The sequence below is a fragment of the Stenella coeruleoalba genome (genome assembly GCF_951394435.1).
Source record: "Stenella coeruleoalba genome assembly, chromosome: 12".
In the NCBI taxonomy this organism is placed as follows: domain Eukaryota; kingdom Metazoa; phylum Chordata; class Mammalia; order Artiodactyla; family Delphinidae; genus Stenella; species Stenella coeruleoalba.
Window position 1 is genome coordinate 29,821,177 of NC_137158.1, and position 129,296 is coordinate 29,950,472.

At 37.6% G+C, this 129,296-nt stretch overlaps 1 long non-coding RNA gene and 1 pseudogene across 2 annotated transcripts; one reads left to right on the top strand and one right to left on the bottom strand.

Annotated features, from left to right (window-relative positions):
• Positions 1-11,934: 11,934 nt before the first annotated feature.
• Positions 11,935-102,764, top strand: LOC307195375. Its single transcript, XR_013830820.1, has 4 exons — positions 11,935-12,201; positions 27,515-27,755; positions 64,628-64,772; positions 102,644-102,764. It is a non-coding gene; the product is annotated as an uncharacterized lncRNA (long non-coding RNA).
• Positions 64,652-66,948, bottom strand: LOC307195374 (COMM domain-containing protein 6-like; annotated as a pseudogene). The gene has a single exon. The product of its transcript is annotated as a COMM domain-containing protein 6-like (transcript).
• Positions 102,765-129,296: the final 26,532 nt, after the last annotated feature.

Below are 129,296 nucleotides of genomic sequence, written 5' to 3' on the forward strand. Positions count from 1 at the left end.
GCAGTTGGCTTGCTGAGCCAGCAGTTTGCAGGTTCAGGGTTGGAGCAAGAAAAATAACTGCCCTGGGTCTGACCACGCAGTGAGGCTCCAGCAGCTTCAGCAGCCGATTTGAGGACCTTGTTTCAGTGGCTTTGTTTGTGAGAAAAGACTAATTAGTGAGGATAGAGACAGGGGTTTGATGTGAAGGTTGGTCAAGCCTGCAGACATTTTTCTTGAAATGGAAAACTTTTCATGTTGAAGAGTAAGTTTCAACATTCTTTATTTCTTGGGATAGAAAAACAGATCATTATCCCATCAACACCAACACGTTCAGTAGAAATATGAAGATTCATTTTTGCATTTGTAAAGATGTATGAGAGGGTGTGATGTTTATCCTTTAAAGTACCTGCCTTTGACGACAAGGTCTGTGCCTTTCGTGAAATTTGATGAGAGCCCAGGCATTGGCATGGACAGGTAGCTCCTATAAATATTTGAGTGATTCCCCTGGTCCTTGAATTTTTGCCACCAGATGAAAAGGAAATATTGATGCCTAGCGTTCTCCCCAGAAGTCCCTGAAAGGCAATGGCTCCACCAGAGAAGTCTGTCTGGCTCTAACACAGAGCTTCATGTCTCTATTTTTCAGCACCGAAAGCAGAATGAGAAAATACTGAAGGGAGGACAGGATCATCATTCCACATTGTCAATTCACGAGCTACAGATAGGGCATGTGAAGCACAGTGTCACAATCGCCTGAAATTCCAACCCCTGACTCCACAAATCAGCCAAGATGCTTGTGCCTGGTGTTACAGCCCTGCTGTAACAGGGAAGCATCTACTCATGTATTTTTGTTTAGATGGAATGGTAGACAAATCCAGTTAGCCATATGTGCTTAGTTTTTTCTTTTCCGATTTCAGTGTCTAGGAGGATTAAGCAAACACTATCTACAAGTGGCTAATAATCATCCCAAGAATATTCTTCTTAAATATGCTCAAAATAACACAATATGCCATATTTTTTGCATGTGTTCTTAAATTTAAATAATTAACATAAAGAATCCTACTCTTCAGTGATTCTGCAATATGCTTTTGCATTCAATATTCAATTTTGAGATCTGCCCATGTTGATACTTAGCCCGCTGAAAGTGGGGAGGCCTGATTCTACTAAAAGATAATTGGGTGTCATAATTCCAAACCAGGAAAGTCATCTACACAACGGTAACCAGACACCCAAATTCCAAGGCAAAGTTCAAAGTGAGGTGTGCCATTGAAACCTACCCCAGCCACCGCGTATTATCACCAGCTGATCACCAGCACTCTGAGACTTTGTTTTCCTAATATGGGACAGAGATGATTTGAAATTTTTCAGCTTTAAAAGACTTACCTTCTTCTTTCAAACACGTCCATCAAAGTTTAGATGCTGTGTTGGATTGGGCTCCGCCTTGCCCTAAAAATGACTTCCACTCAGCACTCAAGCTTTGGTCTTTGAGTTTTTATTTCTAGCTCTAGATTACTCTACATGCTGTATGATATCCCTTTGTATGAATCTTCCAAAATTTATTTCTCTATTCACATAGTGATGAATATTTGGAGTTGTTTTCATTTATTTTCTAATTACTATACAAATAATGCTACACTGAAAACTGTTGTTCGTGTTTTTCTGTATATAATACCACAAGGATGTGATGACAAAATCAGTCCCAACTATCAAAAGAAGTTCATGTCAGTTATTCAGTTAAATACTCAGCTGACATTAATGTTTTACTGTCAAATAAGCACCCCAACACCCTCAGAGATCTTAAATATCACAGTCCCACAATATTTGCTCTAAATAAATTTTCTGAGTTGCCTTGTTTACAAGTCTATATGGTTGATCTCTTTTCAAGCCATGTATGTTCAGTTTTCTCTTTCAAAATTTGTTTCTTGCGAGTATACACGTTCCCTATCAGGTGTATCACCAAGAAATTCCTGAATCCATGTGTATGTATATAGGGAATAGGGGAGTATAAGTCTTGAATTCACTGAGTCATTTTTTTAAAATCCTCTAATTTTGGTGTTTAAGGAAATGAGGATGGTCATCACCAACCCAAGCTACTAAGCCTCCTTCCTGCATTGCAATTCTTTAAGATAGCAAAGTTGTTTGTTTTTTTTTAATAGAATTCTTTGGCCTTTTTAAATTATAGAATATGCCTGAAAATGGAATTTTCGATACTAGCATATGGACATATTCAAATTTAGTAACTATTACCAAAATACTCAAAGTTTTGGTCTCCTTTATTCTCTTATCATCAGTGAATGAGAGTGATGTCTTTTAAATTGGCTGACGATCTTTTGAATAGTCCATTTTGATGTCGTTTAATTTATCCTTTTTTTCTTTGTGATTTGTATTTTATTGTGAACTTATTTTTTATTATTAAGATATTTTCTTCTAATAAATGTAAAGTAAAATGGATATGATATATATATTAGAGAAAGAGCCGGAGACAGACGATAGATGAATAAATAACTTCATCTAAAAAGGCCAAAAAATTGCATTGTTTTATGAAAATGTCCCAATATGCCCTCACATGCACTGAATATCATTGATATCTTTTAATTTTTGTTCAATTTGATAGACCAAAAAAGGTACCTTAATGTTTCAAATTACATTTACATTTATGAATAAAATAATTGAAATTCTTTCTACATTATTGACTATTCTGAGTTTTTTTTCTGTGTGAATTCTGCTTATGTTTATTTTCATTGAGACACCAGTGTTATTTTTATTTTGTAATATCCTTTAGAGCAAGGGGCTTGAATCCTTTTTCTTTAAATAATTTCTAAAAATATTTGTTTAAAATGATTTGGGAAATCAGATATCTTGTATTTCTAAAGTAGATATTTTCACATTTACTTTTCTTGTTGATTTCTTCCATTGCTTTTATTAGTTTTATTTATTTTAGGATCTCAGATTCACAGAGATGGTTTCTTTTGCCTCAGTTTAAGTCAAGTTGTTATCTCCATGTACTGCACTGTACTTTTAAACATTTTTTATTTTATTTATTTATCTCCACTCCCATCCCCCTTGGGTCCCAATCCTGCCCACTTCAAAATTATATGGGATCTTCTGTGTACATATATTTTTAATTTACAGAAATGAAAGTGGTCTCTAAAGCTCATTATGATATTTATTCTATAAAATCTCTTATCATTCAAGAGCTGATTTCATACCTCTTAGGTTTGTTCTTGATCTAAAAAGAATGTACCTAAGTTTTTTTTTTCTACTGAGTGAGCAATGACTTAGTGAGTCAAGAACATTCTTTCTATTACAAATTTTATGAGAAAGTTTGTTACTACTAGTTGTTTAATTTTATCAAATGATTTTTCTGTAGCCATAAAATGATTGTGTGTAATTTTACTTTTAGTCTATCTACATGAAGAACACTGATAGAATTTCTGATGTTTACTCACTAAATGGACCATAATAACTTGTTTTAAAAATATTTTTGTGTTCAGGATTTTTATATCTACATAAATTACATTAACCTCTAGCTTTATATTTTGAACTACCCTATCTGTTGTAGAATCAAGATCACACTAATCTCATAAAATCAGTTTTGTATCAACTTGTTTTAGATAAGGTTATCCATTCTTTGAAATTTTAGTGGAACTCACCCATAAAACTATTTAGACATTGCACTTTTTGCAGGGAGGAGTAAAGGGAAGATTTTCATTACTATTTTAGTCTATTTATTTAGTGATTATTAGAATATTTAACTGTTCTCTTTTTTTTTTTTTTTTTGCGGTATGTGGGCCTCTCACTGCTGCGGCCTCTCCCGTTGTGGAGCACAGGCTCCGGACGCGCCGGCTCAGCGGCCATGGCTCACGGGCCCAGCCGCTCCGCGGCATGTGGGATCTTCCCGGACCGGGGCACGAACCCGTGTCCCCTGCATCGGCAGGTGGACTCTCAACCACTGCGCCACCAGGGAAGCCCTGTTTTATTTCTTAATGTTACCAATTTTGGAATTTTGTTTAATAAAGGTACCCGTTTCATCTAGGTGTTAGCAGTTTATTGACTAAGTTGGGCCTGGTAAGGTGTAAGGAGAAAGAAACGATCTTTTCCTTACCATTGCCTTTTTACACTCTGCTGAATAGCTTGTCACTCTTCTAGATAAAGTCTTGTATTTTTCTTGTCACAATTAACATACTAACATACTAACAGTTACATTCAAATCTAATCACATCTTTTCATTCCATTTGAAACTTAACTCCTTGTTCAACTCAGGTCTGAGTTTCTTCTCTTTCTTCTGCAGAGCCTTTTTCTTCTTTTTCCTCCAGTAATCACTATGCTGTCTCTAACCCCATCAGAGGTGAAGGGAAGAAGAGAGAAGAACAGAGGTAAAGGCAAAAAGATCTCTCTTGACCAGTACCATTGTAATCTGTTCTTGATGACCTTTGAGTGTGGCCAGTGACTGATGTCGACTATTTTGTGGAGCATTTATTTAGGGGGTTCATTCAGGATCTGTTTCCGAGGAGCCACCACTTACAGGTCCCTCATATTGGACATCCTGTCTCTGGGCAGCAAGTTATGACTCTTTCCTCAGCTATTGGCTTCTGGTATGCACCCCACACAAACTCCATCCGTGGGGCTCTCCCACCCCTTCAGGTTTCCTCTTGGAATTAGGGACCATAGAGGAAGCTCATATTCACCACAGCGCCCCCTCAAGCTCTATAAAGACTGTTATATAATGTTGGCTCTGATACACTGGTTTGTTCTTAACACAGTCATCTTTAAAATACTTTTTCAGGATTTCCCTGGTGGTGCAGTGGTTAAGAATCCACCTGCCAATGTGGGGGATGCGGGTTTGATCCCTGGTCCTGGAAGATCCCACATGCTGCGGAGCAACTAAGCCTGTCTGCCGCAACTACTGAGCCCGTGTTGCAACTACTGAGCCAGTGTGCTGCAACAACTGAAACCCATGCTCCTAGAACCTGTGCTCCACAACAAGAGAAGCCACCGCAATGAGAAGCCCACATAGCCCCTGCTTGCCACAACTAGAGAAAGCCTACGTGCAGCAATGAAGACCCAACGCAGCCAATACATATATAATATTTTTCAAGGACAAAGTGAAATACTAGTTCAATGTCCCCGAAATCCAAAGAGACATGCAAATCAAATTCCCCAGGCTGTCTTAAAGAACTCATCATTTGTTTGGGAATGGAGAGAAATATAATCTCACTCCATCAGTTCTCCATCTAAAGAAACCCTTTTTCTCCAGTTCTCTAATTTTGCAGCACTCTTAATTCCCCATGTAGTCTGGACCTGAGAATGAGCTAAACAATGGAAGAAAAAGTGGTTTAACAAGTTCTTACCATGTCCTACACTGAAATACAACAACTATTGCTCTTCTTAGGGTCACTGCTGAAACTCTAAGGGGAGAAGGTAAGTACAATGAGACAGCTTCGTGATTCATAGCTTTGCTAATTTGTGTTTCTTAGTAAGGTCCTTTTTATCTTAGTATCTCTCGTGATTATTTCCTTTTCATTCGTTCTATAGTTTATCTGGATCTTCTCTTTTTTCAGATTAGTCTTACCAAAGATTTTTTTCTCATTATTTTTAATATTTTTTTACATCTTTATTGGAGTATAATTGCTTTACAATGGTGTGTTAATTTCTGCTTTACAACAAAGTGAATCAGTTATACATATACATATGTTCCCACATCTCTTCCCTCTTGCATCTCCCTCCCTCTCACCCTCCCTATCCCACCCCTCCAGGCGGTCACAAAGCACCGAGCTGATCTCCTTGTGCTATGCAGATGCTTCCCACTAGCTATCTACCTTACGTTTGGTAGTGTATATATGTCCATGCCTCTCTCTCGCTTTGTCACAGCTTACCCTTACCCCTCCGCATATCCTCAAGTCCATTCTCTAGTAGGTCTGTGTCTTTATTCCTGTCTTACCACTAGGTTCTTCATGACATTTTTTTTTTCTTAAATTCCATGTATATGTGTTAGCATACGGTATTTGTCTTTCTCTTTCTGACTTACTTCACTCTGTATGACAGACTCTAGGTCTATCCACCTCATTACAAATAGCTCAATTTCATCTCTTTTTATGGCTGAGTAATATTCCATTGTGTATATGTGTCACATCTTCTTTATCCATTCATCCGAAGATGGACACTTAGGTTGTTTCCATCTCCAGGCTATTGTAAATAGAGCTGCAATGAACATTTTGGTACATGACTCTTTGAATTATGGTTTTCTCAGGGTGTATGCCCAGTAGTGGGATTGCTGGGTCATATGGTAGTTCTATTTGTAGCTTTTTAAGGAACCTCCATACTGTTCTCCACAGTGGTTGTATCAATTTACATCCCCACCAGCAGTGCAAGAGGGCTCCCTTTTCTCCACACCATCTCCAGCATTTATTGTTTCTAGATTTTTTGATGATGGCCATTCTGACTGGTGTGAGATGATATCTCATTGTAGTTTTGATTTGCATTTCTCTAATGATTAATGATGTTGAGAATTCTTCAATGTGTTTGTTGGCAGTCTGTATACCTTCTGTGGAGAAATGTCTATTTAGGTCTTCTGCCCATTTTTGGATTGGGTTGTTCGGTTTTTTGTTATTGAGCTACATGAGCTACTTATAAATTTTGGAGATTAATCCTTTGTCAGTTGCTTCATTTGCAAATATTTTCTGCCATTCTGAGGGTTGTCTTTTGGTCTTGTTTATGGTTTCCTTTGCTGTGCAAAAGCTTTGAAGTTTCATTAGGTCCCATTTGTTTACTTTTGTTTTTATGTCCATTTCTCTAGGAGGTGGGTCAAAAAGGATCGTGCTGTGATTTATGTCATAGAGTATTCTGCCTATGTTTTCCTCTAAGAGTTTGATAGTGTCTGGTCTTACATTTAGGTCTTTAATCCATTTTGAGCTTATTTTTGTGTATGGTGTTAGGGAGTGATCTAATTTCATACTTTTACATGTACCTGTCCAGTTTTCCCAGCACCATTTATTGAAGAGGCTGTCCTTTCTCCACTGTACATTCCTGCCTCCTTTATCAAAGATAAGGTGACCATATGTGCGTGGGTTTATCTCTGGGCTTTCTATCCTGTTCCATTGATCTATCTTTCTGTTTTTGTGCCAGTACCATACTGTCTTGATTACTGTAGCTTTGTAGTATAGTCCAAAGTCAGGGAGCCTCATTCCTCTAGCTCCGTTTTTCTTCTCAAGATTGCTTTGGCTATTAGGGGTCTTTTGTGTTTCCATACAAATTGTGAAATGTTTTGTTCTAGTTCTGTGAAAAATGCCAGTGGTAGTTTGATAGGGATTGCATTGAATCTGTAGATTGGTTTGGGTCGTAGAGTCATTTTCACAATGTTGATTCTTCCAATCCAAGAACATGGTATATCTCTCCATCTATTTGTACCATCTTTAATTTCTTTCATCAGTGTCTTATAATTTTCTGCATACAGGTCTTTTGTCTCCTTAGGTAGGTTTATTCCTAGCTATTTTATTCTTTTTGTTGCAATGGTAAATGGGAGTGTTTTCTTGATTTCACTTTCAGATTTTTCACCATTAGTGTATAGGAATGCCAGAGATTTCTGTGCATTAATTTTGTATCCTGCTCCTTTACCAAATTCATTGATTAGCTCTAGTAGTTTTCTGGTAGCATCTTTAGGATTCTCTATGTATAGGATCATGTCATCTGCAAACAGTGACAGCTTTACTTCTTCTTTTCCGATTTGGATTCCTTTTATTTCCTTTTCTTCTCTGATTGCTGTGGCTAAAACTTCCAAAACTATGTTGAATAAGAGTGGTGAGAGTGGGCAACCTTGTCTTGTTCCTGATCTTAGTGGAAATACTTTCAGTTTTTCACCATTGAGGACAATGTTGGCTGTGGGTTTGTCATATATGGCCTTTATTATGCTGAGGAAAGTTCCCTCTATGCCTACTTTCTGCAGGGTTTTTATCATAAATGGGTGTTGAATTTTGTCGAAAGCTTTCTCTGCATCTATTGAGATGATCATATGGTTTTTTCTCCTTCAACTTGTTAATATGGTGTATCACGTTGATTGATTTGCGTATATTGAAGAATCCTTGCATTCCTGGAATAAACCCCACTTGACCATGGTGTATGATCCGTTTAATGTGCTGTTGGATTCTGTTTGCTAGTATTTTGTTGAGGACTTTTGCATCTATGTTCATCAGTGATATTGGCCTGTAGTTTTCTTTCTTTGTGACATCTTTGGTTTTGGTATCAGGGTGATGGTGACCTTGTAGAATGAGTTTGGGAGTGTTCCTCCCTCTGCTATATTTTGGAAGAGTTTGAGAAGGATAGGTGTTAGCTCTTCTCTAAATGTTTGACAGAATTCGCCTGTGAAGCCATCTGGTCCTGGGCTTTTGTTTGTTGGAAGATTTTTAATCACAGTTTCAATTTCTGTGCTTGTGATTGGTCTGTTCATATTTTCTATTTCTTCCTGATTCAGACGTGGCAGGTTGTGCATTTCTAAGAATTTGTCCATTTCTTCCAGGTTGTCCATTTTATTGGCATAGAGTTGCTTGTAGTAATCTCTCATGATCTTTTGTATTTCTGCAGTGTCAGTTGTTACTTCTCCTTTTTCATTTCTAATTCTATTGATTTGAGTCTTCTCCCTTTTTTTCTTGATGAGTCTGGCTAATGGTTTATCAATTTTGTTTATCTTCTCAAAGAAACAACTTTTAGTTTTATTGATCTTTGCTATTATTTCCTTCATTTCTTTTTCATTTATTTCTGATCTGATTTCTATGATTTCTTTCCTTCTGCTAATTTTGGGGGTTTTTTGTTCTTCTTTCTCTAATTGCTTTAGGTGCAAGGTTAGGTTGTTTATTCGAGATGTTTCCTGTTTCATAAGGTAGGATTGTATTGCTATAAACTTCCCTCTTAGAACTGCTTTTGCTGCATCCCATAGATTTTGGGTCGTCGTGTCTCCATTGTCATTTGTTTCTAGGTATTTTTGGATTTCCTCTTTGATTTCTTCAGTGATCACTTCGTTATTAAGTAGTGTATTGTTTAGCCTCCATGTATTTGTATTTTTTACAGATCTTTTCCTGTAATTGATATCTAGTCTCATAGCGTTGTGGTCGGAAAAGATACTTGATACAATTTCAATTTTCTTAAATTTACCAAGGCTTGATTTGTGACCCAAGATATGATCTATCCTGGAGAATGTTCCATGAGCACTTGAGAAAAATGTGTATTCTGTTGTTTTTGGATGGAATGTCCAATAAATATCAATTTGGTCCATCTTGTTTAATGTATCAGTTAAAGCTTGTGTTTCCTTATTTATTTTCATTTTGGATGATCTGTCCATTGGTGAAAGTGGGGTGTTAAAGTCCCCTATTATGAATGTGTTACAGTCGATTTCCCCTTTTATGGCTGTTAGTATTTGCCTTATGCATTGAGGTGCTCCTATGTTGGGTGCATAAATATTTACAATAGTTATATCTTCTTCTTGGATCATTCCCTTGATCATTGTGTAGTGTCCTTCTTTGTCTCTTCTAATATTCTCTATTTTAAAGTCTATTTTGTCTGATATGAGAATTGCTACTGCAGCTTTCTTTTGGTTGCCATTTGCATGAAATATCTTTTTCCATCCCCTTACTTTCAGTCTGTATGTGTCTCTAGGTCTGAAGTGGGTCTCTTGTAGACAGCAAACATATGGGTCTTTTTTTTGTATCCATTCAGCTAATCTGTGTATTTTAGTGGGAGCATTTAGTCAATTTATATTTAAGGTAATTATCGATATGTATGTTCCTATTCCCATTTTCATAATTTTTTTGGGTTCGTTATTGTAGGTCTTTTTCTTCTCCTTTGTTTCTTTCCTAGAGAAGTTCCTTTAGCAGGTGTTGTAAAGATGGTTTGGTGGTGCTGAACTCTCTCGCTTTTGCTTGTCTGTAAAGCTTTTAATTTCTTCATCAAATCTGAATGAGATCCTTGCTGGGTAGAGTAATCTTGGTTGCAGGTTTTTCTCCTTCATCACTTTAAATATGTCCTGCCACTCCCTTCTGGCTTGCAGAGTTTCTGCTGAAAGTTCAGCTGTTAACCTTATGGGGATTCCCTTGTGTGTTATTTGTTGTTTTTCCCTTGCTGCTTTTAATATGTTTTCTTTGTATTTAATTTTTGACAGTTTGATTAATGTGTCTTGGTGTATTTCTCCTTGCATTTATCCTGTATGGGACTCTCTGTGCTTCCTGGACTTGATTAACTATTTCCTTTCCCATATTAGGGAAGTTTTCAACTATAATCTCTTCAAATATTTTCTCAGTCCCTTTCTTTTTCTCTTCTTCTTCTGGAACCCCTATAATTCGAATGTTGGTGCATTTGATGTTGTCCCAGAGGTCTCTGAGACTGTCCTCAGTTCTTTTCATTCTTTTTTCTTTATTCTGCTCTGCAGTAGTTAGTTCCACTATTTTATCTTCCAGGTCACTTATCCGTTCTTCTGCCTCAGTTATTCTGCTATTGATCCCATCTAGAGTATTTTTCATTTCATTTATTGTGTTGTTCATCACTGTTTGCTTCATCTTTAGTTCTTCTGGGTCCTTGTTAAATGTTTCTTGCATTTTGTCTATTCTATTTCCAAGATTTTGGATCATCTTTACTATTATTACTCTGAATTCTTTCTCAGGTAGACTGCCTATTTCCTCTTCATTTGTTAGGTCTGGTGGGTTTTTATCTTGCTCCTTTATCTGCGGTGTGTTTTTCTGTCTTCTCATTTTGCTTATCTTACTGTGTTTAGGGTCTCCTTTTTGCAGGCTGCAGGTTCGTAGTTCCCATTGTTTTTGGCGTCTGTCCCCAGTGGCTAAGGTTGTTTCAGTGGGTTGTGTAGGCTTCCTGGTGGAGGGGACTAGTGCCTGTGTTCTGGTGGATGAGGCTGGATCTTGTCTTTCTGGTGGGCAGGTCCACGTCTGGTGGTGTGTTTTGGGGTGTCTGTGGACTTATTATGATTTTAGGCAGCCTCTCTGCTAATGGGTGGGGTTGTGTTCCTGTCTTGCTAGTTGTTTGGCATAGGATGTCCAGCACTGTAGCTTGCTGTTCGTTGAGTGAAGCTGGGTGCTGGTGTTGAGTTGGAGATCCCTGGGAGATTTTCGCCATTTGATATTATGTGGAGCTGGGAGGTCTCTTGTGGACCAGTGTCCTGAAGTTGGCTCTCCCTCCTCAGAGGCACAGCACTGACTCCTGGCTGCAGCACCAAGAGCCTTTCATCCACATGGCTCAGAATAAAAGGGAGAAAAAGTAGAGAGAAAGAATTAGTAGAAGTAGAAAGAGAGAAAGAAAGAAAGAAAGGAGGGAGGGAGCAAGGAAGGAAGGAGGGAAGGAAGGAAAAAAAGAAAGGAGATAAAGTAAAATAAAATAAAGTAAGATAAAATATAATAAAGTTATTAAAATAAAAAAATAATTATTAAGAGAAAAAAATTAAAAAAACAAAAATAAAACAGACGGATAGAACCCTAGGACAAATGGTGGAAGCAAAGCTATACAGACAAAATCTGACCCAGAAGCATACACATACACACGCACAAAAAGAGGAAAAGGGGAAAAAATCATAAATCTTGCTCTCAGAGTTCACCTCCCTAATTTGGGATGATTCGTGTCTATCACGTATTCCACAGATGCAGGTACATCAAGTTGATTGTGGAGCTTTAATCCGCTGCTTCTGAGGCTGCTGGGAGAGATTTCCCTTTACCTTCTTTGTTCTCATAGCTCCCAGGGGCTCAGCGTTGGATTTGGCCCTGCCTCTGCGTGTAGGTCGCTGGAGGGCGTCTGTTCTCCGCTCAGACAGGACGGGGTTAAAGGAGCCGCTGATTCGGAGGCTTTGGCTCACTCAGGCCGGGGGTGGGGGGGGGAGGGGCACTGCGTGCGGGGCGGGCCTGCGGCGTCAGAGGCCGGCGTGCGGCGTCAGAGGCCTGCGTGCGGCGTCAGAGGCCGGCGTGACGTTGCAGCAGCCTGAGGCGCGCCGTGTTCTCCTGGGGAAGTTGTCCCTGGATCCCGGGACCCTGGCAGTGGCGGGCTGCACAGGCTCCCCAGAAGGGGAGTGTGGATAGTGACCTGTGCTCGCACACAGGCTTCTTGGTGGCGGCAGCAGCAGCCTTAGCGTCTCCTGGCCGTCTCTGGGACCGCGCTTTTAGCCGCGGCTCGCGCCCGTCTCTGGAGCTCCTTTAAGCAGCGCTCTTAATCCCCTCTCCTCGCGCACCAGGAAACAAAGAGGTAAGAAAAAGTCTCTTGCCTCTTCGGTAGGTCCAGACTTTTCCCCGGACTCCCTCCCGGCTAGCCGTGGCGCACTAACCCCCTGCAGGCTGTGTTCAAACCGCCAACCCCAGTCCTCTCCCTGCGCTCTGACCGAAACCCGAGCCTCAGCTCGCAGCCCCGCCCGCCCCGGCGGCGGAGCAGACAAGCCTCTCGGGCTGGTGAGTGCCGGTCGGCCCTGAGTCTCTGTGCGGGAATCTCCCCGCTTTGCCCCCCGCACCCCTGTGGCTGCGCTCTCCTCCGCGGCCCTGAAGCTTTCCCCCTCCACCACCCGCAGTCTCTGCCCGCGAAGGGGCTTCCTAGTGTGTGGAAAGCTTTCCTCCTTCACCGCTCCCTCCCACAGGTGCCGGCCCGTCCCTATTCTTTTGTCTCTGTTTATTCTTTTTTCCGGAGCCTGTGCTCCACAACGGGAGAGGCCACAACAGTGAGAGGCCGGCGTACCGCAAAAAAAACACACAAAAAAACAATATTTACTTTAGGTTCCAAAATCCAAAGGATTTTCATAAGGCTTTTCTTTTTTTATGGATTTCTAACTTTCTGAATTATGAACAAAGAACATAGTCTAATGTAATGCTGCTTCCTTAGAATGTATTGGGGCTTCTTTTGCAGCCTTGTACGTGGAGCCTCCCAAGAATGAATTAAAAGAATCTTTGTTTTCTATTGGGTGTACATTTTTACATAAAGCTAATATGTTCTTATTGTGTTGCCCAAATCTACTATAAGGGTTTTTGTCTGTGAGATCTGTCCATTTAAACCACAATTTTTGATGTGCCTATTTCTCCCCATTCTGACCATTGTTGCTGTTTATGTTTTTGGGCCGCACTGATATTCTGCAAATTATGCATATCACTGTATTACTGTATCTTCTTGAGCTAAGCTTTCTTTTACTTCTTTATTCCTATTGCACATTCACCTTACTTGGTGAGTTCACAATCCTTACTTGGTGTATTATTAAGATAAATATATCACATTTCATTCAGACTTCTTTCTTCTCCTCCTTCATATCTTTGTTCAAATGTTACCTTTTCAACAAGGCCTTTCCAGGCCGCTGTCTTAATAACTTGCAATCCCCTGCCTCCCTAGCCCTCTTCCTGCTTAACTTTTCCTATAGCATTTTTCACGTCCAAAATACTGTAGGATTCAATTACTTATTTTGTTTATTTTCCGGCTTCCCCAAGTTAACAAGTCAAAAATATGCTGAGCAGGTATTTTGTCTGTTTTGTTCCCTCCCTGCTCTATCACTGCACCTGTAAGAGGAGCTGACATTTAGAAGGCATGCTATAAATGTTTGTTGAATGAATGAACAAATAAGCAGTTCTATATCCTTTTGTTTTAAATGGATGTCTTGTAGATAATGGTGTCAGTTAATTGCATGTTTGCTTGAAGCTCCTTCTGTATTCTGCTCTATGGAGAAGGGGCTGGGAGTCTGCAAATGACATTTCCCAGGATCTCTTGCCAACTGGCTTCTTGTCAAGTTCTGCTAATGGGAGTCCTGATAGGAATTTGTAAGGTGGAGGAGGGGAGAGCTGCCTCTCATCCTGCTTCCTGTTTCTGGCAGAGTGTTAAGTGGTGAGAGCAGCAGAAGCAGTGACAGACCAATAGTGGTGACAGCACAGCAACACCTGACAGCATTGGTGGTAGCCACAGTGTAAGCCATGGTTCCAACCCTGCCAAAGGGGCAGCTCTTTGGTGGATCCTGAACAGGATGTGACAACATCTCCAGCGGTTCATCAGCAGGTGTAAACTCTTGGGCTCCAGCTTAGAAGTGTCAGCAAACTTCTGATCTTTGGGTATCACCCTTTCTTCTTTTTTGCTTCTGCTAATCATCTTCTGCATTTTGCTCGTCCAACAGCTGTATAACCAATTCCCTGTATTAAATCCCCTCTAAATACTTAGGATTCTTTTTTTCTTTTGGTGATCTGGACTAATATAACAATACACTGCTAAATCTTACTTCAGATCCAATTTGTGGGCCTCCATCTTTAGATTTTTGAGTTGAACTCACATTTTTCGAAATTATTCTTATAATGGGATTTTCTTCTGTGTAATGCTTAATGTTCTATATCACCATGTTTTTTGTTTTTTTCTTTTATTTCTGTCCTTTATATTAGAAAGGTTGAATTTTTTTAAGCTGGTTGAAAGTTATATTTCATGGTTTCAAAAATATATGTATTTTGTAATGTAATATCTTGAAAATCAGGAAGGGTCTGAAGTCTATAGTGTTTGACGATCAATCACTGTTGGCCAGGCAGTAGTCGTGACATAGCTGTCATTCCTTGAGCCTGCAGGAATGTCAAAAGTGCCAGCATCATAACCTATAGATTGGGTACCAGCAGTTTGGAAGAAAATCCTAGAGAAAATAGTGGAGAAAAGAATATAGTTAACTCCTAGGAACCAAATGACGTGGGAAAAGATGTTGATGTGGGTGATGAACTGGACATACTTAGCAACATTCCTCAGGAGAAGTCTAAAGTAGGCCTGTCCTACCTGCAATACATAGTAGTTTTACTTCTATAAATTCTTTTTAAAATATCGCATCACCACCCTTCATAGCACAGAGGATTATTTTGTGCAGAAAAACACAATCATTAATGACTAAAAAGTCATTTAGAAGAGCTGAACTTGGTGTGAAGAAGTTTGGGGAATATGTTTACTGGTTTTATTTTGTTTTTTCTTTTTGTAGTTTTATGAGAATGATATATCTAAAAGAACCCTTTCAATATAAATAAAAATTCTAACCAAGAAAGCATTGTGTCTTGATGGGCAGCCCCTTTTCATAGTTGGCAGTATTTTTTCAGCATTTTTCCTTTCATAGCGGTAAATTAAAAAATGGTGTGTTGGGCTTCCCTGGTGGCGCAGTGGTTGGGAGTCCGCCTGCCGATGCAGGGGGCGCGGGATCGTGCCCCGGTTCGGGGGGATCCGACGTGCCGCGGAGCGGCTGGGCTCTTGAGCCATGGCCGCTGGCCTGCGCATCCGGAGCCTGTGCTCCGCGGCGGGAGGGGCCACAGCAGTGAGAGGCCCACGTACCGCAAAAAAAAAAAAAAAAAAAATGGTGTGTTTTACAATAGACTGTGTCTTGAATTTTATGTAAAACAGCAGACGTACTATTTTCGTCCCTATGGGATTATTTCTAACTAAGGCCCAAATTTGCATTTAACTATGAGTTTCTACATTTACTAATATTTATGTATTTTCCTTAAACTATTCTCCTCCCCCACTGATGTCCAACGTCCCTTACATCCCAAGTCATATTACAGTCACCTGGAATTTTAATTCTGGATTGCCATGGGGGCTGTTTATTGTTACTTATTAAGGCAATAATAACACTTGTAAGCTCTTACCCCATAGTGTCTCTTCCTCCAATATTTATTCTTCTTTTTCCTGGGGGTCTTTCTGCAAGAGTAATTTCAAAGGTACTCTGTGTGGTAAATTTTCTGAGGTTCATTTACCTAAGACTCAGAAAATAAAGATATTTCTGTTTCATAGCTAAATATTATTTATTTGAAAAATATCGACATTCAAAGTTCTTCATACTTTTCTTCATTCTTTTCTCGCATTTAATTCTTCAATCCATCTGGAAATAACTTTTCCTCATACATCAATTAAATAAAGGTGTCCCTTCAGCAATGGTTTATAATTCTTCCATTAGTATATACTTAATTCAGAGATACATCAATGCATATTCCATTACATTTTCTGCACATTAAGTATTTTGTCAGTACTACACTGTTAACTGCCAGAGTTTTAATGGAGTGACATATTAGGTGGAGTGGCATATCAAGATGTCAACTACCAGTCCTGGGCCACCTTGCCTTCCCTTACAACCATCCCCATCTTTATTTGTGGAGGATAGGTCCCAAGCTACAGGTAACTAAACTCTATAATATCCTGCAAGATGTAAGACTAAAACAATGAAGAAAATCAGAGAACTGGTTTGTGTCTTCCCCCAACTAACAGAAATGAGTCTATCAATAAAACTGAAAGAAAAAGAGGCAAATTTTAGGGGGTGGGGATGATAGCTGTGTATAGAGAAGGTGACTTGTGCCTCCACCCTGATTATCCCCATCCCTAGAAGAATTTCCCTTGCTGTTTGGGTCTGAAGCATAATGAGCCCTTCTCAGAAAAATAAGGTCAAATGAGCAAGTACCAGTAGGTATGTAACACACACACACACACACACACTCACACACAAACACACACTCACACATCTACAACACAGTATTCCTACAGAGGTACAACTAAGAGAGGGAGAGAATGCTTAAAGATCTCCACAAAAGTACAAGGATACATGTATTTTCTTATGGAAATAGGACTTGAGCCAGCTTGGAAGGTAGAGGGAAGGGGCAGGGGAAGAAAGGAGCTGGCTTTGCCAGCTTTAAGAGCAGCTTGGCAGAGAATAAAACCTGCATCAGTAGGACTTTTGGAGTCATACTCCATGGACTGCTTCTCTAGAATCCCCCATGGCAAGCAGTAGGGCAGGTGCCCAGCTGGGTCCCCAAGTGGGCCATTTGTCAAAGTCAGCTATGGGGTACACCTGCACCACAGACCAGTCAGGGAGGACACGAGCAGCTGGAGCCTACAGAATTTTGTGGCCTAGCTCGGGACACTTGATAATAAAGACTCTGACTCTGACTTTAAAATTATTTGACCAAGTTTACTACAATGAAATTAACCAGGTTGCTTACTGTGTTGCATGAGGCAGGCTCAAGAATAGAGTTGATAATGAGTCATTAGAAAAGTGGAGTTTCCCCTTGTGTACATTTGACTAATGGCTGTTCAATTAATTATTATGTTCTGATAGAGGCAATAGTCATTATTTTTACTTTTCAACATTTCTGAAAAATATGTTTGTCATGCAAATTAAATGCATATAAAAATGCATACCATTTAACCCAACCATTTAATTCCATGTCTGTGAACCTATTTGAAGAGACTATGTGCAAATACGCTTATTGAAGCATGATTTTTTTAGTTTGGTTACAAATGAATTTTTATTTGAAGTAAGTGTAATAAGAGAAACATTTGACAATGAATTTGACTCTTTCACCACTCTAGACATCCCCAATACTTTGTCTAATAGTGATTTTCTTTGACCCTCTTATTGCTAGGAGATTTGTTATTATATCAACTAACAAATGTTTGGGTGTTTTTTAAATTTGATTTTTTTACTTTAAAATTTTATGTTTACTCTTAATTTTTAATTTAAAATTTTATAACCATTTAGTTACAAAAAAATCTATCTTGAATAATTACTGCCATTTTTGATGTTCTAAATTCACTTTGTAGCCTAATATGTGCTAATATGTCTAGCCCTAATTTTCTGTGCTAAAGATTTCATGGAAATTGTAAAATATATTTTGCTTCTCTTTTGGATTAAAAAGTTTTACATGTATACCAATACTTCATTTTTATTAATGTTATGTTAATAATATAACATATATAACATAATAATATGTTATTCTAAATTTCTATATTTTTCTACTTTGGCTGATAAAGGCAAAGGTAGTTATCCTAGATCATATGTGTTTCAATTTCTTTTTCTAAGCTTTAGTCTTCGAATTATATATTTTGATATTTTATTAAGCAATACCAAAAAGAACCATGAATATTATATTTTTATTTAAATATAAATAACAGGTTTTAGCCCATTTAATTAATTTTGTCTTTAATTCTCAATTTGTCTGAAATTAAAATTTGACTGGAGCTTACTTTATTTCATTTGAGAAATGCTGCCCATCCATTTATTTTCAATAATTCTCATTCCTGTAGTTTTAGGTGTATGTCATATGTAATTTTGTTCATTACAGACAAAATGACAGTCTTCATCTTCAATAAAATGCTTTATCTAATTGTATTTATTAACACAACTAGCACGCTTTGTGTTAATGTTTTCTCTTTTGGAAGTAGTTTTTAATTTTTCTATTTCTGTGAATTTCCACATTTTTATGACTCTTCATGTTTTTCTTCTATTATTTGTAAGAAACTTCCACAAAGTTAATAATTTGAATTTAATTGTCTTACTGTTTACCATAAGTTCTTAAAACACGAGCTTTTATATTTCATTTCTCTAGTTGCCATCATCAATCATAAAACAGTGATTTAACCATGTAAGAATATTATTTTCAACTATTATATTGCATAGCTTAGATTTGACCCATGGCTCAAATGCCCCTGCTCTGAGCTTCATCATTTTTTTTTTTTTTTTTTTGCGGTACGCGGGCCTCTCACTGCTGTGGCCTCTCGCGTTGCGGAGCACAGGCTCCAGACGTGCAGGCTTAGCGGCCGTGGCTCACGGGCCCAGCCACTCCGCAGCATGTGGGATCTCCCGGACCGGGGCACGAACCCGCGTCCCCTGCATTGGCAGGTGGACTCTCAACCGCTGCGCCACCAGGGAAGCCCAAGCTTCATCATTTTTTAAAAAAAATATTGACTTGTACTTCATTTTAAAAACAGTATTTATGATAATAATTTCGATTTACCTAAAATGGCTGATGTTGATATTTACAACCTGATATTTAATTATTACTCCATTTTTAACTTGGATTCATCTTCTACTTGACTAAAACATGGCTTCAGATAAAAATTTTCAAGGGTATATGTACAATAGTTTTTGGTGACCTCTATGTAACTAATAATATCATTCTGGTAAACAGCAACTTATCTAGTGCAAAATTATTGACTCATGAATATATTCTCTTCAAACCTATAAAAATTGGTATTTACAAAAAGGAGCTAGACTTCTGAGTAGAGGACCAGCCCCTGTCACAGATGCAGGTGTCAGTGCCCACTCTTAGCATTGCTCCCTGTGGTAGGCAGAATGATGGGGCCCCAAAATATCCTAATACCAGGAACCTATGAATCTGTTACCTTATATGGCAAGAGAGACTTTGCAGATGTGATTCAATGAAGGCTCTTGAGAGGCAGAGATCATCCTGGATTATCCAATGGGCCCAACACTATCACCAGGATGTTTATAAGTGAAAGAGGGAGGGAGACAAGGACAGGAGAGTCAGAGAAGGAGATGCAATGACAGAAACAGAGGTTAGAGTGATGCAGGGCCATGAACCAAGGAATGAATGTGTGTGGCCTCTAGATGCAGGGAAAGGCAGGAAATGAATTTCTCTCTAGAGTCTCCAGAGATAATGCAGTCCCCACAATCCATTTTAGAACTCTTTCCTTCAGAACTATAAGATAATAAACCCGTATTGTTTTAAGCTGATAACTTCGTGGAAGTTTGTTACAGCAGCAATAGGAAACAAATACACTTCATACTGACGACTTTACCATGGCATACCATATAAAAGCTGTAACAGGCTGAGGCTACTTGTTTGAAATGGAAAGAGTTCCTCCCTCCCGCATAAGGGCTCTCACTCCTCGCCAGTGTGGGATTTAGCCCCCATTCCATCACTTTTTAATGCTTAAATGCTATTCTCACAGGGCTGCCCCAATTCCATTAGAGTCCTTAGAATCCCCAGAGTGCTTTTTCATTTCCAATTAGTCAGTCCTATTTGTCCCTGCTTTACAGAATGGCATTAACCCGTTGAAGCTTGCAGATACTACAACCAAACACCGTAAGTTTAGTTTGCTTACACACTGGCCACTGTAGATAAGCAGGCATCCGTGTAACATCCAGGCCATACAAACAACCCTCGGCTCGTCACCAAGCCTGGCCCACTCCTCCAGTCCTATCTGGAGCAACGTTGCTAAGGTCAAGACCCTGCTCTGGTTTCAGATCAGCAGCTGCCTGTCTTGGATGCTGTCATTCTTCATAAGTTTCAAGGGAGAATGGTTCTCTGTGTGGATGCCCTCCACTGCATGACCATGGTCAGCTAAAGTACTGTTTTGGGCTCGCAAAGGTATAACACTTCAGCTTTGCTCATGTTTTATCCTTCTTTGGTATAAGAGGGCTAGATAAGGACTAAGTTTGTTATCAGAGGCATGCCTACTTCAGAACCACTGGCCATGTGCAGAGACCAGCCCACTGGTCCCATCCTTTTTCTACCATCTAGTGATGTGAATATCAAGGGCTTCTTTGTTCTTCCCTGTTTCCAAGTCTTGGTCAAGTGTGCTCTGCCCATTTAACAGATTTCAGTAACTTCGAATCTCAGGAGAGTTTAAGGTTTCTGTCCTTTGCCTCTCAGGAGCAATCCAAGCTCCTTATGCAAAGTTACCAAATTCCTTCCCTGCAAATATCAACATCTATATATCAAATTTTAAAAGAATAATTAAAATTAAATTGGGTTCACTGGCTACCCTGTCACATACACATACATTGTCAGGATCATCTTCAAAGGTGCTTCCTTGACCATTCAAGTCTCCCAAAGATTTTGTTGTAAATAATCTTCACGGTGTTTGCTGGCCCCTCTTCTCTCACTAAGATACAGCGCAGGCTGTATAGGGCCAGGCCAGAGAACAGGGCTCTAAGACAGATTCACAGGGCTTGCCTCCTGTTTCCCTCCATCCCTGTTTTAAATACTCTCTCTATTGAATGGCTCTCTGTCCTCCTCTCTCTGCTTCTTGTTTTTTGCATCTCCCCTAGCATTCAGTCAAAAGTCCATCTGGCCAAATTCTTGATTATCACTTCTTCGAGTTTTCCTTCATAAAATTTCTTTGCTTTAAATGTTTAATAAACAGTAGATAATTTATTATAAAACATTGTATATAGAGTATATGACAAATACTTAGAAAATTGTTTATAAGTAATGGTTCTAATGTAATTTAATATTTTTACTATATGCTCATCTGTATTCCCTTAAGTTTCTAAAATGCATACATATTATTTATAATAAAAAGTCAATTTTTACAAAAGTGCTTAAATGCTCAAACTTCTCTGTCCAGTTAATCGGCATTGACTCAGCCATTTACTTGTTACAAAATATTTATTGAGCACTTACTACATGCTGGGTACTTTGCTAAGCACTGAATTACAACAATGAACATGCAAGAGAAGTCAACTGAGCCAGAATGTCCTATGCATTTTAGGCTTAAGTGAAGCCCACAATAGCAACAGAAGCAACATGATTTAATCAGGAAGCATAATTGTTTATAAAACCAGTGTTTAACATCACATGAGGGATAAGTGATCAAACTTTTCTCTGTAGGGATCTTACAGATAAAGTTGGGCAAGATTAAGATTAATAATTGTTAAAAATTATTTAATGTTCTTAAATGGACTATTCTTTACATGTTTTCTTTGGAATTACCTGTCCATTATTTAATGTTTATGTTCAAGAATTTTAGAACAAACACTTATGTTTATCAAAAATAGTATGTGCTAAAATATTTATATCGGGCAAGCCATAACCATGGCATGTATCTACTCTTCAGAACACTCACTGTGGCTATGATGGAGGTTCCACATTATACCTCTTTATGACCTTTTATGTCCATAGCAGTCAAAACACCTGTGAGGAAGTTAAAATCTTCATGAGTGATGAGGTCACAAATCAAAATAATGTCCCAATTGAAAATGGAAACAAATTTAATTCATAATGCTCAAAAACTAGGTAGGAGATAGATGTGAGGAGGAACTTTGAATGAATCAAATTAAGTATGGAATGTTCAGACTGTTTAAAATAACTGATAGGTGGAGGAGCAATACATTATTGATAATTAGTTAATAATTATTGTTAATTGGATAAAAATTCTTAAAGCTCCTCTTGTTTTACAGTGGGACTTGATGTTGAGTTCTGATACTTCATCTTACAAAAGTTAAAATTGCAATTAAATATGAGATTTAAATTTTCTTTCAACACTGCAAATGGAATCTAAGTTTTATTTGGTTATAAAGGTTTATTGACCAACTGGAATTTTAGAAAGTATTTTTCCACTTGGAAAATGACACAACATATTTTCAAATTTATATTATGCAAGGCAAACCACCATCTTCCATGTTTTGAAGCAGGTAGAGACATAGCAAAGGAAATGTAGAAAGAATGTGAACAACAGATATTATGGTGTATGCCTTATAGGGTGCTTCTAGGACTATTGCTACTACACAGTATTTTTTAAATGCCAGTTAGGTGCTAATTGTAGGCTATGTCATTTAACTCAAAATGTTATGAGATAGGTACCACTTTATTCCCATTCAGATATGAAGAGAGTAAGGCAGAGAGATATTAAGTAGCTTGCTCAGGGTCAGCCAGCTAGTGAATGATGGAGCCCAGAATTTCAGCCCAAACAGTTTGAACCTAGGCTTTTTAGCTGCTACTTGGTACCACTTCTTTCCAAGGACTTATACTCTTCAATGGCCCTGTGGTTTTAGGTCATGACAAGCCACAGGCTGATGTGATGCCACTGAGACTAACTGATCCTTGAGCCCTCTGACTTTAACCCTCCTGGCACTGGCACCAACAGGTGCAGCTTTTAGCTTATCTGAGCACCTAAAGTAATTGTTCGAGATTTTGGCTGTTTGCTGGGAGAATCATTGAAAGGGCAGAACCTTGCCTTGCTTGTTAAAGCACTTTACACATGTGCAAAGACTTGGTGGAAAAAAGGACTCAGTTGGAAAAAGGACAGTTTCTGAGTTTACATGGCATTACATAGACCAGAACAATTTCTGATTTTTTTAAATTCAACATTTAAAAACTGAATTGAGTCAATAATTTTACTTTGCTAAACAAAACACAAATTTATTTGGGGCAATTAATATGAAATTACAGATTACCTCAAATGTTCATCCTCTGCTTAAATGAATACCGTCCACATTTGCCAAGTTTTTTTTCTTATGTAAACTCATTTTTTTCTAAATATAAGCATTAGTGATTTAACTAACTCTTAAAAAGCACGTCTTTTTCCAGATTATAGAGTCTTATTGTTGTATTAAATGTCTCAGCTTGTAAGCTTTGACCACACAATAAACATAGCACCACATGATATTAAAATTTAATTAGCCAATTCCATATTCATAATTCACAGTCATCATAGGCAACATCTTACACATTCTGAAACTTTTTAGTTTATAGGGAATTTTTTTAAATGCCCAGTACCTTTTGCAAAACTCAGTTGAACATTTCCCTGCAGTTTTGCATTATTCATTGATAAAGATGAACCACCTCAAGAGAATTGAAAGATAACATATCCTTTATTTTACCTTTAATCTTTCATCAAAAGAATCTACATATTACTTTCATAGCACTAAATTTTATATATGATAAGGTCTATTAAAGAAACATGCACTAAATATTCCAATTTCAGAAAGAAGGGCCAAAAAAGCTGTGTCTCTGGTTCATTGAATGAAGTGTCAGGCATCTCATGCAGCACAGTGAGCAAATTATTATTTCTGAATTGTACATCAACCCAAATCTCCTAAAAGCTCTTTCTTATACCAGCTGCTAAATGATTAATAGTGTTGCATTGATAATTTTCACAAAAGACACTGCTGAATAAGAGAACAGTGTGTCCAAGAAAATGAGTTTGAGGTTCAGGGAAACAAAACACTTTTTCATAGTTTTAAAAGAAACATAGTATTGAGTTATACAGACTATCAGTTTCTCCCAGTAAATAAGCATGTGCCAACCCCAACTTTCTTCACTAGGACATGGCTTAGGAAGTTTATTTTCAGTACTCGGCATATATATTAATATTACATATTAATATAAATTAATATAAAATTATATTATATATTGTATTTTTTTTTCAATATTTTATATGCTGAGTATTGAAAAATAGATATTTGTATACACACACATACATATGTGATCTTGACTATGTATGTTAGACTGATGGTTTTAATACAGATATCGTTAATAAAAATATTTTCTTTTGAAACTTTACTAGTGATTTGCTTTATGGCTTTTAATGTGCCAACTTTCCATCTCTCCTACTCTTAGCAAGACTGTCTGTTTGTGGTCGGAAACCATGGACTTTTAAGGCATAAAAAACTGGACATGAAACAGAGCTTCACCACTTAGTTGGGTGATCCTAAGGAATTTACTTACCTCCTTTTTATTTATTTATTTTTTTAATTAATTTTTATTAGAGTATAGTTGCTTTACAATGTTGTGTTCGTTTCTGCTGTACAGCAAAATGAATCAGCTACACATACACATACATACCCTCTTATTTGGATTTCCTTCCCATTTAGGTCACCACAGAGCATTGAGTAGAGTTCCCTGTGCTATACAGTAGGTTCTCATTAGTTATCTATTTCATACATAGTATCAGTCATGTATATATGTCAATCACAATCTCCCAATTCATGCCGCCCCCCTTCCCCCTTCGTATCGATACTAAAATATGGAACACTTTCACGAATTTGCATGTCATTCTTGCGCAGGGGCCATGCTAATCTTCTATGTATTGGTCCAATTTTAGTATATGTGCTGCTGAAGTGAGTACTACTTACCTCCTTTTTAAACTGTGAATGGTCAGCTTCCTAAACTGAGAAATGACAAAAATTATACCAACCTCATTAGATTGAAAGAGGATGAAATCAAGTCTGCAGGTTTTGCAGTCAGTGATGTAAAATGAAATCACATTTTCTGTAATTCTCCAATTCTAATGGCTCTCTAGCCAACATCTTCTCTAAGAAATTTGCACTTTCAAAAATTTCTTTGGCTCAGATAATACAGAGAATCTCATGTTGTATGTACATTTGCCATTGTAATCCACAACAAACATATTAGCAAATCAAACCTGTTAGAAAATATTTGCATAACATATATCTGATAAAGGACTTTTATCCAAAATATACAAAGGATGTTTAAATCTCAACACTAAGAAAACAAACACAATTTCTCAAATGTGCTAAAGATCTGAAGACACCTCACTGAAGAAGATATACCAGTCACTTGCCCTTGGGCACTAAGAAACCACTACACACCTATTAGAATAACTAATATCCCCATAACTGACAGTAACAGTTGCTGGCAGATGCCTATAAAATCTGATAGTATGCTAGTTCTAAGAAAGAAACAACAACAGATAAGTAATTCAGTATAAGGCAGGTAAGGTGTTCAATCCCAGCCAAATGCAAGAAAGAGTGGCAAAACAAAGTTTGGGAATGGGAAGAATAAGTAGAAAGCTTGCCCCCGCCAGGTATGACAGTGTACACAGGAAGACGGGGATCAGCACTGTGGAAGCCATCAGAAGCTGGAATAGCCTCAGAGGAAATAACTTTCTGATCGTCAGATTTCAAACCCATGAAACGTTTAGAGGAAGGATGGAAAGGAGCTTGGCGTGTATCGAGCACTTACTTGTTAATTTGCAAAATCATACTATGAGGAAGGTTATGTTTCCATTTGAAACAGATCAGAAATGGCACTGGTAATAATTAGACAATCTAGAATTTGAGCCAAGCTGCCAATGACTTTATGACTATCAAGCCAAAAACACTGATGATCACACTGACATTCGATGAAATTCTTCTGGTATCCAAGTATGATGGGGTAAGTGTCCTAAGAGCTATTACTAAAATTCTTCCTAATAAGGGGTGTGCCTTTGTTTAAAAACGGAACTTAAGGAACCATTTAGGGAGAAGGTGGGACCTGAGGTTCAGCTGAAATGAGGCTGTACATGAGAGAGCTAAAGTGGGTCTGGGGTAAGGAGTAGTCAAGAAGAAGGCAGGGAAATTGGAAAAGTGGAAAAGAATGATGGAGGAAAAGAGAGGGTGAAGTCATGTGACAGGCGGATGGTGCCTCGTTACTGAAATAGCCAAGAGACTTTTAAAACCAGGAATATCTTACTTTGATTTTGTAATTGTTTGTATTGCTGCCATGTTCCTTCATCTTTTCAAACCTTTGCCAAATCCATCTACTCAAATGCCTTTGTGTGAGTGGTTTGTTTGGCAAAATTTAAGAAAAGGTATTGAGTTTCACATTTAGATCAACATGGTATGAACCAGGGGCCACACAACAAAAATGGAAAAACAACCTTTAAAAAGAACAAAGGCAGCAACCAGAACTAGAGAGCAGAAAGAAAGCATATGCCCTCTAGGAAGTCACAAAAATGTTCATAAAGACATTGTGATCTTCAAGAGTGGAAGGTGGATTTTGAGGATTAGAGAGATGCTGACAACCAAGTAGCCCAAGTGATTTGGAGAAATCATTTATGAGTGAACATCCTTAAGGAGGACTTTAAATACCAGATTTATTCCTTAGTAGTAAATCAGAACATTACTATTTTTGAATCACAATTCTTTCTCCTCCACCCAGCAAACTGTCATGTTGAGTTTCTTTATCAGTGTCTGTATGTTGATATCACTCCTAAGCAAGTTTAGGAATTGCCTACAGAATAAGCCAATGAAACATGTTCCTCGTGTAGTCTATATCTCAAATTAAACAGTGAAGTGTTGTTATATATAGAGATGTTGCTATAGAAATGTATAGTTGAAAATGTGCTTCCTGACAGTAATGAAATTGTCTGCTTTTTATTTAAATGTGTTCTGATATGAAAGTAATAATGCACCTTTCAAATAATTCCTTTAAACCTTTCATCAGTTCTTTTCCAGTGATGGCACACCTTTGGAGTAATTAAAACTTTAGCTTTACGTGTCAAACCCAGACAAGTATTGTAGCCTCTAAAAACAGAATTGAATCATTGTGTAAAGACAGCAGTGCCATCAGAGTGGTGGTGTTTGAAAGTGAACCTGTCATGAATTCTAAGTGTGGCGCAAATAAAATCATTCTCTGCTTATGTCAAACCAGGACTCAGATAGCAAGAATACTTAACTATGTTCAATGGGGCTTAATGTTTTGTCAGTCATTTATCTGCACATTGAAAATATCCTGTCAAGCAGAGGTAGACTTTTACGAAAATGAATTCCCTCCAGAGGGAAAGTACCCCATTGCCCAGCTGTAAAGTATCCACAGAGACCCAAGAGATTGTTTGTTTTCCTTTCGTTTTTTAACCAATGGAAACTCTAGTACCCAGAAATGCTCTTCATTATAGTAAATATTTAATAGATTTATTTTTCCAAGGTTAGTTTTCGAAGGATGTGTTTATAACTGGTGTTTAGTGTTTAATAATTAGAAATAAGTATAATAAAGCGCCATCTATTGGGAATGCAAACAACCAACAGACTCAGGTAAATGGTGCTTTAGACATTTTTAATAGGCTGAAAAAAGTTAACCTGTCATTTCAAGAATTTACAGGAAAATTGGACTAAAAATGAGTTTCAAGTGAAGACTGGATATGTCTGTTTACTGATTATAAAAAAGTAAGAAATTATCGAGGACATCAACAGAGGACACAGAGGCCACTACAGAATAGAAAACTATGTGAAAAGAGTAAGGGAAAGGTGATGGAGACTTATTCTTTTTTTTTTTTTTTCCAGTACACGGGCCTCTCACTGTTGTGGCCTCTCCCGTTGCGGAGCACAGGCCCCGGGCGCGCAGGCTCAGCGGCCATGGCTCACGGGCCCAGCCGCTCCGCGGCATGTGGGATCTTCCCGGACCGGAGCATGAACCCGTGTCCCCTGCATCGGCAGGCGGACTCTCAACCACTGCGCCACCAGGGAAGCCCGAGATTTATTCTTTGGTATGCATTTTATTATTTGAGACATTGTAACTGGAAAGGTAAGAGACGAAACTAGCCAGAAGGGGGGGTCTATGTACATAATTATAAAATCAGAGCGTTAAGGGAGCAAAGGTGAGCTCAGGAGGTGCTGTGGGTAAAAGAATTGTCATTCCATGGATCTCAGAAAATTGTGCTGGGCATGGTAGGTGCTCAGTACACTGACTAAATGAATTCTGAACTTTAGATGAAGGTGAGACTGGATATCCGCAGTTGACCCATGCATACGGATGACAGAATACGATAATATGGACTTTGGTCTCTGGAAGACTTTGGTTTAAACTCTAGTTTTGCATTTTTAACCATGTGAACTTTGTGCCTTTCATCAAGTCACTTGACTTAATTAACTCTGGTTTTCCTTAGGTGTAAAAGAAGGATAGATAACAATAGGAGAAGCTATAAAAGGCTGCTGAGAGGACTGATTAGCGTAGTATATGAAAAACATTCAGCAAAGTGATTCGCAAATAGTAACCTCTCAAACAGTGGAGGCTTAAAAAGGATTGATGATCTAAATTGTGACTTTAAAAAAAATTTGTATTGAAGTTATTTTAGACCTACAGAAGACTGTGTACAAAGGAAAATAGTACACAGATGTTCCCATATACTAGGGGTCTGTAGACTTCTGTAAAGGGTCAGATAGTAAATATTGTAGGCTTTGTGAGTGAGATGCCTCTATCACAGTTATTCAGTTCTGCCACTGTAGGGTGAAAGCAGCCCTAGACAATAGGTAACACAACGGGCACAGATCCGTTCTAACGAAATTTTACAAAAACTGGTGATGGGCTAGGTTTGGCCCATAGTTTGCAGTTTGCCAACCCTAAACTAAGCTATAGACTTTATTCAGATACCCCCAGTTTTGGCACCAATTCAGATACCCCCAGTTTTGGCACCAGTGTCCTTTTTCTGTTCCAGGATCCAACCGTGATTGATGGTTACTTGTTGTTTAATTTTCTTCATGGACTTGACACTTCTGAAGAGTACCAGCCATTTGTAGAATGCCCCTTAATTTAGTTTTTCTTATATTGTTTAATGATTATACTGAGGTTATGAAATTTTGGAAGAGTACCAAAGAGGTGACATTCCCTTCTCATGGCATCGTACTGGTGTATATGATATCAGCTTGACTTATTATTGATGCTGTTAGCTTTGACCAGTGGTTAAGGTGTTGTCTGCCAGTTTTCTCCAATGTAAAAAGTATCGTTTACCCTTCTAAACTCTATTTATCACAAACAAATCACTAAGTCTGGCCCCCTTAAGAGGAGCGGAAACTAAGCTCCACATTTTGGAGGGAGGACTATTGCTATAGACTGAATATTTGTGTCCTCCTAAAATTCATATGTTAAAACCTAAACCCCAATATGAAGATATTAGGAGGTGGGGCCTTCGGGAGATTATGAGGGTGATGCCCTCATCAATAGGATTAGTGATCTTTTAGAGACCTCAGAGAGCTCCCTTCTGCCAAGTCACAACTCAAAAAGGGAGGGTGGTGGTCTGGGAGGGGAGGTCTTCTCTGATGTTCCGCTTAAACCTCATTCTTAGGCAGTAACTGTGAAGCTGTGCCTAGATGTTTTGCTTTCACCATTATTCCTGTTCCTTCTCCAGCTGTAATGATGGGTCTAGCACGTACTCTTGCCCTTTTCCCAGAGGTGGAGTATTTTTTTTATTCCCCTCCTCATTTTTCTTCTCCCTTCTGCAAAAATCCAGTGCTCCAATGCAACAGTTTTTTTCTGTTCTTCCCTGTGCATATCAACGCTTTTGCTCCATAGATGAAATAGAAAACATGGATCTGGGTGGCCTTTTGTCAGTGACTGCTATTCCCCTCATCCAGTCAGAACCACAGGGAACTGTTCTCAGGATTCTTTATGATCTTCTGTGTGAGCATTTGATGGCTGTCATGGAGAAAAAGCCTACAAAGGGATATAAACTACCTATCCTGTGGCCCCCAAAGGCTTCACACTCACACTAGCCCATATGTGGCTTTTAACAACGCCTTCAAAAGAATGTTAGCTCCATGTTCTTACTGGTCAGTATGGTTTTCTGGCAGCATCTACCCAAGTAATCAAATTCCAGGGTCCCATTTTTCCCTCTCTCACCATTTTTTTTGGAGGTAGTTGTTTGCTCTGAAAATTTTAATTTGTAGTTAGTCCATCATTTTTCTTGTTATAAGGGTGGGAGCAATGTCCTTTCCAGCTCTCTACATCTTTGAGCTCTCAGCTGACATTTTAAAAGATCCTTTAAATATATTCAAGGATATTGCTAAGATTAGAGTCTTTATTCAGCTCAAAGAGCACCATGATTTGCAGTGATGCCACAGATATGGAAATAGGTGAGTCCTTATGTTAGCAAGATATAGATTGGCAAGAACTATGATATGAGTATATAAGGATGATTAAAAAAATTCAAAATTTAATCACAAATGCTACAACAGATGTTTTGCAAATGTTAATGGCTTAGCTGTTCTGACGGTAAAACGTACTTTATAAAATAAAAGTGAACAACACAGGGAATGAATTTCATTAGAGTTACATCAACAGTTGTATAAGAAAAAAAAAAAACCTATAGCATGGCATTTACAAGTAGTGTCACTCTACAAGTTGACAAGAAAAAATATCCAGAGTGTGGACTTGGCACTCAGGAAAAAAATGGCTAAGAAATCCCAGAAGAATGTGAAGAGAGTTCAAACAACAACCTCCAAACACCCTTCAAGGCACAGCCAGAGAAGAATCTCACTCTAATTGTCACTTTCACAGAAAGTCTGGATGCACGTATGCTTACAAGGTAATCCCAATAGTCATTTACATCTCAGCTTTGTATAAACCAATGAACAATATTACAAAAATATTTACAGATAGAAAATGCTACACAGACCTCACAGAAAAATAACTATTATATATAAATACAAGTGCCTCCAAAGGAGCAGGGATATTGTTAATTTGTACTCCGTGCACTTTTATCACTGTAGATTTGCAAGTTTGGGCCAGGAACTAGAGATCAGTGTTGCTCTACATAATAGTGAGAAAGTCATAAGGAGAAGTGATGGGAAGATCAGCAGAAGAGCAAGGAAGTTGGCAGTCAGCCCGGGTGCTACCTGGATAGGAACAGCTACAGTGGTCTCTAAGTGGGAAATAAACTGTGTGATTTTAAGTTATTGTGAGGTGAGCAAGCTGACCCTTTAGTAAAGCTTTAGTAAAAAAGCTGCTTCATGTAATTTCCTTCTATCTGTGGTGCTTTGCAGTGTTCTGATCCCAATGTAGAAGATGTTTCCACATTTGGATCAACCCCAGGGCAAAGATAAAGGACTTTGTCCCGAAGCAGGAATTAGTCAAAAGGGACTTAAAGAATTTGAAAAAGAACAGATACATGTATACGTATAACTGAATCACTTTGCTGTACACCTGAAACTAACACAACATTGTTAATCAACTATACTCCAATATAAAATAAAAATTAAAAAAAAAACGAATGAAAGTCCCTTTATCTCTTCCCACCCCCATTCTATGACACAGAATTCAGCAAAGACTTGAAAGGGATTTTGGATTTTCACAGTTCCTGAAATGAGGCAGTCTCCATGCCCCCTGTGTCTGCCAGCAGCCATGTATCTCCCTATGTGTCTCATTCTTTGTGACACTGGAGTCCCATTGCCCCCTTCTTCCCAGCATATATCACTCATCTGGGAAATTAGGAGAATGTACTTGGTGATTTTGTTTATGATAATTCCAGTGAAGAAAAGAATCCACTTGCTCCTCCATCCTTGCAGCTTCAAACACATGAACCACAAAGCCCCCAAAGGGAGCACGATGACCCAGGACCTATAGAACAAAATGTTTCATGAAAAGTCATCACAGCAATCCACTGGTACTGGTTCCTGGCATTATTTACAACACACTGTTCTTTGTAAGGATCTCATGTTTTCCTAAAGCTAACCCAGTAAAATGTGCTGTAAAATCTTCAGGGAACTTAGGTAGTTGACTCTAAACCCCAAACGCTACCCACCAACCACAGCTGTCTACTCCTCACTTTATCATCTCAGCCAGAACTACCCTCCTACAAGTACACAGCATTATCAGTCATGAGCACTGGTATATTTTCAACATGCTCGTTAGCTGTATAGAAAAAAATTGAAAAAGTTCCTTGAGAAAGAAAGAACACTTTCTCTTAAACATGAAGTGTTTAGCTAGTTGCCTAAAAAACCTGAAAATAAGGACTTTGAGCCATGTCATTCAACACTGAAAATACTTATGGATACTGACAGACCATCAAATTTAAGTATTAAACTTCACATTTTCTCTAATTGTAAACAACTAGAAGACAGTGTTAACAGTGCCCCTCAAAAATTTCAGAACAGAACAAAACGTATTAAAACTGTATAACAATATTTCACTGTTATCTCTCTGTGGTAAATTACCTGTGATTTTTACTCCACAAATTTTTTTTTTGGTATTTGTCCAGTTCTCTCCAAGTTGTGTGAATTTAATCTGTGAACTAAAGAAACTAAGAAAGATTTGGTTTTTCCACTATTAGATTCTTTGTGGCAGATATTTATATTCTATAGTTAGAAGGGTTTTTCTCCCACACAGCTTAACTGTTCTATAATTTTAAAAATGAAATGTTATTTTAAAAATAGCCAAGAAACTATTGAATATGTAGAGGGGTACACTATCTTAGGTAAGCCAGAAAGGTCACAAGCTTGGAAGCAAAAATCAATGTATTGGGCTTCCCTGGTGGCACAGTGGTTGACAGTCCGCCTGCCAATGCAGGGGACACAGGTTCGTGCTCCGGTCTGGGAGGATCCCACATGCCACAGAGCGGCTGAGGCTGTGCGTCTGGAGCCTGTGCTCCGCAACGGGAGAGGCCACAACAGTGAGAGGCCCGCGTACCGCCAAAAAAAAAAAATCGATGTATTTTAAAGTAGGATCTTTTAAAAAGGCCAAAATTATCACTTTAGAAAAAGCAGCTAGTCAATTTTCTTCATTTTACAAATAGAAAACTAACACTGGAAAGGCAAAACGACTTTCCCCAAAGTACAAATGGAGTGGGATGCCCAGAAACAGAACTTAGGTCTTTCCCTCTGTCCTGTGCATGATTTTTACCTTACCAAAGAAATTTTAACTACTTAGTACAAAATGACATGTGGTCTTTCCTAAAGGTACCTAATGCCAGCATCTTCTCCATTTGTTCATCTTAACGAGGGTCAAGTCTAGAGAATTAAAAAATAAGCTTATAAAGTTGAAATCCTGGCTCATCCCACACAATTAAATTCCATCATCATACATAAGCAAATGGGAAATATCATTCTATTTTGGCCAAACAAGGATGTCATTTGTCATGCATTGAGAAATAAATGTATATATATATATATATATATATATATATATTTTTTTTTTTTGGCTGTGTTGGATCTTTGTTGCTGTGCGTGGGTTTTCTTTAGTTGTGGCGAACGGGATCTACTCTTCACTACGGTGCATGGACTTCTCGTTGTGGCTTCTCTTGTTGCAGAGCACGGGCTCTAGCACACAGGCTCAGTGGTTGTAGCTCGTGGGCTCTAGAGCACAGGCTCAGTAGTTGTGGTGCCCAGGCTTAGTTGCTCCATGGCATGTGGGATCTTCCCGGACCAGGGCTCGAACCTGTGTCCCCTGCATTGGCAGGCGGATTCTTAACCACTGTGCCACCAGGGAAGCCCCAGTAAATGTATATTTTGACAGCTGGCTCCAGATTCCTAGAGAGAAATACCTTTGCTTAGGAAATACCTTGATAGAACTCTCAGGAGGGAAACAACAAAACCTGAGCGTATGTTCTTCATGGAAATAGCAGAGTGAAAAAAATAAAACAAACAAAACACCTAAATTCTAGGGCTCTATGTAGCCATTTAACAGAAATTTGGAATTGGGGAAAGAGCTGTGGATAAGGAAGAATTAGTCCAAATTGTATAGGAGGATATTGGACAATGTGGGTATAAATGAGAATGTTGATGATGGAGTCTCTAAGATCTTTTGGAAACAGTAATGCTTAATTTAATTTATTTTTTTGATAACAAGATAAATGCACAAATAAAATTTCTAGGGAAATGGGTATCATGAGAAAGAGTATATATGTGGCTTATATAATTTATGCCTGAAGCAGAAAAAGAATAGCAGCTCTAGGAGGAAAAAAAATAGGTAAGACTGAATTCCATGGGAACAAAAGCTTGGTAGGAAAAGATGAGAAGTTACAGAACTCTAACGTGCAAGTACATCTCCTTCAAGCAGTCCTGACACATTAAGAGAAACATTGGCCTCATCATTTTTGTGATAGAAGTTTAACTCAATTTGCATTTAATTCTTAAGAAATGTTGTGACCCCAGTTGGCATCTGGGTTATACTGATATGAATCATAAGTGTAAAAATAAAAATGCAAACCTAACACCAGACAATTCTTGTTTCTCACTTTTATTGTCACCTTGTATTTGGTGCTTGTCAAAATCGGGTGATGCTTATCTTGAGGCAAGGCTTAATTCACTTTAGTTTAGTTTAGTTTGCTTGTTTGTTTTGGTGATATGTAATGAAGCTAAAATGTTTAGGAAAATTATTTAGATCACACCTAATGACATTTACAAAGCAAACTTGATGGCAATTAAAGAGATATATTTAACTTCAGGGTAATAAAAAAATTAAATGTAAAATATTAAAATTAAAGAAAATGGCAATAGTGAGCAGAAGAATTAGAAAAAATTATATCATCCGTTCAAAAATGCATTAACCAGGACTTCCCTGGTGGCGCAGTTGTTAAGAATCCACCTGCCAGTGCAGGGGACACGGGTTCAAGCCCTGGTCCAGGAAGATCCCACATGCTGTGGAGCAACTAAGCCCGTGCGCCACAACTACTGAGCCTGCACTCTAGAGCCAGCGACCCACAACCACTGAGCCCGTGTCTGAAGCCCACACGCCTAGAGCCTGTGCTCTGCAACAAGAGAAACCTCTGCAATGAGAAACCTGCACACCACAATGAAAAACAGCCCTCACTCACTGCTACTAGAGAAAGCCCGCACGCAGCAATAAAGACCCAACGCAGCCAAAAATAAAATATATATTAATTAATTTAAAAAATACATTAACCAAAGGAAGAAAACATATATAACTTTGACTATTATGAAAAACATAAAATGAAATGGAATCTAACAGGTGGCAGATAAGGAGTAATGCCAACATTATACAGATTATTATATCAGTCACACAACAAACAGGATTCAAATAGTTAAATGGACAAAGAACATTAAAGGTTATTCAAAAGAAGAGGAAATCCAATTTTAAGTAAATATTTAAGAAAATTTATAACCATATGTTGACCAAAATAATTAGTGTTGAAATACGATGTTTATTACCTGATAAGTTGATGAAAGTAACTTCTTTAGTGATAATATTTCATGCTAACCAGGATATCAGTTCATCACCAGGATGTGACCAAACTTGGTTATATTTGCAATGCACAATGTGAAAAAAACCTTACATTAGTACTTTTTTGGGAAACAAAATGACACTATTTACCCAGAATCACAACAAAGTGTTTACCCTTTGACCTAATAATTCTAAAGAAATCATAATTTTTAAAAATCTTTGTTGTATATATTCTTTTTTTTTAATATTTAGATTGCACGTATAAGTGATAGCATAGAAGATACATGTTTCTCTGTCTGACTTATTTAAGTAAGCATAATACTGTCTAGGTCCAACCATGTTGTTGCAAATGGGGGAATTTTATTCTTTTTTATGGCTGGTATTCCATTGTGTGTGTTATCTATGTTATCACTTATATGTGGAATCTAAAACGTAAAATAAATGAGTTTATGTAACAAAACAGAAACAGACTCACAGGTACAGGGAGCAAACTGGTGGTTACCAATGGGGAGAGGGAAGGGGCAGGGGCAAGAAAAGGAAATGAGATTAAGAGACATAAACTACTATGTATAAAATAGATCATCAACAAGGATATATATTGTACAGCACAGGGAAATATAGCCATTTTTTGTAATAACTTTCAATGGAATCTAATCTATAAAAATACTGAATCACTAAATTGTACACCTGAAACTGTAAATCAACTATACTTCAATTTAAAAAAACCAACAACAAACAAAAAACAAATTTAGGTTAGATGTCACATTAAAAAAAAAAAAAACCTACCCTAAAAATTAAAAAAATAAGGACGAAGTAAATTATGAAATAGATCAATGAAGTGCCATATAACAATTTTAAATGTTGAAAATAATGACATTTTAACATATCATTTTAGGTAAAAAATACAGAATGGAAAATAAAATCTAAGGTCAGCATACACATGCATATATGCATACATATGTGTGTATATACATATATATACATGTATGTATATATATTCAAGCAACATGGGGAAACATGGTAAGATTAAAGCAGTTTTTTGAATTAGGTGAAATATATAGAGAATTTTTTTCTACTCTCTTTATTGTTGTTATAATAGTCATACGAGAAATGAAGTGTTTTTAGGGCAGAAGAGGACATGTTGAATAAGGCTCATATATATCCCCTGCTTTCCTAAGTTACATCATTTCACTGTTGACATATCCCATATCCTCATTAATTAAAAGAAATATGAAAGCTATATTCCTTGCTCCAAATTTTTATTTTCTTTACCTAATATAGAAAACTCATTCTAAGCAATAACAATTTCTTGGAAGGAAGTTGTCTCCCAGCAATAGTGAGATATACTGCCCTAATTAGGCATTAACACCAACACTGGAAATGAAATCATTTATTCTAAGGTGAATTTAGACATGCCCTGATATTACCAACTCAATTTTTTGGGTTATGAATGCTAACAGATTTTCTAATATTTCACTTATTTATTTATTGAGGTTCTATTATTTGCACCCAGCAAATTGAGTTCCAGGTGTTTCACATTTTTCCCCATACCTTATTATCTGACTGTTTCATTTTAGTCATTCCGGGGGGTTTGTACCACATTGTGGTGCCAGGTGTTATTTTAGGTGCTTTATTGGTAATATCTATTTCATCTCTAATAAACCCATATGGAAACTGAGGCACTAATAAGCATGCCACTAGCATTGGAATGTGAGGTGTCAGACTGCAGGGTCTGGGCTCATGACATTTGTGGTGAGACTGCATCTACAAACACCATGCCAGTTCTCTACTTGGTAATTCTGCAGGCTATTGCACCAGCATGGTTGTTTTAGTGAGGGAGGTTAAAATCAATCATTCTTTTCCCATTAGCTCCAAATATTAATAAACTGATGTTGCATTTTCTCCCTTTAACCTATGACATTCATCAGCTGTCTTTTGAGCACTAAGAAATCAGCGTCCAAGCTGAAATATCAGTTAACATGACTGATGAAGCAGAGAGGAATTCTAGAGCTGTCAGCCAACTATAATTATATACAATTTAAAGTTTTAAATCATAACTGTGTGATGAATGCCTCACTTAACACACCTAAAAATACGTTTGTGGTCAGGCTGAAAGTTTAACCAGTCCTTATGGCATACTAATTTACTCTTTCAGCTGTTCTCCATAGAATGTCTCAAGGTTGCAAACGGTTTTCCTAGTAGCAATGTACGTAAATGAAGTCAATAACTCCTTCCCTTGACTTCTTGCTGACTTTTCTTTTTTCATTAAATAAAACAGACTGCTTAAAAATTCCAAATTTTATGATGTTGTATTAGATACATTTTTCTTTTAACCTTTAAATATCTTCTGTTAATGACTTGTTACCTTTTTTCTGTCATTTAAATGAGCCTACCATACCAGATAGTAGTTGGAGTCTAAGGAACATGTTTTAGTTCAAGTTTCTAGAGGTTAAAAATTAATTTCATATCTAATTTATAATCTAGAGACAGAGCAAAATGTAACAATTTATTTTGCAATTTTTTTTTTGAATTTTGGTTGGCAGGGTCGGGGGTGGGAAGAGGTAGCATTCACGAATGCACAGTTCTTTAAATGTATTTAAGCAAAAGTAAGGGGAAGGGAGATATGGAAGAAGGGAATTACAAGGAAAAAAGATTAATTTGGGAAAGAAAAACATTTTCATTAAGGCTTAAAACTCATGTATCAAAAACACTGCGGTGTTTTAACTGCACATTATTCTGAGTGCACATATATTAATAGCATTTTTCTAGTGTAAACGATAAACATTTGTGGAAAGTTTATCTTTATTGCACAGTACTGTGACTCCTTTCAAGACTTAGTCATTAAAAACTATGATCTTATACATGGGCTCGAATGGACATCTTCATGAGCTACTTGAGGTGATGAATCATAATATTCACGTAGCTCATTCCCCATGCTAGTTTTCACAAAGCGCTAAGTAGTACTAAGAGTAGTACAGAAGACAAAAAAATCACACTCTAAAGTCAACACGATTTTAATGAAGAATAGTGTATTTGTTCTCTAAGTGTAATGGAAAAAAACTGGTATTTTGCAGTGTTGAAAATGTAGAGAAAGACAGGGAAAGCTGTTTCATTATAGAAACGTTAGTCTATAATGGTCTAATATGATGCTGAGATCACCATAAACAGAATAGATTATTCAAATTGAATTTTCAAGGCTCTATTTCAGTTTTTGTTTTCTGTTTTATTTTAAAGGAACCCTAAATGGGCAATTGAGTCTAATTTCCAAACTTGTTCCACAGTTACATATTTGAATGGGGAAATTTTGTACACTAAAGTCTTCTATAATATTATTTCATGTTTGCAAAAAATTGAACTATCAAAACTAAACTCATGTTTGTCTGTGAATCTTTCAAAAATCAATTCTCAATCAATCTGGTCGCTATCAAGTAGAAATGATCCTAATGTTAAGATGTTAAGATCATCGCTAATTATTAGAGAAATGTAAATCAAAACTACAATAAGGTATCACCTCATGCCAGTCAGAATGGCCATCATTAAAAAGTGTACAAATAACAAATGCTGGAGAGGGTGTGGAGAAAAGGGAACCCTCCTACACTATTGGTGGGAATGTAAGTTGGTGCAACCATTAGGGAGAACAGTACTGAGGTTCCTTGAAAAACTAAAAGCAGAGTTGCCATATGATCCAGCAATCCCACTCTTGGGCTCAAATCCTGAAAAGACGGAAATTTTAATTTGAAAGGATACATGCACCCCGATGTTCATAGCAGTGCTATTTACAATAGCCAAGACACAGAAGAAACCTAAATGTCCACCAACAGATGAATGGATAAAGAAAACGTGGTATATATATTCAATGTATTATTCAGCCATAAGAAAAATGAAACAATGCCATTTGAAGCAACATGGATGGACCTAGAGATTATCATACTAAGTGAAGTAAGTCAGAAAGAGAAAGACAAATACCATACGATATCACTTACTTGTGGAATCTAAAATATGATGCAGATGAACTTATTTACAAAACAGAAACAGACTCACAAACATAGAAAACAAACTTATGGTTACCAAAGGGGAAAAAAGATAGGGGAGGGATAAATTAGGAATTTGGGATTAGCAGATACTAACTACTATATATAAAATAGATAAACAACAAGGTCCTACTGAATGGCACAGAGAGATATATTCAATATCCTGTAATAAACCATAATGGAAAAGAATATAAAAAAGAATATATAGATACACATATATCTATAACTGAATCACTTTGCTGTACACCAGAAACTAACACAACATTGTAAATCAATTATACTTCAATAAAAAAATTCTTAGGGACTTCCCTGGTGGTGCAGTGGCTAAGACCCCCCACTCCCAATGCAGGGGACCCGGGTTCGACCCCTGGTCAGGGAACTAGATCCCACAAGTCAACTAAGAGTTCGAATGCCGCAACTAAAGATCCCGTACGCCACAATTAAAAGATCCTGCATGCTGCAATGAAGATCGGAGATCTCATTTGCTGTAACTAAGACCCGGTGCAGCCAAATAGGTAAATATTGAAAATAAATAAATAAATTAAATTAAATTAAAAAAATTTTTAAAGATGTTAAACAAGATCAAAGTTGTAGACCTGTCATTATGTCTTAATTTACCACATGCAAATCAAATTGTACAGTCACCAATATTTTACTTTAATTTATTGACCTACATAGGTTTGATTTAGTCTTTTATAGGCATGAAATTATATATGCTTCCTAAAACTTTCAAGAAAGCTTGCAAATTTTAAATATCTACTATCAGATATACAAAATAGCAGCACTTTCTCAGTAATGATGTCATATTAAATATTATGCCATTAACAAAGTTTAGATCATTCTTTTTTTTTTTTTTTTTTTTTTTGCGGTACGCGGGCCTCTCACTGCTGTGGCCTCTCCTGTTGCGGAGCACAGGCTCCGGACGCACAGGCTCAGTGGCCATGGCTCACGGGCCCAGCCGCTCCGCGGCATGTGGGATCTTCCCGGACTGGGGCACGAACCCGTGTCCCCTGCATCGGCAGGCGGACTCTCAACCACTGCGCCACCAGGGAAGCCCAAGATCATTCTTAATAAAACTAACTAAACCATTAAAATCTATAGAATGAAATCTTTTCTCATATAAATCATATGGGTAAATCACATGTTTTTATTGAACTACTTTAGAACAGCTTTCTTACCATAAGCAAAACCAACTTGAACTAAATTCATCTCCCCATCACAGAGTATTATCAAGCTGGTCACTAAGCTATAATTGGTCTATATTTTTAATATAGTTACAAAGGGATTCAAGGTCCATGTTATTTTTTAAAACTCTGGAGGCTGCGATTAACATATACACACTACTATGCATAAAATAGAAGGCCAACAAGGACCTACTGTATAGCACAGGGAACTATACTCAATATTATGTAATACCCTATAAAGGAAAAGAAACTGAACAAGAATATATATATATATATATATGTGCATATATATGTATAACTGAATCGCTGTACTGTACAACTGAAACTTACACAATACTGTAAATCAACTATACTTCAATTTAAAAATTTTTTTAATAAATTTAAAAAAAACTCTGAACTCTAAAACAAACAAAATGTAAAATTTTTCTAGAAATTTTCATTTAACAGCAGATGGTGTTAGGAGAAAAAAGAACATTTTGGACTAAATTAGGAGACTATTTTCAAGTGAGATGTAAAATGAGAAAAACATGATTTCCCACCAGAGCCTAAATCATAAATCATTTTCAAGGAAATCAATGTACATTCCTTTCTGTGTCTGGGATTTCAGTCCATTATATAATCCATCTTTCTAATACAAATGAAACTCTTTTATAGCCTTGCTAATAGAAAACTAATGGTAGGTTATACCTCAGATACCTCATGTATAATATTTCTATGCTTACCATTTTCTATCTCTATAAAGCTTCATTTTTATGTTCCACTGCATAATTTTTAAGGAAAGAAAATCTGTTCTAAATCATTAGTTTTGTGTATTAGAAAACATATATTCACTATATACCATGGCATGTTTTTAAAGTCAATTAAAATCAAAAGTAAATGTGTTGCATTAGATTTGCAAGGCCTAGTCTTTAATAATAATCTTTAAAAAGCATTCACATAAATCTAAGCGGCTTTCATAACTTCTTTCAGGGTTGGATTTGTTCTGGAAAGAGAAATAACAATAGGATAGGATTAGATGACTATTGTGCTTTCATCTCTAGCTTTCAAATAACCATGTTATTTAAATTAAGAGGTAGGATTATGCTTTATTTTGTGTGTGGAGGGTATCGAGATTCCGACGTCAAAGAACATAGACTCTAAGAGAAAACGTAAAATGTCCTCAAATAACACCAACACAAGATGAAAGCTAAAATCACCCATAAACTGGGTGCCCATAAAGAGCAATGGAAGTGCAAGGGTTCCTTTCTGCTTGGGAGGAGAAGGGTCAGGGAGGACAGCCCAGAGGGAAGTGGTATTTGAGCTAAACCTTGAAGGATGAGTACAAGAACAGAGTGTCAAAGAGCATGGAACTATTCTTTCACAGCACACTCATTAATGCCTAGTAGTATCTTTGGAACAGAGCACTGAGAAAGACCAGCTTGGGAAATATCACTGTACAAAACTGGTAGCCGTGATATCCATGAGGCAAGTAGGGGCCATGCTCTGAGCAGTGTTGTTTTATTTTAACTACCAATTTAATTATATGATATTGATATATTCATTAATTAATATGGTAATATTTAACTCTGCAATCTAGGGCAAACCATGTTTGTCTGTGGTATATTATTTACACATTTAAACTGTATTCCCTAAAAACCTTTTTTGACATTTTTACATCTGTATTGAAAAATAAGATGGGTATGACATTACTTTGTGACATCTTTACCAGTTAGGGTTTCAGGGTTGGGTTAACTCTGTGAAACAAGATGGGAAGCATACTCCACCTATACACAGACTGGTGGTGGTAGATGTGGCATACAAATTACCTATGGCAAAAAAAGTTCAAAAGAATTCACCAATTAGGCATTCTGTTTCCAGAGCATTCAGTAGAGTTTTTGGATGATTTTTCAGGTGTTATCTGTTATTTTCTACTTTCTATGTAAGAAAATTCTGGAAATACATATATATGTATTTCATAGGTATATAAAAGCATACGGATATTTTCTAAATATATTAGCACAAAGCATAGCCCAGTCAATGTAGCTTGGTGTTAAGAGCCTACTTGAGTCAAAGTCTCTGGATTTGAATCCCAGAACTTGAATTCCAGTTCTACCACTTACTGAACATGTTAGATTTGGCAAATAAGTTTACTTCTTTCTGCATCACGTTTCCCAACAGTAAGAGAGGGTGTGTAATAGTACACATCTCTTTGGGTTGTTCTGAATGATTTGACACATATAAAGCGTATATGGAATGGAAACATAGTATTTAGTATTTCAACTTCCTGTGGGCTAAAATGAAAATAAAACCACCCCACGAGTGATAGACCTTTTTTATGATAATTGAGATTAGCTTTATTTAAATTTCTGGTTCATGCTTATGCAGCACGTGCTTTGGAACCCTTTAGCTTTTTGGGTCTCTCTCTGCAAGAATTTAATGATCTGTAACTAACACTTGATCAGGTGCTATATAAAAGGAACCTATGATAATTTTGTGATGTGAGGAATTCACTGTTGAGGTGAATAGTTTCACCTGCTAATTTATATATTTATCAGTAAGGTATTTAAGTTGCATTAACCATTCTGTTTGCTAATATGGTGGGGCACCTCCTGGGTTCGCTGCATCAGTATTTCTTGGAGAACATCAGGCCAGCCTCCTAATCTCTAGTTTCTCCCCGGGAGGTTTCACTTATCATTCCTCTATCCTCTGCCACTCAGAGTTGCATGTTCCATCTTCCATGTTCTCAGAGCTCTCAGTTTTTTTCCTTAGCAATTTTCAGGATCACAATTGTACTTTTGCAGTTATTTCTGTAATTAGTTTAAAGTCAGAATAGAATGCAGGCTCCATAAGCACATGGACTGTATCTGTCTTATTTACATGCTGTATCTTCATTACCAGTTTCAAAATCTGAGAACTTGTAGACACTCAATAAATATTTCATAAAATAAATGAATGAATAGATGCAGTTAATCAGTACTTACCAAACAGTACAATATAGTGCTTAATAATATAGACTTTGGAAGGAGAAAATTTTGATTTTGAGTCCCTCTCTGCCATTTTGCATGGATAAGTTTCCTCCAAGAGAGTTACTTACATCTTTCTAATATTCAGTTTCCTCATCTGGAAAAGGGGTGCAACAAAAATTCCTATCCTCACAGAACAATTGTGAAGTTAAAGTGGGATTGTATTCCTGAAAGTCTCAGCACAGCTGCCAGTACATAGAATACAATATACTGTGGTTATTATTATTAGGATTATTATTGAATAGGTTATTACACCTTCATTCTGATTATACCATTCATTAATATGAAATGAACTTCTCTATCTGACATTATTTGGTTTGTGTTTAAAATATATTTCTCTGGAAAAATTCTGAGCATTAGTTTCTCTTTTGTTAAATGTATGTGTTTGCTGTGAACTAAGTCAGTTTGGTCCCCTATGATTATTAGATTCTTTGGACGGCAGTATTTCAAATGGCCTGAAATATCTCAAGACTGAAGAAGACTACAGGCCCTACCTCACTATCCAGTAACAGGCTGGATATTTCGGTCTCAGTCCTGTCACATCTGCCCAAATTAACAGCAAGTGGCACAAGAACAGTCATAGGATCTGCTCCTAGGAAGCTTGATGAAGTCCCAGCTCCCTGTCCTTTGAAGCAGTCTGGCAAGAAGAGTCACATGAGGCAGATGTGACAGTTTTCTAGTGGCAGAATCCAGCCAGGTTTTAATCAGAATCAGGTGGTAGAATCCTTTTTTTTTTCCTGTGGTCATCTCAGGGCCAGGCTGAATCTAGGCCTTTGGATACTGCTCCAAGGGAATGAGCTCCTTGATTTTAAACCTTATTTATGCAAAGGCACTGGTGCTTGATTAATATCTCTGGCCAACCCACAAATCTTAAACATCAGTAATTTCACCAATGAAAATGATTTCTCACACCCCATTATACTGATTAGTAAACTATCTAGTTCTAACCAGAGATAAACAGAGTTGACTTGCTTATAACTGCTGCCTTTGGAGTCACAAATGACAACTCTAAAGAAGTCTTTCAAATTCTGATTACTCTCTTACCCACCCACCCACCCCATGTTAACAATTCTGGGGGCGTATGTAAATCAAAACTCACATACACAGCATTTTTAATTTAGCTGAAACATTTTAAAGTAAATTAAAGCAATGTAATGTATTTGCTAGATCATTTTACATTTAACTCTTTGCATCCTAGACATATTTATGTACCCTCTCTGTGCCTCAGTTTATATCTATAAAATGAAGATAATGATAGCAATTTCCTTACAGGGTTGATGTGAGTTTCAAATAAGTTAATGCCAAACAAGCACTAGAACAGTCTGGCTTATACTGAGGTTCGATAAACTTTGGTAGCAGTTGCTACCAGTACTGCTGCTATTACCATTTTATAATTATGAATATTTATTGGGATTACAAGCAGATTTAAACAAATTCTCTGGGTTCTAGTTTGTAGTTCTTTTGGACGACATTATTTTTTTTCTGAGTTCTCAGAATCCTGCTCCGTTATTGTTTGTGGTTTTGTTTTGTTTTTTTCCTTTTTTGTATCACTTAATTCTCTCTTGGTTCCTATATTTATTTTTCCCATTTACCCATTTATGAGAAGACAGAACTCTCCCTAGAGAGTATGGGTCAGATGTGTGGGTAACCAGCAGCTTCCCCACAAACCCTTCTTGGACTGCTCAGGCAAGTCCCCAGGGAACTAGGGACTCCCTAGGAAATCAAATTTCCCCTCTCAGAATGGAAGCAAGAATGAGGGTTGGTATGTACTGTTCTTTGCCTGATTTCTGGTTTCTCTGAAGCAACGAACAAATGCCAATTGCCCTTATAGGTGTGAGACCAGGTTTTTTGTGGGTTTTTAAAAAAAATATTTATTTATTTGGCCGCGCCGGGTCTTAGTTGCGGCACGCGGGGTCTTTTAGTTGCGGCATGCGAACTCTTCGTTGCAGTATGTGGGATCTAGTTCCCTGACCAGGGATCGAACCCGGGCCCCCTGCATTGGGAGCGCAGGGTCTTAGCCACTGGACCACCAGAGAAGTCCCGTGAGACCAGGTTTTAAGCCTCCAGAACAGAAGCTCCCAACTCATGGCCCCTAGGTTAGATTTAGATGTCAGAAGTAATTGCTTGTCATACATAGTGCTTTTGTTGTTGCTCTTATTTGCTTTGTTTCATAGAATTTAAGTCAACATTTAAAAATTGGGAGATCTGGGCTTCCCTGGTGGCACAGTGGTTAAGAATACACCTGTCAATGCAGGGGGCACGGGTTCGAGCCCTGGTGTGGGAAGATCCCACATGCCACGGAGCAACTAAGCCCGTGAACCTAGAGCCTGTGCTCCACGATAAGAGAAGCCACTGCAATGAGAAGCCCACGCACCACAAAGAAGAATAGCCCCCGCTCGCCGCAATTAAAGAAAGCCTGCGCGCAGCAACGAAGACCCAACGCAGCCAAAAATAAAAAAAATAAAAATAAAAAATTTGGAGATCTTCCATTAAAACCCACATTTCAGGTTTCTCTTGAAATACGCAAAGATCAGGCAACAAACAAAAAAATTTGTGTAGCGCCAAGAAGCAGCTGCCCCTGCACAGAGGGCATGTGCTTTCAGTTTGCCTGCGTGCTTCCACCACGCATGGACTCCCCACCATAAGGTCAAGTAGTCTACATCTAATGGCTCTGTTCTTTCACTTATTCTAATACAGAATATTTCCTGTACTCAATCTACCTGTATCTGTATCCCATGTCCCCTGCCTTCCTTAATGTTAAAAGGGATAAAATGTCAGGCTTCCGCCTATGGCCAACCCATCGCTTGTGCTGCTTTGAATTCCATTCTCTTTTTTGCGTACTCAAAGATTTTGCACTCTCTTGAACTATCAGTTTTCCCCTCTCAACTGGCTTATTCTTATCAGCATGCAAACATGCAGTAATATCTTCCATTTTTAAAATACTCCATTTTTTCACAACCCACATCAAACTACTGCCACATTTCCCTTTCATAATAAAATTGCAACTAGTTGATGCATGAGTTGTCTCTCCCTCTCTTATTCTCTTTTCAAAGCCACTTCAATCAGACGTTTATTACCTCTACTCCTCTGAAACCACTCTTGTCAGAGTCCCCAATAACTTCCATCTTGCTAAATCCCAAAAGAAACTCTTTGTTGTTACCTTAACTAGACATCTCATCAGCATTTGAAAAGTTCTTCAATAATCCTTGTTTAAACACTTTCTTCTGTTGGTTCCCATGACATCACACTTTTATGTATTCCTCCTAACTCACTCACCCTTTTCAGGCTTCTTTGAAGGGTTCTCTTCAACTTATCTGCATCTTACTTCTTACTCTTCCATCCATATTTAATGCCCTACATCTAATTCCTCACATCTCTTCTCTTCCCTCGCCTTACCCATGTTGTAGGCTTCGAATATTCCTCTATATACTGATAACACTCAGGATTCTCTAGTTTCAAATATTACACTGAACTCTGTGCTCATGACCCAGGCTAATTCAACATCTCCACTTGAATACAGATTAGGCTCTCAAGCATACATGTCTGAATCCAAACGCTTAAATTTCTTCTTCAGACCTGCTCTTGCCTCAATTATCCCCATCTCACTAAAAGGAACCACAATTATCCAGTTCTTTGTTCCTGACTCTTCTCTCTTTCTCTCATACCTGATATATAATCTATCAGAAAATCCACTCATGCTCCTTTCAAGATATTTGTCTGAATCTGACCACATCTCACTATGGATCATCACTAAAACTTTAGAAAAGGCTACTATCATCTTTCACTTAGATCATAGCAATTGTTACCTAACAAGTCTCCCTGCTTCTACTCTCAGCTTCCTAGTCAGTTATCTACCATAGTGACCTTTATAAAAGTTAAATCGTATCATATCATGGTCCTTGTTTAAAGCCATAACTAGCTTGACCAAATCACTTCAGTTTGCCTGGGACCTTGCTAGATTTAACATGAAATTTCTATGTTCCAGGAACTCCCTTCATCCAGGGCACTGAGGTAGTAGGTCACCCTATCTATTATGTACAGAAAAAAATAAAATCAGATAAAACTAAAACCCCTACTAGGCACTCAGTCAACTACATGATCTTGTCTCTGCTTTCCTCTTAAACATCATCTCCCATTACTCTTTGCCTTAATCATTCTACTCTAGTCACATTGGCCTTCTGCTGTTATTCAAGCACGTCAAGATTGTCTCTGCCGTAAATATTTGTTGAATAATTGAATGAATAATATAAAGTAGGAAAGCAAAAAAAAAAAAATCATGATGGTGGCATGTTTTAAGAAAATGCAGTATATATTTCTTTGAAATAAATGAGAATCATTTCTATTCACTTGATATTGAAATGTCTATCTGCTTTGCTAATTTATATTACCAGTCTAGTCCCAGTAGCATCTGAGTTTTCAGCTTCTGCTCTAAGCCATGCTAAGGAGCTCAGGCCATGGAGACATGCTGTATTAGGTAAATTAAGTTCAGGAAGATAGGAGGCCTCAGCCGTGCCTAGCATCCAGTTACTGAGTAGTTGATGGACACTCTTAATTAGCTAAGAGAGTATGGTTAGAAAGAGAACTAGATTTTCTATCAGGAAACATGGGTCCTAGTCGTGGTTTTGCCATAGTCTAATCATATGACCTTCAATGAGTCACTTATTCTCAGGCATTAAGTTTTCGGATTTTTTTTCTGCTTTTTGTTTGTTTAGTTGGTTGGGTTGTTTTTACTCTAAAACGACAGGTTGAGTTGTAAAGTTGTCTCTAGATTCTTCCAGCTCTACAATTTTTAAATGATTGATTTTCTTTGGCTTTTCCCCATGTGCCATACATTCATATTTTCCAGATACAACAGTAATAATAAGTGCACAATAATGTGAACCTAATCTATTAAGGATGCCACAAATTAGAGAAAAATAATGCTGGCTACATGGGGCCTCTCCCACCAAACCTAGGCAGTATTTTTTGCATGACTTTTAAAAAGATTATTCATTGAAATGCAGACTGGTTACAATTATTCATGTCATCAAGCTTTTAGCACTTCTTTGGGGCTCTGTTTCCCTGTCACTGTCAAGCAACTTTTGGATGGTAGTATAAAGTTGCCCTGCTCAATTTCCTCCTATTTCTTTTCATTATTCCATTTCAGATAAGACAGCATTCTCCTTCCCATCTTGGTGCTTACAGTCTTCAAAGATTTTGTAGTAATGTGCCATGACCTAGTAGCTTTCTAAGCTAATTTCAAAGCCCTGAAGTTTCGTGAAAATTCTGTTGCTTCCATTTTTCCAGAGAGGTAGACTGTAAATCACATTATTAATATTTCAAATCTAGCTTCATGATCCCATATTTTAAATTCTATTTTTGTTTCGAATAGAATAAATTCTGTCACATATTCCTTTCCTAAATGGCAAAAATCCTAGGGAAACTGAAAAGTCATATCTCCTGTGTCATTTTCACTGCAGAATGGGAAGAAACTGTCACCTAGCTAGTTCATAGTTTGATACTTCAGAAAACCTATTCCAACTTACATTTTTCTTTCTCTTTCCCTAACTTCCCCTTAACTATGAAACTTGCTTATTTTTATGCTCCCTGAAATATAATTTTCCTTGCTTTTTAATGTTAATACACTCCTTTCTCCTCCTAGGTGTTTAGCTCTTTATGGGTGTTTCATTACATTTTACTCATTTTATAAACTCTGCCCATTCATCTGTATGAGACTCACTTTTCTTTTCCTTCCAGTGAAGGACAGATGACAGTTGTCTGTCATCAGGCAACTTTATGAATTTATGTCTTGTCTGTTTTGTTTTTTAGGAAGGCACTTAATAATTCTCAGTATTACTGCAGCATCTTTCATTTTATAGCTCACTGTATTTTAAAATGTATACAACAGTTATTTATATAGTAACTACTGGAAATAATTAAATGGTGGTGCACAGTTTGTAAATATTTAGAAATTGGGATTATAAACAATTATATACAGCAATTGAAAGTAAATCACTCTTCTTCCTTGGAATGCTTAATCTGGTTATGGCCTGGCCCACCCATGAGTGTCTCATCACTTAGGCCTCCTTTGTTGTTATTGGGTGGCAGGAATCTTCAAACTGGTTTGTTTCACTCAGCTTCCTTTCAAGCCAGAGGTGGTTTTGAGTTTATCTGGAACATGATAGGACTTAATAAATACTAGTTTCCTGTCTCTTCTGAGCAGAGACCCATACACATTCTATCCCCTAGGACTGACTCTTTTTGGTAGAATTATAAAAATCATGTGCAACTTAATAGGTCATAGGATGAAGATAAATTTCTCATATTATGCCACTGTGTGTGATTATCAGTGATGCTCATTATGTCTGTGTTCAGTCAAGTGAGAGAAGAAACATATACACAAATGATTACCATCCAGTGGGAGTATTGGTTCTAACAGTATTTGTGAAGTGCAGTGAAATCACTAGAGATGAAGTCATAAATTGTGCCTTGGAAATTCAATATTTACACAAAAAGCTAAGATTTGAGCATTATCGTTTGCATCCCAGAGAGGGAGAGTAGTCTGAGTAAAAGCAGTTCTGAACAACTGAAGCATAAGATCTGAGTAAAGTCAAGAATGGTTAGCAGCAAAAAGATGAAAGTATCTTAAGTTAGTGTAAGCAAACTATAATATTATAATTATACATATGCTACTAAGCCCAAAGAAAACCTAAACATCTAGAACACAAAAGATATGGAAACTAGAGAGGTGCTGGTTACAGGACTGATAATTCTTGGGAGTCAAATGAGTTTTTCTCATGGTTTTGAGAACAGAAGAATATAAAAGAGCTGAGGTTTGTGTTGGCAGAGGATGGAAGAGGAGTAAAAAAGGATTTTAAGAAAGAATGTTGATGATTTTTTGTGCCTTTCAAGATGTTTAATAAATGCAAGTAGAGGATTTTTGTATTCTTTTCAAATTACTTCAGGTTCTCCTGCCTGGTTGTTAAGCACAGAATATACAAGGACCAGGGAGTGCACAACTGGGGGAGCTCAACCCAATCAGGGAATCAGAAGACACTTCACTGAGATTAAAGTGTTGAAACTCATCTTTAAAGATGAGTGTCCAGAAAAAGGTAGAGGTCCCAGGGAAAATGATTAACATTTTAAAAGCCCACAGGAAAAGTCTGTAAAGTACTTCAATCAAGTAAATAAATCTAGTCTGCTGAAGCATTCAGAGATATATCAGTGAGCTCAAGTTGAAGGAAACTATGGTTTAAAAAGTGGGAAAGACATGATATTCACCTTTGAGGCATGGATTTTTACACAGCATATGGATTAGACTCGAGGCTTTAAGCCTAGACCTAGAATGGGACCTAGAACTTGGCTTTTGAGGATTTTTAAAAAAAGGCTTAGAGCCATACCAAAATTTTTCCACCCTTGCTTGGGGAATAGATAGGGAAATAGTCGGTGTTCATGAATTGGAAGTTTCAATATTGTTAAGATGTCAAGTCCTCCCAACTTGATCTATAGATTAAATGATTATATGATTAATCTATAGATTAAACCAATCAAAATCCCAGCAAGACATTTTATAAATATAAACGGATTCTGATTCTAACATTCATATAGAAAGGCAAAGACCTAGAATAGCTAAGACAATACTGAGGAAGCAGAAAAAAATTTGAGAACTCACATTTCCCTATTTCAAGGTTTACTATAAATCTACAGTAATCAAGACATAGTATTAGCTAAAGTGGGATAGAATAGATTGACAAAAAATAGATCTACAAATATAGTAAATTGATATTCAGCAAAGGTACAAAGACAATCTGATGGAGAAAGGATAGCCTTTTCAACAAATAGTGCTGGAACACTTGGATGTTCATATGCAAAACAGTGACCCTAGACATAGACCTTCACCTTTTACAAAAATTAACTCAAAATAAATCATAGATCTAAAAGTAAAGTACAAAACTACAAAACTTCTTGAGGAAAACAGGAGAAAATCTGTGATGTTGTGTCTGATGATGAGTTTTTAGCTACAACATTAAAAGCATGATTTGTGAAAGAAAAATCATTGATAAACAGAACTTTAATCAAACTTAAAATTTCTGTGCATTAAAGGACACAAACAACAAAGTGAAAAGGCAACCCATGCAGTGAGAGAAAATATTTGCAAATTATATATTGATAAGGGGTTATTAACCAGAATATATAAAGAATCCCTGCAATTCAACAACCAGAAAACAAACGAACAACCCAATTTTAAAATGCACAAAGGACTTGAATAGACATTTCTCCAAAGATATACATGTGACTGATAAGCACATGAAAAGATGCTCAACATTACTAATTATTAGGGAAATGCAAATCAAAACCTAACGATTGGATACCACCTCACACCCATTAGGATGGCTGCTATCAAAAAACAAAAACAAAAAAACCCAAAAAACAAAAACAAAACAAAACAAAAGAGAAATAACAAGTGTTAGTGAGGATGTAGAGAAATTGGAACATTTGTGCACTGTTGATGGAAATGCAAAATGGTGTAGTCTCTATGGAGAACAATATGGAGGTTCCTCATAAAATTAAAAAGAGAATTAACATTTGATCCAGCTATTCTACTTCTGGATATATATTTAAAAGAATTCAAAGTAAGGATTCAAAGAGATATTTATATATGCATGTTCATAGCAGCATAATTCACAATCTCTAAAACATGGAAGCAACCCAAGTGTCCATCAAGAGCTAAATAAATAAACAAAATGTGGTATATACATACAATGGTATATTATTCACCTTTAAAAAGGAAAGAATTTCTGTTACATAATACAATATGGATGAATCTTGAGGACATTATATTAAGTATCAATAAGATACGCCGGTCACACGAAGACAAATACTTTGTGATTCCACTTATATGAGTTATGTAGTCAAACTCATAGAGACAGAAAGTAGAATGGTGTTTGCCAGGTATTGGGGAAAGGGGGGAATGGAAAGTATGGTTTAATGGGGACTGAGTTTCAATTTTGCAAGATGAAAACTGTTATGAAGATAAATGGTAGTGATGGTTGTACAACAATATGACTGTACTTAATACCACTGAACTGTACACTTAAAATGGTTAAAATGATCAGTTTTATGTGTACTTTATGATAATTAAAAATAATTTAAAAAAATTAAAAACATCTGTTCTGTGAAAGAGAATAAGAAGACAAGCCAAAGACTAAGAGAAAATATTAGCAAAACACGTATCTGATAAATGACTGGTATCCAAAATATACAAAGTGTTCTTAAAACTCAACAAAATGAAAATAAATAACCCAACTTTAAGAAGAGCAAAATATATGAATAGACACCTTACCAAAGAAGATATAAAGGAAGTAAATAAGCATATGAAAAGATTCTCAATGTCAATATGTCATTAAGGAAACGCAAATTAAAACAAAATTAAGATGCCACTATTAGAAGGGCTAAAATCCACAAAGTTTGAAATACTAATTACTGGCAAGGATGTGTAGCAACAGAACTTCTTATTCGTTGCTAGTGGGAATGCAAAATACTGCAGCCACTTTGGAAGACAGTTTGGAGGTTTCTTACAAAGTAAATGAATTTAATCACATGATTCTGCAGTAGCTCTCGTAGGGTATTTACCCAACTGATTTGAAAACTAAGTCCTTGTAGGGACTACAAAAGCACCAAACTGACTTGGAGACAGACCCCCTGCCTGGGCCTAAAGTAGAAGGAATAATCCTCTACAAACCAGAACCAAGGCCTTTGTCTTGCATGGGGATGAGACCCAAATTCACAAGATCCCTGAGGTACAGACACCTCTCACAAGAACTACTATAAAACATAGGTCTCAACCAGTGACCCAATAGATCCTGGTTACATGGAAACAGCAACATAGAGACTCTTGAAAAATCTAAGGAATGTCCAGGCTTTTAGAGAAAAAAAAACTCCCACTGGAGACTAGCTCAGGAAAAGCCATAATGGGATCATTCATACTAAGGAAATAGAGATCAAAGAGATTAGAGAGAAGTTTTAAAATAATTATGTTTAAAATATTCAGAGAGATCAAGGCAGCAAGAGATTCCATGAAGAATAAAGATTTTATGAAGAAAAAAACTCAGATGCTTTTGAAAAGGAAGCAAATGGAGATTCTGGAAATAAAATAGTCATTGAAACATTAAAAAAAATAAATAGATAAGTTAAACAGCAAGCTACTAAAAGATCAAACCAGTTGAGAACTGAAAATGTTCAATAGGAGTAGAAAGAAGTGGAGAAATTGAAGAAGTATTTAGAAAGTAGAATTAACAAGATTTGGTAAAGGTACTTAAGCCTCCAAAAAAATTCATTCCTGACCCAGAAGAGAGGCACTGTTGCTGTGGTTTAAGCTGATGTGGTAGCTTCTTCACAATGCCTAGCCCTTGGTAAGCACTCAACAAATGCTATTGTTTCCTTATTTTGTTGTTGTCCTATTATTAACATTGGTTAACAAGGCTGAAAGGTAAAGAAGGAGGTGGTGAGCCTCCTAATATGTTAGGGAACAGGGAGCCTATCTTTTGTGTTTTCCATTGTCAAGCTAGTTTACAGACAGCCTGGCACTCTGGAGCTGCTATGTTTTAGTCACATTATCCAAAAGAAAAATAGACTGAAATATGAAATAAACCAGATAGCTCAGAAAACATGTATCAGTGTATGTAATAATGTACTAAATGATTAAGGAAGCAACCCAAATCAGCCTTGGAGAGATAGGATGGTTAAATCAATGATGCTGGTGTGGCAGCAGCAGCAGCAAAGAACAACATACTATTATCACCTGGTTATGCTGACACGATTTACAAAATGAAAAAAGCATATAGAAAAAAATTTATTAAAATTAAAGAGATGCAGTTTTAAAGATTTCTTTTGAAAAATACGCAGATGTTATTTTTATGGACAAATCCTCATCAAAATAAATAATTTTTATGGGAATATGCAGTGCTCAACAGTGTGCAGTAAAATAAGCACACGCGCACATTGCTGGTGGAAGAATAATATGTATGGCTTTAAGACATTATTATCAAGTTTCAAAAGGCCTAAGAACATTTGTACTTTTTAATTAAATTAAGTAAATTCCCAAGAATTTACTCTAAGAAAATTGTAGAAATAAATATATGCATTGCCATGTTGTTTATAATAGCAAAGACATTGGACACAATCTAAGTAGTTAATCAAAAGATAGTGGTTGTAATACATGGTATGGTTATATTGGAATATTATATGGCCAAAAATGTATTTGTAAGCAATTTTTAATAACTGGCATGCTGATTATTCTCCGTTTGGCTCCCTACTCTGCCAGATCCATTCTCTTCCATTCCATTCCTTGATCTGCCTTTGAGAGGTCAGCTGCTACAGACTGCATCGCACAGATTCATTGCCACTCGAGTGCCCACTGAGCTCCAAGAAAACATGTCTTTATTCTACCCATTGGGCCCTATAGCTTCCTTTGTTGCAAGTCTCTGATGACTCAGCAACCCTGTTTTGTTTCTTAATCCTAATCACACTTCCGTCTGGAGTCCCTTCACGAAAGTCTTTTTATTTAGACCTTCTTAGTAAATTCTGTATCCAGACTGAGATGCATGTGAATTTCTTATGTCATAAAACTGCATGGTCTACATGGTCTAATGTGAAAATATAGAGAAAAACTTGTAAAGAAACACTTAAACATGAAGTGTTTTACAACCTTCCATTGATTTACAATAGTTCAGTGTTCTTTCACAGAAAGTTTCCTGTTGTCCACATCAAAATAGATGTCTTGCCAGAAATTGCTATCACTTTTCACTTTCAACTGAGGTCTTTTTTTTTTTTTTTTTTTTTTTTTTTTTGCGGTACGCGGGCCTCTCACTGTTGTGGCTTCCCTCATTGCGGAGCACAGGCTCCGGACGCGCAGGCTCAGCAGCCATGGCTCACGGGCCCAGCCGCTCCGCGGCATGTGGGATCCTCCCGGACCGGGGCACGAACCCGCGTCCCCTGCATCGGCAGGCGGACTCCCAACCACTGCGCCACCAGGGAAGCCCTCAACTGAGGTCTTTTTATTCTTGAAAGATTTCAAGAATATTTTGTCCCTGCTTTTTTTGTGGCAGGAACGTAGGTATATTACCACTAAAGACATCTTCATCGTGTATAATTGCTCAAGCTTCCCTCTACTCTTAATTTTCCTTGTATTGAGAGAGTTCGACTAATGTACTTTTGGCATTTTTTTGTAGTTCTTGTTAGTCACTTTCTTCTTAGGAAGATGGAGTGCTTTTTCTGCCTGAAAACATAGGAAGAATAACTAGACATGCCCCACCCTCCAGTTTTCTCTTGAAGCCAATCTCTGGTAGAGACCGATAGTCTTCATTTTCATTTTCGTGCTGGAAGTCTTGCAGGAGCCAGTTCTGGGAAGTGTGATGAAAGGAGACCTTGCCCAAGTCCACACTTTCTGTAAATGGATGAAGTCCCCTAATTCTGGAATCCAGGTACCAAGTCCATTTGGCTAATGGACCTAAAGCCACAATCTGCATCCTGGTTTCCAGCAATGATAAAGGTGGTATTTTGGCTCACATATATTTTTTTGTTCTATTTCTCAAATCATTTAGCAATCATGTAGGAAAGATGTATGTATGGCATTAATAAATAACATCCTCCTCAAAAACTCCAGCAAGATGTGGTTCTTTTACAATGATAAGTGTTCATGTATAACCTTTATGTAAGAAGAAAGATTTTCTGGTTGGTTCAAGTTTTGTTCTATGTTGTCATAATTTTGGATGCCAAGGGGCCTCACACCATTCTTAAATAGTCCGTGGTAATCTCTTAGAGAATGCAGCAAGTCAAACAGCAAAGAAAGCAGAGTGGAGATCATTTGGGGAGCTGGTTACTCCCACATATCAGGACTATGAAAGTGACTCAGTTACTGAGCTGTATGTTGGCTTTCCCTTTCCTCTTGCCCTTTTAGCCCTGGAGTCCCCAAAATGCTGGCAAAATAAGTATTCAGGACCTATATTATTCTCCTTAAAACTTTATTTTTTTATGTGATTCAGTAATGCATCATTTAAGACTTAGGCAATGAGGCTACTTTAATCCAACAGATATTTCTTCTAAATATCAAGATAGTAAATTAGAGCACTGTTGCCTTTTAGTTTCCCATATCTTAAGTATTAGTCATTCAAATAATTTTGAAATCTTTTATTAGTAATTCTGTTAATTCCACTTGAACAGATCTTAATTTAATTAGTCACTGGGCACCCTTATTTTCTTCTTAAATGAAATAATTTTAATGCAATCATTTTGTGCCTATTTAGATTTTATTATTATTAATAATGCTATATTTTAATGTTATATTCATTATGTGATCTGTTAATAAAAATCTGTTGAAAGTAACCCATTAATTCATTTCCTTCAGACATTATGAAAAACGTATTCTGTTGACCATTTGGCAAGAAGAGATTATTTATCATGGGACATAGTTCATACCAAATGATGAAGTATGATTATTTTACTTGCATGGGATGGATGAGAGATTGTTCATTAATCTCACAAAAGTGTATTGAGAACTTAGCATGCATCAAATACTGTGCTAGTTACTGGGGATACATTGTCTCTGCCTTAATGGAGACTAAAAGGAAAATTATACAAATGATAGACAATAATTGAGTGATCACACCAAAAATTATGTAATGAAAAACTATGAATAATACTAAACATAAAAATGTATAGTATGACCAGGGTTGGCAGGGAAATGTAGGGAGACTTTGTAGATAACTTAAGGATTCCTTTGGCCTACAGTTAATAAAAATTTTCAGCCTCTAAATTTTACCTCTTGTCTCTAAGTTGAATCACCACAGAAACTTGTAATATTTATAATCAAGTTTTTTCCTTAAAATTCACCCAAAGACAATTATATGGGGAACCATTTTTTTCAAAGTTATAGGCACTGTGATCCAGACATCAGGACACCTGACCTCCACAACTGAGCCTTCCCAAATTCCAATGGGAGCCTTAGGAAAGTAATTTTTTACCTTTGAACCCCAGTTGCTTAGCTTGAAAAATGAAGTTGTTGGACAGGTCACCTCAAGGACTACACCAATCTAAATAGTCTATGGTCTATAACTTAAGAGAAATACTATTACTAGAATAAGCTTGTGCCTATAGAGGTTACCTGTCATATAGAAGCTACAAGAATATTGATCTTAAGTGAAAATACAGAACTGTATCCATTTAGTCCTTCATTAAAATAATTTATAACTATGCAGAACTACTACATGAGGTAAAAATAGCAATCGGTTTCTGTTGTGGATATTGCATCTGATTTTTCTGGGAAATTGTTTCCCAAAGGTATATCTGTTCCCCAACAGAAGTTGGTGTAGGATATACTAAGTAAAGACTAGAAGCTAAATTAAATTGATTTATATATAAGTAGTAGCCACCCCAGAAGATTTTCCTCTTCCCCCAGAATAACGTAAGTCTACCTGCTATACATGTTTGTAGAAACACTCCATTTCCTCAAAACACAAAGAACATTGATAACTACCTGTTTAATAATGTCTTTCTTCCCCACTAGACACAATACCTCCTTCACTGCTGCATTGTTTAGTTTTTGCTGCATTAACAAACAACCAAATTTAGCGTCTTGGAACAACGAATATATTTATTCTTCATGATTTTGTGATGACAGCTTGGCCCAACTGGACACAGCTGGGCTTGCCTAAGCATAACTCTAGGCTGCTGGTTGGGTTTATATCTGCTCCACATATTTTTCCTTCTGGAACCCAAACTAAAGAAACAGTGACAACATAGGGCATGGTTTTATGGCAAATGGCAACAGTGAAACAGGAAACAGAAACTCGTGATGATTCTTAAGCCTCATTTAAAAATGGTCACACTGTCTCTTCTGCCCATATTTCACTGGTCAAAGCAATCACATGGACAAGTCCAAAATCAATGGAATGGGTGGGCATAGTTTGCCTCTGTGTTGAGGGAGGGGAGAATGAATTGCTGAACAGTAATAAAGGCTACAACAGCTGCCCTACACTCACTGCATAGCACAGTCCATGGCACATAGTAGATGTTAAGTGTTTTTTTTGAGGAATTCATAAAATTTGATAACATGTCATTCATCTTCCCAAAATAGTCCATGTTCTCTTGTCTATCTTTGCAATGTAAATGTTCTTTTCCCTTCATATGATAATACTACCTGAATACTTTAATTTTCCCCAGTTCATGGGCCAGGAATGGTTTACCATCATTTCCCTAGTTCTGAGTTCAGTGACTTTCACATAGTCAATTCTCAATAAGCATTTTTAGATAAATGAAAAATAAATTAATGAAGCCATAAAACAAATGTTATATGGTTTGTTCATTTATTTGTTTGTTTTTGAGGTGCTTTTTTGTTGTTTTTTACAAACAATAAAGCTAAGGCTGATATCTAGTAAGTGGCGAATCCTAGGGTGCTCTAGCATCTTTCTATATAAATCAAGAAAGTAATCACTCTCTTTTGTAAATTCTACTTAAATCTTATGGTACGCTGGTTGGAAATAGTTTTGAAAGCCAAATATACGCTATTGAAATTATATGGGCACCGTGGAAATGTTCTTATAGACCAGTAAATTTCAACCCTCATGCTTTAAGGATGATCATCATTATCTTAAAAATTAATATTTACTATCTCATAACACTACCTTATTTTGATATACTAGCCATTACTTCACATTAAAAATATTTTCCGTGTACCTATTAGACCCAAACCACTGTTTGATATACAAAGATACATAAGAAACAGTTTCCTTTGTTCAGGGTGTGCTCTCTGGTTGAGTAGATATGCTATGATCCAAAATAGGTACAGTAATATCTGTGAGTATCAAATGAATAAAACATAAACCTATACGAATTCAGATAAAGGAGAAAACATCATAGAAAAATGATGGAAAATCTCATGGAAGAAGAAAAATTTAATGGAAACTTAGAAAATGAGTAGGATTTCTCATAACTGAATTAGAGAGGGAGGGTATTTCAGGGAGAAAGAATTCAATAAATTAAAAAGTAAAAAGTATCATCCAAGAACACCAAGAAAGTCATAGTAAAAGCTATATGTAGGAAAATAACTAGAGACAAGGCTGGAAAAATCAAGAATAGATTGTGGATGAAGGCATAAAATGATAAACTAAGGAATGTCAATTTGATTTTGTAAGCATTGTAGAGTCATTGGAGTTTTTCACTAGGGAATGCATCACAGAGAAAATATATATTTAAGACTGTTAATTTGGTAATATCATAGACAATGAATTTGAGGAGAAGTACCATAGAGGTAATTTAGGAGAATGTTTCCATTATCAAGGTATGAGGTAATTACACCTAAATGAAGGCGGATGGCTACAGTGTAAGAAAGGACTACATAATGAGTACAAAATCAGATGCCTTGGGACTAAAATAAAGAGCAACATGGCCATGGTTTCATTCATGGCCCCAGAATTCAGATCGGAGGACGCTGGGGCCAGAGTACTGAAAGCACAACAAGTTGTGCTAAGGCCCAGAATCTCTGAAAATGGAAATAAGGGCAAGGGTTAGTTACTCCAGAGATGAGCATGCTTCCTAAAGCAGGAACATATCCAAGAGACATAGCTCCGGGGCAGGATATGAACATCATTAGCCAGAGTCCAAACTGAACAGGCATCTAGATTGTGGATTTTATAAGAGAGAGGCCATAAGTTCATTCAAAAGTTCTACTATTGGACAGAATTTATTACGTGAATAAATTGAACTAACATTGAATATTCTGGCTCAAACCTAAGAGAAATTTCTCTCACTGGGGAGTAAGAACAATTCAAGATGATGCTTGTTGGAGTAATTGAATGGTCATGTTTGCTGTTGCCACACAGTCCAGCCTGAACACAGGCAGTCCGTGCATCTGGGCACTAGGACTAGAAGCAGAAGAGATGAGATGGTGGTGATTCACTTCAGGGAGGTGAAACTTACATGGTCCACATTGAAACTTAATTCATGTATTTTTATCAAGTGAAGAATAACTTGCATGATCTGGGACATCCAGTCATTTACTCTTCAAAGAAAGGCATGTTTTCTATTCTAAATCTTAGGTTATGTGATTCTGAGTTTTTCATTCTAGTTTTTTTAAGCAGTAAGATCTCTTACATGAAGGAATAAAGATGCTAATGAGACTACATACAGAGAGAAACAGAGAAAAGAGTGTTGAGGTGGTACAGGAGAAAGAGAGGACAGGAAGAAGGAGAGAGAGAGAGCCTTTGTATTAGGTTAAACTGAAATCATTAATAAAGATATAGTAAAAGTGTCCTTTGCAAATATAAAAAAATATATCTAAGATATAGTTCCTTCTCAAAAGGAAACTTTTAAAAATATTTTCATTGCTGTGGATTAGTATATTATCACATAGAATATTATCAAATGATGATTTTTTCATCCATGAGTGTGCACATTTGTTGTATGATTCATAACTCCATACAGAAGCCTGACTTCTAAGTCGCTAAGGGGAGATTTTAGATGCAGCACTGTGCCTCTGTTCCTTGAAAACTGTCAGCAGATACTGAAGAAAATAATACATTCTCTACTTAACTCTAGGTACCAGGATACCAAAAAATAAGATTTCTTCTTGTTTGTGAACTGAAATTTCTGTGGGGGAAATCTAACAACACAAGAGTGCAGTGCCAAGAGAATTCACTGATGATTAATGGATCACAGAATTACCAAAAAAGCACAATGTAACTGTGGCAGTAAGTTTCAAAGATGTGGGTATCAACCACATGTCTAATTCAACCGAAAGCAGAACAGTACATCTGTAGTCACCATCGACACATCTCTATCTCTTTCTGAATTGAAACTCTTACTCACCTGTCTATTCTCTACACCTACCCAATCTCTACTCACCTTTTACTTGTAATCATCTCTACTGTTTGGAGTTTTTTGGTCATGCTGCTTAGTTCTGTAAATCGTTTCCACTTTCATCTCTACTTTGCTTTTGCTTTTCTAAATGCGTTAGGCGTTGGTGTCAATAGATGGAGATATGGTATGTGTGTAGGGGGGATTGTGTGTAAGAATGAAATTTAGAAAAGGTACCAATTTCAAGGTCAAATTGTTGCTTTCTTGCCTCTCCACCCCAACGTCAGAACCCACCAGCAACAGCATTATTGTCCAACAAACAGGAGTCAACAGCAAAAACATACTGAGTGTGAATTGATAAGTTAAAGGAGAAAAATCTGCCTTATTGTCACTGCCATCTCCTAAACAGTCACATGAGTCAGAATCTCCTGTGGAGCTTGTTGAAAGTACAGATTCCTCAGAATCCACCCCCCACCCAGAGATTCTGATTAAATAAGTCCGGTGTGAAGGTCAGAGGTATAAATGGTCAACATGCTCTCCAGGTGATCCTGGTGCATGGTCCTACACATTGCAGTCGTTATTCTAGAAATTAAAGAAATAAATACTTCTCCTAATCTGACTGAGAGCAAGTAATAGCAGAGCTGATAGTAAAGGAGACACAAGGAATAAAGGTCCAGATAATCAAAAAGCTGTCAACACGTGAGAGGAAACACAAGGCCAAAAGTAGACCTCTTCCTTAGATGTTAGGATCTCAGACTTCCTAAAAAGTAAGAGAAGAAAATAGATTAGATCATGGAAGTTAAAAAGTTTCACATTCCTTTCAGGTTGCTGCCGTGTAACTAAAATACATTAGATCCCACTCATTCCCATTTTCATCCCCCAACCGCCTACTTTTCCAGTTCTTTCACTACTTTTACCATTTACTACGTTACCATCTCTTTCAAACCCAATTCCTTAGCCCTTTTCTCCTTGTCTATAAGTCTCTATTAGCTTCACTGTCTTCCCTCAGCTTCCAGTTCCAGAGCCCTTTTCACCAAGCCTACTGTCAACGCTCTTACGTACGTTTCACTGTTGCCCACACCACTTGTTTTACTAAACCCCTAAGCTAAGATGAACCCAATCCTACCTCTACTTCTCTGCATCCACCGAACACCACTGAATAAAAACCACACAACCATACACACTGATACCACTACACTATATGATCTTTCCTCTCAGCTGGGCCTTTAACCCCACAGCAATCCTTTTTACGTGTTTCTAGTCAATTTGGCCTGTTTCCTCACAGTAGCTATTCTAAATCTTTATCAGTTCACTTGAAGACCCTATTAATTTTCCCAACACAAAAAATAAAATCCATCACATAGGAGCTACTTTAACTTCCCATCTCCCTGCACATAAATGCCCATGTCAGCATCCCTAGTCAAATACTTATACCTGTATCCACAGCTATGCTCACCTTTCCCAGAAAAATAAGTGTTTCAATACAAAGCTAATGGATCTATCCCATCTTCTCCAAGACTCTGCCTCATCACTTTTATTTACTTTCATCCTTATCTACCTCTCTTTCATCATTGTACCTTCCCCTTAATATTTTCATGACTGTCCCATATTTTTTTAAATGCTCACTAAATTTGCATTACCCCATAAAACGACGCTTCTTTATTTCCTTATTTTTTGTTGGACATTCATAAAATGGGTATTTAAGCACTCTGTTTTTTACATCTTCCATTCATTCTTTAACTCTCAATATTCTGCCTTACTACTCCCATCTTCTTACTCAAGTTGATCTTGCTAAGATCAGCAATGACCTCCTCATTTACAAATCCAGGGAACACTTCTCACAACCTAGCTACTTAACTCTGAGGCATTGACGTCATCTGTTCTTGATGTGCTCTCTTCCTTTCAGCTCTATGACAGCAGTTTCCCTGGCTTTCCTTTTATTTGGCTGCCCCTTTCATAGAGTTGTGGGCATGTGCTAAGTCTACCACTTACCAACTATGTGACGGCTCTGATCCTAGTTCCCTCCTCACATAAAAGGGAGATGATAATTATATATACTTCATTAGGTGGTTGTGAGAATCAAATGATAAAATATGTCATAAGTGCTTAACACACAATGCCTGACAAATAGGAAGGTGGTACAGTAACTGAGAGACAGTGTGGTATCGATCCGTGTATTGTATGGTTTTGTTGTTGCTGTATTATTACCACTGTCACTATGATTATCTTAACTATTCCTTATCTCAGAATTTTTCCAAATGAATACTTTTTTTGTGCTTCTTAAAATATAGATTCCTGGGCCTTACCCCACACCTAACAAATTGGACTCTTTGGAGTTGATCGCAGTAATATGTATTTTAAAGAGTTCCTTGGGTGACTTTTATGCTCATTGAAGATGGAGATCCACTGTCTTATCCTCTTCTGTTGGCATGGACCCTAGAATCAGAAAGGCTTGCAATCAAGTTTAAGGATAAAGACTTAGCTTAGTTTTAGCTTTCTTAGCTTTAGCTTTCATGTTAGCAAATATAGCTTAGTACCATCAACTACATAGGTTTGTTGAGAAGATAAAATTAGATGGTGTATATAAAGGGTCTAACACAGTTCTCTTCATATAGGCCACTCAACAAATATTTATAATACATTCGATTTGCATCCTCAGTCAAAAGGTGAAAAACAGTATGAATACAGTAGAGAGAGCAAATCCTCTCCCACCTGTGTACCTACTCCCCCAAGATATATCTGTGTAAGTCTTCTCCAAAGATACAGCTTTAGTTGCCTTAGTTACTGAGAAGTCCAGTAAGTATGACAGTAAATTAGAAGGCAATAGACCAGGAAAAAAACTGTAAGTATGCAGTAACTTAGAATGAATAGACCAGGAAAAATGGAATGAAGTTAGAGTGCCTCGTATTGTGAAATACATATATAGTGAACTAGGTCATTTTAGCAGGTAGGTCTCATCTAACAGTGAATAATGTTCATATGATAAAAATCTCCAATGTGATTAGAACTATGCTTGCTAATGTGGGAAATTCAAAGAAAGTTCCAGATTTGACCTCTGCCCCAAAGGATCTAATATCTAATGGGTTGAAAGACTAAAACGCATAAAAAATTGATACAGATTTAAATCGTATTTTTCTATTGAATTAAAATATTATCAGCACTTAGCACATGTAAAGTCATACTATTTACATAATGATTCAGTTGCATAACTATCTTACAACAAGCAGCCAAGCATGATATCTGTATAGATAATATGAGGGTAACTGAGGGAGGAGAAAGAAAGGAATTTCAAAGAGTCAGTTAATATGGAAGTAGCCACTCTGAAGTTTCCATATCAGAATTTCTGTAGTGCCACACCTTTAAATTCTCTTCCAGGTTCATTGTTCTGGGGGCAGGGGTTTCTTTGTATGATTAAGTTGTATGACTGTTAAATTAAGTGCATTAATTTCTCTTTTCAGTAGTGAAAGAGAAGAAATGTTGCAGAAGTCATCATAGAGTGCTCCATGGAAAATTTGGGAACTGAGATGGAACCTTAAATGAGGTTTGGGTCACAAAGAAGACAAGATTGTGCTCAGGCAAAGAAAACATTACTGGAAGGATGGGGTAAGATTGAATATGGCTTGTCCATGGAATAATGAGAAAGCCAGTATGGCTTCAGCAGGTACCTAAAGTCATGTTAAATAGAAAGGATGTGATTGCACTTGCAGAGACTGAGAAGCCTGGTAAGGAATGCAGATTTGCTTCTATGGAAATAGCATAGTTCTTTTTTTAAAACTGGTAAGAAAACAATGGATAATATTAGTCTGTTAGTCGAATTCATGCACTCGACAACTAGCCACTGACAGTTAACAAAGCAAAATGCTAGGCATTGTAGGAAATAAAATTGAATAAGACATAGTACACTGCTCTCAAATCCATTTAAAAATTAGGATATAAGATCATGACGAAAATAATTATAATACAGCAGAATATAAGTGCTACCAGAGTAGATACATGACAGTACTATGAGAAGAAGTAGGTAGTTAGTTAATGAATTGTAGTAACTCATGATATTTGGGTAGAACCTTGGAGATAGGTGTTACATAGGTAAAGATAAGAGAGGACTCCTGGGAGGAAAACAGTATGAGCAGAAGCAGTTCGTTTCAACAACTATTGCGTACCCACTGTGTGCCACATCCTGGGTGATGGGGTATAAAGACTCATCACAGCCTCTGCCCTTATTGCTTAATATGGGTGAGCAGAGCACTTGTTCTCAGGGACATTTGGGGAGATCCATTCAGGCAGAGCATTTATATATGAGAAAGTAATCGAATGAGTCTGGGAAGATAAATTGAACCAGTATATTAATGAGAGCCTTAAATGTCAGACTAATTTATACTCAATTCTACTGCGTATAAGTTCACTGAAATCTGTTGCCATAGTTTTTAGCAGCGGAGTAAAATTATGACAATTGTGTTTTGGGCAGTCTAAGCTGGGAAATGTATAGAACAGACCTTAAGAAAGAGACTTTAAAACTAGGAGGCTATTATTACACTAATAAAGTATGGAGTGATAATAGCATGGGATAGCTGGTGACAGCAAGGTGACAGTAAAAGCTGACACGTATCAAAAATATGCTAATGCTCTAGTCACTTGCTCAGGGCTTAAGTGAGTTATCTCACTGAATCCTCACAATATCCCTGTGTTTTAGATACTGTTATTATTCCCAATTGACAGGTGAGTAAACTGAGCACAAAGACATGAAGGAGCATGCCCGTGACCCACAACTAATAAATGGTGAAGGCAGATTCAAGTGCACCCAGTCTCTAGAAATTGTACTTATTTTTTTCCTGTTTGTCTCATTTTCTTTTTTATTATTTAAAAAAATGGAAAACCAAAAGTGTAATTTTCATTCAATAAATATCATTTGATCCTTAGGCAGTTTTGTTGCAGGAAGTAAAGTCCATGACTTTAGAATGATGGTAGCAATTCATCAACAAAGCAATCAGTTTTCACACAGTTTCAATAACTGCAGCAATTTCCTTGAACTGTAGAAATTCTGAAACTGTGGAATTGTCATTTCAAAGGATTTGTTCTTTACTTGGCCTGAATGATCTGCCACTTTGAGCATCACTGCAACATAAGGATACTTAAGTGATCTGCAGCTGTCTGAGCTCACAGCCATACCCAGCTTCCACTGAAAATCTATTAGCTGGTTGGTGACCTTGGCCTTAGCCTCCAGCTGTGGCTCGCTACACCCCTCCATAGCAGCATCCCGGAATCCCACCACCTCAGAAATTGTACTTATTAACCACTGGCTATAGAGTTGAAAAGAGATATAAATTTTGAACTTGCATGTCTAAGTAAAAAAATAGCTCAATTAACAAATACAAGGAGGTTTAAAAACCTTTTTCACTTAAAACTTTACCAGTTTGAACAAACGTTATATCATCACTTTCCTAAACCAGACTCACTGAAAAGGTTAGTGGTTTTAAAATTCAATAATAGAATTTTACAGCAGAATATATCTCAGAGAATACAACTTTACAGAAGAGGGAACTGAGACCAAGATTAAGGGAATTGCCCAAAGTCAAAAAGATAGCTAGGGACTGAACTCAGAGTAAAACCCATACCCCCTGTTTTCTGGCCTACTGTAACACAGTACCCTGATTTTATCATACAGAAAAGGATGTAACTCTTCTATTATAATTTCCATAGCAAATATGGAAGATCATACTGAGTCATAGAGGGAGAACAGTTTTTACTCATAAATTCCAGAAATATATGTGATTGGTTGCATACCTACTAACTCAAAATCAAAATTGTAAGGATATTAACCATTAAGCCCATTTTTCATTTTAACAGTTTTAACAGATGAGTTTATCTGCAGCAGTGGATTTTCAGGCAATGACGTTGAGCAGGTCCACTTCTATATAATACCAAATTCTTAGTGAGCAAACAAAACAAAATCCTTAAACTACTTGGTACCTCACGATGATAAACAAATATCAGGGCTTGTTTTTTATGATGGGAGTGGGGATCACCAAAAGGTGTTCAGGTTTGAAATGCATTGCTGTCTTGAGTGGACATCTTTCCAGGAGAACTTTGACCTTTTTTCTTGTCTCATTACCAGGTGTTTCTCCTTTTGCAGGAGCAGATTAAAAGCTTAGCCAGACCAATTTGCTCTAATTTATTTTATGTTATTGCCAGACTCAGAGACAAAGAACAAAAGGAAGCACACCCATTTCATGTCTTTTTAAATGGAATGGCACTCAGTATAATATCTTCATAACATTAAGTATGTAAGAGAATGTCCCAGGTTAATGTAGGACCAAAATACTTGGAGAACTCTGTGGGTTCAAGGCTAATGGAATGTACCAAGAGGGCCTCCATACAAGCAGAGAGGCTCAGAGAGCAATGATGCAGGTTTCTCTGCCAGGAACAAGACAAGTCCACATAACAACTCTGAATATTTGTCAGTTATTTCCCCTTAACCCTCTCTAGCCACAGATTAATAATAAGAAGAAGAAGAAGAAGAATGATGATGATGAAAGGAGTTCAGAAGTAAGAAGAAAATATGAACCAGTGAGCTTGTACAGAAAGGCTTGATTCACTTCAAATTCATGAGATTAGCAATTGATTAAAGATGAATGCATTAATAACAGAGTTCATGACACTGGGGAGAATAAGAAAGATATCAAAGAAACACGTTGAAGTGGGGTGTAATGAAGAAAAAAAGGAAAGCCAATAAAAATTTTAAAAGCAAAAGAAGGGGAGAAGAGAGAAAATGAAAGAAATTAAGCTGACAGGAAGAAACATATGAAATGCAGCTGTGATGCTCATTTGCTCTTCTTTTAAAATGTAAATCACTTCTGATTTTGAAGTCAAGGTCTTGATATTTTCCTGTGGAAATATAGCCATATACACTCTAAATAGTCTCTTCTACAAAGGAGAGAAAATTAGAAAAGATAATGTAGTTGTACTGTAAGGACTTAAAAAATAGTTCTAAAAAAGCTAAAGGCATTTCAGTGGAAGTTGTCTGCAACAAACAGCTTTAAAAACCTCCAAATTTCCTAGCCTGATGTAGGCACAGAGAGAGCCAGAGACTTGGTTGCCTGGCAACCGCGCTCATCACAGGCAGCTGGGGTAAAAGGAACCGGCTGGTGCCAAATGGCCTTTCACCTGCTTCGTTAAAGGGAAATCAGAGTGAAAGAGTTACCTCGGAAGGTCCAAAGTCCCCCTAGAGAAACCTTTCTCTAGCTTCACTTTGTTTGAGGAGTCACTTGAAGGGGGGTTGCTAATGCCTGAGTAGTAAGGGGCGCTCTTTTCCTCCCCTCCCCCTCCTCTGGGTGCCATTCTGGACAGAGCAGGCTGAAAGCTTGGTGTTGGGACGTTGTATTGCAAGGGAAAGGAGATCACCTTTTTCTTCATTCCACCCTACTTCGATGTAAAAACAGAATACTTTTTATAGTTATTCCTAACTCGTGTATATACATTATTAGTCCTGGTATTATCAGGAAGCAAATTTAATGAAAAAATGAGATGTTCATGAAAGGTCATCACTAAAAAAGCTACAAGCATTTTTCCTGGTTTTCAGAATTTTAACTATCAATTTGTAGCAGAAAGTATTTAAATATATATATCTCTCTCACATAATTCACCTCCCCACTCCAACTGCAGAGTTGAGAAGTTGAAGAGGAAATACATTTTTATTCTCAACATGACTTTCCCAAGGCAGTTTTTTGTGATTGTCAGTAGCTATAGAATCATCCAGAAGACTTTGGTCAATGAAGGTGAAGCGGTGTCAAGCAGCTAAAAGGAAACAGGGAACAGCTTATCAGCATTCCTAATACTTCTCCCAGAGGGCAAATCAATTACGAAAGACTTGGGTCAAAGTAGATAGGAGGAATGTAATTTTGCTCTAAGTTGAAGATACATCTGACCGCAAGGGCTTTCACCTTCTCAGGAATGGCTGTGGGGACATTCACTGACATTACTTGTCTAACCTTATCTTAAAAGTAAAAACTCCCAGAAAATGTATTATGTGACAAAATGTGATCTATTTGGTCAACCAGTGGTTCTTAAGTAATTAAATGTTTAAGTAGATTATTTGCTCTTCTAGGACAGTTAGAGTGTTTCTGTAATAATATATTATTAAATAGCTTTTTAAAAATAGTCTTCATTTACAAAGTTAAAATGGAAGATGATTTTTTTTTCTCTATTTAAAAAATCTAACACCATAATTCTTTTGGGGAAAAGCAGTTTAGGGTGGAAAATGAGACCCTGAGGCCATAGGTTAGCATACAGGTCCTTAACCTTGGCTGTACTTTAAAATTACCTGGGGAACTTTTTAAAAACACTGATTTGCTACTCACATCCCCCTCTCCATCAGGGCTGTGATCTTGATTTCACATCTGAGTCAATTCTGTATGAAACAGCATCAATATGTGCCCATGAACTAAGTTAATTTAGATTTAAAAGTTTTAAAGCTGTCTTATTTTCTGGGAGATGGACTTTAAGAGACTAGTTACAATATTGTAGAAAAATGAGCACAATGTTTAATGTTATTTATGCCTAATTGCTTTTCCCAACACCTGTGTCTCTCTAGTAGCCTTCCATTCTATGCTGTATCTCAATATTAATGTCCTAAAAGAGCTAAAGAGGCAATTAATGTTAGCAAAAATATTCTACACTATGTAGAAGTATAAGTAGTAAAGCAAATGGTAGTTCTTACTGTTAGCATCCAGCCAGGTTACGCTTTGGTAGCAGAGGGCCATAATGGCTAGACTGCCACCGTACAACTCCAAGTGCCCACAATTTACTTCATAGAGAGAAAAAAAAAAAATATATATATATATATATAGGCTGAGCTATTTTTGCCAGAAAACCAATACATATTTCTTTAACTTGTAGTATCATTTTCTGATAGAATTTTTAGAGTGCGTGTAATATTACAGTGTCCTATGAAAGAAATAGAATGATTGATGTTGTTAATAATTCTCTACTTCTAATATTTCTGATGAAAACTGGTGATTTGTATGCAAGAATTAGGATACATCTTTTGTCATTTGCTACCATACACCATTTACAATAATCTATAAATTTCATCATTCCATGCCTAATAATAGAATAAATTCTAGACCATTCTATGTTAAATATACTTACCTGACTTACTGCTTCAGCTGACTAAGAAGTTAGCGCTATTGCTACCTAAGTAATAAGACTAAGAGATGCACTGGATTTTCATTTACCGAAAGTTCTATTTATTGGCTACAAACTGTCCCTGAGAACTTTGTCCTTGAGTCTTGTAACTGTTAGGGTTCCTACTTTCAGGGAAGAGAAATCAATGCTGTCTAACTTACTGGAAGGACGTAGGATATTAAGAATTATTAGGAAAACTGGAACTCGGGCTCCCCAAATAGGCAGAAACCAAGCAAAGAGAGGCAGAGAGCATCAGGTGAGGTCACTCTGCAGAACCAATCTGTTCAGAAAGCAGCCATTAGCTCCACTGCCCTGAGCATTGTAAGACACCACTGCCACTGGGTGTTACTGCAGAAACCACCGGCTGCCACTGCAGTCATTGTTCTACACTGCAACTAGAACTAAGTTTAAAACTGCCCCTCCATCTTTGTATTTACTACCCCAGAGTCAATGTTCCTGCCAGAAGAATTCAGTCTGCTGAGCTATTATCACCTGCCCAGAGCTCTTAATGCCAGGGGTCAGGGGAAGGAAAGTTTTTCCTCCATTGGCTGCTGTACTGGAAGCTGGGGCCCTGTATCCCACCAAGATTCTAGGATGGGATATTTCTTAAAATACAAAAGGGATTTGAAAAATGGACAGCCAAGAAAAGGGGACATGTTTCTACCACACCTCCCAAGGAATACACATGTAATAACTCCATCATCAATAAAAGTTGAGGGAGAGGGGGCATACATTCCACTGATAATGAACTTGTCCATCAGTAGGAGAAGGGATAAACCGGTATTTCATACAATGGAATATTACTGAGCCATTAAAAGGTATGAGGTACTGATATATGTAACAACATGTGAATCTCAAAAACATTTTATTTCACAAAAGAGCCAGGTAAAAAGAGTTTATATATAATATAGACATTATTATATTGATTGAAGTCCTCAAAAAGGCAAAAACCAATCTAAAGTGAAGAAAACAGAAGAGTAGTTTTCTCAGGGTTTGGAAGAGTGCCTGGACCAGGAAGAGGGATTAGAGAACTTTTCGGTGAGGAATATCTTCTATAACTTGTTAGAGAATGGGCTGTATGAGTATATTATTCTTTTCAGACCTCATTGAATTGTATCCTTTATGATTTTACCTCAAAAAGAAAACTGAAATATAAAACTCTAGTTAATAAGTTTGCTTTGCAGTTTATCAGTTCTAAAATTCCCTTTTGTGTATTCTAGGCTTGAACAAACAAATAAATATATCGATGATAATTAGAGCAAGGTTTCTCATTTACACACCTATATGATATTTTTTCATTCTATTCACTGAGAAGGCAGAGGAACAAAAACACAGCAGTAGCAATGGCATGCCTACTTTTCAGATCCTGGTTTATAAATTCCATTCTCCACTAAAGGGAACCAGGATTCCTAGGAAAAATAGATGATATCAGAGCTAAGGCATGGGAAGTACAAGACAAGCCTTGATGTGACGGAAAGTAAGGAAGTAAAGATAAAGGGACAAGTCAAACAAATACATGAGTCAGCTCAAAAAGACACCCACTGGTCAAATCTGGGACAGTTTGACCACCAAAATAAATATTGATAATAATGGATTATAACCTGGTGAGTAAAATAAAAATCCATGACTGCACTGACATAAATAAATAGATGAATGAATAAATAAATAAATAAACAAAATAAAGGAGGGGGGAAAGGAAATGAACTTTTTACAGTAGAATTCAGACCAAAAAATGAAGAAAGAACGATGGAGTCAGAAAACCATTAGTGGATAACAAATCTAGTACATAAAAGTTTGATGAACAGTATATTTACATAGCCTCAAAGTATCTCTCCACAGTTACCTGTTGATTAGGAAGGGGAAATAGTGAGTTTATCATGGAGAAACCTGGTGGACACCACTTTACCCAAGCAATCAAAACTAATATCACTAATATTAGTGCAGTCTGAGTTGTGTGCCACAATATGACTCACTGAGAAAGCTAAAATATCATTTCAGTGGAGTTCCAGGCAAAAATGCATAGCCTGAAACTAATAACAATGAAACATCAGATAAATGCAAATTGAGGGATATTCTGCAAAACAGCTGATCTGTAACTTTCAAAAATTTAAGGCAAAAAACACTAAGTATGGCTGAGGATCTGTTCCAAATTAAAGGACACCAAAGAGACATGAAAAATAAATGTGATCCATGTTCCTGATTTGGATCTTGAAGAGGGAAAAAATAAGAAAATGGGGCTTCCCTGGTGGCACAGTGGTTGAGAGTCCGCCTGCCGATTCAGGGGACACAGGTTCGTGCCCGGGTCCGGGAAGATCCCACATGCCACGGGGCGTCTGGGCCCGTGAGCCATAGCCGCTGAGCCTGCGCGTTCAGAGCCAGTGCTCATCAACGGGAGAAGCCACAACAGTGAGAGGCCCGCGTACCGCAAAAAAAAAAAAAAAAAAAAGGTTAAGAAAATGTCCTCATTTTGATAACTATGTTGTCAACAGGTAGGAGAATAAACACATTCTTAGGAAACACACAGTGAATTATTTAGGGGTAAAAATTCGTCTCTCTGAGTTACCTTCAAATGATTCACAAAAATTATAATAATATGCAAGTACATAGAGAGAAAGCAATGGGACAAAATGTAAATAATAGAATCTGGGTATGGTATAGGTTATATGGATATTCCTAGTTCCTTGTACTGTTCTTGAAAACTTTCTGTAAGCTTGAAAGCATATCAAAATAAAAAGTTACAAACAAATAAATAACTTATGTCAGAGCCTCTCCCTACTCCCCCTCAAGAAAAAGCTGTCCACTGGAGAGACAGTATTGAGTCAAAAAAATAGTACAAAAGAATAGTACAAAATTCCAGTGTTTCTAGCTCCAGGGTCTGTGAAGGATAGCTCCTAAACATAGGATGGAGGAGAGCTCTTCTTCCGCTCTACAAGGAAAGGTCCCTGAAGGTAACACACACCTTCCTCTCAAGTCTGGTTCTATCTTGTTTGATTGCAAGAGTAGGAGTAAGGAAGCAAGAATCAAGCTGATTATTCTTTTACCTTAGGGGAAAAAATCTTTTATTGTTGATGAAAGACTTTTGATGCATTTCTTATAAATGCTAAAGAAAACTTGTTTTAAAGTAGCTGGATATTTGTAAGCCTATAGCTATTCTGAAGACTTGAAATGCACACAAAGGTTTGAGCACTGTCTATCACTAAATGTGCGAGGTTTAAGCATTCTGTTTAATGAGATCAATACTCTTTTTGTTTGAGAAGAAAATGGACTGAGTTTGCTGGGAGTGGGATCCCAGGACATTTGCATCCTTTTCCTTGCTAGAAAATTTCTTCTATTCATTTATATCTTGTGGTCTATAGCTTTCTTGTGTTAAGTTACAGCACATTTTTCACTCATTAATGAACTCTGATAAGAATTCAACCCTTGAAGGTAATATTTATGACAGAGTCACATTGCAAAGGATGTGTGTATTTTAGATAAGCTCTCAGTAACTCTTGAAAAAATCCAAAATAATAAATTATCTGTTCTTTTCCAAATTTGCCATATTTATTAGAAGTGACACTTTCTGTCACTCATTAGATCTAAAATGTCTAGGATATAAACTTATCATAAGAAGACATTCACATAGTCTTGACATTAGCTCAGGCTAGTCTGGTGGGATGAAAGACACTCTCTCATTGTCTATTTTCTTATAGTTGATTAAACATTTTCGAAGTTAAATTCAGTTCTCATTGGAGTAAAAATTTGTATTGGACATCTTATAATTATACCATCCTTTATTATCTCTCTGATTGTTGGTTTCCTCATGTGTAAAATGGAAATTATGAATGTTACATGAAATAAAGTGCTTAGTACAATGTCTGATACATAAGTGCTCAGTAAATGTTACATAGTTTATAGTTTATAGTACACAGTTTCAAGTTGAGAACACCATATTGAACACATGTTTATCAGCTCCAAGATTAAGAAACAAGAGATCTCAGAAAGATTTTAGCAGCTAGAGCAGCAAAATGACATTGGTAATTAGAATCTCAGGCTCCTGCCATGCAGGGGGGGAAGTTGATAAAAAGTTAGCTGGTTTCTACCACCAGCCCTTTCACTATCCCAGCAAAGCATAGGATTTGGAAAGATCTGATTCAGAGGTTGGCAGAAAATTACAGAGAAGAAAACAGGTGTGGGGAGTGGGTGTAGGAGAGAGAAGGTAGCTTGAAATTCTATGTTCAGTACCCTCACCTCTCCTCCTCCGCTCCCACATACTGAATACAAGTCTTCAGATACTCCACCCCGAGAGGCCAGAAACTGAAGGTTTAATCACTGGTAACAGATGAAAATAAAATCACTGGAATATAAGGTACATTAGTAAAGCAAGAATGAGGCACATACTTAGAGTAATTATTGACCCACTGTACACATAATAGCCTGATTCCAAGACCTCTGCCCCACCTTGCACAGATTACTAGAAACCAATGGTCAGGCCTCAGGTAGAATATTAGAGAATTTTTTTCTGTAGATATTAAAATATTCCAGAGGTAAACTTCCCTGCATTGAAATTGGGGGGCCTGGGTGACTGGCTGCCATTTGGGCCAATTTCACAAGAGTGAGGAGTACTCATTACAAGCACAGAGATCACAGAGCTTCCAACCAAAATTGGAGAGCCTCGTTGTTAAATAAGAATGGTCACCAAGAATCATGAAGCATATTCAGAAAGTCTCCAGAATATAAGAGGGAGGCCAAGTAAGCAAACCCAGAAAAGAAATTCAGAGGAAAGATAATGCAGGAAATGCAAGAACATTTCAAAATTAAACACAAAATGCAAATTAACACATCAGGGAGATAGAAGTTTTTGCATCAATAAAAATGGATGATATTTAGAAGGAAGAACTCTTAGTTAAAATAACATTGTTGAAACAAAAATTTCTACAGAACTTTAGAAGTAAAGAAAAATGTCAAGAAGATGGCAAATGTGAGAGAAAAGCTAAGAACTAAGAGCATCAAACCAAGAGCTCAGCCTATTAATATGAGTTTCGTAAGAGAATAGAAGGAATGTCATGGGCATAAAAAATATTTTTTAAAAAGAGACTTTTTCAAAACTAAAGAGTATACATTTACAAATTGAAAGAACCAAAAAGAGTACCAGTATACTTAATATCTTTATCCAAAACAAAGTATATTGTTACGACATTTCAGAATACTATGCTAAAGAGACAATCCTAAACAATTAATAATAATAAAAAGAGATCACATCCAAAGATGGAGAATCAGAATTACTTAAAGATTTTCAAAACCAGCACACGATGATTCAGAGAGGCAATAATTTTCAACCGAGATTTTTTTTCATTTAAGGATAAAAGTGAAATAATGATATTTTCAGTCATGCAAAGATTTACAAAATTTGCCTTTGTTTCTAAGGCAGCTGTTGGAAAGGAGTGCAGAATGAAAAAGAAAATTCTACACAGGCATTCGTGCCAAAGTTTGACAAAAGTACTATTTCCTTGTAATTTAAGTAATAGGTCATCTATATAGAAAGGAAGAAAAAGGGATAATCTATAAATGATAAATCAACAAAATTTTAAGCATTATTATTTAAAATGATAAGTTAACCAATATAGAAAATAAAAAGTGATAAAAATTATATTGAAAGGGGAAAAAAAGGAGGCGGGTGGTGTAAGTAAAATGAAATTTTATCACTCAGAGAAAGGTCATAGATCACGTTTGAAATTAATACACAAAAACAGTTTTCTAAACATATCTCCATAGGCCTATAATTGGGATTTGGATCTATAGTGACATACCTGAAGAGACTGCCCATTTCCCATCTTCTCGTGGAAGCAAAGTTCTAAGAAAAGATGAGTAGATTAAGAGAAATGTGGAAGTGGAAGCAGTGGAAGCCTGCACTTGAAGTAGATCACTACTTCAAGTAGATCAAGTAGTGATCACTTGAAGTAGATCACTACTTGAAGTAGATCACTCTCTAGCTGCCAACACTGGTGACATCTCAGGCAGGATATGGAAGAGAATACAGTTCACCTATTGGCTCTAGAGAGTTGTTCACAAAGCAGAACTAGAATAAATATTGAGAAAATGCTAATACTTAGAGCATATGATACTAAGTATGGTTCAGCTCCACCCCGTGGGTAGCCCAGCAGAGCAACAGCAGGGATAGCTCGGCCATTTCTTTCTCTTCAGGAGGCACAAGTCACTACTGGCGGCAAAGGATAGCTGATCATGATTATAGGTGTCACGTCCACCTACACTGCAGTCAGATCGCTTTTGGAAAATCTGAGACACACAGGAGGTGGGGTGTGCTGAGAGCCTACCAGTCAGTTAGGTGAAGCTACTTGCTCCGTGGGCCTAGGCACAAGCTGTTAAAGCAAGTCTTCCTGGAAAATCCTCCAATTCAAAAGACCTAAGGGGACATTTTTCTACCTAAGATCTAAGATTATCACTACACTGTAGTTCTCTCTACAGTCCCTGATGGAACTGTGAGAATTCGCTGGATCCCATGTTGGATGACAACTGCACAAAGCTCTTTGTTGTTATCAGCCAAGCCACAGATAACTGCAGAAACATGCTTTTTTTGTGAGTGACATACCCTGCAAACTCCAAGCTTCGTGAGTGAGAGGCATCTCAGCGGGGATGGCTGCAGTCAGTGGCTTCAGATAGCACATCACAGTGCACTTTCCTCGGATGATATTATACACACACCCCATCCACATCATCCTGTAACGTCTGCATAAATCGGAGGAAAAAGAAAACTCTAGAATCAAATATGAAATATATGATTTGGGCTTCATAAATCTGAGTTCTGTTTGTCCTGCAACAGTATACATTTTTTTTTTTTTTTTTTTTTTTTTTTTTTGCGGTACGCGAGCCTCTCACTGTTGTGGCCTCTCCCGTTGCGGAGAACAGGCTCCGGACGCGCAGGCTCAGTGGCCATGGTTCACGGGCCCAGTCTCTCCGCGGCATGTGGGATCTTCCCGGACCGGGGCATGAACCCGCGTTCTCTGCATCAGCAGGCGGACTCTCAACCACTGCGCCACCAGGGAAGCCCCTTTTCTGTCTTATTTGATTCAGCATCCTAGACTCTCGCTTTGTCCTTACCATAGGTTCTATACTCACTGAACCCTTGGTTTTAACCATTTGCCTGATTCTCTAATTTTCTGTCCTGAGCAATAGGAATAACTAACATTTATATCTTGTATGTGTACAAAGCATTTTCCTGTAAGGAACTGGGTTTCAGGAAGAGATATAACCAAAAACCAGAAAAATAGTGGTCAGAGAAGTAGAAGCATCCAGGTAGTGCAGGATCATAGCAATGAGTAGTTTCAAGCATGCAGTGGTCAGCCTTGCGCTTTCCACTTAAAACTAGAGTCACCAAATCACCACTGAAGATCTAGGGTATTATTTGTAAAACGCAGAGTTTTATCATTTGGTTCTTTTTGTAAGTTTAGTAAATCAGGTATAGTTGATTACTATAATAAACACAGAGAATTGTGAGAGTTGTAAATCTTAAATAGAAAAATACCACATTTATTTTGAATATAACCATAGAAACTGAATTAATATCAGGCCTCTTGCTTATTAAGGTCAGGTTCTGACAGTGGTTGCTATGGTTGTGTTTGATGATTTTCATTGACTGCATAACAATTAGAAACGTTTTTTCTGAAAACTGATTTTTCTGGTAAAAGGGAACTGAAGTGAATTCAGGGTCCAGCCACCTTTTATACTTTGATCTAGCACTTCTTTCACAGTCATAGTCATAGCAACACATAAAATCAATCAGCAGAAAATGCTTATTTATGTCACATATGGATTTTCCAACAAATAGATTATGAAAACACCTTTCATGTGGATAATAACTCAGAGTAAAAGTGGACTGTCTGATTCCCAGTAATTACAGTCTGATGTTGCTTTAATCACGAGTAAGTAGTCTATCCTTAAGAAACTAACAAGCCCAAAGCAGGTCAGGACACAAAGTGTGGCTCACATGAGGAGATAAATGGGAAAAAGAAGAGATAGTTATTTTATTCTGTCTTGTGTATTCCCCCCTCCACCATACCATACTGTATTGATTTAGGTGTTTTTCATTTCAATAAAGGTATTTAAGTCACAGCTGATGAACAGTGTTTGTATTCCATGAGCACACTCTCACAGATTTGGATTACATACAGATGAAAAATAGCCCATATGGCTTTTGAACAAAATGAATGGCTTGCAAGCCCTGAAAAATTCCAGTGGAAAGGTTGTCATGCTAAAAGGTTAATTCAAATTTGACTCTGCATGATGGACACTTTTATTTATAGAACCTTTGGCTAATTTTCAGCAGCCATGTTTTCTTCTAATTAAAATAATATGAACAGCTAATAGCAATCAGCTTTAAAGAACTGAATATTTTAGAGAAAGGGATGATTAATAGGCTTTTTAATAACCATTTTACACTAGGTGTCTCCACTAGAGAACACATAAAACATTTGTATTCAGCCATTGGCTGGTTCAAATGTCAGGAAATACTAAGGTGGAATAAATGAGAAGCGAATTATTTAAAGCTGTCTAAAATAAGTCATTGATATTATCATGTAAATTTGATATTTCCCTAAAGGTTCTAGAATCTTTCTCTGACATGGCATAACTCATAAACTCAGAGAAAGTAGACCATTAGAAGCATTATTTTTAAAATGGAAATTTCCGTATTTATTCACATACATAACATATAACAGCAAAGCAGCAAAAGTTTGTCATGGAAACGTTATGTACACATTCAGACAGATATAGAGATAGGTAGGTAGATAGATAGAAAGATAGATAGATAGACAACAAGAATCATCTCATCATTATAACTTCTGTAGGATTTAGCAAACTTTTCCTCAAATCTCTGAGAATGACCAAAGAACTAGTTGAAAATCTAAAGTGAAAAAATGGAAAACATAAAAAAAAAAAACTATATGCAAGGGAAGTAAAGGTTAAAAAAGAAAGAAAAGGAACATATCAGAAATGTAAGTTTCCCAGATAAGTGTCTACTCCCACTGTGACAGTAACAACCAACCCACCCCCAGCTCCTCACCCAATTTCTCTTTTCTGCTTCTTCCTCAATAATAAAACCCTGAATTTCATCTGGGTATACCTTTTTAAATTAAGACTACATATCACCACCTTCTAGGAAGCTAACAACAACCAATAGCTTGATCCTGACCAATGGAACATAAGTGGCAACAGTGTCCGCATCTCCTGTGACCTGTCCATTCTTTCCTTTCTGCCAAACGGAATGCAGATGTACGTGCTCTGGCCAGAGCAGCCTTCAGAGGTAATGGGTGAATCTGGGGATGCCGTGCTGGTAAGACTGAGCAATAAAATAAAAGGAGCCCCGGTCTCTAATATCATGGAGGGTCAAACCAGTCCTGAATTGCTCTAACTTATACTTGAAGGGAGAAAGCAGTTTCTACCTCTTAAATTCTCTGTTGTTTTTTTGTTATTGCTGTTGTTGTCTCTTTAGGGTGAACAAAATCCTAATTAAATCACTCTCTAAGATGTGAATTTATTCTAGAGAAACAAGTCAAGCAACATTTCCACAGTGTAAGATACACTACTAAACTTTAAAAACCAAACATATTGTCTCCATGGAGAGACGTAAGTGCACTAGACCAATCATTCTGTTTCCATGTACGTCAGAATCACCTGGAGGGCTTGTTAAAACACAGATTTCTGGACCTCACCCCAAAAGATCTGATTCAGTAGGTCAGCTTGGGGCTGAGAATTTGCAGTCCTAATAATGTCCCAGGTGATGCTGACGGTGCCTAACTAAAGGACACATGCTGGGTCTCATTGTCCCAGAACACACCTCCACTTCTAACATATGCAAGATACAACTGTGCCTTGACCTATCATCAGGCTATTCTAATTTCTAAATGTCATGCAAGGCCACTTTCAAAATCCTGGAATACCTTACCATTCAAACAAGCTCCACATCTTCATTATTTTAAATTGATTACAGCTTATAAAAATAGTGATACGAATATAATATAAAGTCATGTTTTTATTCCTTATTTACTGTAATAGATTTAAGTTCCACTTCAGAAATCAGGTAAAATATAAACAATCTAAATTATTGAAAAGGGGTTTTGGGAGGGGGATAGTATAATTAACAGATCATTTGTTTCTGAATCACCCAGAGCACTTATTAAAAATGGAGGTTCTGGGCCCCATCTCACAACAACTGAGGCAGAATACCTGAAGGTAGGATCTAGGAATCTTTGATTTAACAAGCTTACCAGGTGAATCTTATAAACCCAAATGTTTTCTAATCATTGATCTTCTTGAAATGTCACCAGAGACACTAACTCAGACTCTTGGAGGAAATTTTTCAGCCTGACAGAGCATGAAACAACAGCCAGAATGACCTACATAATGCTGCAGGCAAAAAGCTTGAAACCCACTTGTAGTAACCAAGGGGCAGTTGATGGCATGAGGTAGCAAGCAATCACCACAAGAAAATCATCTAAATAATGGAATCCCTCTATTGAACACTGTGTTTGAAAAATATTTTTCCCCAAGGAGGAAAGTGGGGAGTGGGATGAATTGGGAGACAGGGATTGATATATATACACTACTGATACTATGCCTAAAATAGATGACTAATGAGAACCTCCTGTATAGCTCAGGGAACTCTACTCAGTGCTCTGTGGTGACCTGAATGGGAAGGAAATCCAAAAAAGAGGAGATATATGTATACGTATAGCTGATTCACCTTGCTGTACAGTAGAAACTAACACAGTATTGTAAAGCAACTATACTCCAATAAAAATTTCTTTTTAACTTTTTCCCACCCAGATTCATACAAGTATATGAAATCTACCCATCTTGTCACAAAAGGTATTCTATAGAAGGCCTTTTGCAGAAGCCACTAGCAGAGATGTTCATATTGAGGAGAAAACAGAGAAAGCCTCATCCCCATTTTTTCAGCACTGCAGAGACCTAAATAGTAGCAAATAGATAAGAAATAAGACCCACAAATGGTCAACAGGTAAGGAATCTGATCATGACATTCCACCACTTGAAATATTTTTGGGCTCCCCATGGTCACGAGAGGGAAGTCCAAGTTTCCTAGTACAGCAAAAAAGGGCCCTTCGTGACCTCTCCCTTTCTCATACCTCCAACTCCACCTCTCACCATCCCCCTCCTCTTACTTGCACCACATCAGACTACTTGCAGTTTCCTCTAATATGCCCCATTCTCTCATCTCCAGGCTTTCCCCTCTGCTTGGAGAGTCCTCTCTCCAAATCTCTACCCACCCACACCTTTTCTCCCTGGATAACTCCCACTCATCTGTCAGGACTCAGCTCAGTACCACCCCTTTGTGGAAGTCTCATCTAAAAGCTCCATCTTCCTTCCCTCACTCTCAATATACATACTAATGAATAAAATTACTATTCCCTAGCCCCAAATTATGAACTATAAATCCGAGCAATGGGAAACATTTCTGGACCATAATTCATCCTTGATACACTCTTCCACTCTATCATCTCTATCATGTGATTACAAGGAGTATTGAACAGTGAGTGATGTCCTGAGGAAAACTAAGGAACAGGGGCTTTTCCTTGCTGCTCACTCCAGCCAGCTTTCAGGAGTGGGAGAAAGTCATCCTTGGAGACTTCCTCACAGACATCTTGGATGTCTACTGATCTCTATGGCCCAGCTATAGGTCCAGAAGAACCTGGCTTGGGGACTTTTTGTGGGTAGTGGGCCAGGGTATGTAACTAAGCTGGTGTGGAATGAGAAGGCCTTTGCTGCCTGGGGCCTCAAAAAGAAAAAAACAAAAACAAAAAAAACGCCCTTACTCAACCAGAATGCTATTATTCCCATGAGACACTTACTAACAGGACCTCATATTCTGGGTGTTTCCTCTTGAGCTCCACTTAATTTCAACTCTCTTCGAAACTTGCCTATTCTAAAGCTAACCTCAAATTCCCTACTAAAAAAAATAGTTCATGCAGATACCAAGAAACAGCCAGATGAACATGGCATATGGATCTCAGAAGTAGAGGCACCAGCAGAGAATGAGGTAAACCAGAAGATTCAGGCAGAAAGCGCTACCTCAGAGGCACTTCTGGACTCAGCCTGATTTATGGTCTCAGCAGTATTCTAGTGTTCAGGTACTAGTTGTCACCTTCCTGTGCCAGGCATCCAGCCAGCCTATTATAAACAGCCACAGGCCGGGGAGAGATGCCCTTTACCTAATTAACTTAGCTGACCCACATCTCTACTTCCTATGTCACCTGCTTTCCAAGGTTCTGTTTTGGCGAAAGCGCTGCCCTGGCTCAGCTCTCCACTAAACATTCAGTCCCGGCATGCGGTCCTGGCTCCTTTCCACACATGCATACCCTAGGTCTCAAAATTTGCTACCTGGCTTCTCTCTCTTCCCTTCATTTCCATGATTTCAGAATTTTTATGCCTCCCGCCATGATGGGTACATCAGTAGGAGATGGGTTTTCAAGCTAAGACTGACCATGATGTATTTTAAGTTTCATTTCATTTTTGGTCAACTCTATATGTTTCATTCCATATTGTAGACTCTGTGCCGCTCTAAATGTTCCAAGTTAAATTTCTACGTGCTAAGGCGTAGAAATACCAGAACTGACTAGATGAAACCATCAGATAGAGGAACGCCATAATGTGGGAGCTTGGGCATGGTTCCTACTGGGATGTTATCTCTTACAAATACCTCATGAATTTCTTGGTCTGCCTGTCATCTGCCCCACCAGGGCTTCTTATATTTTTCTGGCAATATTCATATGATGGTATTGATGTTACTTACAGTTTTAAATTACTTTAAATGTTTGATCAATTTGATTTTGAGCTACTTTTTATTATTATCAGTATTCATTAATTTGGAATTATAAAATTCAACTTTGCATTTATTACTGAGATTTATTTCACTGATCCTTGTGCAGAAAGAGTGCTTTTCTCTTTCCTAATCCCACTGGGTAAAATATAAACCTACATGATGAATGGAAATATTTCTCTCATCATACTGGTCACCCTCTTAGGAACTTTCATCTCTTTATAGTCTATACTTTGAAAAATCTCTTTGTTTTACATTTCAAAGTAAATTCATCATAGAGGATGCCAGCTTAGAGCAAAAGGCAATAAACGATTCTTTATCCAAAGACCAGGAAAAGCATTAATTATAACAGAATGGTGCAAACCTCCCTACTCTGCTTCAGAAGCATCTCTCAGTTCTTTTCCACTGGGGTACAATCTAATATTATGCACTCATATTTTGGCCCTTACTGTTGAAAAGAAGATGATAATAGCCAGTGATATTCCTCAGGCTAAATCTATCAAACGTTTATTCTAGCAGACTTGACATATGATAGATTTAACCAGCAATACACCCACCTTTCTTTCTCCCTCTCTCTCTCTCTCTCTCTCTCTCTCTCTCTCTCTCTCTCTCTCTCTCTCTCTCTGTGTGTGTGTGTGTGTGTGTGTGTGTGTGTCTCTGTTTCCCTCCACCCTGCCACACACACAGTAACTCTGCAGATCTGATAGAATATTAAAAGAATATTAAAAGTAGGTATTTAGATGACCTATACTCAAGTATAAAATCAGAGAATCGAATGTCAATGAAACCATTTTCTTCTTTCCTTCTTAGAAAGTAAAATTTCTAAACTTAGAAATTTTAAATTGCTAAAACTAAGTTTCCTGATGATATTTTTCCCTTTTCATCTTATTTTTCACAGTCAAAATTCCAAGGTAAAAGAAATAAGGTAAAATTTCTACTTGCCTCTTTTCTGGTATTTGAGGAAGTTGTTTTTAAATGCCAGTTGTCATAGCAGCAGGGCAGTGTTCCAAGGCTGTCTGTCAGACCAGTTTGACTGTTACTAGTAAAAGCTTTTCCTCATTGTTTTAGTCCTTCTTATATTTGGAATTACGTTGAGAATCTTGTTGATTGATAAAGAAAATATTTTTGGCTGTATTTTCACTAGGGAAAACATAAGTTTATACTGAATTATTGAATCAAAATATGAAATTAAATGATTATTTTGCTTAATTTCTTTTCACCTTTGTGACAGAACTACTATCCCTTACTTTCCTTGATCCCACAAATACCCTGGTTTGTTAATGTTTCTTTTTTTCTGCATTTTTGTTACATTTGTACAAGTTATTTTCAAACTTTAAAACAAACATATGCCTGTAAATTCTGTGAACATGAAAAAAGTTTTTCAATAATGCCTCTTGGAAACTAAATGCTAATTCCCACCTTACAATAAGAAATCTCAAATGGTTTAGGGTCTACAGGAAAAAAAAAAAAACAAGCCCAGAAGATTCTCTGCTCTGAATTTTCTAGACTAGAAATGTCTAGTAACTTAATCCAAGTCCAAGGAGAAATTTTCTGTTCCCATTTCTAAGTTCTATAGTGAATCCGATTCCATGTGAGTTAATTTATATGGGATAAAACTCCACAGTCATCAGGATCATTTGAGTACCATAAAAAGAAAAATCAATCCAGAATAACTGATCAGTGATAATTTTCTAACCAAGGATTACAGGTTATATTTGTGTTAAAGCTTTCAGGAAATCTCTTTGTGGTTTTATAACATTGGGAGAAGATTGTGAACCTGTCTTTTCCTCTCCCCCATACCTTCTCATTTCCAAGATTGGTTGGTAGATGAGCTCCCATTCTCTGTGTCTGAGGCTACATCTTTGCATGGCAGCAAATCACCTTAGTTATTTGAGTAAATCATAGCCATTTATTTAACAAATATTTATGGAAGGCCTATTTCATGTCAAGCTATTTGCTAACCCCTGGGGCTACAAAATCTGATTAAGTTTCTTGCCCCCATTGAGTTTTCCATATATTGGGAAACACAAATGACTTGTCTGACAGTCAGGGTCACCCTGTCATCCCTATTAAGTGGTGGGAAAAGTGATACCTCTGAAGTCAGATGGAATTAAGGTCAAATTTCTCTCTGCCACTCACTGGCTGTGTTACTTTCAGAAAGTCACGTAACCACTTTGAGCTTTAACTTTTGCAACAGTAAGTAAGGATAATAACACCCTGCAGGAGTCTATTTAGTCAATAAAATTTTCTTGACTTGACTATATGCCAGGCACTTTTCTAGGTTTGGGGACTATATTATAAACACAGCAAAAATCCCTGCTCTTGTGAAACATATTTCAAGAATATTGCCTGCCACTGTTTAATAATAATAGCTATTGCCATGACTGTTATAGTATATTTAGTAAGTGTAATTCAAAGAAAATTACCAAGAAAAAATGTTTGCCCTCTCAGATTTTACAATGAAAAATACAAGTACAGACTGAAAATAGGGCACCTAAAAATGCAAAACATAGAGCAAGCAGTATATCCAAAGTTGAAATGTATCCATTTCAAATAAATGCCAGGAGTATGAATTTGAGTGGAGTGTTAGGATTAATATTCAATTATGAGGGGATAGCCAGAAGAATTCAATCTGAGCTTGTGCTGTGAAAATGAAGTTCCTGTCGCACTACTCGACATAGAAAGGTCAGTCAAACCATGTTCAGTTTGTACCAGAGCTTGCACATGGGTCTCAAAGTACAGGCTCCCTCTCACCTGGCTGATTTAGCTACTGCCATGGCTGAAAGTGTAGCTGGTCCACCGTGGAGACTGATACTAAATTCTCAATGCAATAACACCTCTCTAGGAGACCAACCAGCCACTTTGACAGAAAATTGGTTATTTCAGATCTTTTCTACTCCAGAAGGGCAGCAATTCATTCTTTAATAGAATTGGTACCTGTTCTGGGTAGAGGTTGGTTCTTGTGTGCAGGCCCTTGACTATCACCGCTCTGTAAGAGCTTACAGAGTGTATGATTTATTATCATGGGACCCCTCATAACATCACCACAGGCCAAGGGACCCACAGGAAAAGTGGTGCAATGATGCTCACACACAGACTCCCCTGGTCCTTCCAAAACCTCATCACTCAAAAGTTGCCCTCCTGGGGCTTCCCTGGTGGCGCAGTGGTTGAGAGTCCGCCTGCCGATGCAGGGGACACGGGTTCGTGCCCCGGTCCGGGAGGATCCCACATGCCGCGGAGCGGCTGGGCCCGTGAGCCATGGCCGCTGAGCCTGCGCGTCCGGAGCCTGTGCTCCGCAACGGGAGAGGCCACAGCAGTGAGAGGCCCGCGTACCGCAAAAAGGAAAAAAAGTTGCCCTCCTGATTTCACGTTGTAACGGCCCCTTAATTGCACAACTGAGATCTCAGCTTATATGTGCAGTGTTGTTCTTCAAAATACAGTGTATATATTAAACCAATGGCTATTTTATAGTGCTATGTCCCAGATAGCGGGGTCTGGGAACCAAAAAGTAGAAATGGGAGTGGCTTATCTAAATGTCACTCTCAGTAACCCACTTGGAGAATTTATGCTTCCTGTTCCCACAACTTTTGGCTTTTCTGGTCTAGAGTTTCTTGTTCCTGGGAGTGGAGGAGGAGATGCTTCCATCAGGAGCACAGCAGGGTGTCCATTAAATCTAAATTTATGTTTTACCCCTGACAGTTTTTGAGTTCCTCATACCAGAAGACCAGAAGGCAAAAAAAGAGAGAAAGAAAAAGAAAAAAAGAATTGCTATACATATACGTACTGTAGCAGGAATAATTGAGCTTGATTATCTTGAGGAGATACAGTTGCTATTATGTAATAGGCAGAGCGCCTGGGACTTGGCAAATTCACTGGCTTATCTCTGAGTACTTCCACATGTATGACTACTCTTAAGGGGCAACTGTAGCAACCATTGCCTAACAAGGGTGCAGAAACCAGGGTCTTATCTCTCAGGAGTAAAGCTCTGGAACAAGCAAAGCAGATCAACAGAAATGCTGGCTGAGAGTGAGGAATATATAGAAATGGATGATGAATATCAGTTGTGACCTCAGCATCAGCTGCAGCACCAGAGAGTGTAGCTTGTCCTACAAACCCTTCCATTGTAAATCATTTTTGATAGAAACTTTGAGTGTCCACCACCCTGAAGAAGGTCTGGCAGGACAGAGCAAAACTTAATTGGAGAAAGAGTGGATGTAAATGGTGAAGGGGATAGAATGTAGCATATGTGTTGTTAAATATATCTCCTAGCCTAGTTCCCGACATATACATGCTAGTCAATTTATATTTATCAAATATTAATAACCTGCTTTCTACAGGCAGAACTGTATAAAGGATTTTTTCAGGAGGCAGCTATTTTAAGTTCCTGGAGGTCAGAGGCAGCTGTGTCTTTTCTTATTTGTACCCTCTTGGCCGTGTGTGTTCCATAGTCATTTTCCAAGACACCCAGAGGTAAATTGTTAGTGCCACAACAGAAATTAAATCTCCTTTCCCAGATTCCCATGGAATAATCCATAATGTATAAAGTTGGGGGATGCTCTCCATTTATCATTATTTATTGGAATTTCTGATAGAAAGAGAAAAGAATGCTTAGAAAGGTGAGTGTACTAGGAATTCAATGAAATAGACCCTAAAGACCATCCATAACAACAACTGACTTAGAGGACTGAGAACATGCATTGGAGAAGACAGACCCAGCTGACAGGGAGCTGATGTGATAAGGATTCTGCAGGTGTTGCACTCACTGCAAATCTGCAATAACAATCATCAAAATAGCAGGAATTCCTCCCAGGACCTATAACCAAAGTAAACAGAGAAATAGCACGTCTGAGTTTCCTTCCAGATTGACAAGGCCAAAGCCACCTTACCTGTTAAAACATACTTCATGTTGGATGACTCCTTTTCATTTGTCTAGCGTTGATTTTACTACCTCATATATTCTTTATATCAGTCCTATGAGAGAAATATTATTATACTTACATACAGATGAGGAACTCACGTACCTGAGCCAAGAAACCAACTTGGCCTTGGGTCACCCAAATAGTGAGTGATGGGTCCACCTTCCAGTCACAGGAGTCTCTAAAGCTTGTTCTCTTAAGCCCCTTGTTATACTGCCCTCAGGTGACTGGATGGAAGAATAGCAGCAAAAGTCTCCTAAGTTGGATGTTATGGTGGGCTGCCCATATTCCCCTGCCAGGCACAGACACCCCTTCCCCCAGCTGCTGGGAATGTTGGCTGCTAATAACTCACAGCTGAGTCCTGCCTCCAAAATTTCCCTCCAAAGAAGAGAGCTGTGTAGCCCCATAACACACTACCTTCTCAGAGAGAGCTTGGATCTTATCCTGGTAGATGTGCAGTTACAAAGCCCCAGGGTCCTGCCTCAATTTGAGATACCATCCCAGTTTCAGAGATTCTCATGGAATTCTCATGAAGCCTCTGCTGTAATGCCACCTGAGTTCAAGTTTACTCTTTGCAGGATCCCTCTCCTTCATTCCCTAACTGGTACTGTGCCCAAGAGCATGTCCCAAAACCCCCTTAGGGACTCAACCTAAGACAGATGGATGGGGAATTGTCCTCGGAAGCAGAACCTAAAATGATATGTTGAGTCACCCATCGGCAGGCTGGCAATGAGTGGAGCTGCTGCTGAATAAGAGAATAAGATCAAGCTTTATACTACTTACAGAAGATACTGGTGTAATTATAACAGATTCCTTTTGTTTAAAATTTGTACTGTGTATTTTCTTCCATAGTTTCACTTTTGGCCATTCTGTGTGTTTGTATTTTTTAAATGTCCCTTATAAGCAGAATACAGTGGATTTATTTCTTCATCCAGTTTGACAGTCTTTGTTTTTATTAAAGTATTTGTCACATTTGAATCTAATACCATTACTGATATGTAGTGGTTCATAGCTACCATCTTACTATCCCTATTCTGTTTTGTTCTGTATTTGTTTTTCTCTTTTATCTTCTTTTGGATTAACTATTTCTAATTTATTTGTTTCTCCTAATAGGTGTGGTTTATATATTCTTTTATTTTTATTGTACTAGTGAACTGTTTTCTGTGATCACAGCTTGACTACTTGATTTACTTAAGACTTAGTTATGTATTTTACCCTGTTTTTTAACCATTTCTCTAATAATGAATATTTTTTATGCTATTGCTACAGCCTCATAATCCATTATTATTATTGTTTAAAAGACAGTATTCATTTACATTTACCTGATGTTTATCCTTTCTGATATACTTCATCCTTCTTTACCTCCAACATTCCATCTGTCATCATTTTCCTTTTGCCTGATAATTTCCTGTACTGTAGGTTTATTACTGATTAATTTTCCATTTGTGTTTCTATTAAAATGTTTCTGTCTTCCCTTCTGAAGAATATTTCCACTGAGTACAGTATTCTGTGTTGGTAATTATTTTCTTGCACTTTGAATATATTATTCCCCTGTCTTCTGCAAAGTCTATTGTCAGTTCATTGTTGTTCTTTGAAGTGACACAACTTTTTCTCTGGTTTCTCCTAAGATTTTATCTTTGTCTTTGTTTTCAATTGTTTTACTATGTGAGATTTTCTTTGTACTGGTCATGTTTGATGGTTGTATACATTAGTATCTGTGGTTTGATATCTTCTATTAATTTTGGAAAATTTTTAGCCATATCTCCTCCAAGATTTCTTCTGCGCCATCCTTTCTATTCTCTCCTCCAAGGACTCCAGTTGCAGACATTTTAGCTGCATGTCATATTCATCATATGTTCTTTTCCATCCTTTTGTGTCAGTTACTTCAGTTTGGATATTTTTCTGACCTATCTTCCAGTTCACTAATTTTTTTCACAACTGCATTCAGTCTCCTGTTTTTAACTAGTTTATGTTATTTTTACCCTTGCTCCTAAGGGTAAAATTTTCAACTGAAAGTCTAGTTAGTTTACTGGTATACTTCCTGTTGCCCCAATCCCAGTGTTTGTCCTGCCAATGCTGTGAGACTGCTAGAGAAGCTCTGCATAGCCAGACATTAAATACTTAATTTTATTAATTTGTTTATTATTTTAAATATATTTAATTAAAAGTTACTAATTATTTTTATTTATTTTAGTTTTTACTTTTAAATTTCCATTCAATTCTTTCTATAATCTCTACTTCTTTAGTTAAAAATGTCAACTTGTAATTGAATGTCAAACATGTTATCACAGTAATTTTAAAGCTTGTGTTTCTGCTATCTTTAATATCTGTATCTCTTTTGGATATGTTCGATTTTTTTCTTTGTTTTTAATCAGTTACTTTTATGTTTCATTATTTCTTATTGAGTCTTGAAAATTATACGTAGAAATATCTAGGGATCATTTGAAAATATAACTTATTTCTTCATCCAAATGTATTTGCTCTGCTTCTACCAGGAATAAGTCTAAAAAACCTATCTCCTTAATCCAATCGTGAATGGAAATTATTTGAAGCTGGGGTCAGGCCTTGCAAGAGCTAGTTTATTTACTAGTTAGTTTACTGGTGTACTTCCAGTTGCCCCAGTTCCAGTGTTTGTCCTGCCAATGCTGTGAGACTGTTAGAGAAGCTCTGCATAGCCTCCCAGCCTCTCAGTTACTGCTTCCAAATTGGCAAGTGCATTGAGGGGAAAAGGAAAGACCAAATGTCTGACACACACCCTCCTGTTCTTCCCTTCTCTTCTTGTCTCAGTCTTCCAAGTGCTCTTTACCAAGGTAGTCCTGCAATGCCCTCGACCAGATTTTTTGGTTCATAATTTTACAACTCTTTTGTGTGTTTTACAACTCTGTTTAGTTGTTCTTCAGTTGTCCAAAGAAGCTAGATCACAATTTCTGGACGCAGAACGCTATCAAATAGCATATTGTTAAAAGATAAAGAAAAAAATTGTTTGGGGGTTTCCCTGGTGGCGCAGTGGTTGAGAGTCCACCTGCCGATGCAGGGGACACGGGTTCATGCCCTGATCCGGGAGGATCCCACATGCCACGGAGCGGCTGGGCCCGTGAGCCATGGCCGCTGAGCCTGCGCGTCCGGAGCCTGTGCTCTGCAGCGTGAGGGGCCACAACGGTGAGAGGCCCGCAGACTGCAAAAAAAAAAAAAAAACAATTGTTTGGAAGCCCCAGAATAGCAGAAAGTGTTGTCTAAGAAGACCTGAATATGTTAAGTAGGAGATAGAAAGTTAGGAAAATCACCTAAAGAGGAAGAAAAGTTTACAAGATGCAAATGACAATTCCTAAAAGACAAATATAAAATATTCAACCTATACATGATAGGAATTCCAAGATAAGATGAACAGAAGAAAAGGAACAGTTAAAAAGCTAAAAGCTAATCAAGAAAAGCTCTTATTCACTAAAATAAAAAAACAAACAAACCCTGAATCTGCAAATCAAAGGTTAAAAAGTTCAGAGTCTTAAGAATAATTAATGAGAAAAATATATATTTAGATGTATTCTGATGAAATTCTGAACTTAGAGTGTGGAAAAAAAAGAAAAAAAAAAAAACCTTATATGCACAAAGAGAGAAAAGGCAGTTTTTTCGTAAATGGAATGGAAAGAAAGATTATTTCATGATGTTATTATTCATTGTTTTCTTACATAAAAGACACCAAATTTTAGGTTCATTTGCATCTCTACAATAACTAAAGCCTATATTTTTAAATTGGCTTCAAAATACATTGAAAGCTTCTTCCGATTGATACCTCTGCTTGGTATCAATTTAGTGGCTGTGGTTGAGGAGAGTTATCATCTTCTTTGTTGTCAAGTTCATTGTGGGAAACTTAGGGATAATGTCTTCATCTACCACAATCTATGATGATTTAACGTTGTTCTCAATTTCCTTATCATGCTTTGTACTTTCTGTTCATGATTGTGCATCACAGATCCAGGTTCCAAGCAAAGATTTTTTTTTTTTTAATTTTTAAAAGGTGAATGAGGACCCTTAAGTAGGACAAAGGAGGACATGCAAAATAATAAAAGGTAACAATTGAGGATATTTGTGAAAAGGGACCTCACTTTGGTTGGAAATGGAATGAAGCAAAATCATATGTTTATAAATGAACATTGAATAAAGCACAATTTCAGCACAAATTTGGATTCGACTGATAGAGCTGAGTTTTGGTTGGTTGGTAATTAATTGAAGTCAGAAAAAGAAGCAATGTTCTATAAAGTGGTAAATTTTATTTAAGAAAAAAACAGCTATATGGACTCACACAGACTTAGTAAACTATCACACACCCCTGCTCTTCTGTCTGACAGACTTGCAAAAACCATGGGGGTGAATGACATGAGCATATGTTTTTAACACCATGGCAGACCCCACCTTGATTCATCCACATAGTAACATAATACCACTTGTTTCTTGGAGTACGTAAAATACAAAATTTTCCTTATACTCTGCATATTTTCTTTTTTCTAGGTAATCTATCTCTCTCTTTCTCTTTCTGTCTCTCTCACACATACACACTGCACACAGAAGATACATACAGAACTGGAATTCTGCTGATTCCCTTATAAATATATATGACAACAAAGAGTTAACAATACCTTCCCAAGTCTTCAGATAAACAGCATTCCAGTAAAACGAACCATCCTTTACTGGCTAAGATAAACGTAGGCAAGGAATACTCCAGAAGTATGTAATCCCAGTTCAAGAAATCTTGCTCTCAATAATTTTTTTTTAAAAGGCTAGGAAATAATGCTAAAAATAAAGGCTAAAGGAGAAGATGATTGAAACATCGTTGTGTAGGTTGAAGAGCTTAATCTATAAGAACAACAATGCTGGAATGAAACTGCTTACATTTGCATTTCAGCTTTGCAGTGAACATTCTCTCATTTTTGACATTCTCTCATTTTTGACATTGATCAATAGAGAGAAAGACCTTCCAATGTGGTATAAAAAGTCAAAAGTAACCACTAGTACAATAAAAATAGAATGCAGACTTCCCAATTCACCAGAGGGGAAAACAAGCCAACACACTGCATCCAAATAGGAATCTGGGAAAGAAAAAACAGAAACTGGCAAGTCTGAAGAACGCAAAAAGCATGTAGGAAGTAAAGCAGAATGAAGTTTTTCCCTCATCTTCCTCCCACTCCTTCCACCTTCCATTCCTGATTCCTAGAAAATGCCAACTCCCTTCCTGCTTCTTGTTACATATCTCAGCAAGGAGAAAAGTCGACATTTGGTACTGCATCTAAAACTAGAGATAGAAACCAGGGTGCTCTTAACATAATAGTGCACAGGACATATGCACTGTAATACGTCTGAGTAGTAAGTCTCATTGCTTTGCAACTTCCCCTCCACAGAATCCAAAATGCAGCCACCTCCTCACAATCCCAACCCTGTCGAAAGTAGAGACAGATGGGAATGAGGAATAATTCCCCTGAGGCTGAGAAGAACACCGGGCCAGTGGTAGTTGGGAGGTGTGAAGAGAAAGCAGAGATCAGAAGAAGCGCAGGTTTTAAATTTCCTAACAACTGTGAGAGGGGAAGCCTCACAAGGCAGCTCAAGACTTGAACCTGAAAAGTTGGATGCAAGAGATAAATAGGACAGAGAAGCCACCCCTAAATTCTGCTGGGCTCTGTGTGAGCTGGAGTGTCGGCCTCAAGACAGAAGTGCTACTCTGCATTCCTCTGAATCCTGTAAGCATTTGGTCAGCTAAGAGTAAGGGTATCTAAATTCCACCCCTCCTGGCTACGGGTAAGGGCAAAAAAAATCTCAAAATTAAACAAAGGTAAGATTTTCCTGATAAATCAGGTGGGATCTTTGTGAAGAATATCTTCTTTCACTTACCTATAGGCCTCTGAAGAGTTTGCCTTCCTGGTAAATATGCACCCCCAATATTAGCACATAGTACGTTCCCTGACCACTTATTCAAATGTTCCACAATTTGTTATTCAACTACACTGAGGAGGGAGTCTTCCAGTTACCAGGGAAACGAGCTTAGAGAATCCGGCTGTCTGGGGTGTTAAATGGTCTGCTATCCATCTTGAGACTCTCCTTTGGGTCAGCTTGACCTGTACTAAATTCCTGATACTTCTTTTCTGTGTCAGCGGCAAATCCTTAACCATCAGAAGGCAGAAGTAAACATGATGCCTATGCCTTGATATCTTAGTTTTCTCCACTTTCAATGCACGTCACAATGGCAGGGCAACCAATAGAAAATGCTTTCGTGTATGTGATGTTGTCTATGACCCAAATAGTAAGTCTCTCCACAGAAAGCAACATGAATCGCAGCTTTCAGTCCTAGACTCAGCTACAGCTTGCTCTAGAGTTGTCAAATCAAATGTTTTTGTTTTTTTTTTAACAACTTTATTGGACTATAATTGCTTTACAATGTTGTGTTAGTTTCTGCTGTATAACAAAGTGAATCAGCTATACGTATACATATATGCCCATATCTCCTCCCTCCTGCATCTTCCTCCCACCCTCCCTTTCCCACCCCTCTAGGTAGACACAAAGCACTGAGCTGATCTCCCTGTACTATGCAGCTGCTTCCAACTAGCTATTTTACATTTGGTAGTGTATATGTGTCAGTACTACTCTCTCACTTCATCCCAGCTTACCCTACCCCCTCCCCATGTCCTCAAGTCCATTCTCTACGTCTGTGTCTTTATTCCTGTCCTGCCTCTAGGTTCATTAGAGCCATTTTTTTTTTGGATTCCATATATATGTGTTAGCATATGGTATTTGTTTTTCTTTTTCTGACTTACTTCACTCTGTATGACAGACTCTAGGTCCATCCACCTCACTACAAATAACTCAATTTTGTTTCTTTTTATGGCTTAGTAGTATTCCATTGTATATATGTGCCACATCTTCTTTATCCATTCAGCTGTCGATGGACACTTAGGTTGCTTCCATGTCCTGGCTATTGTAAATAGTGCTGCAATGAACATTGTAGTCCATGACTCTTTTTGAATTATGGTTTTCTCAGGGTATATGCCCATCAGTGGGATTGCTGGGTCATATGGTAGTCCTATTTTTAGTTTTTTAAGGAACTTCCATACTGTTCTCCCTAGTGACTGTATAAAATTACATTCCCACCAACAGTGCAAGAAGGTTCCCTTTTCTCCACACCCTCTCCAGCATTTATTGTTTGTAGATTTTTTTGGTGATGGCCATTCTGACTGGTGTGAGGTGATACTTCATTGTAGTTTTGATTTGCATTTCTCTAATGATTAGTGATGTTAAGCATCCTTTCATGTGTTTGTTGGCAATCTGTATATCTTCTTTGGAGAAATGTCTCTTTAGATCTTCTGCCCATTTTTGGATTGGGTTGTTTGTTTTTTTGATATTGAACTGCATGAGCTGCTTGTGTATTTTGGAGGTTAATCCTTTGTCAGTTGCTTCACTTGCAAATATTTTCTCCCATTCTGAGGGTTGTCTTATCATCTTCTTGGTGGTTTCCTTTGCTGTGCAAAAGTTTTTAACTTTCATTAGGTCCCATTTGTTTATTTTTGTTTTGATTTCCATTTCTCTAGGAGGTGGGACAAAAAAAGATCTTGCTGTGATTTACGTCATAGAATGTTTTGCCTATGCTTTCTTCTAAGAGTTTTATAGTGTCTGACCGTATATTTAGGTCTTTAATCCATTTTGAGTTCATTTTTGTGTATGGTGTTAGGAAGTGTTCTAACTTCATTCTTCTACATGTAGCTGTCCAGTTTTCCCAGCACCACTTATTGAAGAGGTTGTCTTTTCTCCATTGTATATTTTTGCCTCCTTTATCATATGTGACCAAGTGTGTGTGTGTGTTTATCTCTAGGCTTTCTATACTGTTCCATTGATCTATATTTCTCTTTTTGTGCCAGTACCATACTGCCTTGATTACTGTAGCTTTGTAGTATAGTCTGAAGTCAGGGAGCCTGATTCCTCCAGCTTCATTTTCCTTTCTCAAGTTTTCTTTGGCTATTCGGGGTCTTTGGTACTTCCATACAAGTTGTAAAATTTTTTGTTCTAGTTCTATGAAAAACGCCACTGGTAGTCTGATAGGGATTACACTGAATCAATAGATTGCTTTGGGTAGTATAGTCATTCCCACAATGTTGATTTTTCCAATCCAAGAACATGATATATCTCTCCATCTGTTTGTATCATCTTTAATTTCTTTCATCAGTGTCTTACAGTTTTCTGCATGCAAGTTTTTTATTTCCTTAGGTGGGTTTATTCCTAAGTATTTTGTACTTTTTGTTGGAGTGGTAAATGTAAGTGTTTCCTTAATTTCTCTTTTAGATTTTTCATCATTAGTGTATAGGAATGCAACAGATTTCTGTGCATTAATTTTGTACCTGCAACTTTACCAAATTCATTGATTAGCTCTAGTAGGTTTCTGGTAGCATCTTTAGGATTCTCTATGTATAGTATCATGTCATCTGCAAACAGTGAGAGTTTTACTTCTTTTCTGATTTGGATTCCTTTTATTTCTTTTTCTTCTCTGCTTGCTATGGCTAAAACTTCTAAAACTATATTGAATAAGAGTGGTGAAAGTGGGCAACCTTGTCTTGTTCCTGATGTTAGATGAAATAGTTTCAGCTTTTAACCACTGAGAATGATGTTGGCTGTGGGTTTGTCATATATGGCCTTTATTATGTTGAGTTAGGTTCCCTCTATGCCCACTTTCTGGAGAGTTTTTATCACAAATGGGTGTTGAATATTGTCAAAAGATTTTTCTGCATCTACTGAGATTATCATATGGTATTTATCCTTCAGTTTGTTAATATGGTTTATCACATTGATTGATTTGCATACATTGAAGAATCCTTGCATTCCTGGGGTAAACCCCACTTGATCATGGTGTATGATCCTTTTAATGTTCTGCTGGAATCTGTTTTCTAGTATTTTGTTGAGGATTTTTTCATCTATGTTCATCAGTGATATTGGCCTGTAGTTTTCTTTTTTTGTGACATCTTTGTATGGTTTTGGTATCAGAGTGATGGTGGCCTCGTAGAATGAGTTTGGGAATGTTCCTCCCTCTGTTGTATTTTGGAAGAGTTTGAGAAGGATAGGTGTTAGCTCTTCTCTAAATGTTTGATAGAATTCACCTGGGAAGCCATCTGGTCCTGGGCTTTTGTTTGTTGGAAGATTTTTAATCACAGTTTCAATTTCAGTGCTTGTGATTGGTCTGTTTATATTTTCTATTTCTTTCTGGTTCAGTATCAGAAGGTTGTGCTTTTCTAAGAATTTGTCCACTTCTTCCAGGTTGTCCATTTTATTGGCACATAGTCGCTTGTAGTACTCTCTCATGATCCTTTGTACTTCTGCAGTGTCACTAGTTACTTCTCCTTTTTCATTTCTAATTCTGTTGATTTGAGTCTTCTCCCTTTTTTTCTTGATGAGTCTGGCTAATGGTTTATCAATTGTGTTTATCTTCTCAAAGAACCAGCTTTTAGTTTTATTGATCTTTGCTATTATTTCCTTCATTTATTTTTCATTTATTTCTGATCTGATCTTTATAATTTCTTTCCTTCTGCTAACTTTGGAGGTTTTCTCGTTCTTCTTTCTCCAATTGCTTTAGTTGTAATGTTAAGTTGTTTATTTGAGATTTTTCTTGTTTCTTGAGGTAGGATTTTATTGCTATAAACTTCCCTCTCAGAACTGCTTTTGCTGCATCCCATAGGTTTTGGGTCATCGTGTTTTCATTGTCATTTGTTTCTAGGTATTTTTTGATTTCCTCTTTGATTTCTTCAGTGATCTCTTGGTTATTTAGTAGCATATTGTTTAGCCTCCATGGGTTTGTAGTTTTTACAGTTTTTTTTCCTGTAACTGATATCTAGCCTCATAGTGTTCTGGTTGGAAAAGATATTTGATACAATTTCAATTTTCTAAAATTTACTGAGGCTTGATTTGTGACCCAAGATATGATCTATCCTGGAGAATGTTCCATGTGCACTTGAGAAGAAAGTGTATTCTGTTGTTTTGGGATGGAATGTCCTATAAATATCAGTTAAGTCCATCTGGTCTAATGTGTCATTTAAAGTTTGTGTTACCTTATTTATTTTCATTTTGGATGATCTGACCATTGGTGAAAGTGGGGTGTTAAAGTCCCCTACTATTATTGTGTTACTGTCAATTTCCCCTTTTATGGCTGTTAGCATTTGCCTTATGTATTGAGGTGCTCCTATGTTGGGTGCATAAATATTTACAATTGTTATATGTTCTTCTTGGATTGATCCCTTGATCATTATGTAGTGTCCTTCTTTGTCTCTTGTAATAGTCTTTATTTTAAAGTCTATTTTGTCTGATATGAGAATTGCTACTCCAGCTTTCTTTTGATTTCCATTTGCATGGAATATCTTTTTCCATCCCCTCACTTTCACTCTGTATGTGTCCCTAGGTCTGAAGTGGTTCTCTTGTAGACAGCATATATATGGGTGTTGTTTTTGTATCCATTCAATCAGTCTATATCTTTTTGTTGGAGCATTTAATCCATTTACATTTTAGGTAATTATCCATATATACATACCTATTACCATTTTCTTAATTGTTTGGGGTTTGTTTTTGTAGGTCTTTTCCTTCTCTTGTGTTTCCTGCCTAGAGAAGTTCCTTTAGCATTTGTAGTAAAGTTGATTTGGTGGTGCTGAATTCTCTTAAATTTACTTGTCTGTAAAGGTTTTTATTTCTCCATTGAATCTAAATGAGATCCTTGCTGGGTAGAGTAATCTTGGTTGTAGGTTTTTCCCTTTCATCACTTTAAATATGTCCTGCCACTCCCTTTTGGCTTGCAGAGTTTCTGCTGAAAGATCAGCTGTTAACCTTATGGGGATTCCCTTGCGTGTTATTTGTTGATTTTCCCTTGCTGCTTTTAATATTTTTTCTTTGTATTTAATTTTTGATAGTTTGATTAATATATGTCTTGGTGTGTTTCTCCTTGGATTCATCCTGTATAGGATTTTCTACACTTCCTGGACTTGATTAACTATTTCCTTTCGCATGTTAGGGATGTTTTCAACTATAATCTCTTCAAATGTTTTCTCAGACCCTCTCTTTTTCTATTCTTCTTCTAGAACCCCTGTAATTTGAATGTTGGTGTTTTTAATGTCGTCCCAAAGTCTCTGAGACTCCTCAATTCTTTTCACTCGTTTTTCTTTATTCTGCTCTGCAGCAATTATTTCCACTATTTTATCTTCCAGGTCACTTATCCATTCTTCTACCTCAGTTATTCTGCTATTGATCCTTCTAGAGAATTTTTAATTTCATTACTGTGTTGTTCATCATTGTTTGTTTGCTCTTTAGTTCTTCTAGGTCCTTGTTAAACGTTTTGTATTTTCTCCATTCTACTTGCAAGATTTTAGATCATCTTTACTATCATTACTCTGAATCCTTTTTCAGGTAGACTGTGTATATCCTCTTCATTTGTTTGGTCTGGTGGGTTTTTACCTTGCTCCTCATCTGCTGCATTTTTCTCTGTCTTCTCATTTTGTTCAGCTTACTGTGTTTGGGGTCTGCTTTTCACAGGCTGCAGGTTCGTAGTTTCCATTGTTTTTGGTGTCTGCCCCCAGTGGTTGTGGTTGGTTCAGTGGCTTGTTTAGGCTTCCTGGTGGAGGGGACTGGTGCCTGTGTTCTGGTGGGTGGGACTGGATCTTGTCTTTCTTGTGGGCAGGCCACATCCAGTGGTGCATTTTGGGGTGTCTGTGACCTTATTATGATTTTAGGCAGCCTCTCTACTAATGGGTGAGGTTGTGTTCCTGTCTTGCTAGTTGTTTGGCATAGGGTGTCCAGCACTGGAGCTTGCTGGCCCTTGGGTGGAGCTGGGTCTTAGTGTTGATACAGAGATCCCTGGGAGAGCTCTCGCCAATTGATATTACATGGGACCAGGAAGTCTCTGGTGGTCCAGTGTCCTGGACTCGGCTCTCCCCCCTCAGAGGCTCAGCCCTGACACCCCGCCAGAGCACCGAGATCCTGTCAGCCACATGGCGTGCTTGTTTCCATCAGATCCAGGATACTGACTGATTTGGTAGGAATTCTCACCTTCTGCTGTCTTCTGTCAGGTGTCCCAGCATCTCTTACTGCAACAGCTTTGGGGCAAGAAGTGTCCAGCCAGTAAAGTTACATCATATCCTCTTCCCAGCTTTTGGGTAGGAAGAAATTGCCCTCTACCTTTCTGGGTTTTTCTGGCTGGTCAAAATGGCTGAAAGTCTCACCTTAAGTACCATCTTCTACTAAAGACCCACATGTTTTGTGAATCTATGTTAATTTTTAAAATCTATTCATCATGACTTGATATTTGGTATTCTTGTTTGGATCTTGAAATAGAAAAAGGACATTTAATAGAAAAGTTGGTAAAATCCGAATGAAGGCTAGAATTCAGTTAAGGTGAAGTACCATTAGTGTTTTGACAAATGTACCATGGTAATATAAAGTATAAGATTTAGGGGAAACTGGGTGTAGGGTGTATAGGAACTCTCTGCATTATCTTTGTATTTCATTCTTCTGTAAATCTAAAATATTCCCAATTAAAAATTTATGTTTTAAAAATCTCTTTACTGACCGAGTAACATTGCCTCCAAGAAGTAGGCAGTTGGAGCCCTGGATAGCAATTGGAGAAAACAGCTAAAATAAACACCTGCATTGTATACACCTAAAGTCTATGCAGAAAAGAGCAGCTAGCAGCAGTGGCACCTCTTCTGAGGAAGATCAAGACTAAGTCTGAACTTAAATCTTATGTCAACATTTTATGGTATTCTGTTTTTAAGCAAATTAACTTTCTTCTAGTAATACAGACTGTGGCAATTTCTTTATGTTCAAATATTCTTAAGGAGCAAAATCAACACAATAGTCCAGAGGGATAGAACCTATTTACCAGACCTCTGTTCATGAATGAGATCTCTAACAGTCATTTAACATTTCACTTCCACTAACAGGAATCTCAGTCATGGCCAATACAACAAGAAAACCAAATCTATTTATAAAATTATAAATGTAAGTGGATTAAATTCCCTCATTCAATCACAAAAAATGCTTAATTTGATACCAAAAACAATGACAAACTAAATATATTTTATAAAGAAAAAAATACACAGAGGGATTTCTAGATGAAAATGGCATTATGAGTTCATACTTTGAAAACCGCCTCTGTTCCAGAGATATTTAAGTGACAGAAGACTAATATTAAAAGAGAAAACCAAACACTTAACAGTTAAGCATCATGATGGACTAGAAATGAACAGGTAATAAAAATGGCCAGTGGGAACTGAATCCACAGAATGGCTAGGCTTCGGGGCCTGAAGTTGACAGTGGGAATAAAGGAAACTATAAGAGTTCCACATAAAAGCAGTGCCACACTCACTTTTTGAAAACCAGAGTCTAGATTTTGGCTGCACCAAGTCCTGAAGAAAGCTTAAAAAATAATAAATAATAAAAACATAAACAAAAATTCTTGTGGAATGCTGCCTGCGATTATAGTCCAAATTAGGGATGCAGAGGACTTAAAAGAGCATCCTGACAGGCATCTAAGGCCAACAATCTTCCTCTCCCTTACCATTCTGACTCTGTATTCAGTATTCCCAACACCATCACAGGAAACCAACATTAAAAACACTATAAGACCTGGTTCTGGATTAGGGACAAATAGGATGAGTGAGGGCAGCAGCAAAACCACTCCTCAGAGATGGGTAAAAAAGCCAGTAAGAGATAAACTCTCCCACTGAAAATGAGTATACCCTACCCCCCCAAAAAATAGTCTTTAAAATATGTGTGATGGGCACAATTCTAAGATTACCCTAAAGATTCCCATCCCCTGATGTACATACCCTGTGTAATTCCCTCCCCTTGATTGTCAGAAGAACTTGAGAATATGATGAATGGCACTCTAGTGATTAGGTCACGTTATATGGCAAAGGTGAAGGGATTTTGTAGTTGGGGTTAAGGTCCTTAATCAGCTGATTTTGAGATACTCAAAAGTAAGATTATCCTAGATGCTCCTGACCTAATTATGTGAGCTCTTTAAAAGAAGTCAGAGATGCTTTCTCCTGTTGGCCTTGAAGAAGCAAGCCACCATGTGTTCTATAGCTGCAAGGAAATAAATTATGCCAACAATTTCTTGAGCTTGAGAAAAGACTCGAAGCCTCAGATGAGCCCTCATCTGTTACCCTGATCATAAGACTCATCTAATTTGTGCCTGGACTTCTGAAACATGGGAAGTGTGACAATAAATAAATGGTGTTTTAAGCCACTAAGTCTGTGGTGATTTGTTACACAGAAATAAAATACTAATATAAGTTCCAATGCCAGAAAAGGCAACCAACAAAATCAGTAACTGGTATAGGAATTCACTCCAGATGAAATCCATCTCATTTTTAAAAATCTAACAAAAACTTTAAAATAAATACGTTACAAATATCCAATGAGTTAAACAGAGGTATCACTTCAATTTTTTTAAAAAAGGAAATAAAAAGAATGAGAAGTAAACAGAAACAAAATAAAGACAAGTAAGTTTTGGTTCTTTTTTTTGCGGTACGCAGGCCTCCTCTCACTGTTGTGGCCTCTCCCGTTGCGGAGCACAGGCTCCGGACGCGCAGGCTCAGCGGCCATGGCTCACGGGCCCAGCCGCTCCGCGGCCTGTGGGATCCTCCCGGATCAGGGCACGAACCCGCGTCCCCTGCATCGGCAGGTGGACTCTCAACCACTGCACCACCAGGGAAGCCCAAGACAAGTAAGTTTTAAAATTAACATGTTGGAGATATAAAACATAGCAATTGGAATGGGAAATGCAATAGACGGGGTAAACTTTATAGTGTAGAGAAATTGAGAAATAATTGGTAGGATGACAGCATTAAGAAACTCACTAGAATGCAGAGCAGAATCTAGGAAATTTATAAAAGCATGAAAGAAACCAAGATTAAAAATTATTTGTGAGTTTATAATGGAAGGTTATACTCAAAAGTCTAAAACAGTATTAATATATGGTAAGGAATATTTAACGTGCAATTAAAGCATAATGAGGTCCTTGTAGTCAAGAGAAATATGAAATAATGAATAAATGTAGACGGGATTCTACCTAATATAAACATTAATCATAAACTGTAAGAATAACACATTTCTTGCAATCTGGCAGACTATCTAACCAGAAAAAAATTCCAAATACAAAACACCTAGAAATGATGAATAAAATTTAAAATATGAGCTCATTAGTGGCCTCCAGACAATGAGGATAAGATGCCAGACTCTGGCTTAGAATAGAGGAAGGAATATAGAGACTTAGAGAGAGAATATTGGAATAAAACTGCCATGTGCCTCTGCTTAGCCGCCTCCAGAAATTCCTCTTGGTAGGACCCAAAGGACACCTCCTTCACCAAGGTATTAAGAAATGCATTGGTGAGGGGAAGACCAACATTCTCAAAAGCTTTATGGTGGCCGTTCTCTATAGGCTAGAGATGATCGTGGCAGATGCCATCATAAAATCGGGCTCCGTGCTTTCACTTCCAGATGGATAGAAACCAGGTGGCACTGTTGAATCATTAGACACTTGCTGGGTTCAATTACCATAATAAGCCAACGGGGTGGGGCAGTAATCAAAGTCTTTTAACCTAAAATGATCTCTGGTGGTAGCTAATTGAGTACGAAAATCCCTAGGAATAAAATAGATGGGCAGCCATTAAAATACTGCTTGACATGTAAAAATGAAAAAAAAATTTAGGCCTAGTGACAGAGACTTGTGAGTCACTGTATTGGGGATAAAAGACCACTTGTCTCGTTCTGAAACTTAAACCAGTTCTTGGACCCAGAGTCCCTTGATTAGAGGAAGACCTTGCCCGTGCCATAAATGTTCACTAAAACTCTTCCTCTAAGCCTTCCCCTAAGAAGAAATAAATATGTTACAAATATCCAATGAGTTAAACAGAGGTATCACGTCAATTTTTTTAAAAAAGGAAATAAAAAGAATGAGAAGTAAACAGAAACAAAATAAAGGACATGTGGCCATGTACCAGGGTGACTGTGCACTGTGTACTCAGACATTCAGAGGTTAACAGAACTCAGACATTCAGAGGTTAACAGATAGTACTCTGAACTGATGCTCACCCCCAGAGACCTGATATGCCACCCCAGTCAGGTAGTTAGAGGTCCTTGTGGATAGGGGATAGATGAAGTCTTGGCCTGAATCCATCTCATAGTTGATACACTGGAACTGCAGACCCATTTTGTAGTTATTTTCCTCCAAGGCTGGGGACATCTGCACACTGGTTCTGTAACCCACAGTGTGTAAAGGCTGTTACGGTAAGAAGCCCCTTTACCTTGCCCCCATCGTTGAAAGCAATACTGTATCACTGGATATCACAGGAATTAGTGCCACCATCAAAGACATGAAAGATGCAGAGGTCATGATTCCTATCATGTCCTCTTCTTACTCCCCTATTTAGCTAGTGCAAAAGCCACATATATGCTCAGGGATACCTATGTATTATAAAATTAATCAGGTTGTAGCACCTACTGCAGCTGCTATTCCCAATGTAGTATCATCCCTGTAGCACATCATCACATCCCTTGGCACCTTTTAGGCAGTCACTGACTCAGCAAACATTTATTTTCTATACCAGGTAATAGCATTAGAAGTGATTCACCCTCACTCTTTACCTCAGGGCTGTGTCAGCTCTTGGCTCTCGGTCTCCTCATATCCTAGAGGGACCTTCATTGTCTTGATAGTCCACAGAGCATCACACTGGTTCATTAGATTGATGGCAATATGCTGATTAGACCTGGTGATCAGGAAGTAGGAAAAGTAGATGCTTTTAAAAAGCACATGCCTGCCAGAGAGAGGTGACATAAAACTCATGAAAGTTCAGAGACCGGCCACATAGATAAGTTTTTAGAGGAGCGATAGTCTGTGGCAGGTGAGGATAACCTCTCTAAAGTGAGAAAAGTTGGCTGTGCTTGGCACTCCCACTGCAAAGAAAGAGGCATAGTGCTTGGTAGAACTTTTTATATTTTAGAGAGAATGAATACCATGTTTGGATGTGCTGTCCCAATCCAATTATGAGGTAATATATAAAGCTGCCAGTTTTAAGTGGGTTCCAGAGTAAGAGAAGCCTCAATGTTGGGCACAAGCTGTGATGCAAGTGGTCCTGCCGTTTAGGCTTTATGACCCAGCAGATTCAATGATACCTAAAGTGCCTCTGGCTGACAGAGGCTCAACAGAAGAATCACAACACAGATCTTAGGATTTGGAAGTAAGGACATGCTGTCTTCCTCCAACAACTATCCTTCATTTGAAAAGCAGGTCTCGGCTTTGAACTGGGTCCAGCAGAGACACAGACATTGTGTGACTATGTGACCAGGACTGTCCATCATGAAATGTGACATTTGTTGTGTCAGATTATGGAGTGGGACATGTGCAGCAGCATTCTACTCTTAAACTGAGGTGGTCCACTCAAGACCAGGCTCAAGATGGTGCAGACAGCACAAGTGAATCACAGGAGCTGGTAAAGCAGACCCCAGGGCGCCTCTATTACTGCCTTTACACCTCCCCCTTACCAACACCTATGAATCCATAAGCAGTGCCTTATGACTGGTTCATAGAGGAGGAAAAAGCACAGGCTTTTTTCAGAGGTAAGTCTACAAGGTATTATGTCCCCAGCCAAGAAGAGATCACTGCTTTATTACAGTCCCATTAGGGGTGTCCCTAAATGACAGTAGGGGAGGGAAATTCTCCCGCTGAGCAAAACTTCAGGCAATAATTTGCGCTCCACTTTTTGTAGAAGGAGAGGTAGATGTGTACAAATCTAAACTAATCTTTGGTTAATGGCTACTGGGTTGCCTAGCTAGTAAGGGATCTTGAGAAATGTGAAGGTTGATGATAACACGAACTGAAGGAAAGGTACATGGATGGACGTGGTGGCCGTGAAAACGCCTTGCTCAGCTCCCCAGCTCCACAGAGCATAACTGACTGATGGCTTGAGCTCTTCCCTTCTGGATTCACCACCACAGTCCTGTCCAGGCCACACTTCCCAAATGCTGCACTAAGCCAGTGACTTTGCACAATGGCTTATGGATACAGACCCATACCTGCAGACACAGGACCTTTTCAATGAAGTACTTTGCTTCAAGGACTCCCCATCAGCCTGCGCAAACTTTTCTGGAATTGCACTGCAGTCTGATACACTTTATACACATTGCCCTTTCCTTCTTACTCTCTTTCAGAAATGTCATCGTTGCATTTCCCCACTGCCTTTGCATTTCCCTTCCTTTTTTTCTTCACAGGTATTTCCCCAATAAATCTATTGCATATTGTGGGGGGCTGTATTTTAATATCCAAAGATATCAGGTCATAATCCTGAAATCTGTAAATGTACCTTATTTGGAAAAAGGGGTCTTTGCAGCTGTGGTTAGTTGAGGATTTTGAGATGAGGAGAGTATCCTGGATTACCCAGGTGGGCCCTAAATGCTATCACAAATGTCCTTATAAGAGAGAGAGGCCAAGCAAGATCTGACATAAACACAAGCAGAGGGAACGCAACAGCAAGAGAGAGATTTGAAGCTGCTGGTAGTGGAAGACGTGCCAGCAGCCAGCAGCGGCTGGAAGGAGCTGGGGACAGATTCTCCCCTAGAGCCTCCAGAGGAAGTGTGGTTCTGCCAACAGCTCGACTTCAACCCAGGGAAACTGATTTTGGAACTTCTGGCCTCCAGAACTGCAGAAGAATAGACGTGTGTTGTTTGAAACTACTCAATTTACAGTAATTTGTTAGACCAGCCATAGGAAATTAATACATATGTCTAATTCTGTCTCGGTGTGAGCTACTAACTAATACAAATGGTACCACCTGTAGTCCAAGAAAAGAGGCAGTGAGTTTGGGGGGCGAGTTGACTCACTGCCCAGCAGGCTAAGACGATGCCATACTGAGTGGTATATGGGGCATGGACAGTCCCTGGCCCAAAGCAGCCCAATTTGCTAATGGTCACCACAGATGGCCTGGAAGGCATTTGGAAGATCAAGAGGAACAATACCTACAAAGACAGCAGAGATGGTTGGTTACCAATAAGTTGTATTGCTTACTACAAAGGAATCATAAGAAACTGAGCGTTGCTAAAAAGCAGTTAAGGGCTAAGTGAGAGATCCATTGGCCTCTGTAATAGCTTACAAAGTGGAAAAGGAGACACAGCTGAGCAGCAAGTTGAAGCTCTGAAAGTTAAAGGTGCAGAGCTCCACAGATGACTAAATAGTCAAGGAAGGTCTGTGGTGGAAAACCAGGGGACCCTGATGCAGAGGTCCCTGTGCTGGAAGATGTAACAGAGGCCCCTTCCAGGTGCCTCTCTCGGAAGCGGCCCGCACTTCCTCTCCTGGTTGCCGGCCTGATGACTAGGGTTAAATCCAGGCATAACTTGCACGGGGACAAGCCAGGCACAGCAAAGGAGGAAGGAGACTAAACACCCGAGGAGCAGCAACGCCACCGGGAGCCAGGAGAGTGCATCTGGCCTTGGATTGAGAGGGCCCTTAACCAAAGGGCCGGAATACAAGACTGGATAAAGTAGGATATATTAATTTGGAGCACTTTCGCAGGGAATGAGATCTAACAACCTGGCAGGAACCTCAGGGAGTGGGTGCATTTGTTACCAGAATGGCTCCTGGAAGTCTGAGAAAGTGATGGCCCACGCTAACAGATGGTAAAGAATACAGGGGCTGAGAGAAGTGGTGTGCTGGAATAAATGTAAGGCTAGAATACTCATCAGAGGATTATGTTCCACTGGAAGAATGGGACATCAAGTAAAGAACTATTCAGCAAGGCCATGAGGAATGCACTGGTCTGGTCACCAGCATCCCTGGGCAGTTCTGTGGTGGACTTCTTTGCAGCGCAGGGCTGACTGGGAGAGGTGGCCACAGAGCTGGGTTTGTTACTATCTGTGGGGATGAGAGTCCAGGAGGTGAGGCTTAGCAGCAGATGCCAGGAGGCCACAATTACCTGGACAGCTGGCAAGGCCAGAGAGGCAGCCCGGGGGTTTGACTGGCTGGGAGTTGCTAATAGAGCTTCACCCCTCTAGAGGTAAGATAGAAATAGCTCATGCAGTTCAGTATCAAAAAAACAAACAATCCAATCCAAAAATGGGCGGAAGACCTAAATAGACATTTCTCCAAAGAAGATATACAGATTGCCAACACACACAGGAAAGGATGCTCAACATCACTAATCATTAGAGAAATGCAAATCTAAACTACAATGAGGTATCTATCATCTCACACCGGTCAGAATGGCCATCATCAAAAAATCTACAAACAATAAATGGTGGAGAGGGTGTGGACAAAAGGGAACCCTCTTGCACTGTTGGTGGGAATGTAAATTGATACAGCCACTATGGAGAACAGTATGGAGTTTCCTTAAAAAACTACAAATAGAACTACATACAACCCAGCAATCCCACTACTGGGCATATACCCTGAGAAAACCATAATTCAAAAAGAGTCATGTACCACAATGTTCATTGCAGCTCTATTTACAATAGCCAGGATATGGAAGCAACCTAAGTGTTCATCGACAGATGAATGGATAAAAATGTGGCACGTATATACAATGGAATATTAGTCATAAAAAGAAATGAAATTGAGTTATTTGTAGTGAGGTAGATGGACTTAAAGTCTATCATACAGAGTAAAGTTAAGTCAGAAAGAGAAAAACAAATACAGTATGCTAACACATATATATGGAACCTCCCCCCAAAAAACGGTTCTGATGAACCTAGGGGCAGGACAGGAATAAAGATGCAGACGTAGAGAATGGACCTGAGGACATGAGGAGGGAGAAGGGTAAGCTGGGACGAAGTGAGAGAATAGCATTGCCACACATACACTACCAAATGTAAAATAGATAGCTAGTGGGAAGCAGCTGCATAGCACAGGGAGATCAGCTCGGTGCTTTGTGTCCACCTAGAAGGGTGGGATAGGGAGGATGGGAGGGAGACGCAAGAGGGAGGGGATATGGGGATATGGGGATGTATGTATACGTATAGCTGATTCACTTTGTTATACAGCAGAAACTAACACAACATTGTAAAGCAATTATACTCCAATAAAGATGTTAAAAATATGTATATAACTGTATTTTAATCTTGTTATTGCTTCAGTGCACAGGAATTGTGTAAAGCATTACAGCAGATTATGTTTAAATTGGGTGTGCTGAAGATTAGGAAAAAGATAGTGGTTATTTTTCCTAAATAAAATACCTTTCTTCTCCTCCAGAGAAACCCTTTTTTTTTTTTTTTTTTAAGGATAACACAATTTAATCCCAGGGTAAGGGAAGACTGGCTTAGAAAATACAGGAGCCATAAATGAAGCAGTAGAAGACTCCAACTACATAAAAAGTTAGTTATTTTTATTGTAACAGCACCACAAAGAAAGTCAAAAACAAATGATCAATATGATCCAGCAGTTCCACTCCTGGGCATACCCAGACAAAATTATAACTCAAAAAGATACATGCCCTTGTGGCCCAATGGTTAAGAATCTGTCTGCCAATGCAGGGGAGATGGGTTCGAGCCCTGGTCCAGGAAGATCCCACATGCTGCAGAGCAACTAAGCCTGTGCACCGCAACTACTGAGCCTGCGCTCTAGGCCCGTGTGCCACAACTACTGAGCCTGCACGCCTAGAGCCCGTGCTCTGCACCACAGTGAGAAGCCCATGCACCGCAACAAAGAGCAGCCCCTACTCACCGCAACTAGAGAAAGCCTGCGTGCAGCAACAAACACCCAACGCAGCCAAAAAATAAAATAAAATAAAATAAAAAGATACATGCACCCCTATGTTCATAGCAGCACTATTCACAATAGCCAAGACATGGAAACATCCTAAATGTCCATTGACAGGTGGATGGATACAGAAGATGTGGTATGTGGAATATTACTCAGCCATTAAAAAGAGTGAAATAATGCCATTTGCAGCAACATGGATGGACCTAGAGATCATCATACTAAGTGAAGTAAGTCAGAGAAAGACAAGTACCATATGATATCACAAATGTGGAATCTAAAATATGACACAAGTGAACTTATCTACAAAACGGAAAGAGACTCTCAGACATAGAGAGCAGACTTGTGTTGCCAAGGGGGAAGCGGGTAGGAGATGGATGAATTGGGAGTCTGTGATTAGCAGGTGCAAACTATGATACAGAGAATGGATAAACAACAAGGTCCTACTGTATGGCACAGGGAACTGTATTCAATATCCTATAACAAACCATAATGGAAAAGAATGTGGAAAAGATTATATATATATATAACTGAGTCACTTTGCTGTACAGCAGAAATTAACACAACATTGTATACCAACCATACTTCAATAAAATAATACTTTTAAGGAAAGAAAAAGATAGACATGCAGCCAACAATGGTGCTACTTAACCCCTACGATCAGGTAAAAAGGCAAGAACAGAAGAGCAGGAGGGTGAGTGTGGTCTCTCTAATAAAAAGTCACAGGCTTACTCACTCCCCAAATCTGCGCCAGTTTTCAGATCCAGAAAACATTAACTGAAGAGATGGGCTAGATCAGTCCCACTTTAATTTACAGAAACTGAGGCATGGGCAAGATAAACATCTTGCCCAAGATCACACAGCTAGTGTGTCAAGGAATAAGCTCAGGAAAATAAATTTGCAAACTTATGGTAAAATGTGAATATGTGAAGAAATCAATAAAGTAGATGAATACTCACAAAAATATGCAAAGGAATGCAAGTGATAAATACATGGAAAACTTTAGTAATCAAAGGAACATAAAACAGTGTGATATTGTATTAAACTTGATTAATAAATATTTTAAATAATAATATGTTGAGCTAAACTTCAGGAGTATATAAACTAGCACATTATTTCTGGCGGTAATTTTCACTATATTTATAAAACACCTAAATTTGGGGAATCTTTTGACCCATAAATTATATACTTAAGAATTTATTATACATAAATCATCAGATATTTGCATAAGAGTTTATTTACAAAGACAATAATTGAGCATACAATATAACAGGAAAAATAGAAAAAATACCCTAATGTTGAAAAAAAGATTGGTAAAAACATGATATAATCATATAATGGAATAACATAAAGCCATTAAAATCATAATATTGAATAATATTCAAAGCCATAAAAATGTTCACAAAACATTGTTAGGTGGGAAATGGTGAACTTAAAAGAATTTTTATATTGGTGTGCAAGAGTTTTTATCCAAAGAATAAATGAAACTTTAGTAGAGATTCATATAATTGGGGGTAGCTAGAGCTCAGAGATCAATACCCTCATTTTCTGATGAATCTACTGAAACCCAGATAAGTTAATATTTTAAAGTAGATACAAAAGAAATAGACTGATTGCAATTTTACATCTATAATAATCGTGTGTGTGTGTCTATGAAAGAATTATGAGTTCGTGCCAAATGTCACTGGTGCTTATCTACCTGGGGTGCAAGTATGGGTAAATAATTATTTCATATATTAAGTTTTCTCTATTTCCATTACTTTTGCAATGAACACGTGGGAAAAACCAAGAAACGTTACTTTTTAAAATTTGTTCAAAGAATTAGCATGTGATTAAAAGCCCTCTGTTCCACGTGCTTCTCAAGATTTGCCTGTACATAGCTGACAGTTCTCAGGGGGCTCTCATTAGCATTCACACAAATCCTTTAAGCTCAAAATTACCTTCATCAGGATGCAATCTAATTTTTTTTTAAGATCTGAAACAATAATCCCATTGCATGGGTACGGGACTAAATTATATGAACACTGATGAGTACGTGAGTAAGTCTGAATACTGGAATCAGTAAAACAGAATAGCATTCATGTGGCATACTTAGCTTTTTATCTAATCATTATTTTACTGCTCAGTAAATAAACCTAAGTTAAAATTAGGTCACAAAAGTACTATAATTGGTATAATTAGTACTCTAGTTAGTATAAATTTTGGTCCTTATGTTGTACCTATTATGAGCACAGATTTCCAGTTTTCCCCAGTGGCATTTACTGTTTAGTTCTCTTCACCATCATCATCAGTAAAATTGCCCTCACACTGACACGGTGCTGACGCATTAGAAAAACCAGGACCTGGAGTTCCAGCGCCACCGACTGCACCTCACACCCTAGCACTGATGTTGTATATGCTCAGATCCATCAGTGCTCTCCCAGACCCATTACCACAATCAGAAGTCTTTGCCTACCTAATAACTGGACCACCCCGACATATCCAGTATCTCTGGGCAACAGAGGGCTAAGGCCCTAGGAACTTAGGAGAATGAGGCCATGGTTTATCCAGAGTGTTATTTCAACCAATACAGGCAGGTGTGGGTGGTGGGAGAAGGTCAAATGAGTAATGGCTCTGCATCTCTGGCACTTGAGAATTTAAGAACTGAGACCTCAGAAAAGAGAGACTTGCAGTAAAGAACATGGAAGACAGAGGCTAGCCCAGGGACCTTACTTCTAATCTAGGGCATTCTAAAAGACTACAGTGGTTTTACCTTCAGGGTCAGTCTTAAGGCCAATTTAATTCAGAGATAAAGAGGGCACTTGCCAAAAAATATTTCTAACCATTCATGCCTAAAATTATTTTACATGCACAAAGAAAGTCTTTATTCCCCAATGAGAGAAACACAACAAAATACTAATACCAGGAAGAGTTCATCCGAAGATTAAGCGGATATTGTATACAGATTAAGAAAATTCTAGGGCTGGAACTGAGAGATCAATTACAGCAATTTTTCATTTTATGATGAGCCCACTGAAACCCAGAAAGCTATATTATACAGAGTATAAGTAGATTGTTGCTAATTTTCTAAATCCCAGAACACTAGAACCAGAAGTAAGCTTGAAATTTTAAAGAGATTTTTCTAGGACAAAAATAATAAATGTAAATTTTCTGTACTGATATGCTAATTTAATTGAACCTGTAACCCTGCAAATGTCATTGAAAAACAAGGGTTTAGATAACTATAAAATGATAGACCCCCAGTAGATTATTAGGGAAATTTGGTGCTATTTGAGATTGATATTATGATGTATTCTGAAGACCTCTGGACAAGAGTTAAAAGATGTGGGTTCCCTTCCTATTCCACTAACCCACTGTATGGTCCTTGACAAACAACATGATGGACCTTTTAGGAGCTCCTCCAGTCCCTTGAGTGTAAGATAGAGGGCTTGATCTGCAAAGCCAAATTCCACACAATTCTCTAAAAATCACATTTTCTGTAAATTTCTTGAGGGTTCTGTCTACAAATACTTCATTGTCTACACCTTTGATCTTACCCACTAAGAACATCTTATGATTCTTACATAAACAACAACAAAAACCAGATCATTCAATCAATAGATCAATACTATTACCTTTATCAAAATTGCCTTAGATCTCATATAGCAGACCCTAAAATGATGCATACTGTAAATCTCTGATACCAACTTAATAAATACTATAGTGATAAAATTCTAATAAAAAATGATGAAATGTCCCACAAGAAAGAGACAGCAACAAAAATACAATAACCACTTATCCCCATGAATGATGAGCTTATAAATTACAGACCTGGCCTGGTAACGCCTATGAAAATTTTCATAACTAAAGATTAAAAATCAAGATTTAAAAAAAATTCCCTCTGTAATTATAATCGACCAGAAAGGCTTCTAATTAACACTGACTTCAAGCAAGATTCTGTATGCTGGCTCTTTAAATACCTAGTCAATTAAAACATTTTTTTAATAAATCACAACTTCTGCTTAAATTTTATAATCATATCAGGACTTATAAGATGAGTTTTAATTCTTCCCTTGAACCTCCATGACAAAATTCTTTAAAAATGGTTTTCAGAGACTTGACGTTGCCAAATTTGCACTGTCCCTTCCTCACCCTCTCTCTAACAGTCAAGGAGGCTCATAGTAAACTGGGTGATGCCATGCGTATTAGACCAATACCTGCTGCTCCAGAAACAAGGCCGCACAAACGGTAGCCTCTGACCCACAGGTTAAGCTGGGCCTAATATGAAAGAAATTTTTTCTAAGAATATTGGAAAGAAAAAAGTCTAATCTCATACCAGTTATTCAAAGAGTGAGCATTATTCACTAAAATACTTAACTATCTGGAAAAAATAATAACTGAAGTATTCCTAAAGGTTGTTTTTTTTTTTTGAAAAACGAATCATTTTAAGTTTAAAGAAAGTGAATGGGATTCTCTCTTTCTTGTTAATTTATCCAGCAATATTAGAGTCTCAAGAGCATTGATTTCCATCAAACACCAGGTCTTCCTGAAAGCTGGTACATTTCCACACGTTTATCAAGAAATTGTTCCAGTTTCTCAGCTTTCCTCATTTAGTTTCAGGGCAAGATCCTGACAGTGATTTCTGCACGTAAGTCTGCCTGACTTCAGAGGGAGTCCTGCACACAACTCGTCAGTGCAAAATGACCCCAGCTTGGCAGACCATGCCCCTCTTACATAATTTATAGTTTCCAGTTCCCAATTTTTTATTTCCTAAATCAGTTGCTCAGCTCTTCTGAGCTTTCTCCCTATATTCTCTAATATTTTAAGGCATAAAGTTCAAAGACAATTTTTAGTTTAATATTGATTTAATATATCTTTAACACACAGTCATTATGGCCTCAGGTGCCTAGAAGTTCCAAACACTTACTGGCACTGATTTTCCAAAAGAAAGATTATAAATTATAATAGTCTCAAGATTAATTCAGTTTATCACAGTAGAATTAATAAGAGCAAGTAGTTGTATACTTTTATTCTGTTGCCGACAGGAATAAATATGATTTGTTCTTTTCACAAGAATTTGTCATTTGGGAGGAGTGCTGCTTCAAGTAACAAAATATGCAAATTAAAGTGGCTTGAACATTAAGGATATTTTAGTAATTCACTCATCAAGACTTTTTGAAGTAGAAGTTTTAGAGTTGGTTACTTTAGCTGCTCAAAAATATCAGGACTCCGGTTGGCTTCCCTGCTACTTTGTTGGCTCTTCCCTCATGGTCACAAAATGACTGCAGCACCTCCAAGCCTCTTGCTCTCAGACTACACCTCCCAAGGCATGAAAGAAGAGTGTGAGCTTCAGTTTATGGTTTATTCCCTGGAGGTAGGGGGCATGAGTGGAACTCCACCTTTATCTGCTCACATTTCAATCACATCCCTGAAGAAAATCAGGATTTTGTTTGCAATGAAGTGGAGTTGGTAGTGTCTACAGCTGGAACTCCTTGCTCAGCCACAACAGAAGACATGTTTATCAGGGATTTTGTGTGACTACTCTTGGGGTTGTCACATATGTCCAGAAAGTTCCCAACAAATATGCACAGTATGTATGTGTAGGGCAGTGATGCCCAGGCCCTCAACATGCTTTTTCTCCAATCAAGAACCCCATTTTAAAATAAGGCACCATAGTCAGATATATTGAGATGACTTATGGAATACCTCAAAAACGGCTTGTTATCTTCACTTTATCATTAAACCTACCACTAGTACATATTTTACTTAACTATGCATCCACTCACATGAACGCCAATGGCATAGACTTTGAAAAATATTCAATATGCTTGCAGTGAGTGCCTTTTATGGTATGTGAATGATACCTTAATAAAGTTTCACCACCACCACAGCCCCAATAAAAAGTAATGGAGCTTCTGCATTGGTGCTCTCTCTCGGAATATTTGCCCTTGGAACCAGCTATGATGTTGTGAGGAAAACCCAGGACTGATGTAAAGGGTACATATAGATGTTCCAACCAAAGCCCCACTAGACCCTCAGTTGACAGCTAGCATCACCTGCCAGACAGGAGAGTGAGATGATTCTAGCTTCTGCTGAGGCTCCAGATATCATGGAGCAGAGACAAGTCATCCCTCTTGTGCCCTATCTGAATTGCTGACCCACAGAAACCATGAGAGATAATAAGTGATGATTGTTGCTTTAGGCCACATAGTTTGAAGTCATTTGTTACATCAATAGATAACTGACACTAATGAAATCACAACACAAATTTAAAATGAAATGTAAAATGAAAAGGTCTCTGGAGCAGTAAGTATACAATTGGGGGGATGAATTTATTTCTCACAATAAATCCACGAAAATTCAGGGAGTCAAGAAGGGCTTATAGCTGTGATATGCTGAATGGGTGGGCACGAGCTACAATCAATAAACTAAGTGATTTTTTTAGAGAGAATGGGAAGGGAGCCATGAGTGTAGACTGGTTAGACAAATCTCCCAGTTCGGGAGCCCCACTCTGTCATGGTTAGCTATGGAACCTTGGACAAGTAACCTCTATGAGTCTGTTTTCTTATATGAAAACTGTTTGGGAAGGTTAAATGAGATGATGCATATTAAATACTTAGCCTACGGCCTGACGCAATGAATGTTGGTTAGTGTTGTTACTATCATGAAGTACTTGAAGTGCCACCAACAGCATGGCTCCAAACTCTATATCTATGAAGCTGCTGCTTAACCCATAGATTTTAGCGACATAGAAATAGAAAGTCTTTCAAACACGTTATCTGTGAAGTTCAAGCATCTTCTTTCACATTTTCTAATTCCTAATTAATTCTCAAAATCATTTGTTGAAAATAATCATAGAATCAAGAAGTGCAGTTGCTGCTAAGCAGCTGAAGAATGAGGTTGCCATTTATTTATTATTTTATGGAATTTATGGAATTTGATGGTAGAAATATTATTTCAGATGATACGTTCATTGCAAGAGAGGCAGTATTGCCTTGCCATTTTTGCATGACTATCAGATGATAGCTTTTTCTACATGCTATTTGCTATTTTCGAGAACAAGGGAAGTGAGGAGTCAAAACGAAAATGATCTAAAATACAGGAATGGAAGAAGAAAGTTGACTATTATTCTTCCATTTCAGTTATGCATGTTTGCAGTGTGAGAAGCTCATCAGTAAGCCAGCAGGTTACTAAGCAGATTCAAGCAGCCATGGCCTGCTACTGATGACCAGAGAGCACACCAGGAATCTGATTCGTCTGATATGGACATCTTCGGTTGCACTTCCCTTAATGACTTGAGATGTAAACAAAAAGGGAGGTTGACTTCTAGTAAGAAACAAGCACACGTTTGGCACTGTGCATTCGCACTGTGTCATTCTGCTACTTTAAGGGCATCAGCAAAGAATGCCATCTGAGGTCATTTATAAAATAAAGAACATCTTTCTAAGATTTAATGTAGAGTCTTATCTGTATCTTACCTGTCTTGCTGTCCCTAGCACCTTATGTGATTCCTAGATCACAAGAGGCACTCGATAAATGTATGCTGAACTGAATTTAAGTATCAGGTCAGAAAGTAGTCTCAAAACCTTCAGAAGAATACAGACCATTGAGCATAAAGAAGTGATGTTTCTCCCCTAAGCCCAATAAAGCCACACTATACCTGCTGCTGTACTTTTCTCACTCCCTCCGGGCCTTTTCCAGCTAAGACTACACAGCTTAGCATGGTAAATAAGTACAAAATCTCTGCAGCACGATGGTCGAGTTCAAATCCTAGCTCTGCCACTTTTCTGTCTGTGTTACCTTGGGCCAGGTCACTTACCCTCTCTGAGCCTTAGTACTTCATTTGCAAATGGAGAATAGCAGTGCCTACCTGTTAGGGTTATTGTAAGGAATAAATCCATAAGCATTTGTTAAGTAAATAGATTGAAGCAATCACATGATAAGCAGCCAATAAATGACAGTTGTAATGATAGGCATCCAATCTGTTACTGTCCAAGGCATGCAGCCCAGGCAAGGTCCTAATTCCCCTCCCCTTTGCCAAACGGGTTAAGAAGCCACACAGATGTGACAGCAGAGAATGCTCTTTGCACTTACACAATCTGAGGATGACTGGAGAGGATTTTCTTTCCACCAGAGGTCTAGCCATTGTGGTGGATGCTGAATCACACTGACGGTCCTTGGAAAGCCCAGCTGTGAACAAAAACACAGTCTTGTTTTATTTTGTGAGCATTTTCCTGCCAGTTTGGTTTTGATTAATGCCAAATACGTCCTGAAAATTCAACAAGCCCTTGATTTTTGTCAGCAAATTATTCTGTCTTACCATCTTCCCCCAAATCATCACTAGCCACACTGAGGAACACCTCATTTTATGTATTTTTAAATAATATATTATAAAGGCTTGAAATGCTGCCACCTAGAGACAAGTATTTCATAAAATTTACGAAGGCAGTGATCGTGAAAGACCACTAAAATAGAACTTGGATATGCATTCTAAATATCATTTAAAAATTCTATAAAGTAACTTGGTTATTTACCTATTTTATGTAAAATAAATAGGATCAAACAAAAAAGGAAAGTAATTCAAAGTAGAAATAAATAGCATCCTTCATACTTAATATTTTTAAGCCAGTTTTCTATCACAGGCAATGTGCTAGAATAATCCTTCACTCAGAACACAATAGGAATGAACAGGAGTGAGAACATCTTGCCTTTTAGCCTACCACCCATGCCTAGGGGTCAAAGTCCCACCTGCTGTACCCTGATAAACCATATACTTCTTCAGGAGAGCACAGACCAGATGGTGTATGCATGGGGTAGTTCCTAGAGCCTTAGCATCTCTCTCATGTCTCACTCTGTGCACACACCTTTGGGTAAACTACTTTTAGTGTTCAAGGGTTGACATTACACGGTGGAGAATAGGACATAAGCAGCTAGTTACGTTCTTTGGTTACAATTAGAAATTTCATGAGGATCAGAAATTTTTTTAATTTGTTATCTCCATCCCACAAGAAAGAATGTTTACTAATATTATCCATTATACAAAGAGGAAAAACTCCAACCATAAATATATCAAAGTTTTCTACATTTTCCATTACTATGTGACCAGCGCCTCCTGTCCAGCCTTCAAATCTCTCTTGCTGACATGTCACTTTTGGAAACTATTAATGTTTTTGATTCTTGTTAAGCGAACTTTATTTTTTCATTGTTTTCACCATTAATCCTTCCCTATATTCTGGTCCACTTTGTATTCATCTACAAACTCCAGGAGTAGAATCATTCCATATGTGCGATTGTCCCACCTACAATGAGAATAGAATAAAATAGTCATGGAAATATCAGAGATATTTTTAGGTCATTTGGTAGAAAAGTGTTACATTTAGGAGAAATATTTTAAAAATTTAACTCTCAAGCAATACTTTAGCTACAGTCCAACATGTAGTTGGAAATCTGAAAGGGATGAAAGTTGGCATGCCTATCGTTAGACTCTGGCAACCCAGTTTCCCCATTAGCCCCAAGAAGTGGTATGATCACTACAACTCCCCCCCATTTAGCAGCTGTACTCTCATATAGTATATAATGCATTCAGAGATGAGATATAAACTTGGATCTCTATGTTCACAACACGATATGATTTGATTATATGTGTCTAAATTCAACCACAAAACATTATAGATTTCAGTTAGGAACAGGCATCACAGTAAGATAATACTGTATCACATTTGTTCTGGAAGGCTGGATCAAGAACAAGAAAAACATAGGTGATGAAAACTTTCTCTAATTTTTTTCTCCCTATATTATCATGGTTTTGCTCTGCTACAGTCAAACTCGGGACTATTCCATTCTTTTGAAGAAAATGCAAATCAGGTTCTAGTTTTGCAAACTCCATACTGAATTGAGTATTTGAAGCAATTTTATGGTATCTTTTATGTAGTGCTGTTAAATACCTTTTGTTAATATTCTACTTCAAATAGGTAGACAAAATATATGAGGAAAGGACTCATAAGCTATGTGAAGTTGCAAACAAGGGAAAATATAAGGAAGCACAGTAATGCATTCCTGAGATCAAACACCCAGACACACACACACACACACACTCACAAATGCAAGTGAAAATAATCAGAAATAGAGAGTCATGGCAAAGTAGGACATCTCTAAACCATTGAGAGATGCAGATAAAAGTCAACATGTGAATACTTGCTTACTCACCCCTCACATTTATAAGTGGAAAGCTTCCATTTCATGGAAATTAAAATTCATTCATGTGAAATCTCAGTAAAAGAAGAGGATGGAGAACAGAATAAAACTTTTTCCATCTCTGAGTGGCTACTCTCTCCACTCTCCTTAAAAGTTAGTTGAGAATTAGAATTTATCTATGGTGGGAATGGCCTGGCCAAAGGATATGTCCAGATTCTAACAAGCAGGATACTTTCTGCAGGACAATTTTCCCTAATTTCTTTTAATGGTTCTTCTAAAGCTAGATTTTATGTAAGAGCAGAAAATAGTTCAAAAGCTATACCTTAAAAATTACTAAACTTTGTTTGCATATAAAATTACCTTGACACATACAATGATTCATCCATTTAAAGGTCAGTAATTCTGACCATCTACAAGGTATCCAAACTGTATTCGGTTCATAGAATTCTGGATAATATTAAATGATCTCTTCATTCACCAAATCCTAATAACTCATGTGATTCAAAACAATATATAAATGCTAAAAATGAAAAGAAATCAGATTTCAATGGTTTCCTAGCATTTTCCTCCATAACGGTACAATAAATCATATCCAGCCTAATGATTAACAAAATTTTCCATAAAATGATCTAGCCTGTAGTGTCATTTTATCATCAAATTGCAAAGTCCTGTCCATACCGCTCCCAGGACCTCCTTTGATAGAGCTTCCTTGATATACCAGGGAGACGTAAGCAGGGTCGAGCAGAATTCACAGGAAATTTCACTGACTAAGATGACCACTAGCATCATGGGAGCAGGTGATACAATATCACAAGAAAAGCTCAAAAGAATAAATTTTTCTCTGAAGTTTTTTTTTACATTAAAATATCTTCTCAAATTCTCTCCCAGTTTAGCCCCTAACCCCACTTCCAGCATTTCATAATAAATAAAGCCATTATCAAGAAAAGTCAAAGAAAACAGTTTTAGATATTTTTTTGAGTTCCTTCTGATGTGCTTATCTGGCGGTGTACCATATGGCCAATTAGCTCTATAAAGTTTCCAGATTCATCCAGGTGTTCTAGATATTTTGGTAGCTGAGTTTCATAAATCTTTCACAGCAAATAAATAAACATAAAAATGTACCCCCACTTTATCACAAAGAAGATTGAAATAAGCCCAAAGTCAAAATGAAATGCAGAATGAAAGACTTTATGAGGCATTATTAATTCATTTTTATTAACAAAAAATTAAGTTTTTATAGATAGCTTCTATCCCCGCCATGAACAAAGGAGAGCTAATAAAGACACACCAATGACATACTTTTAAATTCTGAGCCCCTTCTTCCAGGTGCCCAGTGCAGTTCATACAAAATGAGTTCTAGGCTACTAGAAGCTACAACTATATGATTACTGACAGCTCATAACTAAGGTCACATAAATTTTCTTGACCAAAAATTCACAGATACTCAACCATGTGTAATATTCTCATTGAAACAGTTCCACAATTAATAATATTAGCATTTCCTTATCTGCTTTTTAAAGGTAGTCTATAGTAAACGTACTTATTCTTTTCTCACATATAACTTTGCCTTATTCAAATCCTTCTCTGACTATACTAAAGGCTAAATAAGAGGAATCTTCTCCCCTCCAATCCTCGCAACTCTTGAGGATCAGATTAGTTTTCATGAACTATGTCTGCCATGTTATTTTTCTCCTCAACCACATCCGGTGGCTTCCTGGTAAAAGCTGAAGCAACCTAACCTGCCTTCCGTGCCTCCCATAGGTTTTACCCAACCTGCCTTTCCTCTCTTAGACCCTGGTGCATGGCCACTCAAAGCCTCTCTTCCACATGGGCTTGTCTGGCCTTTGTTTTCAAGCACAATGTGTTGATTCACTATGGCACAGCATTGTTCCCCAATTTTCTTCACTTGGAATGAGTTCTCATCCTTTTCTCTACCAGTCTGAACCCTACCCATGATTTCAGGTTCAGGGAAAGTCACATGTTCTCTCTGAAGTTCTCCCTAATCAGCCCATCTCACAGTTGTCTATACTTCCTAGGGACTTGTATTGCATTTATTGCTTTGCTCACCAATTAATATTTATCATATTCCTTGTATTTTTAATTAACTACTTGAATATTTATATATCTCTCCACACATATTTGACTTTAATAAGGATAGAGACACTCTTTTAATACTGCTTTTGTGTTTAATTGTTCTTCCCCAGTGTACTGCACGTAGCAGGTGTTCAACGAATTCTTAATTCATTCAAAATAAACTCAAAGAGCAGCACAAGGGATTCATGCTATGTATAAAGCATTTCTTTCCAGAGAAACCTGCTAAGCATTGCTCTAAGTTGCCAAGAGGAATATTATCCCCTGGGTTTCATTAAAAATAGGTACACACTATTTTGTACTGGATGATATAAAGGAAGGGAATAACTCAAGAAAGAAATAACCAGGGGTGTATTGGCCCCAGTTCTCCTGTTTCATTATTCTTTAGCTATTTCAATGCCTTCCAGACTGTAAACACCCAAAAGAAAGATAATTTAGTGCTGAATGTGTGCTTTCATTTTCAGTGTGCAGTGAATGAAGTAAACCAGTAACAATAGTGAGTTCTACTTGTAGTTCTAAGGTTAGGCCTGACAAGTGAAAGTTCTAACATATACAATATAGCAATATCACATTATATCAGATAGTTTTCACGCTATACACCTTCTACTGAGCAACGGTAGGTAGCACCTACTACCAGTGCCTTTCTCTCTTTCATCCTTTTAATTCCATCTCAACTGTCATCAATTCTGCCTTTTGATTGGTCTGCTAGGCCATTTAAATTTAATGCAATTATTGATATGGTTGATTGAAGTATACCACCTTCCTTGGTTTCTTTTTTTTTTTTTTTTTTTTTTTGCTTCTCTGTTCCTCCTTTCCTGCCTTTCTTGGGAGGAAGGAGGGGTTAATCAAATAATTTTTAGAATTTTATTTTAATTTGTATATTGACTTTTTAGCTAGACCTATCTATTTGTATTATTTGGTTGTGGTTATCCTAGGGATTAATTTATCACAGTCTACTTAGACTTAATAGTGTGCTAATTAATATAAAATTAGGAATCTTGTAGGTATAAAATTCCATTTAACTCTCTCCTATTTTTGTGCTATTTTTTATTATATTCAGCTTGTATTATAAATGTTTTACAAACCTCAGTCAGTTATCTTGTGAAGGAAATAAAAGAAGAAAAAAGTCATCTTTTGTATTTATGTATATATTTGCCATTCCCTGTTCTCTTCTTCCTTGTAGTAGATTCAGTTTTCATCAGGTGTTATTTCTCTCTGGCCTAAAGGACATTCTTTACTGTTTCTTGAAAGCACAGACCTGATGATAACTAATCCTCTCAGCTTTCATTTACCTGAAAACATCTATATTTTGCCCTCATTTCTGAAGAATATTTTCACTGAATATAGAATCATAGATTGGTGGTTATATATTTTTTTAATTTCAATACTTTAAAGATGCCATTCTATTGTCTTCAGTCCTCCAGTGTTTCTGCTGAGAAGGCAGCTACCATTCAGATCATTATTCTTGTATATATAAAGTGTCTTATTTCTCTGACCACTTCCAAAATTTAAACATATGTTTGCTTTCCAAAACTTTGACTATGATGTACCTAAGGTGTGGTTCTCTTTATATTTATCCTGTTTAGAGTATTCTGAGCTTCCTGGATCTGTAAACTGATGTTTTTCACTTAATTTGGGCCATTATTTCTTCAAACTTGTTTCTTCCCCATTCTATGTCTTCTCTTTTTCTGGAATTCAAATTAGACACTTCCTATGTTAGATCAGTGGATGTTATCCCAGAGGCCACTGAAGCTGTGCTATTTTTTCCCAGTCTTTGTTTTCCTTCTATCCTTCAGATTGGATAATTTTTATTGTCTTGTCCTCTAGTTACTGACTTTCTTCTGCTTCATCCAATTTCCTGCTAAGCCAGCTCAGTGATTTTTTTTCATTTCAGAAACTGTACTTTTCAATTCTAAAATTTCTTGTTTTGTATAGATTTTCTTTTTTTACTGAGATTTCTCATCTCTTCACTCTTTATAACCATCGTTTCCCTTAGGTCATTTAAAATGTTTTTAAAATCAAGTTTAAAGTCCTTGTATGCTAATTTTCACATCTGATTCATTTGCTTTCCCCCACCTCCTTAATTGTAAGTCACATTCTTCTTCTTCTTTGCATATCTAGAATTTTTTATTTTATATGAGGCATTGTGTTCCAGTGTAGAAATGCTATAATCTATTCTCTTCCCCAGAAGACCATTGATTTTTTTTCTGGAAGTGAGTTAAATTACTAGATGATCACCTAGAACTTGTGGAGGCTTGGTGTTAGGCTTTGATAGGGCAGGGAGGTGGAAAACCCTGGGGGTTCACCAAACTCCCTAATTTGAAAGAACTCAAACTCCAAACTCTGTCTTTTCTGCTTTGAGAAGCATCTAACATCTCTATTCACTTTTTCATCCTTTCAGCTACTACTTTCTAGTGGATTTCTTGGAGTCTCCCCCATGATTGCGTAGCCCAGAAGTCACCCAAGTATTTGAAGAGAATTCTTCATATTTTGTGTCTTCTTCTCTAGGAATTCCTCCTTTACAGTATGTCCTCCTAAATTTTCAGTCACTCTGGCATCCTTGAACACCAGCCTTTCATTTCTCAAGCCAATAAGATTCTGGCTTTCTGCTTAAGTCCAGATGTTCTATATTATGCAGTGACTTGTGTAAAAAAAAGGGAGGTCATATAAATGTGAGTCTCATCTGTGCATATGGGTGTCTTCTTTTAAGGGCTAAATCCTCTCTAAGTTCTGTCTGCTTCTGGTTACTATCCAATGCCTTCAAATTATATACACACAAACACACACACATATGTATTACAATTGTTATCTGTGGAAAGGTCAGTCCAGTTATCTGCAATAACTGAGATTACTCTTCTAACACCCTTGTATGGCTTCTCATTACACCTAGAATTGTATCCAGAATTCTAAATGTGACCTTTAATAACTTACATAATCCGTCCCTGTCTGCTTCTTTCATGCCATCTTACCTGCTCTCTAATTTACTCATTAGGTTTTGGTCGCACCTGAAATCCTTGAACTTAGCAAACAACATACCTGCTCAGGGATCTCAGACATGATTTTCCCACTACTAGATCAGTGTCTCTCTTACTCCTTATATGGATAATCTCACTTAACCTTCAAGTTTTCACCCACATGTCACTGCCACAAAGACAGTAGAGCTGATTCCATAAACTATGTTAGTTGAGTACTACATTATGAAGGGTGAAAACCTAGTACCTTTCTCCTTATTGGCTTAGAGAAAACTGGCAATCCAGATTCAATCCACCACTGCTACCACTACCACCATACCTTAAAACAGAGGATCGCAGGATTCCTTTCTTGGGTGACCATGCCTAGAGTAAAGACCTAACAGATCCCTCATCACTAGCACTCCACTGTAAAACTGCCCAGTTGGATCATGTTACAAAGAAGCCCACCGGTTGATAGTCCAACCTGCACATATGCAGAGAGAGCTTCCTGTCAGTTTTAGTGTCTCACTCTGAAATGTGAGTAGCCAGTCAGGGACGACCAGACTGTTGAGGAAAACTCCAGGATAAAGGGCAGAGAAGAAGACAATCTGCCAAAAGGAACGTGCAGAAACCAGAAATTCTAGAGAAAAACCAGAGACTGTCATACAGAGTGAAGTAAGTCAGAAAGAGAAAAACAAATACCGTATATTAACGCATATATGTGGAATCTGAAAAAATTGGTATAGACGATCTTATTTACAAAGCAGAAATAGAGCCATAGTTGTAGAGAACAAACGTATGGATACCAAAGGGGAAGGGGGGTGGGATGAATTGGGAGATTGGAATTGACATATATACACTATTGATACTATGTATAAAATAGATAGCTAATGAGAACCTACTGTGTAGCACAGGGAACTCTACTCAATGCTCTATGGTGATGTAAATGGGAAGGAAATCCAAAAAAGAGGAGACATATGTATACATATAGCTGATTCGCTTTGTTGTACAGTAGAAATTAACACAACATTGTAAAGCAACTATACTCCAATAAAAGTTACAAAAATAAAAAAAAATTTTTTAAACCTCTCATTAATGTCCTCAGAACTAAGCTTTGCTTCTGTAACAGAATATAATAGGAAATTTTAACTGAGGCACAAAGATGAGTTGAACACTGGATACTAAAATGAGTTAAGGGATAATATCCAGTAGAACTTAAGTGTGTCAAAGTGGTGCGGTCAAGAATTAGATACTAGTTATTCTAAAACTCACATGGAGAGGATTAATGGGTTATCAGTGGGGTTGGAAAGAGCATTTGGGGAGAGAGTTGCTGAGATGCTGTGAACCTAGGAGAAGACAGAGGATCTTCAATAGAAGCACCTAGAGGCCTTGATATGTGCCCAGAGTTAGGGGAACCCAAAGGACTGATGATTGCCTCCTGCCCAGGGACTCTGAAGGGCAAGAGGAGGAAAGATGCTACTGATGTACAGTTTGCTTTCATAAGGATGCATGTCTATTTTCTGTGGGCAGATGTGGCCACAGATGAAAAGGAACAAGCTTGGGAGTTGTCATAGATCCTGTCCAAAACTGTCATTTAAGAGGGGAAACAGGCCTCAGCAGATGAGAAATTGGAGGTAGACAGCTACACTCCTGGTGGCTGACTGCTTTATTCAAGGGTGTGACTGCTTGAATAGAGTACATTATTCTAAGCCAAGAGAGAGTCATACCAAGGAGCTTGGTCTCTAAAGAATTCACTAAACTGCTCATGAGGGGGGAAAAAATTCAGCATTAAATCACTTGTAGGCCCACATGAAGTCATCTTTGGATAGAACTAGTAGTGAAATGATTACCCAGTTGTACAAAGAATACAGCCAAGGTGTTGGTGGAATTCATGTTGATACGAACACATGCCATTCTTCCTTTTTATATAAGTTTCTCCAAAGGATAATTAAAGTTACTTTATTAGAAAGGATAGGAGACCAAACATTTATATTACATTTCCTATATTCCAGGTACTTTCTATAAACTCCATATTAATTCATTTGACCTTCTCAACAACCCTATTAAAAAGATGATCACCATTTTACAAAATGAAGAATCTGAAGCCCAAGAAGGTTAAGTATTACTAAAGTCACATAGCTGCTACGTGGCCTAGCCAGGGTTTAAGAACATTAGTCTGGCTCCATAGCCTGTGCTCTTAATCAATATATTTTACAGTTAGCTCTCTCATTCTAGATGAATAGATTATTTTCTGGCACATTCCTGATTACAACACATACTAATAACACTATTCTGACATGTTTTCAATTTGACTTTAAGAAAGTAAAGTCAACCACTTAAGAGAGTAAATTTCCATTGTTTTCAGTTGTCTTTATATTCATTATCTTTCTTAGAAATGAAGAAAAAGAAACCTATACTACTCAAGGACTACTGCTGTCATGGGAATAGCCTCTGGGGTTCAGAATCACCAGCTCCCTTGTGTTGAATTAAACCAATAAGTAGATTACTAGTTTGATTACAAGATTCTTGGTAGAGACAAAATGTAGGTCAATGCATCATACTTTAGAGTTAAGTTTGATAAGGGCTGTGTTTTAAACATGTTAGACACATTAAAAATAAGCCTGGCTTAAGAATCTAATAAAAGGATATCAATTTTCTGCTTGGAGGTCAGTATTTTGAATATGGTTGAGTTTGTTTTTAATCTAAGTAGTTGCCAATATTCTCAGTTATAAATTTCACAGTTCAGGTCATTCAAGACAGAGTTGCCAGACCTTAGGGAAAAAAAGGTGAAATATTTTCCATTTCAATTATCTCTAAAAAGCAACACTGTTAGCATCACAACTGAGGTTTTTTCAGGTCTCTCAGGATATATCACACATCTGGTTCACTGGAAAGATCTAGATTCCCTGATAACCCTAATTAATTTTCATTCATTCATTCAACAAATATTTCTTACACTGCTCCTGTGTGGTAGGCATATGCTGGGCACTGGAAATCCAAAACTGAATAAGATAAATACAGTCTCTATCCTCATGGAGCTTGATGGTGAATTTCTCACAGTTATCTAGATTTACATATTCCATACACCATTTGTAGGTTGAAAAAGTAGATAATCAGGCACATAGGAATGTTACACAAAATACAGTAAGTAGCTTCTGGATGAGGACCCGAGGAGATTTCCTATAAAATAAAGCACATGGGCTTTATGATGTGAAGTTTAAACATCGGGATGCTTATTTTTCTTTCTCTTCAGATGCTCTATTTTTCTGGTATACCGCTATGATTTTGTAAGAAGCAGTCAGTTTGTCACATTTATAAACAAAAATTTTACTTCCTTTAACCGTATTTTCAGTGAGTGTGCTTCTGTTGACTTTCAGTTACCCGCCGCTAGGTGCTTCCTTTTCCTAAGGCAGAAGCTGAAGCAGGGCACAGACGACTGAAGCAGCATGCTGTCGAGGGATTAGCATGTAACAATTGGGTGGTTTGGAAATAGCAGCTTCCTTGAGCTTCCTAGCTTGAGTCAAAATAATGAGCCCAAGAGATTTTGGGTGAGAAGTTTCTTGGCCCTGATAATACTTTAGTCAGGCTTAAAATATACCTCATTCTAATTAATTCTCACTGTCCTTCAAAACAAACATCACAATATTATTAAATAACAACAAAAAAAAAATTGGCAACCAATAAAATCCTTAGTACCAAAAGTAAATGTAGCAACTAAGTTAAACAAGGCTCTATATTACCTAATGTTCTTCATAAACTCCCCCTGAAGGGTGCTAAGCAGTTAGCAGCCTCCAGAGAAGACTTGTTTGCCAAAGAGCGGTGTGAGATGCCAAGAGAACTGGAATCAGATCAACTCCCTGCTTCCTTTGACTCTGGGCACTTCCCAAATTGAACTCTCTCACCAAACCGTTATTGGAGACGCTCCTTCTTCTTATAATCTCTGGATTTCACAATTTTTTAATACCGTGTCAGACCTTGTTTACTTTTTCAACTCATTTTATCTTTTACTGTTTCAGATTCCCCCTCATTTCTCCTTATTTTCTTTGTTATTTCAGGATCTCCTGAACCAAAGTATATTTTTTTCATGTGGGCTGCTGGGAATGAAGTCAGCAAGGATCTCTCATCCATACTTAATTTTCTCCATAGCAGGTACTGTAGTGCAGCAGCAATTTTGGGCAGAAATACGGGAGGGCTTTTGTTGCAGCTGCCATACTAGTTACCAGAAGATCA